The sequence below is a fragment of the Sceloporus occidentalis genome, unplaced genomic scaffold (genome assembly GCF_023333645.1).
Source record: "Sceloporus occidentalis isolate IW3139 unplaced genomic scaffold, rSceOcc1.0.p SCAF_54, whole genome shotgun sequence".
Lineage (NCBI taxonomy): Eukaryota > Metazoa > Chordata > Lepidosauria > Squamata > Phrynosomatidae > Sceloporus > Sceloporus occidentalis.
In genome coordinates, this window is record NW_028317034.1 from 1,756,984 (window position 1) to 1,901,162 (window position 144,179).

Below are 144,179 nucleotides of genomic sequence, written 5' to 3' on the forward strand. Positions count from 1 at the left end.
AGGGGGGGAGAGGGTATATAGTGGGTAGGGGAGGGAGAATATATAGTGGGTAGGGGGAGAGGATATATATAGTGGGTAGGGGGGGAGGGTATATAGTGGGTAGGGGGAGAGGGTATATAGTGGGTAGGGTATATAGTGGGTGGGGGGAGAGTGGTTAGAAAGTGATAAAGGAGGGAGAGGGGGTTAGAAAGTGAAAAGGGAGGGAGAGGGGGTAGAAAGTGATAGGGGAGGGACAGGGGGTAGAAAGTGATAGGGGAGGGAGAGGGGGGTAGAAAGTGATAGGGGAGGGAGAGGGGGTAGAAAGTGATAAGGGAGGGAGAGGGGGGTAGAAAGTGATAAGGGAGGGAGAGGGGGTAGAAAGTGATAAGGGAGGGAGAGGGGGTAGATATAAGTAAAGAGTGTGCATTAATGTGTGGATGCATTGAGTGAATGAGGGAGAGCATGAGTTAATATGTGAATGTATTGTCTGAATGAGGGAGAGCATGAGTTAATGTATGGATGAGTTGTCTGAATGAGGGAGAGCATGAGTTAATATGTGAATTACTGTCTAAATGATGGAGAGCATGAGTTAATGTGTGGATGAGTTGTCTGAATTAAAGTGTGAATTAGTGAGTGACTGTAAAAGTGTTTGTGTATCATAGATGTATAATTGTGGAAGGGCAAAGATGGCACTAGCAGGAAATTTGAGCCTTGGGGACCAAGATGGCACAGGCAGGGTGTATATGGGACAAAGATGGCACAGGCCGGACTGTTTGGGGACAAAGCTGACTTGTGCTGGGCTATTTGGGGACAAAGATTGCAAATCTTATGTGTGTTATCTGGGTGCTGGCCAGGTTCTATGTGGGCAGTGTGGATGCCAGGGCTGGCTTTGGGGTGTGCAACCTGTGATCTATGCCTGTAATTTAGGGGTTTTTAAATATACCTTTAATGCTGTGTTTTTATGTGAATTCCAATTGATCTTTACCTGCAAAGCTGAGTTTGTGTTATTCTGTAGATCCATATGTGCTATGCTATGTTTCCATACATTATTTATGTGTACCTGCAAATACAGGGTTAATATGTCTTATTCAGTTGATTAATACCTGCAATGCTGTTTCCATGTATTTATTTGATCTATACCTGCGATGCTACGTTTCATATATTATTATTGTATACCTGCAAATACAGGATTTGTATGTCTGATTCTGTTTATTTGATATATACCTTCAGTGCTCAGATCACAAGTGAATTTCAATTGATCTTGGTTTGTGTGTTGATCTATACCTGCTATCGGCAGCAGGGACTAATATTTATATATATATGGGCAGCAGGGGCTAGTAAATGGGTTTTAGATATTTGGACAGGGGCGCAATTTCAGTGCTTGCCATAAGTGCTATTTTCAGTAGATACGCCTCTGCCTGTAGGATGTTGATCTTGGGGGTACCCTCAAAAGAACAAAACTAACAAAAGACATGCAAACCTCAGTACAGACTTCCACACTAGCAGTACAGAGACATGTGTTGGTATTAAGTATTAGTTGGTGCCCCAGCTGGACCCATACTGAACCCAGGCAAATAAGGTAGCTTTGTCAACAGCAAGCCTATCCAGATTCCTGCCTGGTTTAACAAGGTGGACTTGTGTGACAAATATGGTCCTTGAGAGCATCTGTTTAACCGACAGATGGATACAAAGACAGAAGGGGGGAGCCAAATAACTGGGCAAACATGTATATATGTATATATGTATTGTCAAAGTACACTGGCATTTCTTGGAGAAGGGTTTTAACACGTATACAAAAAAGGACTTGGGTGTTACATAAAACCTATGCTAATAAAACTTTATTGATGTCAAAGCAGAACTGAAAAAGATCAATGAAGTTTTATCTATATAATTTATTTTTACTTTCTATTATTACTTTTAACAGGACTAGAAATATACATTGCAATTAACCAAAAGACAAAGTAAGAACATAATATTGCTAGTATTCTAGCTCCTGAACAGTCTCATTTGTTTTTACTCAGGAGATTGTTCCTTTCTTTCCTTCCTCCTTTCCTTTCCTTAACTCACCTGACCAGACTCAGTTAAAGATAGACTTGGACACCAGGGGGCTCTTCGTGTTCGTCTTCGTGCTCGTCTTCGGCAAAAAAAAAACTTCGTATTCCGCGAATATTCGCCTGGTCCTGTCTTCTCTTTGGGCGAATATTCGCGGACATTCTTCGTGTTCGGGTTTTCTTCGTTTTCCCCGGTTAAGGGGTTAAAACGGGGTTAAAGCCGCTCTGGCGCCAGGAGTTGAAATGTCCGTATGAGCAACTCTATTGGTCGTCAGCAGGGGGCTCGTCTGCCATTGGTTGATGGCAGACGAGCCCCCTGCTGGCGACCAATAGGGTCGCTCGTACAGACTGTTAAACTCCTGGTGCCGTAATTGTCCGGCAGATCCCGCTGGTCTGCCTGTTCTATCATTTATTAACTGATAGAACAGGGAGACCAGTGGGATCTGCCGGGTAAGTTGCAGCATTGGGATTTTAAAAGTCTGTACGAGCGACTCTGTTGGTCGCTCGTACAGACTTTTAGGCTCCTGGAGCTGTAACTTACCCGGCACATCCCACTGGTCTCCCTGTTCTATCAGTTAAATGTCCGTACGAGCGACCAATAAAGTCGTTCGTACTGACATTTAACTGATAGAACATGGAGACCAGTGGGATGTGCCGGGTAAGTTGCAGCATTGGGGTTTTAAAAGTCTGCACGAGCCACTCTGTTGGTCGCTCGTGCAGACTTTTAAAACTCCAATGCTGCAACTTACCCGGCACATCCCACTGGTCTCCCTCCCTGTTCAATTAATTAAATGTCCGTACGAGCGAACAATAAAGTCGCTCGTATGGACATGTAACTAATGGAACAGGGAGGGAGACCAGTGGCATCGGCAGGGTAAGTTGCAGCATTGAGTTTTTAAAACCCCAATGCTGCAACTTGCCCTGAAGATGCCACTGGTCTTTCACTAATTGAACAGGGAGGGAGACCGGTGGCATCTGCAGGGTAAGTTGCAGCATTGGGGTTTTAAAACCCCAATGCTGCAACTTACCCGGCACATCCCACTGGTCTCCCTCCCTGTTTAATTAATTAAATGTCCGTACGAGCGAACAATAAAGTCGCTCGTACGGACATTTAACTAATTGAACAGGGAGGGAGATCAGTGGCATCGGCAGGGTAAGTTTCAGCATTGGGGTTTTAAAACCCCAATGCTGCAACTTACCCTGCCGATGCCACTGGTCTCCCTCCCTGTTCAATTAGTTAGTCTGTGCCGGGTTAAATGTCCGTACGAGCGACCAATAAAGTCGCTCGTACGGACATTTAACTAATTGAACAGGGAGGGAGACCAGTGGCATCGGCAGGGTAAGTTGCAGCATTGGGGTTTTAAAACCCCAATGCTGCAACTTACCCGGCACATCCCACTGGTCTCCCTCCTTGTTCAATTAATTAAATGTCCGTACGAGCGAACAATAAAGTCGCTCGTACGGATATTTAACTAATTGAACAGGGAGGGAGATCAGTGGCATCGGCAGGGTAAGTTGCAGCATTGGGGTTTTAAAACCTCAATGCTGCAACTTACCCGGCAGATCCCACTGGTCTCCCTCCCTGTTCAATTAGTTAGGGGTTAACTTTGTTTTTTTAAAGGGTTAAGGGGCCGTGCAAGTGAGCCTATTGGTCGCTTGCACGGCCCTTTAACCTATGGATTTCCGCTCCCGTTAACCCCTTCGATGCTGTGTTAGATAGCGCAGCATCGAAGGGGTTAACGGAAGCGGAAATCCATAGGTTCGCTGTCAGGGGTTACAAAGACCGTGCGAGTGAGCCTATTGGTCACCTGCAGGGTCTTCCTCTGGCATCAACCAATTGGTTGATGCCAGAGGAGGTCCCTGTAGGCGACCAATAAGCTCATTCGCACTGCCCTGTAACCCGTGACGGCGAACCTGCGGATTTCCACTTCCGGGAACTGCCGCGAAGCCGCGAAGACAAGGTAAGTTAGAAGAGGGGGGGAGAATGGTAGACGAAGACGAAGACAATCACGAAGATCTTCATGGTGTGTGTCTTCGTCTTCGCCTACGTTTTACCGCCGCCGTCTTCTCTTCGGCGTGTCTTCGGAACGAACACGAAAACGCACTCTTCGTGTTCGTTTCCATGTTCGCCCGAAGACGAATGCACAAGTTAAAGATAATAGTACTCACACGCTAACACTTTCAAAGCTACTGATATATTTGCAGTCGCAGGTGAGGACATGCCAGTTAAATTCTTTTTTTTTTTTTAAAGATAATCAAAAATATACATTTATTTTAAAAACTAAATTTAAAAAAAGGCAAAAATAAATGCTGGATCTTTGCAAAACCATAATCAAAATATATTATGCTATAAAGGGATTTTTGTACAGATGAATGCAGGTATCATTTATCATGCCAATGTCATTGATTGCATTACAACGTATGGTTACCATTTTGTTGGAAGAAAACACTATTTTGCAGGCCAACAAGCTCTCAACCACACTGTTATTAAACTACGTGATATGTTTACCAATTTGTAAATGTCTACTTTATTTATAAGCCACTGTTTTCTTTCTCATTTCCATCGTTTTTGGCGCCCATATATTTTCCACACTCTCCCAGCACTCAGCTATTCGTAAACTAAATTAAAAAAAAACTCTAAAAGCAAGTCATTTAGAAACAAGTCTAATAAATAAAAATGCATACTCTGTCATTACCTACCTACTTAGAGTTGTGCCACATCCAGAGACCACAGTATAAATATTTTCCTTTTAAATCTGTGTAAGTAGCACACATGTATAAATACATAACATAATGATTGGCCTGTGTGCGTTAAAAAGCATAATTCTGGAAAACTTTTGGAAACAACACTTAAATCATTCCTTACGGCCAAGTCGAAATAGTTTGTAAATACAGTTGTGCTTTGTGACTTTAGATTTTAAATGCATTTCTATGGGGCAGGTGTATAAAGACTACTGTAACATGAAAACATGATTAATGCTGTCAAAATATAGTCTGCCATAGAAATGATTATTCTCACACTGCTTTTTTTTTACAATTGGAAATGTAGACAGCTACAGTGTATGTAATTGATTTGCAGAAGGAATATTACTTAATTTAAATAACACTTTTGAGAGGAGAAAATTTGTTCTATAAACCATTCTAATTTGAGCTATTCTTGTCATTACGTGATTTTTTTTTTCCAGTTTGCTACACCTGATCATGTTCAGGATGTCAGTAAAAGTAAGTAAGTAAATGACAACCAAAGCTCTGTTATGTATTCATTTATTTGGAGCTTTTAAATGTTAGCTACATAGACCTGAAGTTGTCTTTAATAAGAAACAGTCAGTTACTTGCCATAGACGGTCATAATGCCTTCATTATGATGAAACTGTATTAGTTCCAGTACTTTAAAATGGTTTTCTTTCTCTTCTGTGTCCACTAGAGCCTTCACAGTAGTAGTATTCTTCATTTAAAAGTGTGAAAAAAGTGTTTTTTTTTCATATGCCTGGCTATTACCATCACTACCTTCTGTAATGTGTGCCAACAGTTTGACAGTGGTACAAAGCAAAATAGGTATGTACTCATTGACCGATTTAAGATTTATGGAAATTTAAATATTAATTCCTGTATATATTTATGTTTTTCCATAACGCATTCTGTGCTGCCAACTGGGATTCATTTCAAGTTCATTTAATAACATTTATTATGTATATCTCCCTAATAAATTCTCAATGATTGTATTATGTATTTGACATCTTCACTGGTATACATGACTGAAGTTAACCACCAAATCAATTAAATCTAAAAGTCAAGGCGTTGATCACTATATAAACAGTGATCAATTTGCATGTTCCCTCCTAATGTTCGGTGAAGCATGCATTTTAGTATGAATTATTCTAAATTGAGCTCATATGTTATATGTAATTTAAATAAAAACTACCAATATATTATATAAAAATAGAATTTTAGACAGATGCAGTTGAAACAGATGAGTGGTGTTTGCAATGGGCAGTTAGGGTGTGTATTAGGGCTGTAATTAACCCCTTAATGACAAAGTGCATTGTTTTCAATGGGTTTAGGGACAGCCCATTGTCCTTAAGGGGTTAAAAGAAGTTTGTTTTTTTGAGGGCCTAGAACTCTTGCAGATTGGTGGTAGGTGTCATAGACATACCTGTAAATGCTATAGAATTGTTTTAACTTTTGCAGACAGAGGAGTGATGTTTGGCCACACCAACCCATACCCACTTTACCTTATACTCTTCTATCATTTCCCTTACCACTAAAGGCTGCGACATATGTCATATGGACATATATAAATGCAATTTAGCCAAAAGCTTCTCATAACTAAAATCCCCTTATGAATTCTGTAGCTCATTGTTGCAGTATTTACATTTCAGTCACATCCTTCTTGAGGATTTGTGCACCAAATCAAACTGTGGTCTACTCAGTGCTTCGTATAGAGGCATCACATTTTTATTTTGTGAACTGATACTGATACTAGTCATTTCCTAGCTGTTGCTGCTTGACATTGCATATGGTTTACCTGACATGCAGTGAATTGATCCAAAGAGAGGAGAAATGGTTCTTGGAGCAATCACCTCTAATCATTATACAGTTGCAAAGTTATATGGACAAGGTACACCATGTGACCATAAGTATGTGGGCACCCTTCCTAATTCATGAGTTTTCAGGTGTTTCAGTCATACCCATTGCTAACAGATATATAAAATCAAGAACACAAACATTGGCAGTGGAATGGGTCAAGAGCTCAGACGCCTTAGTTCCAGGGAAGGGTAATGTTAATGCTACAACATACAAAGACATTTAAACAATTGTATTGGTTTGACTTTCTGGCAACAGTTTGAGGAATGTTCATTCATGTTGCAGCGTTACTGTGTCCCTGTGCAGAAAGCAAGGTCAATAAACATAGGGCTTGATAAGGTTGGTGTGGAGGAACTGGAGTGGCCTACACAGAACCCTGACCTTAACTGCATTGAACATCTGAACATCTTTGGAATTAATTGAAACTTACTAATAGACTTGCAATCAGATTTGTACGAATTGCAAATTTAACATAATTCCATCCAAAGTTCCCTGGCTGTAATTGAATGGCCTCTTGAAATAAGTTTGTTTTTTTGATTGCCTAGAACTCTTGCAGATTTGTGGTATGTGGTGATAAAAGACATACCTGTATTGAACATCTTTGGAATTAATTGAAACTTACTAATAGACCCGTAATCGTATTTGTATGAATTGCAAATTTAACATAATTCTGTCCAAAGTTCCCTTGCTCTTTCACTTCCACTCCCTCACACTCTCTGAATGTCTCCTTACCTTCTCTGTGGACGATGTCTGCTTCCGTATCTCGTAGCTCTGCATCTGTATTTTGTTCTTCATCTTCTTGTTCTTCTCTCTTTTCTTTTCTCTCTTCTTTGCTCTCTCTTCTTTGCTCATCCGAATCACCACAGACATAACCTAACGGGGAAAACCTCCTGATTGGAAGGTTGGGGTAGAGGACATCACAAGAAGCCATTTTGCCCTAAAATAACCCTGTGTAAACTTCCACCAAAATGACAAAGCTTCCCGTGACGTCCTCACCCCCAAATTTAAAATGACCCCCCGATTTTTGTCCGAAGTGAGCAGCCAGGAAACAAATAAGCCCAAAATGAACTGACAAACTTGGCCCATTTGTACATGCCTATTTAACAAAAACTTTGTTAGAAAAGCCTAAAAATACTAAAAATCAGTAACAGCTAGCGATAAAAAGTGTTTGTCCTGACTCTTTTTGATAACCCTTTGTGGGTTTCTTTTTCTGCCAAATGTTTCTGGACCACTACATTTCTAGGCTATTTGGCTAGGATTGTTCCCTAGCCAGGTACCCATTAGTCGTCCCTTATATATTGTCTCATATTTAAAAGATATGTTACGCTTTGCCCTGAATATATGCTGTGCTTCCTCTGCATTCTGATCTCATAGAAAATAAAGGCCTAGAGAGCTCTTTAAAAATATAAAAATGGTTAAAAATAAATAGTACAATTCTTTTCTTGAGCAGTGGAGCAAGTCTAAATTGTTATAATAAGTACTTCTAGAAAATAAAAAGTAGACTTTAAATCAAGTATTTGCCAAATTATACTCTAAGAAGACAACATAAATGGGTTAATGGGCAAATGTCACTTGGCTATCTCTTTGGTCGTATAGCCATTATTATAATTTGTATTTTAGCTCATTGAAATTCATTAAAGAATTAAAAAGGTTTGCAGGTCTAGTATTTTTCCCTCATAAAGTTATATTTGAAAAAAAAAACAACAAGACAATGATATGTTTCATGGGAAACCTGTGCACCTGGCCAGAAAAACAGATGGCAAAATCAAGTATCCTATGTTGCATTCCTTTTTACAGTTGGCCTCTTAATCCCCTACGTTTTAAAGGAACTGACTGATAGGTGTAGAAAGATTAAAAGGAGTTGGTTTAAAAGTAAAGGTTTTATTAATGATCTGGCATTGACATTTTGGGCACCTCTAAGACTTTACTTTGCATATAAAGGCATTTTTGTTTTACTTTTCATCAATATTACATGAATGAATTGCTACAAATTAAAAACATTTACATTAAAAATAAACTTGTGGTTGTCCACAAGCTACCCAAGCTTCTCAGACACACATTTTCTAAATATTATAGGTTAAAGATAAAAAAAGATATTATATGTTAAAGACATTAGATATTTCCTGATGCATGAAAACTGGCATTTCATATCTTTTGTTCACTTTCACTGTTTTAACTCTTTCCTTACAAAGGGTTTATTGTACTCATCAAACGATACTTACTGGTGCCTGGGAGTGATAGTCAGCTAAAGAGGTTAGCTGGCTGCTGACTATCACCTTGTAGGCCAGTAGTAGAAGAAAAAAGAACACCGGAAAAAATCTCTGTGCTGTAATACACATTATGAAAAGGAGGAAAAGATTGAAGACACTAGTTGGATGAGAGTTTAGCTAAAAGAGGCCAATGGGCTGCTGGCCAGGCCACACAGATTGTTACCTACTAAGGCATAAATATGAAAAATGATTGAAAAGGGAGGACAAGTGGTTGTTTTGAGATATTTCAGAAATTCAACCTAAGAACAAGAATTCTGAAAGTATGGAAAATGATTGAAGGTGGGGGGAAAAAATGAAGAAACTTACTGATGGCCTGGCAGACAGTCAAAGAGTAAAGAATGTGTTCCACGGCTGCTGGCCAGTCCACACAAACACAGACTGCTTTCTGGGCTGTCTTACTATCTACCCATCTATCCTGGATCTAAGACAGGATCAAGGACTGATTAAGGACTGAGTCCTATATCAGGAATAACGGGCCGACTAGATGGGCTGAATGGTTCTTATCTGGCATAATATTCTGTGTTTCTATATTTCTGGAATCTGAAATACACTTTTTTTCTGATACTCTATAATATTAACATACAATCAAAAAGTGATAGAAAGGGATGCTTACTGATTAGTTAGCAGACACGAGTAATTCCTGCTCACCTACAGAGTATACTTTATTACAAATCTGTGCATCAAAGTGAATACTGGTGGTGGGCCAGGTCATAGTGAAACGGAATGTTCTTATATTTATGTTCTACTTAAATATATTTATATTAATGCCAACCTATAGAGGGTGAGAAACCCACAGTTTAGCTTGACCTTGAATTTTCTTTATAATGCGTGTGTTGGCTAGTGATAGCAGAAGTAGGGGCCTAAGCTGAAGTGCTAGTAGCAATGTATGGTTATTGGTGAGTGACCGAGCTAACAGAGATATTACATTTTCAAATTGATTAGAAGCACCTAGCTGTTGCAGATAATGATATGGCAATATGTGTATTTTACTATTTCCATTTGTATTGCGACGCTGCTCTTTAGTGACGCCACAATTTTATGCTGTAATAGTCCAGCAGATGGCGCACTGCACTCTTTTAAGATAAAAAAACCGTTTGAAATGCTTAGTTTTCTGTTATGTTTGTTTCATAGACATACATTTGATTAAAAAAAGTATGAAGCTCAAACCATCATAACCTTTGTGGAAATTGTCTCATGATTACTTAAAAGGGGGGGGGCAAGTCTAAATTTTGTTTTCGATTAAAAAAGTGAACAGTTGGGAAATGAAACTTGTGCAAAAAAACAACCGCTGTAAAAACAAAACAAACATTTTGTGGGCATTCTAATGGTGGGACAACATTATTGTTTTAGAATTATAAAACAATGATACAGGGGACCTCCAAGAAAACCAATATCAACAATATGCACACACTCCTAATCATTGATCTCATGATTTTGGGATTCAGCTTCCTTAGTCAAACCCTAGCAAAGCTTCTGTATAAATGATACATTATTCTGTATTGACTGGGTATTTTTCAAAGTGCTGGATGACATGTTTTAGGGTCCTGAAATTATGGATTGATTAAGTCAGGCTAAATATTATGAGATATATTTCTTGATAAAATAAGTGCACATAAGTGAAAACTAATTTCAGATGTTGAGTTTCAAAACAAAGCCATTTAGATCCAAAACAGGATAAATACATGGGGAGGGACCCCTTAACACATCTTGCAGAGGGGTCCAGGATTTTGTATTACGCCACTGTTTATATAGGCCGACACAAATTTTAAAAGTCCATCAAATGGCTAACCAAGCTTTGCTGTACACTGCCTCTGGCAGTGAATAAGTTAAGCTGCACACATAGGGGCATATTGTATTGTGCAAATAAATTATCTTTGTCACTTTCATGAACCCCCTCTGGCCCATTATCACATTTTCTGTCAGTTGCCCTTTGATTTTTCATATCCGAGCCACCCCATAAGTCTTTTTATAAGCATCGGTCATAAAGCTGATTATGTCACTGGTGATCTGACCCTATTCATAACATTATAATAGTAGTTCAGCTTAAGAATGTAAGACTAGGCTGACATGAATGATAAATTGCTGCATATTTGAATCCCCTTTTTTAACAGTATCCGTCAAAGAAAGAGTTCACTGTAATCATTGTAATAGGGTTATTATCTAAAAAGCTTTTTCATTTTATGTCATGCTGAGTTGACGTTATCAGTATGTGGATGAAATCATTGTAACATGCTGTATTAAACTAGGAGAAAAAGGATGAATTTGCTTGGGCAAGTGTTTGGCTAATGGAATGGGATGCAATGGGCCTGTAGATTTGAAAGAGGCCCAATCAAGTCAATGGAAGCTGCAGTACATACTCCATACACTAGGGCCTGATGGTCTATGGGAATATATATATACACGCTCCTGCACGACCATCTTACAATTCACTGCCAAAAGCCACGGAAATGAGGACCTGGGAATGACCATGAAGTGCTGCCTTGCAGTATGTGGCATGTATAAACACATGGGAGGAAATTCATTACATCTTACATCCTGCAGGGTAGCACTTTACCTAAGCCAGTCAGAAATATGTATAAATTATATGAGTTCTGGAAAACATGGACAAGGCACATATCCTAATTAACCATTGAGCACTGTATTTTCCTTACAAGTAGAGAGCCACATGGCTTCCACTTTTACTCACTACAGCACATTCTTAGTGGCTGATCCTGTCATATGACATAAAGAAGCGCCCTCTGCCATCACTGATCATACACCAGATATGAAGTCTGACTGTCTGTAAATACCCCTGCTGAAGGAGACAAACTTAATGTACCAAGTGGGCCACCATCTGCCCCCCCCAACTACTGTGTTTTTGCACTGCAGTACAGGAAAGTATATAGATTAGGGCCCCTGGGATGAATGCCTCAACTGCTTCCATGCTTATCTTCTTTATATCTGGCTTAAATTACTGATGTCATTACCTCTCTTGTGTCTGAAATGTTCTTGGTTTTTTTTTATAACTTTGACCAAAAAACAGTACAAAGGTTATCCTGTGGTTATAGGCCATTTTTTAGTTATATAACACTTCAACTAAAATCAAATGACCATTATGTTTTTATTTCAGACTGCTTATTTTTCCATTCATCTGACCTGACAGGTTTATATACACATGCTTATACACTCATCCTTTGTAGTTTCTTTTTGATCCTCCTATTGTTATAATTTTGATTTATAAACCATATAAAAGTTTATTTTGTTTAGATTTGCCCACTCATTGCTTCTTTACGAAATCACAATTTCAACAGTTGGTGCTGAGAATGCAGTGTACAGAAATGTAATTTTAAAATTCTATATAAAGTATTAGATATATGGTATAGATTCCAGTTGTAGTGTCAGAGTAAAAGATAATTTAGTCTTTTCAGAAATATATAACATCTGTGTAATTCTGCCTTAAGGAATAAATCAGTATGGTTGTTTCAGTAGAGAGGCTCACAGGTCAACTAGATCAGCCATAACGTTATGACCACTGACAGGTGAAGTGGATAATACTGATAATCTTTTGATCATTGCACCTGTCAGTAGGTGGGAAATATTAGGCAACAATCCTCAAAGTTGATATGTTAGAAGCAAGAAAAAACTTTGACAAGATCCAAAATGTGAGGGCTAGACGACTGGGTCAGTGCATCTCCAAAGCTACAACTCTTTTGGGGTGTTTCCGATCTGCAGTGGTCAGTACCTATCAAAAGTGGTCCAAGGAAGGAAAAGGAATGAACCGGCAACAGGGTCATGGGCAGCCAAAGCTCATTGATGTACGTGCGGGCAAAGGCTGGCCCGTGTGGTCAAATCCAACAGACAAACTACTGTTGCTCAAGTTGATGAAAAAGTTAATGCTGGTTCTGATAGAATGGGGTCAGAACACACAGTGCATCGCAGTTTGTTCCGTATGGAGCTGAGTAGCCATAGACCAGTTAGGGTGCCCATGCTGAACTCTGTCCACTGCCAAAAGCACCTACAATGGGCATGTGAGCATAAGAACTGGACCACGGACCAATGGAAGAAGGTGGCCTGGTCTGATGAATCACATTTTCTCTTACATCACGTTAATGGCCGGGTGCGTGTGCATTTGGATCACCTGCTGTGATACGCAAATTAAAAAAGAAAACAACATAAGGAATTATATATTATTATGGTGATCAGCATGACAAACAGAAGTGGATTGATAAACATTTTAGAAATGTGATATTTACATTTTCATATTCTTACACTAAATTTACTGTGGACGGTGTCTGATCATGACAGCTGTATCCCCCATACTTTTTACTGTAACATTTTGAGTAACTGGCACCTATAACAATGTGGTAGAGCAAAAGGGAAAATTACTGGAGTTACAGCATTGCCGGAAGTGTTTTGTTTTGTGACATCATATTTCAAATGTATGCTTATTTCACTCCAATTGTATCAGAAACTACTTCTCTTTACAATCAGTTTGTGCTCTTTGAGTACTGCCATTATAGTTAGGGTATGTTAGAAACCCTTTTTCAAAATTAAGTCAGATTAAAGGGGGGAACAAAGGCAAACTAACCAAAGGACAAGTAGCTACAAAGTAAACCAATAAATACAGATTATTCAGAAAAAATAATTATTATAGCCCCTATGCATGAAATCAGATACACATCAGATACACATCAACAACAAACCTACAGAAAAGAACAATGTGTTGACCAAATTTCTGCAGAATAGGTACATGTACATAATGATAAGTAGGCTCCATGGCTACTCATATCATTATTTGATAAAAAAATTACTACGTTCAAACTTTAAAAAAAATTGATGTTAGAGTTAGTTGTAACATTTGTAATAAAAATTCAGTGGGAGAGCCACTGTACTATTTCATTTCCATAATTATAATACATACAGCTTGTATACATGCCTGGTGAGGAATGATAGTGTGGCTAGTGACATTCATGGTAACCAGCCAAATATCAGTGAATGATAAAATCACCTCTTTGACCCGTGTTAAAACATCTAGTGTATCACGAATCCATGTGCTTCAGTGCTGTGCTAGATGAAAGTCTAGCTATTTGGCAATAGGTTCCAAAAGAGTGCCCCTAGCTGACACAGCTGGCCATCCTTAAGGTCTCACTGCATTCTTATACATCTTAGGTATAGTGTATAATTCCAGGTGTATAGGCTGTTTTTCATACTAAAAATCCAATGTAGGCATGTCAATATAGCCATTAGAGAGCCCTTTTTGAAAAATGGACACCATTTTCTTGGATACTTCTTCAGCTGGATCATGTTGAGGTGCACCTTAATGTCCTCAACTGACTCACGATCTTCTCCTTGTACATAATATAACCTAGAATTACCACCTCTCTACTATTTTCTGCTGGTCAGTCACAACTTAACTGATTATTTCTTATACCTATTTTTATGGAATTTTGCATCAGGTATGGTGGTTTTACTCACATGGACACTGAAAAACGTTATTATCACCTCACAAAGCAAATAATGAGGAGAACGTTGGCTTTTTCATTATATGTTCACTGGTCAGGTAATGGTTAGCAGTGAGATGTGAGACAGATGTTGTATGATTTGATGTTTGGCATAGGCCTAAGGTTAAACAAGAGAATACTGGAAAGCACATGGCAGGTTTGGCAGTGATGAGATCATTGTAAATAACAATTCTCAAAGTTTGAATATAATTTTTTTATTTCATTTTACATTTTCATATAAAATATGCTCTAAAAAATATGTCTTGCATTTTCCATAGGGAAAAATGGCCTAGTAGTAATACGGCCCCAAAACAGTCAAGAGCTACATGTCCATTAACTAATTTTTCCTAATACGCATTAACCAAAGAGAATAAGTGGAAGAACTCAGTGAAAGAAATGCACAAAGAAGCTAGTCAAGATACCCATGGTACAGCGCTATGGAATATAATGGTGCTATATAAAACATGACATGTTTAAAATAAATATAATTTTGCCTCTGTATAAGTCAATGGTAAGACCCCACCTTGAATATGCAGTACATGTCTGGGCACCTATTCTAAAACAGGACATCATGGAGCTTGAAAAAGTGCAGTCTGACTACTAGAAAAAGGTCAAAAGAATAGTATAGAAGTGCGGCGGTGCGCTATAACCAGTTATAGCAATCAGCAAACCTGGGAACTTCTGAGCTCCGGCTACCTGGAGCCTCCCCTTGCGGGATGCAGCCAGGACTGCCCACTGACCTTGATGGGTGGCATTCCCAATGACGTCAGGGGCATTCTCACTGATGTCAGTGGGCGTTCCCGCTGACATCACGGGAAACAGCCCCATTGAAAGGGGAAATGGGCGGAAAGCGGGGCCAGAGGATTAGGGTGTTGACCTGGAGGACCCGGAGAGTTCCCAGGTATGGCAATTAGATATAGTTTGTCGATCCAGTGAGAAATCAGATTGCCACTTTGGAGACACAATTGCTTCGTTGAGGTTTTTTTGCCTTTTGGATCAACAGCAATGTTGAACATGATGGACTTTTTCAACCTAAATTACTATGCACCTATGTTCAGCAGGATGCAGAATGTGACTGCATATGTTACTTAAAGAAGCTGAGCATGCTCAGTAGTGTCTTCATGCTTGTGTTTGTTAACTGAATATAAAAGCATTTATGTGTATGCCTTCCTGATTAAGATAGTCAGAAAAGAGAAACTCCAGAGTTTGTGGGGCTAAAAGTCTGTTATTTTGCTAAGAATTGTGAACGGTTAGCAAAATCTGTGTAATAGACAGCATGGGAGGCCTGTAACCACCACCAAATCTTCAGTTGATGGGGATGTTGCTGAAAAAATAGAAGCATCACTGTTTTTTTGCATGTGATTGGGGAGAAAACACTGGAAGTGTACAATAACCATGTGTTCAGGCTGGTTGTTCTTGGAGGTCTACAGTGTTACTACAGATACAACTGAATATAAAAGGATTTGTTATCAAGCAGTTTGGATATTATGCATGTTTTGGGAATATAAAAAGTGCAAGATGAGTGAGAAAAGATATTAACAACTGTTTGTCACTACCTTGGAAGCATTTGATTTTCGTTGACACAATGGTGTATGCTTAAAATAAAGTTTGATTTCTTGTGCATTAATGTAAGCCAATTTAATTATATGTCTGATAACTATTTTAGTAACATTTTCTAAAAGTGAGCATCGTTAACTGGTAGATGTATTATCCTGAAAATATGAAAACTCTGGCTTTTTCATTTAACCTGAGCAGAAATATTGGAGGAAGTTTAAGCATTTATGCAATGGCTTCTAACCCATTACATTCCACAGCACTGACTTCTGGATAGCCAGGTGGAATCTTTTTTTTTTCCATATTAAACAATGTTGTTTTATTTTACAATATTAAATCTTAGTGATGGTGCCAATATAAATAACACGAGAGGAAGATGCATTCAGTTGGAAAGAAGAATGTTATACTCTGCATAGCAAGAAAAGAACATTAAACTAGTGTAAAAATATAATATTGGGAAAATATTATCAAGTAACAGCAAGGTGCTAAAGAAAGGCAAATAACAAAGTATAATTTTATGACACACAGTAGTATAACACATTCTTTAAAGGTGCCGACCATAATAACCTAGCATAACCTAGCATTTAAATCAGAAAAATAAAACATTATGTAAAGTTGTACCCGCATACCTGTGAACTGTCCAGGTTTAGCCTATAGGTTCAAGGAATCAAAGGCAGAAGTAGGGTTTTGGAGAACCTACAGAAAAATGTAATGGGCCATATATGTAATCCAAGTGATTAAATGTATATCATGTAAACATAAAGAAATCTAAATCTATAATCACAGATTAGAGTGATATAACCAAGGCCACTTGGAGAAATGACAGGACCTCTGTGGCAGCCTTTGATCTTTGTGTAGGAGCCAACTCCATGTCCTGGGTCTGCCCACTCCTTGGCCTATTAAGACATTTGGGAAGACCTGATTCTACCACCTCCCATATGGAGCAGAAAAGGAGAGGTCTGGGGGAACAACCATGGGAAGTTCATATACAGTATTATGCTCAGGGGTGAGCCTAGGAGACAAGGTGCAGTATTTCTTTGGTGCCTCCCTCACATAAAAGACACACCTATACTAATATGCAAACTTGCTCACTCTAAAACTTCAGACTTATACACATACACGCTATCTCCCACGGATGCTGGGAGCCTTATTGCGTCTGTGAATATGCTGCAAAAAAACACATGGCAGTTTTAGAGTAAAAAAATACTGTGTAGGGCAAAGATGGCACTCAGAACTGGGGACAAGGGTGGCACTGTGAGTGATGGTGCTTGTAAAGTCAGGTGGGGGGCGGTTTTCGCCCTGTGGTTTCTAATTAAATTGTATGAATTATTTTTGTTGAATATTGTATGAATATGAAGGGAGCATACTAACGGAAGCATATGAAGATGATGAGGAAGTAAAGGTTAGGTATAGAGATGATGAAATGTTATGATAGAAAGCATGAAGATGGAGGGGATAATGGTACGGGATGGAAATGATAGTGGGGAGGAATATGATGATGGGGGGCATGATTATGGTGGTTGGAGGATAATGATTGTGTTGGGGGTATGATGATGGTCAGGGGCAGCTCTATATTAACACATACATACAGGCACTAAAACACCATAACCATGCACATATATACACATACCCACTAACACTTTACACATACATGCATACACATACTGCACACACACACACTAACAACCACTCTTACACCATTTACTTTCATATACATGCACACACACCACTCATAACAGACTTACCCATACATACCAATACACCCCTTTACCTTGCCAGGAGCCTTCTCTCTAGCTGCTCACACAGACATTGCATTTTGTAACTTTGCCGCGTTCTCGCCTCCGTGAGTTTAGACCAGCCCTTTTTGACGAATTTTCAAATACCCCCTCCTGCACCCATGCCAGCCCACCTCTGGGATCCCCACTAGGCAGGGGTCCCATGCAATGTGAGGGTCCATGTTACGTCCTAATATAATTTGAATAATTGTGAAGCTTTGGCACTACATTTTGCTATTTTTTGCTGCTAAGCTTAAAGTGAGAATTATTTTCTTTGTTCTCTTGACCGATTAAATCATTTTTCACACCTACATGTTTTTAATGGTTGAATTATTTGTGCAACAAAGAAATACCATTACATAAGTTATGGTGGGTAAAAGGTGATGGAAACCCTTCCACTTAAATTTAAGGGGTAGTAGAAGTATTATTAAGCACTCATCTACAGACACCAGACAAGCCTCAACTATTAAGCCAGTATCACAACCTCATGCTGACGAGTCCCATGAAGGACGAAACAGCTGTCCATGAGTGGTGATCTGGCTATTGTACCTCTTCTTGAGTTTTGTCTAAAGGCTGTCTTGTACAGCGGGCAATTACTCTCAAGGGATCCATGTATAAAGTGGATATAGCTCTATGCTATGCTTCAGGAGGTGTACGGGACTACTAAGCCCTTTTACTTTAGTCTATGGGAAAGGGACCTGCAGACTCCTATGACCGACGCTGACTGGGACAAGATACTCCTGTTCACCCACAAAGGGGCGATCTCTAGTTGGGTACAGGAGTGCAACTACAAATTATTGACCCGTTGGTATAGAGTCCCGGCCGAATTACATCGTTTTCTTCCTCAGGTCTCGCCCATTTGTTGGAGGTGTGGGACTGAGGTTGGCACCTATAGGCATATCTGGTGGGACTACGCTCACATTCGCCCGTTCTGGCTTGCTGTGGTTAAAGTTCTTTGTGACATTATTGACCCAGATTTTGAATTCTCGGCTCAGGGTTTATTACTACACCACACTCAGGCATCATTTACCTCTTATAAGAAATCATTGGCCATTCACTTGATCCATGCAGCCAAAGCCATCATACCCCGTTTCTGGAAAATGCCGGGTCCTCCCCCGGTTTCAGCGTGCGTTGCCCGTGTCAATATTATCTCCCATATGGAAGATTTGGTGGCATCTGCCCATGGTCGTGAATATGCCAACGGTCTCAAGTGGCTACCGTGGGCCACTTTTGTCTCCTCTCCCCGACTGCTTGATCTGTATCTACCGTGATGGCCACGTCCTGCTCCTGTTCTGTTGGTGCCTTTGACCGCCTTGGGGACCCTGATTACTCTAACTTCCAGCCCCTGTGTATCTCCGGTGGCTCATTTGTCATGTGTGGTTCAATGCATTACCCTTGGAGCACATTTCTGTTCATTTTTATGGTTTTATTTCTTGTTTTTTTGTTTTTTTAATTGTTTATTGACGATACCATTGTCAGTCGTTTCATTACATATACTACTACTGTGTGACACAACGCGATTTGTCGGATTATTGCCACACTTGCACACATGTTACTGGTGGACCTAATCGGTCCTCTCTATGATTGTTTTTGCCATACCTGGTTTCTACTATGGGTCCTTCCCCCTAGTAGTTTGTATTTCTCCGGCTGCTCCTGACTTGCTCTGTAACGCTCGTCATACTTGATTGTTCTGACCTTGATATTGCCTTATTGTATTATGCCATGTCAATAAACGGTGTTGAATATAAAGTGGATATAGAGGCAAAGGTGATAATTGTTAACCTTATTTGCATGTGCCTACCCAGAATCCCTTGTGGTTGTGAAAGCACCATGAGATTTCTGAGGGAAAAACAAGCCTTCTGGCTTGTCTGGTGTCTGTAGATGAGTGCTTAATAATACTTCTACTACTGCAACAAAGAAGAAAGTGACATTGAAAATAATGTGAATCATGTAAGCTGTTTCTTTCCCTTTCTTTTTCATCTTATTACATGTATTTTCTAATGTTGCCACTGGATTCCATGTTTCATAAATGTCAAATACGCAGTACTTCCTAGAATCATCTCAAAAAAAGAACATTAGTATTACTTCAAAGCAGAGGAGGATCTTAATTAAAACATTAATAAAGTGATATATATATATATATATATATATTACATTTTATATAATGCCAATATGATGATATGCCATAAGATTATTCATAATACGGACAGGTAAGATTCCTACATTAATAGGAAGGACGGAATGTGCATTGACATTCATAGAGACTCATATTTGCAATGTGTTACTTTACTTTAGATTGTTTGTTTTAAACGTATTAGGATTCATGATAATTTGTTATGTGACACTGTCTGTAAATGTCAGTATACAGCTGCACCCTTGCTCAACAAATTAACACATAATAAGGTATCTGTGTCAGGTATGAAACATAAAAAATTAACTCAATTAAAATAATAATGCAATGGAAGCAAAACAAGAGAGGTAGACAGGGTGGTATTTTGTGCAAAAAAGAGGGACATGGATGGCAGATGGCTTCAGATGTTATTTTTGCCAGAAGAAAACAAATTCTGTAGACGTATTGTAGATTTGGAATTTTGCACCGGTATCCACACAATAGCACAGGTGTGCATTTAAGTACAGCCAAGACGGTTCATGTTTTAAGGAAACATTTGCCTCTGGGCAGGTCTAGCAGTTAGAAAGGCTCAATAAATGGGTATGACACCTGTGTATAAACAGACCTACAACTAACACTTTCACTGTTCTTTGGAATACCTCTTGCAAAACCACGTTAATGACATTACCAGCTTTGGTTTCTACCAGTGTTTGCTGAAACACAATATTAGATTTTTTATTGTCAGTATGTGTGATTTTAATTTATAGTGTAATACTTTTAATTAAAATTTGTGAGTTTACTGTCCATTGCAAATGTATATTTCTTGTAAATGCGAAGCAAAATAATTTGCGGCTGTAAAAAAAACCCTGCTAGTGAGAATTTAGCACTATATTTAACAAATCTGAAAATAAAACATTTAGTAACATTCACAATGTTCATTGTTGTGCCTTACATATGGTTGGCCATGCCATACAAAGCTCCCTAGAAGCCTGCAGTCTCTAGAGGGAGCGGCCATGAAGTTCTTCCCAATACTTGAAAACAGGTGAACGCAGGAGTGTTAGATTGTTATGATCACTATGGTTGGTACTGATTTGTAATATGACAATGGGGCAATCGGTATTTTCTTAGTTTCATCCATACATAAATTTGATTGTTCTCTAAAAAAAACAAAAAACAATACAGCTCTTTCTCAATATGAATCAATAGTGGAATTAAAACTTTGGCCTGACAGTGGTTGGATAAGGGACCTGCCGAAGATACCAGCCGTGGTGCCCAATGCGGTCAGAGTCATTGGCTGTTTGTGCATCTGTAAATGTCTGAGGCTTACACAATAGATGGAGCAGGCTTAGGAAAAAGAAGGCTTGAGGAAATCCATCGTGTATATAGGGAATTTAGATAAATGTTCACAAAGCTTGGTTTTGCCTGCCTGGACTCTTATTATTTTAAGATATTCTTTGCCTTTTCTTGTAGCTCATCACCTATCTGTTTCTCAGTTTTTCACCCATTCTTTTACACTGAGAGTAACTAAAAGTAAAACAAAAAATATTCCCCTCTTAACCAATAACATCCAAAATGCATGTGTTACCACTTTAGTTAATACGCAAACCAATGTGAACATGTCTTTCTAGTCAACACTCCAAGTAGGGTGACCATGTTTCTTGGACTGTCACTAAATGAAGGGGGCTGTCCCCCATCTCAGGCAACCTTGTACCAGGCAGCTCAACAAGTGGTCGTTCCTTCAGGGGTATTTCAGTGCTGTTGGTTGTGTCAAGCTCCCTGATTAACACTTTCAGACCTTTTTGGGTTATTTATCAAACCAATCCCATCATATTTTGTTTCTGAAAGAAGGTACTGTAAGCTTTTGAGCAAGGCCTCGGATGTCTCTATGTATCTATCAATTTGAGTTTGCATTATGCAGAATCCATAAATTATTGTTGCTATAATATTATAATATTATAAGGGCATGGTGCATAATTAAATCAATAAGATAAAATACATTAAATAAAACAAATTAGTGAAGTCAGTGAGTCCATTATTGAACTGACTAAACAATTAGATGTTTCTATCCCATGTAAATCAGGGTGCATATGTTATAAACGTGTATCACTTTTGACAATTACTATTGTGGGAGTTGCATTAATTGGGCATACCTCTTGAGTGTTTTGTTACAATTTTGTACACAAATATACATTTTACAATGCATATATGCATTTATGCATTGGTAGTTTGTGTTCATGTAAGGTTGAGAACTGCCCATGGTCAAGGAATTTTACACCGTAATCAGAAGCTGGAACCAAAAATGTGCAGTAAAAACACATATTGTTCATGATTCACTAAATCATTCTTTTTACTCAGACAAACACACATCTCCCATAAAGTCAAATTGAACTCCACAGCAAAGGATTGAAAAAAATCTACTTTATATAAAAGCCATTAAAGAACATGACATTAAAAAATACAAATGAAAAAAGAGCTATAGATGTCCTCCATACAACAGTAGCATAAACAAATTATGTTACATTCATTTCAGTTTAGAATACTGATTTATCATACTTAAAAACTGACCTTAACACACTAATCACAAAAATCTATAAAACTTACATTGACATCTACAAAAGATATATACAGTAAATACAGAAAAAATAGACATGGTATAGCTATATAAAACATTATTGTGCTGTGTTTATAGAAAACCTGTTGCTGCAAATATGAAATTGGGTTCCATTTTCAAAGTTGTTGATGTACATTCTGTTAAAATGTATTAATTTATAATGTTGCTCAAATTGTGTGTGTATATATATGTATATATATATATATATATATATATATATATATATATATATACATGTAGGGAGAGAGCCACCAATACTATTTATTAGCTGTTAAATGCCGTAAGTAAATCTAACTCAGCCTTTTCTCTAAACGCTAATGAAAAAAGAAAAATCTGGTGTGTTTCATTGTCTATCAACTGTGCCTTGGGTTATTGATCATTGCAGCAGCTGAATATAATTTATTGATGTCCAGAGTCTTGAAAACCTTTTTTATGCACTCCAGCTATAAAGTTCACATCTGCAAATACTTGTCCCTTAAGGCACCTCAACAGGAATGAAGGAATAAGGTATAAATGCCTGTTCAAACGTCTCCCAGATGGCAAGGAGCATGTTTAAGGCAAGGGTTGCAAAGTCCTTGCTCTTCCTTAAGGCAAATGTTCATAATTTGTTCAGGTGATAGCTTTTGCTACAAATTGACCCTAGGGCACACTAAGGAGGAATGAAAGGGAGGATAAAATCTCAGCAAGGTAAAATAAAAGGAGACAACACGCAAACTTTCTCTGGGCCGTTTTGTTTCTGGCGATTAAATGTAAAATATAGAAAAAAAAAAATGTTATTACAACCTTCCAATGTACGAAAAGATTGCACCCAGAGGCTTCATTGTACTACCATGCAGATGCCAAAACAATATCCTGTGTAAACACATATTTTGTTAATTATTTGCATGAGTGAGTAAAGCAGATATTAGCAGAGATTTATACCACAATGGCACTATAATAACTAAGAACATAGTATGCAATATATGAAATTGTATTACATGAAAATATGTTATTAAAGCACACATATAAAAGATTTACATTTTGGTAAGAAAATATGTATTAAAAAAAAAAAAAAAGCTCAAATGCAAACTTTTACATCTTTAAAAGTTACAGAAAGCAAGGAACAAGGCACATACATTGTATGCGATAATTTTAACATGAGTTTCATTATGCTTCACAGATTCAAAAGTCTGTTTAAATATCACAATTCTAAAGTGAATTTACATTTAAAGTACAAAGTGCAAATACTATCATTTGTTATCACTGCCTACACAGCAAATCGGGCCTCGGCTTCTGAAAAATGTATCTTAGTCACTCCGTGCGGAAATTATCCTTGTTTCTTAGAGTTCTGCTGCAAAAAACAAAAAATATATATCTGTTACATATGATACTTAACATGTTAAGGAAACATCTAAAAAAGCACACATTATAGATTCAAATATATTTTATAATAATTTAGAAAATAATATTAATTTACTGCATGGTTATAAATGAAATGCTTACTTTTATACAGGTACATATCTTTGCTCATGTCTTAACTCAATGAGCAGTGCAGTTTTGTAGTTTTAGAATAAAATATCACCACTGAAATGGCCACAGTTGTAGGTAGGGTGTTTTCACTAGCTATTTTAAATAAATCAATTTCCATTCTATTAGAAGCAGGTGGAATAATGAAATGATATTTAAAAATAATGTTGACATCATAATATTTTTTTAATTGAAAGATGCCTCGTAACAAGTAAACCCACACAGATTATATATTCTTTTCTTTTGATTTTTAGATGTATAGTCTAACATTTAGTATCAATAATACATTAAAATTATGAAAATATTTGAAAACATTTTTTTTTTCTATTTTACTCTGAAAATGGACCCCAAACCAGTTCAGTTGACCAGAATAGCATGACATATATTAATGTAAGTGTATTGAATTTGAAAACCCCAACATCCATAGATTTTTTTTTAAAATTTTGGCGTTAGGGGGCACAGAATTTGAGGCAAGTGTCGGATTTGGGACTGTTTAGCAGCTCATCAGCTAAAATTCCTCACAGTATATACGGTATTTCTTTGGAGAATACAGGCCAAGGCATTCCACTAGGAGCGCTTGGACATATTCATGCAACCAGTTGGTCACCAATGCCTAGCAAAGGGAGCTGTATATTTAATTTTCATGACTTCCAACGTGGGGGAGCATGAATGACGGTTCTCAAAGACTGCCGTTGTTCACAGCGATCTAACCTGCTGCTATAAAACGTTTATTTTATATTAATACTTTTATAAAAAATTATTGTTCTTCCAGCGCGGGAAGGTATGAGGCACCTGGATGCATACCAAAATCTAACAAACATAGTGGGCATTGGTATGCAATTTAATCACATTTGTCAACAAATCTGAAACTAACCTATTTATTCTATTCCATACCTATACTGTATACATACTGTATATAATAAGACAGACTTGTGTAACTAAGTGAGTAACGCAGCGTGTCATTGCATTGTCTTCAAACGGAAGTCCTCAGTAATGGCTTTTAATGGCTTTTTAAAGCTAAATTAATGGTCAAATGTTCATTTACCTTTAAAGTAAAATACAATGTTGACTATCATTGCTTGATTACCAGTGTCTTGCTCTACAGGCAATTGTACTGGCATTTTGCCCTTACGTCCAATTTTACTGGCATTATACCGCAATTAGCCTTTTAATGTTTAAAAATGTTTCGTAGTAAGTAAATACCATGCATTGTTGCAAATGTCAGGTAATCTAAATGATACAGATCCTTTGGCCACTGTTATTTACAAAAATATGGATACCACATTGATTTGGCAGCCTCATTTTGTACAAATGCAACTGAAAATGCCTGCTATGACTTCCAAAGCTACTCGGTGTCCATATAAAGTCATTTTTTTATTTTATTAACATCCTTGAACAGTACAAACACAAGCAACTGGAGAACCTCACATGACCAGACATCCTTTTATTTTGAAACAAAGGCAATTTCCAGTCCGTTTGAGTTTTGCAACGAGCATAAACAAAAGTCAGGGTCAACCTGTATTTAGTGCGGGACAATTGTATGTCAGTTTTTCTAGTGCTACAGCTAAAAAGGCAGTCAATGTAAAAATTCTTCAAACTCTCACTTGCTTGGTACCCTAAAGTAAAACAGTTTGTACCTGCAGGCATTATCTTTTAGTGTGTATAATATATATATATATATATATATATGTTACAGAACTCTTTGAATTACAGGTAAATGGAAACTCAATAGACATTTATTTGAGAAAATACAAAAAAAACTCATATAGCTACAAAGCAGATTGGGTAACAAAAAATTAATGGTGTGTATGGTTTGAATTAGCAACCATCTGTGCACCTGTCCCTAGACTCAGTCTAATTTATTGATCTTATAGCCAAACAATGTAAGGAACTTTTAAGGGAAAATTTTGAAAAAAATATATATATTTAAATCTGTTATATAGCATGTTTTTTTTTAACATAACAGGACACAAAATAACATGTTTTAACACATTTCTGCAATGCCTAAATTGCACTTAATTTGAATTACAATATTCCACAAAACACCTTCCCAAATTAAGATCTGTCAAATATGGACAACACATGTGGCAATAATTGATGTCTTGTAGAGAAAACGAAAGCTCTTTGAACTATTTAAGTATTACTACATAATTGTTTTCATACTTTGGTATTTAACTTTGACATAGACCGTAAGATTAACTTTTTTTTTCAAGTATGAGTGTCACCTACACAAAAAACAAAGAAACTAGACAAATGCTTAAAATACCTATGGGTTGACATTTTAATTCCACTAAACGTCACTCTTTTTGTTACTTTCAATTTGGATTTTTCATCATTGATTAAGTATGTGCTCAGGCAGAGAAAATTATTTTGCACCAAAATAGACTTTAATAAAACTGAAACATTTAAGTAAAATAATGTAGATATGATTTAAATATCAAAATATTACTTAAATACCACGTGATAATATTTTTACTTCATAAACAACATAAAAGCCCCAAATGCTTCCCGCAAAAGAACCAAAGGAAAAAATACAAAGTAAAGTATGACAAGACAATTATCCTTTAAACCTAATGAATTGATGGCCCTCTAGCTCAAAGCCTCTGTTAAGAGTTTCCATATTTTAAATATTTACTGAAAAATGCCAACTTGATGAATCATCATAGAGTAGATCAGTTGTATGTATTTTCGTTGGTGTTTGTGTAAAGTAGTATTATGGCAAAGCTATAGTATTGAAGTAAGCTGTGATTTTAGCAATTTAGCCCAATTCTCCATGTATTTACCATAGTCACAGAGTATGAATTATTTTGAAAACAGAGTTGTATCATTATTGTGACACTTGGGATATGCCATCAGCCACTAGTTACTGTTCTTCATTTTTAACTCTTTGGTTATTGATGTCTTATCAAAATGTACAGTTTATTTCATTAAATTATTTTGGCATTCAAGGTTCCACATTTAAATTATAAATTTAAATTATGCCATCTTTTGTCATCTCGTAAGGCTAGGAAACAAGTTAAAACACCATCGATATGCATAGAGAACAGATTGCATCTGTATTGTGTTAAAGCATGACTATAAAGTATAAGCTTAAGACAAAAGCTCAGACATAAGCTTCCATTGCAAGTGAAAAGAAAAATAAAGATCTATCTATATCTATATTTATCTATGCCATCTTTGGCAAGGGGATGCTGCTCTATTACACACAAAAAAGAAGCATTGTAACAACAGGTAAATGTTGGCAAACTCTTCACACTCTGTTAGTATGATGCACACAGAACACATGAGACATTGAGATCTACGCATATGTCAGGAGTTTTAATATATACTTAAGCAGTGTTAAATTTTTTTGACTGATGATGAAATCTGCTTTCTTTGGTTTGTCCGCAGTTAACTCATGAGATGCCGGAATTACAACAACAAAACAAGTAGCCTGTGTGATAAGTATGACAGCTTCAATATTTTTTTTTGGTGCTAACATTAAACATACTTTCCAGAGACCATCAATTTACCTTTTTTTTTTAAAACAAAAAGACAGTACTGGAAAAGCCATAAAAAATTCTCAAGTCACCGAGCAAATATCTAAATGTTTATTCTGTTTCCATAACTAATGCAAATCTGCTCTTTCTGAGTTATAATTGTTGGTGTCCTTACAGACATTCATCTGAACAATGTTTCTTTTTTCCTAACTAAAATATGTCATTTTGCACCCTGGTTATGATTTTATACAACTTGTGTGTTAGTAATTCATTGGCAGTGTTTTTTAAACATCCAAAACCCAGATGTTTAATTAAAGAAAGTAGGCAACAGCCAGGCCCCAAGTAACCTGCAGAAGCACATTAGTTGTGAACCTGAAAACTGAAAAGTAAATGTATGTCTGGGAACTACTTGAATGCAAAAGTCATATAAATTAGTGCGTTATTCTTCCATGATTAAAGAAAAAAACATTAGAGTTTATTTACTAAATGATTTGACATGTGTCTTCTTCCTTCCCTTTATGTACACTTGAATGAAATGACACAATATCAACTTGGTGGATAGCCCCTGAGTTAGAGGTACAATGTGGTGAAGAACAACAGAGATAACCAATAATACAGTATGTATTAAAAGGTGCAAGTACAAACATGGGGGACTATTGGCCATAATTACAGCAATGTATATTGTATACGCCAACAATTTTTTGATTGCAACAGGCAAGCCTAAAGGTAGATCTGCGAATGACAAAGCCCAAACTACTCCATATAATGTGGTGCATCCTATATATCAGTGGTTCTCAACTCATGGGTCATGACCCAAAAGTGAGTCACGACCCTGTCTTCAGTGGGTCGCGGAGGGTCAGGGCCGGACTGGAGGCATACTGGGAAAATTTCACTTTCCTGGGGCTGCCTTACACATTCTAGCGGCAATCCGCGAGCCGCAGGCTATAGTATTACTCCCGACGGCAAAGCAAGTTGCTTGATTGGTTTGCGGTCGCTGTCTGCTCCTAGTGGGAGCTGAATAAAGTTTTTCTCTGATTGCTCCTCCCCTCTTCCTGCTGCAGCCCGCGGGCAGCCTTTCCACTCCCTCATCTTTTCTGAGGTTATTTTTGGGCCGCGACTTAATGACCAAAGACACATGTGGGTCCTGAGGATACACGGGTTGAGAACCACTGCTATATATAAACTTGTTGTTACAGCAACCCAATGAAAATAATTGTATTACATGAGCAATAGAGGTCTATACATCCATGGAGGTTTATCACCGATAAAGAAAGGTAGTTCCATTTACACATACCATGATGCTGCTAACAGGATTTTAAACATTGCTTCTATCATGTGAATGAGACAACTACAGGCACTGTAACACATTATTTAATAGATTCTTAATAAATGTAATACATTTATTTTTGGTCCAAATTGCTTGACTTCTTAAAACAAGATAAGGAAAGGATAATGGCCACGGCATTTTTAAAACATGGTTTAAACACCTGTCAAACACTTTCTTAATGAAAACTGCATTAACATATGTTGCTAATTGGATGAATACACAGAGCTGCATTCGCTGCATATTTCCACTCAGGAACAGATGTTGTCAATAAAACCAGTTCTGAGTATACTTAAAGAGTTAAGAAGTGTTAGAAAAAACACATTACAGAATGCAAAGAAACTTGTGTTGTGCTCCGATTTCCATATAATGTATTTTAAAGCTCTATTTTAAATTTTAACGCTTTTAAAGAAGAAAGAAGTGGGCAACTACAAAGTGTTATATATATTTAAAAAAAAAGCTCTGGCACCTTAACCGTTGCTATGGTGATAATACAAATTTTACAGAACCTACAGCATATTCTTAAGTTAATGAGATTTATCTCTACAGTGATTTGTATGCAGGCTTTAGGAAATCATGATGGAATTCTCTCAGCTTTTAGCATAATTTCGATTATTTATCAAAAGTACAGATTTTTTTTAACGTTTTCAAGTCAGTGTTATATTTTGGAGCAGTTAAGCTTTTAGAACATCGGGGGTTTCTTCCTCAGATAGAAGAGATTTCTTCTGAAGAAGAGACCTCTTTACATCTTTTATGTGTTGGCCCAATAAAAAGTACCACCACACCTAGCAAAAATGAGAACTGAGCACTGTCAAGGCAGTTTGGTAACTGTAAACCTTACACTGAATATTTTTTATTACAGTAAATGCAACTAGTAAGTAAACATTTAAAAGAGGCCCTAAAACTGTTTCACTGGTTAATTAGAAAGGTTTTGGCCATCTTCAATGTTTTATCAGACTCTTGAGATTTTCCTAATTATTTTCCAGCGGAAAATAATGCTATAATCTGTAGCTATAAAATAAAAAAAATATTTTATTACTAAAAGCACTCCTCACAGACCAAAAAATGCATTAACACATATCCTTCTCCTTTTACGTCTGAAATGCTTCCAGAGTTTTGGTACATTAGTCCATTCTAGTGGGCCGATCACACACAAGATTTCTCTTTAGTTAATATCACTTATTATATCACCTATACACTACGTATATATGTGCACGGAGAAGAAGCAGGGCCCCTTGAGGATAATAGATGTGCGTCTGTTAAATATCAGAATTAATTTACCCAAAAAGAGGTTGTTAAGTTAAGGCATTTCAGCTGTTACTAGAACAGGTTTATTCTTCCTAACCTGCCCAACTTTTACACAGCCATTCCATTCACAAGAGAGTGGCGCCTCTGTTATGGATTTAAAACAAAGAGAAAACACCTAATATAAAGAATAGGGAGAAGCCAAGAAAATGCTTTCACCTGAATGACGAGATTTATCATGTGAAAGCCTAATGCACAATGATGAATACAATTTTGATGCATTTGGTGGAATATGACCCGCACAGGTTTTATCAAAGGGTCTTTAAGGTTTCCTTTGAACAGAAGTAAGGTAATAGAAGTATTATAAATCCAGGGAAAGGGTACAGCAATTGTGTTTGCAGAGTGCCTATGCCAATAGCTATCAAAGAAATGTTTGGAGACATTGAGGAACTGCCAACATTTCATTTATGTTTCGCCGACAGTGATGTCATAACTTCCAGAAATTATGACTAAAACAACTTTTAAAACTATTCTATCATTCATTGGTGCACTTGTGCATCAATAGCTGTCATTTTCCGTCATTTGATAACCCCCCCCCACCCCATATTATTTGACTTGCTCTTCCTCTAAAAGTTAATGCTTGGTGCTTTATTTCATTCAAATCATATTCTGTAGTTACAGTAAATGAGAATACCGTATTTTTCGCTCTATAAGACGCACCTGCTGATAAGACGCACCTAGATTTTAGAGGAGAAAAAAAAGGAAAAAATATTTTGAGCTAAAAAATGGGCTAAAATATTTATTACAATAACTGAATAAGCTATGAACACAGTAAGACACACACAGACACAGTAAGACACACACAGACACAGTGAGACACACACACACACACACACACACAGTAAGACACACACACACAGTAAGACACACACACACACAGTAAGACACACACACAGTAAGACACACACACACAAACACAGTAAGACACACACAGTAAGACCTCCCTCCCTAACCCCCCTTCTCAGTATCTCCCCTCTAACTCCCTAACCCCCCCTTCTCAGGATCTCCCCTCTAACTCCCTAACCCCCCCTTCTCAGGATCTCCCCCCCCCGCCCCGGTCACTTACCTTAAACTCCTGTGTTGGAAGCGTGAGGCGTTTGTCTCGGGTGCCGGCGCTTCACTGCTGAGCGCCGGCGTCTGACGTCATATGCCGGCGCCCAGCGTAAAGCGCCGGCACCCGAGACAAACGCTTCCAACACAGGAGTTGAAGCGCTGAGGCAGGCGGCGGCGGCGGTGGCGGCGGCTGCCGCCAGCAAAGGATTCCTGTATATCTGTCAGGCAGAGGGGCCCGAGAGTTGCCGAGCGGTTGTCTTCAGCAACCGCTCGGCACCCCTTGGGCCCCCCTGACTGGCAGAAATCCAGGACTCCTCTGCTGGCGGCCGCCGCCGCCTGCCTCAGTTGCGACCCCGGATTTATCGGCGTATAACACGCAGGTAGGGTTTAAGCTCCGGATTTTAGTTAAAAAAGTGCGTGTTATACGCCGATAAATACGGTATATCGTTGCCCCCCCTCCCTCCCTGCCTGCCTGCCTGCCTGCCTGCATGCATCTTCGCTCCATAAGACGCGGCTGATTTTTCATCCTACTTTGGGAGGAAAAAAACTGCGTCTTATGGAGCGAAAAATACGGTATATTTTTTTTGTATATATAATGCCATAAACCGCAACTTGTTTCAAAAGAAGAAGACACTTACTTACAAGGAAATTTATTACTCACCTGCTTATTGCTAGAAGTACTCTCTCCATTATTTTTGGGACCTGTTGTGAAATAAGAATTAAACACATTACAAAAAGCACGTTAAGGGTTCCTGTAATAGCGAAGAAGACACATGATTTTATCATTACATTGTTTATGGTTTTGTAGCAATTTGGTTTCCAGGATACCACGTTAACTCTAATTGACCTGTATTAATTCAGCAAGCCAGGTTCAAGAATCATATTGTAACATTAGACTTTTACTAATACCCTAAAGGGGCACTCTTATAGCTCCATACACCCTCACAAGCAAACAATGCATAGCTCAAATGGTGGCCATGTGGTCCCATTTTGCTGTCAGGACATTGTCAAAAAAGGTCTCCTACTGAAATCAATGGGATCACTTTCTACATTTTTAAGTTACATATGATGGCTGGAAAGTCCCATGCGAGCTAATAAGTAGACTTGTGCACAGGGACTGAAGTGTTTCTGCGATTCTCTTTCTCTGTGGATCCGTCTGCAATGTCCTTTCCTCTAATCGGGGTAGAGGGTGTGTGTGTGGAGGCTCCATCCTGTAACAGAACCACTCCAAAGAGGCCAGGATAATGCAGGGGACTGCCAGGACCAACAGAGTGCGGAAAAAAGATAGAGAAGAATAAGAAACAGAGATGAACAAGAAGTGGAGATACTAAAGTGGTTGTCGGAGAAGGTATAGAGACACTGAGAGAGTGTGTGTGAAAGAGAGAGCTAGAGTGAGATGGAAAAAAACCAGCAACATTAAAATGTAAATTTGGAGCTTTCTCCTTAATTTTTTTCTTTTGTTGGGGTTTCTTCCTCATTTTCAGACATTCATAGGTAATTCATGGCAAATTTCATTCAAATTACAGTCCATGTAAATCCGAATCCACAAGTCTACTATGAAGTTGCCTTCAAAGTGTTTATCAGAGAAAGAAAACTTAATTAGCAAACTTCATGTATATTTCATTAGTTACTCTGATTTCAGAGATATGCTGGCATATCTCAGGGTCACTATTAACAACTATTAATCTGTAACTATCCTCCTTTGTACTTTTTCTGAACCTGTTTATTCATTTTTTCCCAACAGTTACACAAAGAAATCGTCTCAGGGGATTGTGCAGCTGAGAGCAATACCAGTTCAAAGCTAATGCTTTCAGCTCTGTGAAACAGATAATTTCACATATTCTGAATACTGAACATTTTTTCAAGGTAGACATTCTTATCCTTTAAGATTAGGACATCACGATTTTGTAATTATTTGTTATAATCCCCCACTTTTACCTTAGAAAGTTAATAGCTGAGCAGGGATCAGATTTTGATTTGAATTTGCACAATAATACTGTTTAGGTATATGTGAAGAAATATATGCATAGCTGTTTGGGATATTATATAAAATACATTTCTTACAGAGGGATTGTCACAGAACTGTATACATGAAATAATGATTCAGCATTTAATTTCGAGAAATTTATGATCTTGGTTTATGATCTTTTTTTTTTTTTTTTTCAATTCTGAAGCTTATCCTTAAATGTTGGACACAAAAACCCTGAATAGTTGGAAGTTTTCCAAGTCAATATCTAGCTTTGTCTGGTGAATGTTTTCATTTGCCCAGTTACTAGTAGAAACACATCTATGTGCAGCTTGTGTTAAATTTCTAATCCCTTCTAAGAATAAAAAAGCATTAGGATAAAATGACTGTCTGGGTTTAGCTATTCTCCTAAACAATACACAAAGTGAATGCCCCCAAAACCATGGAAGTCATATTGTGTAGCTGGATTCCACATGGCAGCATATCATTTTGCAGCACAGCAATCAATAATTTACTTAAAATTTATCACATCCACTGCTCCAATGCTCTACCTACTCTGCCCAACCCACATAATTAGCATAAATTATTATGGTGCAGATTATAACGCCTAATTCCCACCAACAATACCTAGAATAACCTGGAAATTAATCAGGGCATTACCAGAGCATGAAATCACAGCACATCACAATAAAGACATACCCAAACACTCGCAATACCAAACACACCTATATCCAATTACTAGCATGTACACCTATACAACTAAGGCACATACAGACATTGACACTAACAGACACCCAGGCATCCACACTTGTACATCCAAATACACTAACATGCACCATACACCGACACCCAACATATTTTAACACTGTACAAAGCTTACAAATGCCTGCCCATACACATATACATACACATTCACGCCTTCACTTACACACAAACACACTTGCGCTTGCAGCCACATGCCTACTTGCCCTTTCAGACATTTGTCCTAACATGCATAGCATACCCCTGCTTATTTCATTATCTCTCTTCTTTCTCCTTATCTCCCCTATTCTTTACCTATCCCCATATCTCTAATTCCTCCCTTCCCTTTTTAGAATCCCCCTTTCTTCTTGTCTTTCTTATTATCTCTTCCTTCTTTCATAATCTCTCTCCTTTCACTTTATTGTTCCTCCACATTTTCTGTAAGGCACTTACCTCGGGGAACCGGGATTCCCTTCAGGCATCCTCCTCTCGCACGCCCGCCTCATGAATATTTATAAGGCGGACCGCCTCCTCGATTCTGCAGCGTCACTATGGCGATGGAAGGCGCGATTAAATTCCGATGCTCAGGACCACCCCCCGGGCTATTTAAAGCTGTCTTACCCTTACCCTTAGTTGTACTGTGGCTCCCTAGTGGATGTCCCTACTTCTCAGCATACTTCTGAGCATTTCCTATTTGAATCATTCCGCGACCCTGGTATCCTGACCCAGGCTTGTTATACGACCACCCATGACCTCTGGTATCCTGACCCCAGCTGGTATCCCGCCTCCCAGTGCGGGTTCCGTGTTGAGCAAGCGTGTTCATTCCTGCGGTTCGGATTACTTCCTGTAAAACGTACTACAGACCTCACATCTTCTCTGACATTTTTCTTTATCTTTCTGCCTTTCTCAGTATCATCTACCCCCTTTCTTCCATGTGTTACCTATCTCCCTCCCAATTTCTTAGTTAAGTCCTATGGTGGATGTTTACTTTAAACCTCTGTTTCAGTGCTCCCTTGTGGTGCATGTGACTTCAGTGCTGAGCACCGGGATATGACATCATATACTGGTGCTCAGTGTCAATTGCCGGCACACAGTGTTAGGGAGTGCTGATGCAGAGGTCTGAAGGAATGGACCTCATGCTTCCTTAATATTGGCCTGGTTAGAGGGAGATTTGTGATATCCTCAACTGGCACTGGACCCAACATCTGGAACTGCTGATACCCGGGACATGTTGCAGAACACCAAAAGTACGGGACAAGCCCACAATTCGGGGACTGTCCTGGGAAAAGTGGGACAGTGGGTAACTATGGAATATTAAGTCTCAAAAGATATGTGTGTCTTCTGCAATGGCTATTTTTACATATTTATGTTAACGTCAAAAAATAAAATAAAAAACATACAATGTGTTTTCCCTATTTATTCAGTTGAATAACAAGTTCACAGATATTCTAACAAGCCATGGTGCTTAAAAAGAAGATTATTAAGAATATGAAAGCAAAAAATCAGTGCTTTCTTTTTTTATTTTTTTTTAACCTGCAGACTTTTATTTAGTGTTTTTAAATAATCACCTCATAGATTTTAGCCAGATACTATGTATACAACATCTCATTATCAATATTTTTGGAACTGGTAGAAATATTTAATATCCTTTGGCTGCCAAAACCATCTTCAAGTAATGAATTATGAACACTGCAAAGAGGGGGTAATGACATGACTAATAATTCCTGATAACTAAATAATTGCACTCTAGAAACTTGTAAAAATTCATTTTTAAATCCTGCTGGAACTCCAAGATCCTGAACTCAAAGCTTCCATAATAAACAAATTTAATGAGTGTGTGATAAGTTTGCTTTGTTTTAGGAAGATAAAAATAATACTTTTAAAGAAAAAAAAACCCTTGTAACTATTTTAATGGGCAATGATGGAGAACGCTATGTTCTTTTCTAGTCTCCATTTTAAATGCATTGCGCATGGAGTGTGTTGACAAAACCTTTTGGATATGTGGTAGAGATGGACATTTGCATTAGGAATATACTCTCTCTGATTTGTATGCAGAGCCAAGCCAAGGCTTTTCATAGCAAAGAAGGTGACTTTTTTGCTGACATTAACAAGAAGTAACTTAGCATGGTCTTAAACGTAGAAGATAAATGGTATCTCCTAGTTTCAAGATGCGATACCACGGTTGCTAGCTAGAATCCACATTTTTGTCTCCTCAAGGTTATTTTAGAAGAAAAATCATAGCAGCATTGTGATAGTTGTAATGTTCACGTCAAAGGGTTTAGTACCTCATCTATTAAAGTAGTCCATTCAAAATGATACTAAAGGCAGAGGAGGATTACAATAACATGTAATGCTAATAAATAATAATACTGTGAAATATAGGGACAAATGTATTAAAAAAAGAAATATTTTCTATCTATCTATCTAAAGATGTTTGCTGTAGATCCCATATGAATTGCATAAACACAGCAGCTGCATTATTGGTAGTGAATAAATTTAAAATTGATCAGCACAAACAATATGAAAGTTGTGCAGTTACATCTATCCTATGATAATTCAAAAAGACCAAGAGGGTTTCGAAAGAAACGGAAGCTGACCAGTCTAGTAAACTTTAATTTAGTTAAGTCATTTTGATTAGCGTAGGAAAGACTTGCAATATATATTCATCTTCTATTATTTTCCAATAACCAGTTTTACATGTTTCTGTATTAAAAACGTTTGCATATTTCAAATGCTTTTATGTAATTAGGTATTTGTACACTATTAAAAGAAAAAATAAATGGCTTATTTTATGTATAAATGTTCATCTGGTTTTTTTTATCGATCTTATAGTTTGAATAATTATACAGAGATATGCCAACTTCTGCATTGAAATGTTCAAATTTGTTAAGCTCCACTGCTTTTCAAATATTATATTATCATATTTACATAAACTATACTATAACAATAATAAGGTTTTATATTTAGGAAATTCTTAAAGGTTTGCCATCTTAACAAATAACTTATTAAGAGTTACTATGGGTTAAATTGATTTCTATAATCTACATCTACCCTTATGGTACAAACACATGTACATGATGAAAGTATAGTACACAAAATATTCCGCTTTCAGTATAATTCAGAGGTTTTATATATGCACTAAAAAAAACGATTTAAAGAGAACTAGCCATGATCTAATTTTGAAAGCACTAGACATCTCAGGTTCCTTATTGTATTGCAGAATATTTTGTATACTATACTTATCTTTGATTGAATACCAGGTACTTTGTGGGGTGAGGTACCACACTTTAAGAAGTACCTACAACTCTCATCTAGCAGTATTGCTGTATTTCTATAGATTTGTGTGTACTAACATTCATGATTTTATACCACATAGAGCTTTAAACTCCAAACTTAATTTTGTTACTCATTTACTTATATAATTTGCCATTTGATCTTCCAGCATAGATTTAACAGTCTCTATGTATGTATGTGTATTACAGAAATATTTAAATGGCAAAGAAAAATAGATGTTGGTAGAACTGACAAACTAAATATGAGAGGAATAAAGAAATAGCTAGAATCTCAACAATAGTCCCCCAAAGTAGAACCAATGTGTTATTACTTTCTTTCCAATGAAGAACCATTTGAGGATACTATGAACATCTACATCACCAGATACTTTAGGACAGAGGAAGCTGCAGAACTCAGATTTAGAAAATATTCATATAAACATGGCTTTAATGAAGTGTTACAGAGGAGATTAAGCTGGCATGAGGGTGAACTTTAAATGCAGTTTTTTTTATAGCTACATGTATTGTTTGGTGATTAAGTAATAGAATATATATATATATATATATATATATATTCACAGTAGATATATTACACTTGCGCATTTTGAGGCATACAAAATTTATTTTTAAGACAGTTTGCCTAATTTGTACGCATTTCCCCAATGAAATGAAGACGAATGATAAATTTATAATAGTTTTCGTGGAATGTCTTACTTATTTTACTTTACTTACCATCTTCTTGTGTTACTCCGAGACATCCCATTAGCTCATGAACTGACAAAGACTTATCATTGTTTATATCACAATACTCTACAAACTTCTTCACACACTTCTTTGGTTTTGATTTCTTCCGTAGCAGTCTCTTGAAGGGCTTAATTTCTTTTTTGCCAATGTCCCCATTTGAGTTTTTATCAAGCTGTTTAAAATACCAGTGGACAACTCTTTCTTCTAAAGTGTGGTTTGGATCTGGTTCTGAAACTCTGAGAATAAAAAGTTTAGTTTAGTACATGCCATTGATGATGAAAAAGTGTACATAACATAAACAATCTTAAAATGTACATAATAATAGTATTCTTCAAAAAGATCATTGTAATTATGACAAGTTCACAAAAGTCTCATACATTTTGTATGTCTTACTGATGCTGATAAAAGATTAATCATTTTTATGGATTTCCTGATTAACATGGCTTTTGGATCCGTAAAAACAACTTGTCATTAACCTAGAATGACAAGCTTAAAGAAACACTTTTTTGTTACCAGTCATGCCAAATACAGAGCCATGGTACCTCGCTTTCTTCAGCTAGCATCTATAAATGTCTCAGTTAAGATGTACAGGTTTGACTATGGCCAACTAAGTCTTACTTGTCATGGTGTACACAAGTTTCCTTGGTTCGTATAAAGTAGAATTTTTAAACCTTGCGGTCACAATCTCTCACTGCGTCACTAGGGTTCTCACTTCCCGGGGCACATCATGTGTGAAGGAGCTGAACTAAGAGAATGTGCTCTTTTGCTATACTAATGGTCTGCAGACATTGATTCACAAAGTGTCAATCTTATACTTGGTGGTCATATGGAATTGCTACAGTGATGGTAACTCCCCTGCAGAATTGCATTTAATGCTGTAATTTGTGTCACAACTACTAAAATAATTAAACACAAGTACAGATCAGATTCCTTTGATCATGCTCCTTTAAATGTGTTTATGGTACTGCTATATTACTGGGACCCTTGGCTGTGCCTGTTTCCTTATGCCAAAAGCTACTCATTGTCACCTATACTGTAAGTGCACCAATTGGGTGATGAGTTTATGTGATATTTCTGCACTTGGTTACAGAAAAAAAGTTTGAAAAAGACTCATATAAAGTGTTCTTCATCCATTGTCTGTTGTATAAATTGTGAGACAATGTTTAAAATAAATTGTGTATGAGTGGTTGTGAGAAAAAATGGGAGCTGTCCTCTGTCTGGCAGGGATGACCTTTGCTTTGCATATCTTGTCTGCATGTTATACAGGGAGAATGAAGAGGATGAAGAATGACTTGTGGATGATTGTTAGTGGGAGAGAAATTATAGCAGTAATCACTGTATGTAAGCAATAGTTTTCTTGGTTTCCAGCTTCCAATTTAATTAGGTGCTAATGACTTTGAGGAAGGGCATGTCTGGCCATGTTAAATTTCCATCAAATGGCCACATTATTACATTATTATTATAGCACATGTTACAGATTCTTGCTTACTCAAGTCAGAATGAATATGGGAAAATATAGGAAATGTTTACATGGCTAATGTTAACACTGGATGGTCAGTATCTGCTGCAATTGGTGTTAGTTGCTTCATCTATCATGTGATGATTAGATGCATCAATAATATCTAAAACAATGTGCTTTTACATCCTTCCAACTGCTAGGTTAGGTTAGGTTTTTCAGTGTTTTTGTTACAGTAAAAAAAATATACACAATGGTAGCCAGTTGTCATAAGAAAATCAAGGTTGAAGAAGAGGAAACTATCACTATATATACTGGAACAATTTGTGATCAACATAGGTACCATATGGTAAATCTAAAAGGTATACCCAGTGATGTATCTTGACTGCTTTACATAGAACAGCTTCCCGTTCTCCATAGTGTATATGAGCCGGTTACAAGGGAGATCTCTGATCTTCCCCAATGGCTTTAAAAAAAAAAAAAGAAAAAAAAAGTGGCTTGCCAGGGAGCCTGACCACCCAATAGGATGACCTGCCTCTGGTTATGTAGCAGAGGGACTGTCGACCAAGGCCTAGTCAACCTAGGTCAGAATACACCGCTGGGTATACCTGTAACTTCCTGATTAATGTTTGCTAATTATATCTTGAGAAACGGGAAGTATTTTAGTTGTAACAGTTTGTGCTCACTATAGGGAGAAACATGGAAAAATCTTTGAAGATTTTTTGTCTACTGGAAAATAAACTTAGTTGCTAGGCTGGAACATCTTGATTACCAGCACCGGACAAGTTGCAGTATAATATGAAAGAAAGGTCATATTATCATATTTGCACCGGATTAACCAGACTATTTGTTTGAAGTATTATAAAGGCCATAATAATATGTATAATAGTGTAGCTGCAGGTGGGTTAATGATAATACTAATTGAATATGTTGATCAGATTTAGTTCTGTTAGTATACTCACAAAAATAATTACACAAACCATTATCTACTTTATATTTAACTGTTTAGTTATCAATATGAAAATTTTCTAAATATTAAATAGTAAGCATCCATCTTAGATTTAGAAAACATACAGGTGTAAGAAATCTTTTCCTGGTGACATCGTCTTAATTTTTAATAGGAATTTAGAAAAATTTATTTTTGTTAAATTAATATAATTAGTATTTTTTATATTATTCCAAAAATAATAATGTCCATTTAAGAAACACACACAATACCTGCAATGAGTATACTCTTTTAATGAGCATATTGGTTTAAGTAGAAAAACAAGCTAGCTACAGTCTGTAGGGTTATCTAACAGGATTGTAGGGTGGATTAGCATACAACTGCTGTATCATATACCACTGCAGTCTGTAGGTTGCTAAAAAAGCTGAATGAAGCTAAATGATAAAAATATTGTTGGGAAACTTTTTTCAAATTTTACAGAACGCTTTAACAGAGCTATTAAATTGCCCTCATGTTTCCAGCTTGACATCTTTATGTTTAGAAGAGCTCTTCCTCACCTCAAAGCCCGCTGCCATTTTAACATACTAATCCAGCTGGCTTGCAGATGTATCCTACCTTGACAAATAAGCATCCCTTGTGCGACTTGATAGAATAAATCTGTGAACTTCTGGCTCTGAGAATGGCTAACTTCTAAGATACTTTCTAAGTAAAATGCCTTAGTCGTGTTTATCTATTGCATTTCACTGTGGTGTGACAGGCTTACCATTATACTGTGAGACATGGTAAGGCATTGTTAAAATATTTAGTTTAAGGATCAACACTTCAAATAAGGGATTATTCTCCCAAATGGGTAACATTCGACAGAGTCCCTTTTTAAGGAAGACAGAGTTTAGAATACCAAGACGTATTGCCAGTGCTAATTTTGTATGCTACTACCACAGCATACGGTTTTGTTATCGCCCTTCATTATCATGGATACATAGTTATTTTCTGCAAATTGTATGTCTTGAATGCACATTTTAAACCAAAAGGGAGGAAATGTCTTTTTTAATGGAATTGCTTACCTGCTTGAAGAAGAAGACATATCAGATACTGCATGCACCATATCTGTAGTCAAGGCATCCAGCACACTTGTGAGAAATTCATGCTTTTTTACTCCAGGGCACCCTATTTTAGATAAATCAAATAATTGTATGTTTAGTTATAATAAATGTACTATATATATATATATATATATATATATATATATATAATGTTGTGGTAGCATAGCTGTTTTTCATGGAAAACAGGGACATTTACATTTCTAGCTGTGAATTAAGCATGTCTGAAAAAGAAGAAAATCACGGTGTTGCAATGGCTCAATCAAAGTGCAGACCTCAACCTGATTCCAATGCTGTGGTGGGACCTTAAGAAAGCTGTGCATAAACAAATGCCCCAAAACCTCAATGAACTGAAGCAACGTTGTAGAGAAGAGTGGCCCAAAATTCCTTCACAATGATGTGAGGGACTGATAAAGTCATACAGAAAAGATTACGTCAAGTTATTGCTGCTAAAGGTGGTTCTACCAGCTATTGAATGATAAGGTGTACTTCGTTTTTCACATATGGCTTCTCCATTTTTGCTTTATTTTTGTTGAATAAATCATGACATGGTGTGATATATTATAGAATAGAACCATGGAATTCAAAGAGCATGTTCTTGTACTTTCTTTTTCGCACCACTTTATATATGTTAAAACACAAAGCTTGTGAACCGATTAATGTTTTATCATTTATACCTAATAATTTTTATCACTATATATTGGATGTTTTTTATTGAATTGCTTGTGATACATATTTGACATTGAATCCAGACCAATGTTTTTATCTATTAACTTTATTAGATTACTATAAAAATTTAATTTTGTTTGATAGTTAAAGTTATTTATAAATAGAAAAAGGTTTAACAAAAATATACCATTTCATCTAATACAATAAAATTGTATGGAATTGTTGCTTTGCTTTCCACCACCTTCCCTCTGCTAATGTCAAAAGTTTAGCAAATGTGACCGGTCCAGGACAACAAAGCCAAATGTGTACACAGACGCTTTAGGTGAGCAAGTTTCATAAAAGAAATATTACATTCTTTTGCTAAGTTACATTATCTACAAATACATTTTTGTTTCCATAAAAAAACTTCTCAAATGTTTTAGAATCCAGTTCAAGGGCACTTCAGGCAAAAATGAACCTGTTCTTTTTGTATACAAACACATTCCATAGTGTCATATGCAGATAGGCACAGATCTCTGGAAATTAGTTTACTTTACCAGAATATACAATAAAATTGAAATCTATTTTATCTTGAGTTGTTACAGAAAATCAAAAGTTTTTGGGTCTATTAAGGGGTATTCACAAAAAAACTACATTTTAAATCTTACAAAGATCTTGTTTGGTCTTGCTTAGTCAAGAGTATTTTAGCTTTTCTTCCACATTCCAGATATTTCAATGGAATGCCTATGTTGTACGCCAAGACATAATTGACAACGTATATTTGTAGATCTCTTGTGTGGTCTCTGAACTTGGATGCATTGATTTCATGCAGAGATATTCCTACATGTTAAGCTATATGACAGGATGACAGCACCCAAAACCAAACTGCATTATATATAAAATATGAAATAATACACCATAGGCTAGAGAGCTTAACATATTAAAATAGTTTTACTCTACTTGTATTATTAAAAAACAAAAGTATACCCAGAGTAAATACACCGTTCATACGAAATAATACGTTTTATGTCTAAAGCAAATATGTGACGTTAAGCTGTTATGTAATGCCATGTAAGAAATGTGTTTTCTTTGTTCTAAATACATATTCACATTAGGCATGAGTAATAAATGAGTACCAGAAACATGTCTATTAATCATGTAACAGAAGTACTGGAGGGTTTCTAGGCTTCTCATATAAATATATATGAGAACTATAGATATATCATTGTTAAGACTGCCATAGAAGGTAATCACTCCATGCTAACTGAAAGGGTATAAAGACTCATGGTTAGGACCTCTACCTCCATGTCTACCTATATCCTCCATCCCACCTATCCTCCATCCGTTCTCCTCCATCTTTAAAGAACAAGAAGACGAGCCTATATCACCCAAGTTCTATCATGTGTCATCAATTAGTACTGTATTTTACTACTTTGGTCTAACAAATAAACCTAGTTAAGAAGACACAGAAGCTGTAATTTTGACTGATCTTTGGTCACTAAGACATTTAGATATTTAGTCAAAACAAATATCTAAAATTTCATACAAACATGATATAGACTTGATAAAGTCAATTGTTAACATGTTTTATAATTATCATTGATGTTGTTTATTATTATTTGTTGAAATTAGCTCTGATTGAGACACTGATTGAGATATCTTGGAACCTCCCATGGCTGGCTACCCTGAGCTTATCCTTTCCTGCTCCTTTTAGATGACAGGAAGGAGATGTGGACATGGCAGTTAAACACTAAAGAGCTTAAAAAGTAGTCAGAGAGTAGGCAGAACTTGAAAAGGGGAGGGGACATTACCAAGATAGTTCTCCTGCCCTGACACTAATGACACTAATCCAGAGTCCCAATGACCTAAATATGGTGTAGTCAGTGGCAACGTTTCACTAGTTGATGCAGTGACTAAGCACAGCAAGCAAAATCGATTCGGACAAAAAGTTTTTGTGTTGAGTTTCTGCCAGATTCATTTTTAAGCAACACATTTTGCAGCAGCAGAGGCAGAGCATGGCACAGGATAGGCACTGGCAGATAGACTGAATCCCACCTATATTAAAAGGAAGGCGCAATGAAGGACATTGAGGCAAAGGGCAGGGTACAGGCCAGGCACTGGCAGGATGACACATCCAGCCACAAGACTGATCCCCTATTTTAGGAAAAATAAGAATTGATTCCCTAAGGGAAGGACGGTGAAAGAGAAGCAGCAGCAGTAGTATATCTAATGCTTGTCTCTTCCCCTTGTAAATGCTGATTGGCCAGAGGGAAAAGTTAACCAATCACAGCCATGACCATTAATGGGGTTTTCTTGTAACAAATCAATATGTTCAAAATATATTCAAATTATTCTCATCTTATGTTACAGGTGATATTTTCAGTCAACACACAAACATACTAACTAACCTTAAACAACAGAATAGCTCAAAAGTGAATCAGATTATTTTCACAACGATGAGGGACTGCAGATTCAGACTTGCTAAATGTCAGTGCACTGATTCATTTTGTCTGTGAATACTAAACTAATGATGCCTGAAAATTTATGAAAGGCTCGTAGTTCTCCCTTTGCACGATTTGTTAAATTTCATTTCATACAGCTGTGAAGATTGTGTGGTTTTTACAGCATAAATAAATTTGTTGTTAAAGGGCTGAAGTTGAAACCGCACAGTGTTGCATTGCATTTTGAGAGATTTAACACAAAATTAAGTGTTTACCTAAAGCATAGTTTTACCCGCAAATATGTTCTACATTTTAAAAACAGAAAGAAGTTGCTGAAATCCTAGACCAATAACAGACAGGCTGGGAAAAAGTAAACACAAACCTCTACAAGTCTTGACCACTATATAGAAACAAAGCTTTACTCTAGAAACTCTAGAAAGCTAGAAAGATGCTGTCAATGTAGTATGCTTTAATATGTATTTAGTAAGCATTGATAATTAGTAACACTTATTCAATATACTGTACATCAGGGGCGTCCAAGTTTTTTCTGCAGTGGGCCACTTCATCAGAATTGTATGCGTGCGAGGGCCGCACTCATTTTTCACTGTGAGAAAATATGGCCTTTAATAAAATATGCAGATTAAAATAAAGTAAATGACACAAAACCTTTACTTTTCCTCTCACTGATTTCTGGGCCTAGAAAGTTTTGTGATTACAAATGCAGGATTCTGTATAAGTAAAAATAAAATAGTTCTATTTAGTTTAGGGATGCACTAAAATGAAAATTCTGGACCAAAACCGAAAATTTAGGGTTCACTTAGCCGAAACAGAAAATGACCCCCCACACACTTTTAATAAAAGTAAGTTACACACCAAAATTGTACAAAAAAATATATATTATGATTGTTAACAGCAATCTCAGGCATACCCAGATTCCAGCATGTACTGGTTGGCTGGGCATTGTATTTTTTGTCCAATTTTAGTGTGTAACCATGCTTTTATTAAAAGTAACACACCACAATTGGACAAAAAAAATCAACAATATGACTTGGCATGATAGGAGTCTGATTGCTAACAGCAAACACACTCTTTTTATACCCAGGCAACCAGTAAATGCTGGAACCTAGGCATGATGGGACTGTGATTGCTGTTAGCAGATTGCTGTTAGCAATCACACTCCTATCATCCCAAGTCAGCCAGTACATGCTGGAACAGGGTGGCTGTAAGTGCAGACCCCATACTGCTGGCAGCATCAATACACAAGGGGGACAGCTAGCCAGGTTTCAGCATGTACTGGCTGACTTGGCATGATAGGAGTGTGATTGCTAACAGCAAACACACTCTTTTTATACCCAGCCAACCAGTAAATGCTGGAACCTAGGCATGATGGGACTGTGATTGCTGTTAGCAGATTGCTGTTAGCAATCACACTCCTATCATCCCAAGTCAGCCAGTACATGCTGGAACAGGGTGGCTGTAAGTGCAGACCCCATACTGCTGGCAGCATCAATACACAAGGGGGACAGCTAGCCAGGTTTCAGCATATACTGGCTGACTTGGCATGATAGGAGTGGGATTGTTAACAGCAATCACAGCCCCATCATGCCTAGGTTCCAGCACTTACACATCCATGCTATCACACACACATAAATTCATTCATTCACAGATTCATTCCCTCAATCAGGCATACTCAGAGAATAGACCCTCCCACAAGAAAGCAGCAGGGCTGTTGTGATCCTGGCTGCCGATCTAACGCGGGTCGCACCCTGAGGTCCCGCGGGCCGCATTTGGCCCGCGGGCCGCATGTTGGACGCCCCTGCTGTACATCTTTGTTAAGCTTCCTAGTCATTTTAACAATAATTTCAATTCAGTTCTGATTTTGGGGGGGTTTCATTGTCCTGAAACTATAGTTTTTCATTTTACATTCATTCTTCCTTAACTTTTCATCCTAACCATCTTTACCTATATCCCATTATCTTCCTCCACCTCATATTTTCCTCTATAAGTCTCCACTTTCACCCTGCCTCTAGTTACCTGTGTATTTATCATTTGTTTCTGGCTGTATAAATAACCATGTATTGTTTGGAAGCCGATTTAGTCCAGGCAGATTACCATGAGTAAGATTTAAAAGACCATGGTCTCACTTTATAATGGATGTGGTTCAGGTTTGTGGCCATAAACCTTCTCCCTGGTTTCCCTGTTGAGGAGCAACAGTTTCTCTTTGGGACCTAGATGTCCTTCATTCCACTTACGATGCCCCTTTTTTTTCTAGAGGGACATCAATAATGTGTATATAAACATTGATATTAAGCTATTTACCTACATAGCTAATAACTAGTCAGAAAGTGACATAAAGTGTCTTGATAAGGCCCTGCTTCTAGTTCCCCTCTGACCACACCACCCGACACAAAATTGTTCTTCACTTGTCATCTAAAATACTGCAAGGATGAACACACTGTCTGGTAAATTTAACATTATGTCCATCTAACTGTATGGGTTTGGTCATGTCCACCCCCACTCACTTTTCTAGTTTTCCACTCAGTTTTCCCCACTACAAGCATTTATCTTGATGAAGCCATTGCCTCAGAAGAGGAAGAGCTCCAGGTAGCTTACTCAAGGAAGTTCCCAGGTATGTTTTACATTTACTTTTTATATACCAACTGCACCAAAGTAAATTTATGGATTAGTACAGTCAAAAACAGAGCTAAAAAAAGACAGTACATTTTAAATAACTGGTTTGTTCATAACAAGTTACTTTCTTATTAATAAAAGAAAACAATGAATATATATACATACTTAAAGCAAAAAAAACATGCATCTCCATGTGGGCAACAGCCAACTAGCCCCTGTCAAATAAATTAATGTGGAAGGTGGACTTAAATGAATATCCAGTCTTGCTCTATAAACAATCTACATTTCAGGACCGTGGAAGAAATATTTGTCCAAGCCAGAATAAGACCTATGTATGTGTATATATTTTTGTACCAAGCATGCCTAGGCACAGAGCCAAGGATTAATCTTTCTTTAAACAATTGATTTAGCTGCCAAGCTAACTTCACCTTATGTTCACAGCTTTTTTCATCATTTGAATGTGGTATTTAAAACATTTGCGTATCCCTTCCATTGGAGTTACATGCTGAGAATAAAAAGAGTTGTCGTACAATATTTCATGGGTTTCCTTGTACCTGCAATTTATAATCGGAAGCAAGGGGGGAAAAAACTACTCACAAAAACATGTTGAGTAGAACTTAAACAATTTGTTTGGCTGCCAGAACTGTTTGTGTAAAGTATGTTTATTGTATAAACCAGGACTTACACATTCTACAAAGTATCATAAAATATATGACTTATACTACAGGTTGTGATGTTGTTTGTCCAATGCACCACTGCCTAGCATGTTCTATAGCCAAAAATTCATCTAGGGCTTGAATCTAAAACAGTAGAAACAACACTTGCCTAAGGTGGCACTTTTTTTAGGATCAGGAATAGAAAACGCTAAGTCCAGGACCTTGATGCTTAACTTCCTATCTGTAGGATTGACAGTCTAATTACTGATTACTTACATGCTTAATCATAAGCCTAAAGATTTTTTGTGTAAGGTCACGTGCATACCTGGAAACTTCGGAGTGTGGGCTTTGCAAGGGGGGAGGGCTAAATGTGCTTAAAGGTGGAGGCTTGGGAATGGCTTGGGGGACTGGGTGGCATGTGGGCAGGGCTAAATGGTGCTCTTCTGCCCTGGATGAAATTGACCTGGAGATGCTAAACCCCAAGAGTTTCCAGGTATGGTCATATGCATCTGTTTTTTTGGGCTGTATGTTAAATAAGTGTTAAAAAAGAAAAAAAACAATAATAATGTTAATCTAGTATGTCAAAGACATTAAATTAGACCAATTCATTTTTCTTCTCCCCTAGATGGTAATGAGCCTATAGTAGGAATCCATCTTTATATAGGTCACAATTAACATCAGTATGTGACATCCATTTTGATTGACAATTTTGATTAACCCCTTCCCATCTTGTATGATGTTCTGTCAGATTTTTTGGGGTCACATTATAGTTTTACCCTTTTATAGCAAAAAATAGTATAGTAGTGCATTCAATAATAATAATAATAATAATAATAATAAGGGGAGTAATTGTTAAACACATGGCTGAAATGCATACAAACCCTTGTATTTGATGTAGTTAAAAAGAGCAGATTTAAGTTGTATAGGCAAATTAATATCTTGAATAATTTTAATAGCCCAAAATTATTTTGTTATATCATGTCATGCAGAAATACAATGGCATTAGGAAATTAGACATATCCCTTGTGTAAACTTAAATTTACCTTTAATTAAGGAAGTATTTTATCACTATAATTCTGTGAACTACTTAAAGAAGTCGTTTCATTACTAAGTAGCTACGTGGTTAAAAACATCTTAAAACTCTGTAAATAGTTTGAGCTTGTATGTTGCTGTCACAGCATAGTATAATGATATCTATGGAAATATCTTTGAGTATAATTTAATTTGTGGCATGTGCTAGCTATTTCAAATTGTAGGTAGGCAATATATTACGGGTCCGGAACACAAGATTCTGCAAAAGCAACAATTAAAGGAACACTATATATACATCACACAATAGGATCTATTATATTAAATGATCGATTATATAATATTAAGGGATGTGAATCGCTGGGAAAATCGCGACTTTAGGAATTATTATCCAAACAGTTATACTATAATCTCCATGTGATAATCAAGACATACATTAAAATACAGATTGCTAAAGCAATAAACCCATGTCTTTTATTGCTGAAATGTATTCAATTATTTAGTTTAAAAGCTTAGATCTGTATAGGGATTATAAGAGAAGGTTTAAAATATAATTATCTGGCAAACAACCATGTTATTAAAATGAGCCACAACCCTTTTTTTAATAGCCAAAATTATTGTTAGTTGTTCGTCCAAATGGGCATGACATTTGGGGTGAAATCTAATGCAACAGATTCATTTGCAGTGTTCACTATGCAGGGCATACAATATATTTATAAATAGAACATTTAAAATCCAAAAGGAATGAAATAAGCTTAAATTCACCGCTGAGTGGTTAGTTTTCCTGCTGAGAGTATTGGTTTTCATAAAAAAAAAAATCCTGGCCTAAAGTTCTTTTGCTACCATACAAATCAAGAGTGGTTTTAATTTCTCACAAAAATATAGTTCAAGGCTTAATGCCACCGAATCTTGGTAACGTATGGATATTTTATGAATATAGTCCAATATTACTCTAAGGAATACAGATATCCAAGTATTATTGGATATGCTTAATAAACAGATTAACAAAATGCTTATCCGTTCATACTTTGGGTGTTAGGTGAGAGGCTGGGCAAATAATTGTAGTTTTGCTCTAATGATATATGATATATGTTAACAGGTGAAAACTTTACTTTTTTTTCTTTTTATTGCAAGCTATTCAGAAATGTTAATAAGCTATCCATCACATGCTAAAAATAGTAATATTATTTATTGTTTTACATCATAATCTGCAGCACTGTACAATCATGCAAAAAAAATTATTCAAAAATGTGTGCCCACTTCCCATCCATATTCTGCCCACTCACTGCCTACTTCTACCTGCTCCCTGCCCAGTCCGTCCACTAAAGGTTGTCTAGGGTTAGCCCTCCCTTCTGTATGGCCAGCCCTGACCTCCGCAAGAAGAGAGCTGCCCTGGGAATACAGACATGATGTAACTTAGGCACATCTCTCTAAACGTATCACGTTCACAAACATTTTCTTTCTTTCTTTTTTTAACTTGCCGGATGATTTATACAGCATATACAAACATCTTTTCTATAGGTCTACATATATGCATGATATGACAACTCAAGAGAGGGCTTCAAGAATAATTCTTTGCAATTTTCTTTATGTATTATTATTAAGTGTAGCATCATAGAGAGTAAACATTTTTATAAAGCAGTAACATTCCTTAGGATATTTTTATACAAATATTTGGTACTTTCTAAGTTGTGTGATACAGAGGAATTTTAATAGGGATACTTATAAAGACAAATACTTTTTTGTCTTTCTAAGTATAGTTTGTACACCAATGTACAATAAGTTCGGAATATAATGGTGCTATGTAAAACAATAAATAATAATAATAATAATAATAATAATAATAATATAAATGAACTACTTTGAATGACACTCAAAATGCTAATGGTTGGTAATCTGTTAGCTAGAGACGGCATTCGAAAAACATTACAAAGTACTCATCTTCTTTCTCAGTACAAAAAAAATCGACTTAAGGAAATAAATCAAAATACTCATGCCAGTAGCGGTAAAACTGACTGGTTTTGCAAAATGCATTATTTAACTATTGGCGTTTAAGGTGCTAACCTTTATCTTAGCGTTAGATTAATGATAAACATATGATGGCTATACTGATATAAAACTGTGCTTTTTTGAGTTGCTTTAGAGATACTCCACTACCTGAATTCTCTTTCACAATTTTTAATCTGTTTTCTTCTCTATCAAGTTTTTGTGTCCATTTATCTTTGTATGCTGGATTACACTTTATTTGCCAGTCTTTCAAAATATAGTACTACTGATTTTTTTTATTTTGCACAAATGTAATATTTTGCAGTAATAATATCAAAAGATGTGTACTGTGACCCACAAGGGTTGTTAAAACAGTATTTCACATAATATAAGGCTGATTAAAGTATCTATGCAAATCAACATAAGATACATTTTAGTGAGCTATTAGTTGGTATTCTATTGGATAGAACAAAGAATTCATATACAGCTTCGCAATAAATCCCTCATAATTTATTATTGTAGGCTGAATATTTAAAATAACTAAACTAAATTCCATTAGGGCTTTTATTTTTCCTAAACTAAAATATATTAGGTGCTGGCATGGGTCCCAAAGTCTATGAGTTGCAGAACTGGAAGCAAATATGAATCAGCTGGGACACTGCCCTTTAAAACTTTGTAAGCCCCCAAAGTGTCTGGCAAACAGTTCTGTTCATCAGAAAGAAAGACTGACTCCTGCTCAGCTAACATGTCAGCCAAGTTGTCTCCTTTATGAATGTGTTAGAAATAATGATTCTTTTAAAGAGTATTATAACCAACTTCATTACCATCTAAACTCAATAGTAAGCTCTTTGCTGGTCAAGGAGAATATTACAACTTTAATTAGAAAAAACCTCCAATAAATAATTTATTTTGAATTGTAATTCACACTTTCTTATGTGAATATTAACTTTTTAAAGATTTTTTTTTTTTTGAAGCCACACAACATGAATCAACACTGTATATTGTTTCCTCTATTTAGGTATAACAGTTGATAAGACATTGGGTGATGTGTTATTGTAGTATATGGCATGGTAGGTTTAGACAACTACCTGCTATTTAAAGTAGAGCTGTTAAAATCAACCCTCATTCACAAATGGCACACCTGGTTTAATACCTAAAATATTTGTTAAAGTAAAAAAAATCCTAACACTATATAATGGAGTTTACTAAGCTCAATAGGGTTACTCATTTACATCAAATAGTAGCTTTCTTAATAAAGGTGAATGTTGACCCCATGAAGAAAAAGTCTGTGAAACACTGCTAAGCAAAAACCTTTTGCAGAACATGTTTGTATGGAAGCTTTTTTAACTGGGAGGGGTTAGAGAGCAAGCTCTTGTGCAAAATAACACACATCATATACTGGTGATTATTTTAGGAGGATAAAAGCCTATTAACACAAGGATACATTTTAAATTTGGAGCAAATACATGCATATCTAGGTGCTCACACAAGCAGGTCATCTTCTGCTTCTGTACCAGTATTCCAAAGTTTGTTCATGTTTTTATTAATATACTCTATATTGTTATTGGTGGAAAGTTCCTTGGTTTAACCAGAATCTTAGGGAGGAGTTCTGCTTTCCCAGGGCTCTGAGTTAGTGTCTTTCTTTGTAAAATATTGCAAGTATTGTTTTATGGACTATATTATGCTATTTAGCATAGAAAGCAAATATTTCTCAATTTGATAATTGATCTTTTCTACAATTTATTAGCACTACAGGCCTCCATTGTAGCTCCCACGTGGCCATCGCACAATGCTCGGAAGATGAGCTAGGCATGGTGGTGGTTGAGCTACGGTGAGCAGGTAGCCATGCCTATGGCTGTGCTCACTAGTGCCTAAGGCCTCATCCACTTCCCCTTCTAGCCGCACCCTACAATTCAGATGTTCCAACTTGGACACCTCCAATGTTGTGTATGCACTGAGCTGAAAGTTATCTTTCATTAGCACAAAATATATTTACATAACCAATGGGCAAGCTTTACCCGGGAACTTTCTGGTCTGGCTAATCCCTGTCTAGTTTCCACCCATTCCTGCCCTGATCTTGCCCCTCTCAAAATCTCTTGGGAGTTAACCCAATCCCTACGCATTCCTAGACATCTTCTTTAAGGTAAAAAACTAAAAGAAGTTGTAGAAGGAGAGCTTTGTGGGGCAGCCCTGAGAATTATAGACTTAGTAGTCAACTTCAAGGTTAATATTATGGGAATGCTAGAACGTGAAATTATGTAATAAAGTCTGAGCCAGAGACTTACCTTGCAATTGTCTTCCTCTAAACAAATCCTTTGTTTTGGAAGGGTGAGCTCGTGCACTATTGTTACACTTTGGTTGTTCATATCTGGAAAGTTAGAATAATGCTGTAAATTATCAAGTTAGTTATTAAAAGTTACATAAAAGACTGATGTGTTATTGACAAAAAAAACTACAATACCATAATAAGCCTATTTCAGAGCTCTTAAAATATACATTTCATTTATTGATCTTATATAACGTAAGACATTCTCTTAGTCGGTAATAATTTGATCTGTTTCCAAGTGCTGATCATTGCTTCAGTCACTGGTATCTACATTAGGCTTACTTTTCAGACATGCATTCCAAGGCATTGCCTATAATACTTATAGAATTAACACTTCTGGCTTTCATAATTGTCCATCACGGAACAGTGTGCCAGTTTGCATTCCGCTGCTTTAGGTTTTGTGTTTTAAAATAGCATCAACTGAGGTTTTCTCACAGCATGTTTATTAACTAAATAGTTAATAAACATGCTGTGAGAAAACCTCAGTAAATGCTATTTTAAAACATTGCTATTTGAAAAGAGCATCAACCACAATAGTATACATTTTTGAACTAACAATCTTTTAAATTTTTTTTGGTAAGTACTCCTTTTTCAGAGCAACCTAAAATAAAGCAAAACCTAATATACATACTTTGTATGGATGTCCCTTGAAGTCTCAAGACTTTTAGTTTGAAAATGTAAAATAAATAATATTTTCCAGTGCCAAACCTATAGTACAGCACATGTGCAGTGTACATGGAAATTGGTACACCATTATGGTTATAGTCACTGATGAGTGATATCTAAACCCTCTTAAGGATGTCCTGTATTTTAATGAGATACACAAGTGAAAAGTGCTTAAATTAATTACCAAAGACAAATTACTGGTATACTGTATATATAGTTAATGTCATCTACAACATATAAAATATTGACTTTTTTGTTTTGTCCGTTTAGTGCTTTGAAAGAACACTAAAGGTTAAACAATTGTTGCTTATACTAGGTGATAGCTGAGAGTTTTAGGTTTTTGCTGTGAGCAGTCTTTATTTTTCCTAACCACACTCTAAACTTTGGCTAGTTGAGAACCTCCTGCAGTTCTCCAAACAGTTCAGCTGTATATGGAAGCTTGGTGCTGTTTACTTTATGCACCCATATGTCTTAGGAGTATAATATAGTAGAGTTTCTTAACGTCCTTGAGTACTTGCAAAAGTGTATTTATTCAGGACCTTTTGAAGTTCACACAGGTGGCTCTTTCATTTTTAATAGCAGAGCTAGAAAGACTGACAAATCAATTGAGTCTACTAATCTAATCTGCCCACCTGCTTTTTTGTCCTGAGCTACCTCATTGGTCACAGGAGGTGCCTCAAGAGAACCGACTAGGAAAAGTGATTACTGAAGACATTTAATTAAAATTAGTCTTAACCAGTGATTCTACATTAAAATAGTAAAAGGTGTGAAATGCATGCAATGCCAGATTTCTGAAGCATAACTGGGCACAATTGGATGACCAGGCTCCCAGGCACGCCACTTACACGTGGGCTGTTTGAGAAGCTCAGAGATCTCCCTTAAAACTAGCTCATAGCTGGCACTGCCTACATAACAAACTTTCTGTGCGCTGCACATCTTTAAAACCCAGTTCACAGGATATGGCATCATGCCCCATGCTCAACAAAGAGGATGGCGCCCAGGAAGGTAAGTGGTGGAGCTGCCCTGAGTCAGGCCTATGGGCTGTGCTCAGCCAAAAGAGACTACTTAAAATTGTGTAATTAATTTGAATTCTAAACGGTCAAAAACTGGATTCCTTTTCACAACGGCTTTTGCAAATGATTTAAAAAATAATGTATGTCTGTTTCTAAAAGACATAATGCAAATCATTGGTTTATTGATTGTGTATATATAGCCTGAAGCTATATATCAGCAGGCATTGGAGTACATTTGAGAAATGAGGTATATGTGAAGGAAATTAACAATTGACTAAGAAAGAAGGTATCAGATTAATCAGGTATCAGGCAAATTGCCAGTAACTACATTAGTGCACACCACTTAGAGAGTTCTCTTTCACTGTTTTCTTGGCTGAATAAAAAGGTCATCCATCAGGTATCGGAATACTAACCACCTAAACTCTATGATAGAGGCCGCTTCTATCCTCATTGTCCTGAAAGGTGCTCTCTGCACTCACAAAAGACAAAAGCATGGAGTCTCATTGTGTGTTTAATCCTTTAAAGCTTAAGCTTCTTGTTTTAAAAGGCATTCAATACATTTTATTGATTATATTAAATTAAGTTAGCAGAGGAGAAGGAATGTAATGCTTCCATTTTTGTATACACATAACACATTTACTGTAATACAGGGCTTTTTAGGTATGCATTCAATTGATGTTTCCCAACAAATTAAAAATATATGTCGACAGCCATCAATAATGCACTAATACTGCTAAATCCACAGGTCATTCTGGGCTATGCTCTGATTTTAATTGAACCAATGATCGTCAGAATTTAAGCAATGTTATCAGAAAAAGCTTCAGTGTCACATACTTTTTGTGTCCCAAAATATTAATGAGGACAGAAATGTACACATCACAAACAATAAAGAAAGGGGTTATGGCAAAACATCACATTTTAATTGATTTGCCTCAACCATATCTTCATATAGTGCCCATCCTTCCAGACATTGTTTGTCATGCCAAAAGGTCCCCCTTTCGCCTCCAAAACTAGACCTCTGAAGATGTATACATCCTGGTGCCATGTGTTCTCCAGGTAAGAAATGCACACGCACCCAGCCATCCATGTGATGTAAAAGAAAACGAGATTCATCAGATCAGGGCACTTTCTTCCATTGCTCTGTGATCCAGTTCTTATGATCATGTGCCCATTGTAGGTGGTTTCGGCAGTGGACAGGAGTCAGCATGGGCACTATGATTGGTCTGCGGCTGCGCAGCCCCATATGCAACAAACTGCAATGTACTGTGTGTTCAGACACCTTTCTATAAGAACCAGCATTAACTTGTTCAGCAATTTAAGCTACAGTAGCTTCTTTGTTGGATTTGACCACCTGGGCAAGCCTTTGCCCCCCAGGTGGTCATAACTTGTACTGTACAGCAATGTACTGTGTGTTCAGACACCTTTCTATAAGAACCAGCATTAACTTTTTCAGCAATTTAAGCTACAGTAGCTTGTTTGTTGGATTTGACCACCTGGGCCAGCCTTTGCCCCCCAGGTGGTCATCAATTGTACAATTTGCCCCCTTTGTATATCAATGAGCCTTGGTCACCCATAAACCTGAAGCTGGTTTACCCCTTTTTCTTTCTTGATAAGTACCATTTGATAGGTACTAACCACTGCTGACCCGGAACACCCCACAAGAGCTGCCATTTTAGAGATGCTGTGACCCAGATGTCTAGCCATCACAATTTGGCTCCATTATGGTTTCATATGCTGCCTATGACATACATTTCCTCTCTGCTTCCTTGTTGTGCTACACTAATAAATTATCCCTGATGAAATTGAACAACAACAAATAACCTTCCTAGAAACTAAGAGTCCATGTTAAAAAAAAACAGTTTTGTGAGGAATCTTTGTTAAATATCAGTGCTGGCTAACTAGACCATTCATAAGTCATCTGGCAGTGGCCAGGAACGGGATACCATGAGAAAAATGGAAAAGTGTCAAAACCATAATATATATTTGTTGCCAGATGAACATAGCTTTTATTAGGCAGAATAAATAAAAACACAAACATACGCTTATAAAGCAAAATAAGAAAGAAGCTAACAGTCTCTATTATTTTAGTGTGGTCTAATTTGTTCTGCCAACATATTGTTCTATGAAAGGGCCTGCTGTGTGTTATAATATAATAAAATGCATACCTGGCGAGTAGTAACGAGATTAATATGCTATATAAGATTGAAGTGTAGCAGTGAATTTAACAGAAATGCAGGCAGAAACTTTTCAAAGATTAATGATACATTTTATGAACCTTTCACAATCCCACCGTGAAGTAAAGTGTCTTATAGGGAAGCTTATTACTAGAACATATGTTTGCAATCAATATTCGCTAGTGGTAAATTCAGGCAATGTATCATGCTGTTGTAAATGTCATATGTTTTGTTCACAGCTATATACAGTTTCTTTTTTATATATATATATATAATGTCAGAAAAAAAGTGTGTTGTAAAAATTGCAGAAATTATGGTATATAATAATATTTCCAGAACACAAATAAAACCAAGGTGGTATAGGTATTTACATTTGTTAATGCTATTGTTGCTGGTTTCAGGCAACTATAGGCCTTGTTATCAGGAGACTCGACTAATCAGTGCAGCATGTGACGTGTGACAGAAATATGTATTCTTTATTTAAGTTCTTACAGATTTGCCCTTAGCAACAGCGTGGTCCACTGCTAAGTTCTCGAATTACCATAGCAACATAAATTGATTGTATTATTCCATGGGTAGAATGGAATGACATTTTTCAGACTTTGCACCATAAATGTTCTTCATAAATAACCGCTGTGTGTTTAAACTGAACTATGGCTTCTTCTAGAGAAGTCAGTTATTCTTAGTTTAACATCTGTTAACTTTCTAAGGAAAGCGTGTGGTGAGGTGTGTTGGAAATCCATGTAACTGATTCACCAAAACTATGTTTCTTTATGATCATTTCCTTAATTTACATGTAAATAACATTTCTCTCAGTCTCATGACCTGGAATAGTTTTAGTTTAACACCAGCTGCCTGTTTCCATCTAAAGAGAGACTAAAGTCACATGGAAAGGGATGCTGGCTGCCACCTGTTTCTCTTTCTTTGAAGGGATAAGGATTAAGTTACACACAACAAACATATCTAATGAAATGTAACACTGGGTATGCAGGTGATCTTATGATGATCCCTCTTGTGAGAACTAAGCTATCCACAATACTTAGTGTTAACCCACTGCCCCTTAACACTCTGAAGAGGTTTGAGAACTTTTACAATGTACTCAGTTTGTGCCTGGAAAACAACTAGCAGATTCTATTCATTCCCCTACAGCTACATAATTGTCACATCTTTTGATTATTTTGAGAACGTACCTATGAGACACCAATTATGTGAACAAGAAGTCACAGCCTCTGGGAATAAGTGACTATTCACTTTAACCAGGTGTTCCAGGTCTATTATATGTGAAACTAAACTGGTTGATTAATGATATTTCCTTTTTATTTTTAGTAATCTATTAAAACAATTTGAATCACCTAGGAAGATTTGCTAAATATATGCCATGTGCTGTGGCATGTGTAGCCATGTGGGGGTACTTTAAAAGTTGTTAAGTTAATGATGTTTGACGGAACACAATTATCCAACGTATAGTCTCTAAAAAAAGTGAAAAGTGGACCTTGAGGTAGTTTGGCATAGAAATGTGGTATATTACTAGGTCAGGATTGAGAAAACTGCTGTAGTGTACAGTATATCATCCAAATGACTAAATTTCACAATTATATAAAAATTATAAACACCTTTGGTGTTATACTTTACTTATAAAATGTATACTTTACGGTTATTCTTGTTTTCCCTTTATATTGACTAAATTCTTAACTAACTTTTTTTTTAACATTTTACCATGAACAGATCACACATTCCTAAGGAGGTATTTGGCTTTTGATTACATCCGACTTTTACCATACAATTCAAACTGTGAAAAAAAATCTATCTCCTGACTCACTGTCTCGGAATGTTTTAACTGGGACTATTGCAATGAGGTTTGTGGGGTTGACAGTGCCTCCAATCTTTGCAATCAAATGTAACAAACAAATTAAACACGGCTCCTTCTTTTACCACACATTTAAGGAAGAACACATGGAGGGTGGAAAACTGTAACATTTGTATATTTGCCCCTTCATTAAAAATACTCTTCATGCAAAGCATATAACCAAATGTCTAAATTCTGTGGCAGGTTAACATGATAATAAAAAAACAACAAATTTCTGGTGGTGATGAAAGATCACTTAGTGGTACCTACAATGCTGGTTGCTGCTTTTCTAATAGATATTTTTGATGTACTTCTTGACTATTTGTGGGAATATCCTCCAATACATCAAAACCTTCACTAGTAGAGAATCTTCCATAACGCAATGTGAAACCAGGGCTAATTTTCCACATATTTAAGTATGTCTTTCTCCATTATTAGAAAATAGTTCCAACAATAATAGCTATAATGAAAACATAACTTGAAGTATTTGTGTAAGAATTGCATGGTCACAACAATCTCCAACAGCCTACCTAAAGGTTTGTGAAAGTTTTCAGATACACAAATGTCTCTTACATTGTAAATATACTTTTGCCCAAATCTCTCAATAAGTAGTTTGAGATGTCTTACCTGGTAGATGTGCCCGGTATTGGTCTCCCTGTATCCACAAGAACACACCAGCAATATCCTGTGGATGGGTGGCATTGTACAGGTTTGTACAGTCCACCACTGGCACACTCTGGAATGAACACATTATCATTCTTTGGCTGTCTGGCTTCTTCTAATGCTGTCTGATGTTCCTGATCACAAGATGATGCTGTAAAGACAGAAACATGCAACCATGTAATAAGAACTAATTTGAAATCATATTTTTAAAATAATTGGGAGCTGAGGAACCTGAGGACTACTGACTACATAGCTAAAGTGGCACAGCAAATTGACACAATCTTCACTGAAGAATACTGTCTTTTTTCTCCATATATTAAATTAACTAACTCTGCAGATTAGCAGGAGTCAGTTGGATCGTGCCTCCTTCTCACCCTAGCGATGTTACCTCCCTTTTGCCAGACTTTTTTTTCCACTTTTTTTTAAATAAATAACACAGGAAAACTCAGCATTGCAGGCATAGAGCAACTGAATAACACACAAACACAGCCTTGCGGGTATTGAGCAACTGAAAATCACATGTAAAATCTGCAATGAAGGTACAGATCAAATAAATAATGCATGAAAACCCTAAACTGCAGACATAGATCACAGATCATATACCGAAAAGCCAGCCCTGAAACCCAGATTGCACGCATAGGACTTGTCCCAGCCACCAGATTGCATTCACAGGACCTGCCCACAAAGGACCTTTTATCTGTTTTTCCCCTAAGAACATGTCTGTGCAATTTTTGTCACCAAATAGCTTGTCAGTGACCCCAAACAGCCTCCCTGTGCCGTCTTTGACCTCAACATCCCACCTGCAGATTTCTCTGGGGCACTGGCACACAGTGCGAGCAAATTCTCTTTTACTGCTCAGGAAAAGCAGGAACACAGCAGGGTAAAATAATGTAATGTGATACATGTATAATGTGACCCTGCTGCATTCCTGTTCCCTCCGGGCGGTACAAGAGAGGTTGCTTGCTTCCTGTGGAGGAAGTGGTCATGGTCCACTGTGGTTGTTGCAGGCTCAAGGGGCAGCTGCTATGGGTCCCCAGGAATGACTGGGTCCGGGGCAACTGCCCCTTTACTCCACGTTAAAGATGGCCCTGCTTTTTTGTAAATAAAAGTTATTCTGAATTGTGTGAGAATTTAGGCTAAATATATAATGCAGAAAAAATGCTCCTTCGTCAATTTTTTCCACTCTTCAAAAATTCAGTTGGTGAAAGTCCAAAAATGTGGCACATGGTTTGCTTCCAATGAACATACATAAAAAAAGAAATCTTTGTCGACTTTGTCTTTACATGTAGTGGTGAAGTTTATTTCAGTCTTGTAGTAAAAATATCCTCATGTTCCTTATGCTACATCATCTTCTGCAGATGGGGTGCTCTGATTAATTTTAAACTCAGAAGATTTACATTCTGAACTCAATAATTGAGAGATTTCATTGTAAGGTTTAAAATTCTGCTCTACAGTTTAAGGAATATTTAAAAAATATATTAAGTTTAAGAAATATATATTATTTAATAATATGTATTATTTATATTGTTTTATTTTTGGAATATTTATATATCAGTAAATGCTGTTACACTTTTGCATTTTTATGCACTATTTGTATTTTCACGCTTTTCCAGAATGTTGATAGTAAAAAGTGATGCATACATTACAAAAAAGTAATGAATGTAGGATAACGAAAAATACATTGTTTTCCCAAAAGCAATAAGGCATCACTTTATTCTCTAGAATATTACAAAGTATATATATATATATATATATATATATATATATATATATATAATCCACAAATTAATTCTCACCAAATGTATGATACTACTATACATTTTGATGCTTTGTGCTCTGTAAATATGGCAAGAACAGTTTTTGGCACGCTATCAGGGAAATATTAGTTTTTTTATGGGTATTTTTTATTTATTTAAATCACTTCGCTTTAATCTCTATTTAGAGCTACATTTTAAATATGTTGAATAAACTGGTGCCACAAGAATTAGGTTAAAAAATCACTTCTTATTAAATACATTTTTCCTGAATTACACATGATTAATTTTTCAAAATTACCAACTTTTTATTTCAGTACAATTTGGTTCATAGTTTTCACGCATGAACCACTTTTAATAGGTTGAAATATTTTCTTTTTGCTTTTGTAAGAGAATATTATAAAGGCTAAGATAACAGGAGCTAGAACACATACATTTAGTTCATAGACAGCTTCCTGAAAACATTATGGCTGTATATATATATATTTTTTATTTTTTGCTATGTCTATTTATACACATACATTGCTTATTTTAATCTGTAAACATTGCTTGGGTTTACTTAATGCTGGCAACTATAAAATGTAAGGCATAGGAAAGTGACAGTGCAATTTGTTTTTTGGTTCTCTACATTCCTTATTTATTATGGTTAAGGGACTGTCTTGTGTATGGTGCTTCTCTACCTATTTCCCATAAATAGGTTTAAATTTACACCCCCACAAACTTTACAATTATGGCCCACCTTCTTCCATCCAGACTACAATATCATAGTTTTGATAGCTTCTGTAACAAGACGAAAAAAATATATATCAAAGGGTTTCTTTTGGCAGAACTGCTCAAATAAAACAGATTCTAAATATTTCACTTTTCCAGACAACCAGTATCACAGGAAATAGAATTACTGGCATCCAGTCACCTAATAAGGCTAGTTTATTGCAGTTTACACGGCAGCTACTCGGTATAGTAACCTATTAGCACATGTCCTTTTAAGTAATAACAGAAAGCAGTTTTGTTTTTCCTAAAAAACCCCAACATATTGTAGCCAATACTTATATTTGTATACTAGATCAAAACAAAATGCAGTGGGAAGATTTTAAAGTATAAAATTTACTAGTCTGCTGCACAGTGCTAAATGTAAAGTGATTCTTTTTAGAGAATGTTTTTAATATACTTTAGTACACCGTTTGGAGCAAAATCTATATTGTTTGTACATTTACTAGCCATTTGACTGGCACAATGTCAGATCAATAATAGACACCTTCTAATTTTCTTAAACAAAATGTTATCAGATCACCCGATTTTTGTCTCACCACTCAGTGTTGCATCTGTTTAGGTTGCTTAAAGATGCCCCATGCACACTGATTCACCGCGAGGAGCTACTGGGGTCTCTAATTGCGTTGGAGGAGAGATTATAATGTGTTTAAGCTATTACCGTTGTTTTCCTTAAAAGTAATCCCAATCAGCACAGGGTGTAAGTATGTCTTACTGTCAGGTGCAGTATTTTTCATATCAGACACGTTGAATATAGTGTCCCAGGGTCACATATATTCCCTCTTCTGGGGGGATACTGGGAGGGTAGTGTAATATTTAATTTAGCTTTGAGGTGCTTGGAATCATACTTATGTATGAATGTGGTTACTTGTCTTTTTTATTATCGATGTAGGTTTTTATATTCTTATGTATACAATATGTACAAAATATGTGTGTATTAGATATTTCTTAAAAGGGCAGCTGGTTTGTTCTGTTTAATTTACACATAACAAATAAATATTATGCAGGTTAACGTACCGTGATATGTTCCTAATAACCTTAAAGGATTTTTGGCCACATAACTTTATGCTCATTTGACTCATTAACAGTGCTCAAAATTTGAGACTCAACTGTCTATTGGTTTCCAAAAACATGATTTAATTAACCATTTTTCCAGTGAGTTCAAATGTACTTAGTACAGCCTTCTCCTCTTTGTTCTTCCGTAATGTCATAGGGTGCTGCACCCAATGAATGCGTCAGGGGCAGAGTTAAAGTTTTTTTCTCTCCCTGCGAATGTTGTGCAAGCCGGGATTTGTGACTTAGAAAGCTCTCTTAAGCAGACACTCAGAGACACAGAAGTCTAGTTTCGTCGCCTAAATCACTAGTAGTGAGAGTTCTGTGCCACCAGGAATCCTATTTTTGCTTTCAACATGTGGTGGCAGAGAAGTTACTGCAGGACAAATAGACACTAGGCAATGCAAAGGAGGCTAATATGGGAGCAAAGGCGTGGAGGATGTAAAAGCCTTGGGAGTAGTGATGTATTTATCTTGACCTACTGCCTTTACAGCTGCGGAACGCCAGGATATTCATATCTATTCATAAGTCATATCTCTATTCTCTATGATGTAAAGGCACACAGTGCCTTTTAAAGTAGTCTATGTAGTCTCTCTCTTGCAATGAGTCCATTAATTCTCAGCAGGCAGAGACCTCAGATAGACTTAAAACGGGTAGAAAGTGCGGGACCTAGGTGCAATGGTGTCAGGAGCAGGAATCAGAAAGGACAAGTTCAATAGGGAGCAGAGCTCAATATGCAGGCAGAGGCGCTTAGCAGATAAGGCCAACAACGCTGTCAGGAAAAGCCGAGGTACGGTACACAGGCGGGCCACGAGGTACAGGAGGAGCAGACGAGCCAAAGTCAGGACACAAGCCGAGGCACGGTACACGAGCGGGCAACGAGGTACAAAAGGGTCAGGCAAAGCCGTAGTCAAAGGAGAGCCAGGAATCACGAACCGTTTAGTAGATAAGGGTCAGGCAGGAGCGTGGTCAAAGGAAAGCCAGGTAGGTACACGGAGAATCACTAGAAAGGCGCACTCAGGATGTAGCAGGGAAGCACAATAACTGAGCACTGAGCAAAGCTCAGTGCTTGGTTTTAAACTTGCCGCTCGGGGGAAGCCCCGCCCCCGAGCGGGAGGCTACAGCGGCGAGCTCCCGCGAACCTTGTTCGGGGAACAATAAAGTTAATAGAGGGCGCGCGCGCCTAGCAAAAGCCGGTCGAGTGGAGAGGCCGGTAGGACACCTGCTGGATCCGATGCCCGCGGGTAGCGGGCATCCAGGTAAGAGACCGCATCGGGTCGCCGGACCCCGGCGGGTACCGCATCGGGTCGCCGGACCCCGGCGGGTACCGCATCGGGTCGCCGGACCCTGACAGGGACCTAGGTGCAATGGATATGGCAATAACAATCCATTGGTTGCTATGGTGATAACATTTCTCAAACCAGAATATTTTTTTGTTTGTTTGTAACCCACATTACATCCAACCACATTTATGTTTTTGTGTGCTGGTCCAGAGGAATCAGTAGCCTGTTAATCTCTGCCAGTCTGAAGTTAATTACACTATCACACTAATGTGCAATTAGCTTAATCAGCTTTCCTTTGAGAGAAAAATTATTTTCAGGACCAGAAGAGACTAATTGTTAACACTGGGCTAGTATCAGCAGTTGCCCTTCTGACCTCTTCTATTAAAGGTTTCCTCCATTATATTCTTTTTTAACCATGATCAATGCAAGTAGCTAATTTATTTAATGAACGGTGAATTGCCCAGAGATAGTTCTGAGACTATTCAGCAGGAGACCAATTTATCTAGATAATTATCTTATTGTTATGTAATTCATAACAATCATGAATCAATTATAAAATCAAGTATGTTATTTAATTATACCACTAACCTGGTGAGTGTGAACATAGTAAGCTATGTGTGAGGTTTGCTTCATTAAGACATATACACCTTTAAATAAAGCATAGGATAGTCCTGCCTAAATAAGCAGGGATAAATAAACTGTAACCCAAGACCAATGTCCATGACAAGAGTTGTGCAAACAATTGAGTATTTAAGGGGTTTGGTGCAGTGGACCTGGTCCTGCGTCAACTGCCCCCCACCAGGCCCTACCTAAGGCTACACTGCTGTTGCATATAGGGAGTTTACCACTATAAAATATCCACTGCAAACCCTATGCCCACATCTGTACACAGATGGTGCAGGGATGGTGCAGGGATGGTGCAGGAAACAATTAAATCTTGGCATTGGAGCAAGTAGAGGTTTATATACATTAAATGACACAATCACTGTACACTATGATGTTCAAATTAATAGGGCAAAGCTTTGATTTACAAACTGAATATGAATTGTCCCCCATGGCCAGAGATTTGAGTGTCATTTAGGCCACTCATCCCATGTGTCCCTTTTGAAGGAAACACAACCCCTTTTGGGTTACCAAATCCCTCTGCCCCTCATTCCTGCCATTATGTATCTATCTTCTAGGGACTCGGACTGCTTGAGTGTCACTATACTCTGCAGGCCTATATAAAGTACAATAATTTGTACAGGAACAACAGAAAATTATTTTTTGAATTAATTTATGAATCAAATTGCAGAAATTTAAAAGTGGTTTTATCACGAAAGCAACCAATTAAATGTCCTTGTTCAATGTTCCATTGGTTGCTATGGTGATAAGGTCACTTTTCATATATAATGCATACAAATCAAAATGTATACAATCAAATCTGTATACCTCCATAAAATAATCTGATCTGTCTCACCTGTGTGCAGTTTTGTCGCTAGACCGAAACGTGTAAGTATTTTAGCAGATAAATTAATCTAAAAATAAACTACTTTAATTTCTAAATACCTTTAATATTTCAAAGAAAACAGATAATGCCTTTGATCATCTTTTTATAGCTTTCATTTCCTTTCATCTTTACCAAATCCAATATTTTATTCAAAAGTGTGTTTTATAAACTTGGCATCAGTGAAACATAAAACCTATATATTTCTGGCATGTTCTGAATACATGAAATTTTAATATTTTCCACAAAACATAAATAAAATTCTCTTTCAGAAAAAAAATATAAAACAAAAAATAAGAAATAAATACTTTTCAGTTAGATTATTATTATTATTATTTATTGTTTTATATAGCGCCATCAAATTCCATAGTGCTGTACAACGGGGAATAGAGAATGATTACATTATATTTAGCTATGGGTTTTGATTTATAATACTAAAAAGAAATGCCAAATATTCCTCAGTATTGTCTTACACTTGGAAACTTCTCAGAGTTGTTCCCCCACCAGAGCGGTTACTTTCATGCTCTTTATAGGAGACAGGAAGTGGTGTGAGTTAAGACGGTCTGGCTAGCCATGCATAAGGATGGGGATAGCCCCCTGAAGAATTAAAAGGGGCATGGTGTAGGTAAGAGCTAGTGGGTAGTGAAGAAAAGTCACGCACATGTGGAGAGACTGACCACACTGAACAGGACATTTGCTTCTGGGCAGAAATCTGCAAAGTCTCCAGGTATGATCACTAGTAATGTGATTCAATATACCAGTTAATGGAAGACAAAAATGAGAGTTTAGTGTTCTCGCTCAAGAGAAAATATAGATAGCATATTAGCATTATCCCAATGCTGAAGGGCCAAAATCCTTACAAATGGCTACATTTTTAATGATATAAAAATGCCTCAAAAGGTTTATGAACTTGTTTCATACTCAACAAAATGATAAGATGTGAGTTAATTAATACTGCATAAACCTTGGGTCATGTTTGAGCGATTTGGGGAAATTAATTGTACATGGTTCTCAAAAAGCAAGATACATGAATACAGAATAAACCAATTCATACCAGAAATATTATTATTAACATCATCATGTTATCTGAGTTATCTTACCTGAGTTTCTGTGGGTTCTGTTTTGTCTACTTTTAACTTGTTCCGTCCACAATGTAGGATAACGAGAGGCAAAATCTATAATAAATAACCAATAAAAGTTTTTCTACATGATCTACAATGATCATCTAAAATGAACTTTATTCTGGAGGTCACTTTGTATCCTAAAATATTTTATTACATTCAATGATATGCTTTATAAAAGATAGCAGGCATTAGCTCTGCTAATGTCCAGTTCATTGTCCGCCATTATATAAACAAACTAAAACATAGTACTGACATTTTTTAAATGAGAATTTGCTGTTAGAATCATACTTTATCAGATACAATAGGGTTGCGCTATAAGTGATCCTCAGCAACCTATGAAAACTAGATGAGCAGGGTTGTCAATATGGCAACCCTCGTTGTGGTCTGTGTATAAACATCCCACTTGTCTGGACTTGCCCCCTTGCCTGAATGTTGCCATCTTCCCATTATTGTTATGTACGTCACTCTACTTCCTCTAGCCTCTAAGCTTCTTAAATGAATCGTATAAAGTGAACTAACTATGATTCTTGACTCTAACATTCTAATGAGACTGTCCTTACTAAAGTTAATAATGACCTACTCACTGCTAAATCCTACTGGAACTTTCTGCTGCTTTTGACACTGTGGACCACCCTCTTTTCCTTAAAACTCTTCAAAATCTTGGGCTCCTGGTTCAACCACTACCTTTCTGCATCAACCTACTTTCCTGCACCATCTCTCCAATAACACTCCCCTTTCCCTTCTCAGTTGGTGTACCTCAAGGCTCAGTTCTAGGACCCCTTCTGTTCTCACTTTTCACCATCTCAATTGGCAAACTATTCTTAAACTTTGGCTTTTAATACCACTTGTATGCCGATGACAACCAGATCTACCTATCCTATCTTAGATCATGTAACTGACTGCCTTGCCTCTATCTCTAACTGGATGTCTGCACAATTCCTAAAACTTATGCACCCATTCTCATGCTAACATTTCCTCAACAGTTTCTCTTTATGTCAATAGTGCAATCATCTCCTGTCCCCTCACGCTCACTGCCTTGGTGTCCTTGACTTTGACCTCTCATTCATGGTGCTAAATAAAACAATAAATAATAATAATTTGGCCATCACCAAATACGGGTTGGGACAAGTATATTACAACCTTACTTAAACCAAAACTTAAACGTAATGGAAATTGTCTGTGGGTGGCAAATCGATGTGGTAACCATGCTACTGTAAACAACAGTGTTGCTGGCCACAATTTTTGTATCACTTAGATTACTTGACATTTGCAACAATGCACAATATGTACTTCCAACCAAAAGTTTCTTAGCCTAAAGAGCACTACGCTGGTTATATTGACAGTGCATTTTACTTCCATTTAAAAACAATGCAATGACACACTGCGATGCTCATATAGTTATGAAAGTATGTTTTATTATAGAGATGGAGAAAAAAGCATACCACTCCTCCACTAATAAATCTATAGCTTGAAGTAACAAAAAAGGCTGATGTAAAAAACATATTAATAAATGATAAGCAGGCCAAGTTTAATCTACAGTATTTAGCACTGTCTCTACTATGAAATTATACAATGTGTTCCCTTTCTGGTAAATATATGAACAAACAGCATACTTTGCTGCTTCAAAATCAAATAAATATAATAAAGCACAAAGTATAAAATGAAAGACAAGAAGGAGAAAAAAAAATATCCTTACCCTCTTCATCACCTTGATGCTGTGTTTCTAATGCTGGTGCAGATACATCATCTAAATTTTAAATAACTCACAATTAGAATGGATTATCATTATACAATGATACAATGATACAATTTCTTATTTCTTTAAGAACATCAAGTTTTACAAATATATATTAGTATCCGCACATCTATTTGTACAACCTGCCTTAGAGAAAAGATAGATATTTAAATAATGCACTACAAACATTCTGAAAATGGGCAGTAGCTCCGAGGACCGCACTTTAATACTAGTGGCAAAGATAATACAGGAGTCACCACTCACAATTAATCTAGGAATTCAGGTGTAAAGGGATGATGTTCATGAAAGCAGTTCTGCAACGTATTTCTTAACTGCTTGATTGGTTAATACATGTTTATACTAAATAATGAAAAATAATATGACTGATCTGTAAAATTGGGGGATTCCCTCAGTTACACTTCGTTGGAGAGATTATTTTAAATCTTCATTAAAAGTCTGCTCAATTATGTTGTTTAAAGGATCCATCACTCCATTGTCTTTTTTGATGTTGTCCGGAATATTTTAATGTGGTAACTGATTACTGACAGTTTCCTAATACTTACCGTAATTATAATTACACATCTGTTTAGTAATCTATAGCTACCAGAAATGATGTGTTCCCTGCTTCCATGACTTGAGCAAATGGTGATAAATGGGGCTGTGTATTACAGTAACAACATTTCTCTCAAATTATGTTGAACGTAATTGATATTGCTCAATGAAGACTATAAACCAGGGGGTAGAAGACAAACAAGAAGCGAGTCAGCAAAGTAGAAGTCAATGTTTGGCAAACCACACAAGCAATGACATGACTTAGTTTTGTTTATAGACTTGTTGGCTCATTAATTAAGATAATGCTTAGTGTCTAAATTTAACATTTTGTGCAAAAAATGGATATTGCTGTGTTGGCCTCAAGCCAGGGAAAGTCAAGCCCTGATTAAGGCTTCTGTTTTTCTCAGGTGAAAACTCATTTATAGAATTAGGAAATCCATAGGTCTTGAATAAAAATGAATGGTTTTAATTGCATTATACTGCATATATTGCAGCAGAGCAGCAATCACACAGCTGAAAGCTTACTCTTTATGGTAGCTACCACAAGTTTATAGCTTGTGAAGCATTCATTTTTGGAAAAGGCTTGCAAGGGTGGTTGTGGACAGGGTCAAGACTCCTTTGTCCCAAGACCAAACACATTAACACAGAGGGCTGGTAATTAGCTGTGATTTCAAGAGTCTCCCCGTAAAATCTGGAGAAGTATGGGCAGAATGTAGCTCTGTGATATCGGTGTATAGTATTTTCTTGGCATTGGCTCTACCCACCAAGAATAGCAAGAGCTCTATCTTTCCATGATAAATAGTGCTGACCCTCTGTTCCCTAGGACACTGAGCTGGCGGACAGTACTAATGGCAGGTCCTAGACTGAGTGCGTGAAGAAAGCAGAGAAATGAAAACATAGTTCACCTAGGAAACTAAGGACCCCCTCATGATGCAAGTGTAGGTGCAAAGAAGAGGTATTAATGGCTAAACTGTGGCAGAATAAAGTCCCATAGGGGGCAAAACATATATTGTTACAATATAATATAAAATAGTACACATTGCATTTCAATTATCTTCTAATGGCTGAAACATTATCCAAAAATCTAACATTATTCTTGTTCCATGTAAAATGTTGGCTTTCCCATTCAAGTTATTTTAGCTGATAAACAAAGATACTCAAAACTAGCCAAATACTACTCAAATATTTGTCTGAACACTCTACACAACAAATATCCAAAGTGGCATAATGCATATATTATGTCATGTAAAAAATAAAGTAGACAAGAAGAAACAGAATGTGCTGGGGCATCTGGTTTTAAAAGCAACTATTATCCACAGGTGCACTTTAATTAGTGAAGTGTTTTTATCACAGGTTTCAAAGAACAAAGCATCATAGTGAAAGCTCAATTATCTATGTACATGATGTCCTATTATCTGTTTCTCACACTCTCACTACCTTGCTGTTTTTTGCTCATTATATGTTAGCTGCCGTCATGATTAAAAAAAAAAAGATTAGCAGGTGTTATTGTTGCAAGTTAGATATTGGTTAATAGCAATTCTTATTATACTAAGCAATGTTTATAATATGGGCTTTTACTACTAGAATCATTTGAGCTCTTTTGTTTTGCAGCAAAGAGGTGGGGAGTCGGGACATCATGTCATATCACAGCCTTCTGCTTCAACAGATCGCAAGTTGTCTCAAATGAAAGTTAAGTTATTAGTACTGCACCTCTTCTAACCATTCTTCCAGTCCCCCGTCTAGCCATACCCCAGGCTCTCCTCTAAATATGCCCCTTGCCCCTCCACTAACTATGTTGCTTGCCCTTCCTCTAACCACAGCCCAACAAAGGTGTCCTGCTCCAGGCACCTGAAATATTAGAGGGGTATGACATCACTGCTCTGGGAAAAAGCCCGATTTATGATTTCTGGACTATGCACTTTTGAATATATGTCATATGTGTTATCCCAAGGACTGAAAATGACTCAACTATATAAAAATATGCACAAAGTGAAAAATAAATATAATAATACATTTCCTATTTGTGCATGGTAATGGCAATAAATATAGTACTAATTCTGTATTACATTACAAAGCTGATCAAGTGATGGTTGTTTGAAATATGTTTATTAAATCTTTAAATGTCATCATTTACTTGTTTATTTGAACTGGGCAAATTCTTGCTTCATTTTCCATTAAAAGCTCCCAGTGAATCATATTAAGACACTCACTTGCTGTGATTTGACAATAACTTTACTTAAGCTTCTTGTAATCACCTGCAATTACTCTTGAATGTGTGCTTGAAAATGTAAACAAAGCTAACATAAATATGTGAATTTCCTTGGAAACAATCCTTAAAAACAAACAACAGTAAAAAGATTCAGCTATGAATGATCATATCGTAGCATACAACAAATTGGTAAATTTGTTTCCCTGCAAGGTGGGATTAGTTTGCTATTTTGCTTTTTTGTTCCTTCTTTACTCCTTTCTTTTCTGAAGATATGCATAAATATTACAAAATGTTACCCCTTCCTTGCTGATTATATTTTTTTTTAACCTCCATTTCTTTTTATCTTTTTACCCTGATAAATATAAATATTTTTTTTCAAGGACACATAAGACTTTCTGTTGATCGTCTAACATTTAGTATAAATGATATATTTTAAAAAATTAAAATATTTGACAATATATATTTATGTATGAATTTCAGTCAAATTTGTCACATGTTGGATCTCCTCCTAACCAGCCCAAACCGTGATGTAATTGCCGGGGTCGTTACTGTGACTGGGCTTGTCTCTCTAGGGGCCCTGGGCGACCCCTGCAATGACCTGTTCCTGTTGAAAGGCCCTGTAAGTGCATGTGAGCATGAATGCCTATGTATAATTGTATGTGGGCATGTATTTCTGTGTATAAGTGTATGTGAGTATGAATGCCTATGTATAAGTATATGTCAGCTTTGCTGAGGTTGAGGGTCAAATGGCAATTTTCACTGGAGCCCTGTGGTTTCTAGTTAGGCCCCTGGGTCCAAAATCAAGGGAGTGGGAGGCCTCTGTATAATGGTTTCTTGTGATGAGCCCTGGCTTCATATGCTGTGCTCAGGGATTTGATGTCATATCCCGGCGCTCAGCACTGAAGCCACGCCAACTGCCTTTTCTTAAAGAAGATAGAATAGTAAGAAGAAGAAGAGGAGGAGGGGGGAAACAGACTGACAGAAGAAGAAAAGGTGGAGGAAGATAAAGTGGAGTTGCAAGAGAGGAGACAGAGACACATGAAAGGTAACATTGTGAGAGTGTTAGAAAGCATGAAGCATTTAGGGCTGAAACAATTAATCGATAAAATCGATAATAATCGATACTAAAAATCATTGTCAACGATTTTCATTATCGATTAATCGATTCGATTTTTATCGATTATAAAAATTATAATCCGACCTCAAACAGAGATCGGAATATAACACTAGAATCCAGATCCCTCGCAACGCTGCAGGGGACCTGGATTCCCCTCACTGTCGGCCGGTCTCTCACTTCCGTCTCTCTCCCCCTCCCATACACCCCTCTGACTCCTCCCCCCTCCCATACATCACTCTGCCTCTCTACCCGGCTCCGTTACTGACTTCATAGAAGCCTCAGCGTAAGTGAAGGGCAGTAACGGAGGCTGTCTGTGCGCATCGTTTAGACCCCCACCGGCTGACAGAGGATCATCCTCTCTGTCAGCCGGTGGGGGTCTGCATGGCACAGACAGCCTCCGTTACTCACCTTCACTTACGCTGAGGCTTCTATGAAGCTGCAGTGAAAGTTCCTGTCAGTAACGGAGCCGGGTAGAGAGGCAGAGCGGTGTATGGGAGGGGGGAGGAGTCAGAGGGGTGTATGGGAGCCACCCTCCCATACACCACTCTGGCTTCTCCCCCTCCCATACGGCACTCTGCCTCTCTACCTGGCTCCCTGGTGTCTTGTGAACCTCCGTGGCTGACAGGAGGCAGAGCGGAGTACGGGAGGGGGGAGGAGGCAAAGTGATGTATGGGAGGCGGGAGGAGCCAAAGTGATGTATGGGAGGGGGAGGAGGCAGAGTGGTGTATGGGAGGGGGAGGAACCAGAGTGGAGTATGGGAGGGGGCAAAGTGGTATATGGGAGGAGGCAAAGTGATGTATGGGAGGGGGAGGAGGCAGAGTGGAGTATGGGAGGGGGAGGAGCCAAAGTGATGTATGGGAGGGGGAGGAGGCAGAGTGGTGTACGAGAGGGGCAGGAGCCAGAGTGGTGTATGGGAGGGGGGAGGAGCCAGAGTGGTGTATGGGAGGGGGAGGAGCCAGAGTGGTGAATGGGAGGGGGAGGAGCCAGAGTGGTGTATGGGTGAGTTATAGTGGTGTATGGGGGTATTATGAATTTCAGGGCATATAGTGGGTATAAGGCATATCGATATTAGGCATATCAGGGGGGCATAAAACATATCTGGGGGTAAAAGGTATATCAGGGGGCTCAGTTGCATATCACTGGCATATAAGAAGTATAAGGGATATATGGTGGCAGAGTGGCAAGCTGGGGGTCAGATGTGCATAACCGGGGGCAGTTTGGTAAATAAATTTTTTTTAAACAAGGCTTTTTTCTCATAGTTTTGATTAAATATGAAAAATAGTTAACATATGAATTAATATTTACTAATAACTTTGTATTAAAACCTAGTTTGAGAAACACTGTGTTTGGGTTCTTGTAGCTTTTATTATTATGTCAGTAAAATAAGAAGGTGAATAGCGAGAGGCCATTGCAATAAAGAGATGAAAGTGTAAATTGTAAGTTTTTTATTACATTATTTTAAATTGAAAAAAAAATTAATTTTTTTATCCGATTAATCGAAAAAATAATCGGCCAACTAATCGATTATTAAAATAATCGTTAGTTGCAGCCCTAGAAGCATTATACAGTAATAGTAGTTATTCTGTACCTCCGTCAATGTCTGGCTCAGTATATAGTGATGGCAGTTATGCTGTACTACCGTCAAGGTCTGGCTCAGTATATAGTGATGGCAGTTATGCTGTACTACCGTCAATGTCTGGCTCAATATATAGTGATAGAAGTTATGGTGTACCACTGTCAATGTCTGGCTCAGTATAAAAGTGATAGACGTTATGCTGTAACACTGTCAATGTCTGACTCAGTATATAGTGATGGCAGTTATTCTGTACCACCGCCAATGTTTGGCTCAGTATATAGTGATGGCAGTTATTCTGTACCACTGTCAGTTTCTGACTTAATATATAGTGATGGCAGTTATGTCATAGTAAATATATTTACTTTTATTTTTTATTTTTTTAGATTGAGTTGCTGTATTTATATGTTTATGATTAGAATTTATTTTCAATTGCTGCCAATTTTATTTAGTATATATTTCATAATATTTATATTTATGTGATGTGTGAAAACCACAAATTATTTTTTTACACTGTTTAAAAATTAACTTTGTTTATTAGTACAAATACAAAAAAATAGAAATGAGGGGATGTACCCACAAAGGGGGTTCAACTAGGAAGAGTGGTAATGATATAGTTAAGATTTATATAAAATGAAATAGATAAAATAAAAATAAACTTGGGAGCTCAAGGAATTACCTGTTTTTCCAGTACCTTCTCTTTGTGGAACTTTGTCTGTCATTGATCCTAGAGATGAAAGTTATAATAATAGTTACTATACGGTCAGGCACATCTGAAAAAATCTATATCTTTTGTAATGTTATATTCATATATATTATAGGTACAAATATATTTTGTTATAACTTGTTCCTACCTCAGTTTAATGGATTAGGAATCTTGCTTTGCTATGTTTTATAATGATACCTTAATCACAAATATATATTGATGTAACCCCTACAGCATATTGAAAACCATGCAAAAAATCAATTAGCTCAATTTGTAAACATCACTGATGGTAAAACTCATTACGATGATTTAGAAGCCACATAACACAATTGCTTTTCCAGAAATACTGCTGATTGAAATGAATGGAAATAGACAGAAGGTAGACATAATAACAAAAGTCATTTTTAATGAGATTTACAGACAGGCTAGGGAATAAGGTAATTACACATCAGTGTCTATAGTCTTTGCTTTCCAAATTGCTAAAGTGGTTTTTCCACAGATTTAAGGTTTTATAGTCTTATGACATAGTCATGCGAACAAGTTGTTCTGCATAAAGCACCAAGTAATATAATTCAGTATGCAATGCCAGGAAAAGGTACTTATTTTCTACAACAATGTGAGTTGGTCAAATAAGATAGCACATATATACTTGCTATAGTACAAGCATGAATCTTAAAAGCTGACATGCCTGACACGACTCTCAAAAAACATTATTAGATTAAAGATTATTTTATATTTCTGCTTCCAGACCAATGGTCATATGTTTGTCACTTTATTTAACTAAAACGTGGTTATATTTGTTACATTTGTTGGTTTTTTTGAAGAAAATTAACCATAACAAACAAAACCCAAAAATAAAAAATCTTGACAATTTGTTTGACAATTACATCACAATATCTCATCGCACTCTTAAGTGGGGCAAACATGATGCTATCATAAATATCATTTCATTTTTTGTCTAATTTTGTACTTTGGCATCTGTTATATGAGTTTTGTTTACCACTGCACCCTATAAATGGAATATTTTTTTGGCTGTCACCTTTTCATGACATAAGATCAAGCAAGTAAAGTCTATAGTCTATAACATTCTACCCAACATTAAAAGCCTTCTTTGTGCAGTAAAATTAAACTTTGGACCTCTTTATATGTAATTTTTTTCCTAAAACGAATAAACAAACCACTAATTAAATTCCACTTGAATCCTTTTTTGTATGATTAAATTTATTTTGTTTATATTATTATAGTGTTTTGTTGAGCGTTAGGTAAATAACCGCCTATAAGAAAATCTAAGATTACCAAGTCATCTGACTTAGGTTTGTCTCACTTCTTCATTAGTATTGGCATACGGTTTAATTAGGAAAGAGTAAATGGTTTTGGATTTTCTGTGTCTTAGTAAATAGTTTTGTTAATATAAATGTATATATTGTATTATAATGTTTATTTTTATAGCAAGATAAACCATGTTTTACTTTAAGAGTCTATAAAAAATGAGGCCAAATTTTTAAAATAAAAATATATTCTTTTGACAAAAAATATACCATAAGAACGTTTAATAGTAACTGCCTACAGTGGACATGCCAGTGGACAAAAATGAAAGAGGATGTCTAAATAGTGGGAGCTATTTTTGCTACGCACAAAACCCTGATCCAAACCGTTAATGCTAAAATAAATTAGCACCCAGTGAGGCGCCATACATATACTACGTGTGTATCTATGTTATCTAAATGGCTTTGTCTCAAAACATGCAACTTCATGTGTGAGAAATCAATACTTGCTTATGTGTATTGAAAAAAAATAAGTTTTGGTTCTGCTATGGCTGTAAATATAATCTATTGAATGGAAATGTAATTTACATTTTAAATTTACTAGAATACTTTTACTGCATAAATCTACCTTAGTGACAGTCAGCATTTAAGAACAGAAAGCAATTTGTGGATCTCTGTCAAGCAGTAACCAGAATGTGGAAAAAGCAAGCATATCTCCTTTTTCCAACCTCAATGCATGAGATTATATGTGTATAGTCAGCCTAAATTTAGGCAGTTAGTTAAATCTTGTGGTTAGTGTGGTAATAGCTGGGAAACTCTGTCATGTGACAGTTAATATTCAGTACAGTGACTTTTAGGGTTAGTTGGTATTGCGCATTTGTAATATACCCTCACAAATTAATGTACCGTATTTGCTTGAATATGCTCTGAAAAATACCCCTCGTTTTACATTCAGGGTCGTTTTAAAATCTGACCTCAAGTAGAGGTCTGACTATAAGACTAAGATCCAGATCCCCCGCAGCGCTGCAGGGGACCTGGATACTCCTCTCTGGCACTCAGTGAATGTGTTCGTAATGCATGCAGACAACCTCCTCGGTTGCCTGGCACTTCCGCCGGGGCATCTGTGACAGAGCACCAGCGTGACATGACTTTCTGGTGCTCCGTCATAGAAGCCCCGGCTTCTATGACGTGTCGGGCAGCAGCAGAGGTTGTCTATGCACATCATGCAGACATCCACCGGCTGCCCCCACAGGGGGTCTGGAGCATGGGGGCAAGTCTGGGGATGCATTGGTAAGTCTGGGGGGGGCAGAGTGGCATATAGGGGGTAAAAGGCATATCTGGGGGACAAAGTGGCATATAGGGTGGGTATAAGGCATATCTGGGTGGCAGAGTGGCATACCAGGTGGGCAGATGTGCATAACTGGGGTCAGATGTGCATAACTGGGGGGACAGGTTAACAAATAAAAGGACATAATAGTTTTTATTAAATATGAAAAAATAGTTTACATGTGAATTAATATTTGCTATTTAAACTTTTTTCCTATAAGGTAGTGTTATATTAAGACTTTTTCTTTTTTTCCTAAATTAATATTGACATTTTTTTGGGGGGGGTCATCTTTTAATGGAGGAAATACCGTAATATAGATTGGAACAGTGTAAGAACAAATAAGACAAGAAACAAGATAAGAACGAACAACTAACGTGTTACCAGTATGTATTGGTGTAAATAAATAAAAAAATATTAACTAATGGGTTACAAATTGAGATTCTGAAATAAATTAAACCTTTTACCGAAATTGCCAAAACTTACTACTCTTTCTATAAAAAATAATTGCACTGTATAAATCACAGTGTTTCTTTTCATTTTTCTATATATGTTTTAAACTGCATAAACAATGCAAGATAACATTTAACATCTATAAACCATGCAAAGTTTAAGCTTTGCTTGAACAGTGTCAAAGTCAGGGCCGGCCCGACAATGGAGTCGAGTGGGGCAACCTCTCCAGGCGGCACTTTTGAAGCCCCCTTTTTTTTTTTTTTTTAAACGAAAGAGAGAGAAAGGGGCGGCGAGTGGTTTTCGCTTACCAAGCTGTCAGTACCCGCTCGGCGCCCCTCTCTCTCTCCTCTGCGGCGAGTCTTCCTGTTTGGTCTCGGTGCTGGCTTGTAATGCTGAGTGCCGGAAGATTTCCGGCGCTCAGCATTACAAGCCGGCACCGAGACCGAACAGGGAGACTCGCCGCAGGACTGCTGAAAGGTAAGTACAAGGGGGGGGGCGGCAGGGACGGAAGGGACGGAGGGAGAGGAAGGGTAGATAATGGGGGGGGCGGCAGGGACAGAGGGAGAGGAAGGGTAGATAAGGGGGGGGGGCGGCATTTTAAAATTCGCCCCAGGCGGCATTTTGCCTTGGGCCGGCCCTGATCACAGTTATGCTGAGAATCACTTGTGACCCAATTTTCCTCTGTGCCAGCAGCAGACTACAGAAGGAAAGTGGCCCTGGCCACAAACTACACTCTTTCAATCTAGCAGCTGCAGCTGCATGTATCCTCATTTGACAGATGGCCAGTCTGGGCCTGCTTCCTGTCCTGGTTTTAGAACCATTCCACTACGGTCTTTACTTCCAGCAGTAACGATCTTGTAATTTGTTTAACAATATGCTAACTAAAACAATGTTAAAAGTCTGCAATCTTTGAGTGTATATATAAATATCTTTGGTGATAAATCTAAAAATTATAACATCTCACCTGGGCAGCGAGGAGTTTTGTGAGCTACGGCTGTCCCACTTATTGGACGTCCATTGGGAGACACACACCAGCAGTAACCTGTGTAGCTATGACATTGGACCTACAGACATAAAGTAATCACAAGAAAATACGTTTTAGTATTGATGCCTCCAGAGTTGTTATACTTTAAAAACAAAATTTTCAGTATGTTAAAAATAATTTTATATGTAGCACAAAAAATATTTCATATAGCGAATGCTGATAATTGGTCAATTATGATACTTTGATGTTCAACTTGGACTCCCAATTCATGTTATACACAAGCAGGAATGGGCAGACCCATGGGCTGGTCCAACACAACACACTGTGCCTGAAAGAATGCTGTAAGCAAGGTAAGGGCGGGAATAAGTGAGCAATAGGGTAACAGAAGGAGTAAAAGTGCAGGTGTGGGTAAGTGTGTGTGTTAGGATAAGTGTGTATGTCTAAGTGTGTGTTATCATGAATGTGTATGTGTGTGTTGTGTTAAATGAGTAAGTGTGTGTTAGCATGAATGTGTAAGCATGTTAGGATGAATGTGTTTGTGTAAGTGTGTGTGAGAGGGAGCATGTATTAGCGTGAGCACGTAACTGTGTGTTAGAGTGAGTATTTGTAAGTATATGTGTTAGTGTGTGTTTGTTTTAGCGTGAGTGTGTATATGTGTTAGTAGGAATGTGTGGGGGTGGGGGTGGGAATATGTGTGCCATTGTGTATGTAAGTTAATCAACAAGGAGCCGATGCAGCCACTTGGCTTTATCTACCCCATGGGTCAGAAGGAGCCAGCCCTCCCCTGTACACATGTGTTTTAATAATGATGTGGTGTCTTGCACTCCTAATTAGGAGCAGCTGTGCTCCTTCATACACATGTTCTTCTCCTTCTCAAATGTGCTACCAACCATAATCATAGCTAGAATTAGACAGGCTCTTGTGCAAATATTTATCTCTGTCCTCAATTTCTGTACATACATGCCTATTAGTGGAAAGAATCAGTTTGACTATCCTTAAAGCAAAGAGGACAGTACGGGTTCTGTCAGGCAGATTTTAGGTAAGATCATTACATTTATTTACATAGCGCCATCAAGTTCTGTTACAACAGAGTCAGTAAAATATTTTAACCCCTTCTTTACTGTTGGTGTTTTGTGCCCAAAAAACCTGACACTTTGTCTGCATTTTTACAATTTGTTTCCTTAATGATGATTCTCTTTTTTAATTTTTCATGCACCTACACAAATGACTTTACTATACTTTAGAAGACAACCCAGAGTACGTCACTAGGAGCATTTAGACGCTTATCACGCAAACCAGTTGGTCATCAATCCCTGGCAAAGGGAGCCGTAATGTTAATTTTTGTTGTTTTTTTTCACCGACCTTTCCATGTTTCTTAGGGTCTTAGAGTACATGCAACTGCAGAAAAACCACAGAAATACGCCACATGCATCCTTTTTTTTTGTTTTGAAAACAACAGGGCACAAAATGGAACACCATTTACTTTTCTAAACATTAAGTTTTCACATTTTATTTTGTGAGGTCTTTGTCTCATTTAGTACTGTTTAGCAGCCCACCCCCACAAAAGTATATCATTTTGGAGAGATTGTGAGCCAGGCCTTCTCATCTGATATCAGTGCCTGACCTCACAAATGCTCTACTGGATGAATGAGCAAAGAGTGGACGCTGTTTTACTGCAAAGGGGGGGACCTACTGCATTCTATATATTTTGTCATAACAGTCTGGTTGGTGTAACAATCAGCTGCGCCAATACTTTTGTCCATTTAGCGTATGTTGCCTCCTGGTGCCTGCCTTTTTTTACAATACAAATGAATCATACATTGTGTTTGTATCAAATAGATGGCTACTTTTTTATATAATATGGTTTCAGGCACTGGTCAGTCAGGTCAACACCACCTATGTGCTTATTGTAATCCACAATGCACTCCGGTTTGGTGACATTTCTCCATCTAGTGCATTTTGTGGACAACATGCACACATCATTGTGTGATTTAGTGCCAGTAAGTCTATATGATGAAAAGCCATCACAGAACCATGCCTTCGCCTTGTCTGTAACAGCTGCTGTGGGAGACCATTATGGTTTTTCTGTACAGTGCCATAAGCCATGGTATAAAAAGTTCTCAAATAATGCAACACTGGTGTAATAGTTGTCCACATATGCATGATGAGGCCCCAGACAACTTTACCAGTGGTCCCTGTAGAATCAAGGCAGTATGGAGGATCTAAAAGTGATTCCTTCCCCTCATAAACCCGAAATAAGAAAGTGTACCCTGTTACTTTCTCAAAGCTTGTAAACCTTTACCCCATACCTTTCTCTCTTGGAAGGTATGTGCTGCCTAAAAAATAGCCTTCCATTGTACTGCATCAAGGACAGCTATTCTGGTGAGGGGTGTAGACTTCACTGAATGTGCTAGACAGGTGGCTAATAAGTGGCATCATTTTATAAAGACTGTCATAGGATGGGTCAGTTCTAGGTGGTCACAGGATGTTATCAGAGGAATGAAAAAAAAAGTTTTACATTTTAAAATTACCGAAAGCCAGAGGTGGCTTTGTTGCTTTTTTTTGCAGCATGCTCACACTGTTTGGTAGGCCTCATATTATACATTTGTATCATTTGAGCCTGAGACTAGCTTAGCGCACCGACATTTTTTCTTTTCCCTGTTTGCTTTTTTTACTGCCAGGTCAGTAGCATAAAAAGATTCAGGGTGTTCTGCTAGGTACCAATTGGCACACACATTTGTTTGTTGAGCTACAAGTTCTAAAAGGCCATCGGTTAGGAATAGCTTTAAAAAATGGTAGGGCTCACAAACCAGTGTCTACTTGGCTGCGTATGCCAGCTGGCAAATCTGGTGCCTCCATGTTGGCAGGTACCCAGAGCTCCTCTTCCTGTGGTGGGCTGACCTCTTTATTGGAAATGACACTGGAGGTCTTATATATCGGTTCAATGTCTGAGGGTCAGACTTATTCTAATTACCGTATTTGCTCGATTATAAGACAAGTTTTTTTCCAGAGCAAATGCTCTGAAAAATACCCCTCCTCTTATAATCAGGGTCGTCTTATAATCAGAGGGAGTGTTAAATGGGGGGCATAAGGCATTTCTGGAGGCAGAGTGCTCTGTGAAATGCCTTTTAACCCCCTTAATGCCACTTTGCCTCTAGAAATGTCTTTTAACCCTCTATACGCCACTCTGCCTCCTAAAATGCCCTATACCTCCCTATATGCCACTCTGCCCCATAATATGCCTTTTAACCCCCTAAATGCCAGAGTGGCATATAGGGGTATAAGGTATTTCTGGAGGCAGAGTGGCACTTAGGGGGTCAAAAGGCATATCATGGGGCACAGTGGCATATAGAGGGTTAAAAGGTGTATCATGGGGCACAGTGGCATTTAGAGGGTTAAAAGGCATATCATGGGGCACAGTGGCATATAGGGGGTATAAGGCATTTCTGGGGCAGAGTGGCAAGCCTGGGGCAGATGTGTATAACTGGGGGGGCAGGTTGAAAAAAAAGGAAATAAAAACAAAATATTTTTCTCAATCGTACCTTTTATTAAAAAAAAATTGTTCACATAGTTTACATGAATTAACATTTACCGGTAAAACTTTTTTCCTATAGGGTCGTCTTATATTCAGGCTTTTTCTTTTTTTCATAAATTAATATTCAGATTTTGGGGGGTCGTTTTATAATCTAATAATCTAATAATCTAATAATACGGTATTCTGATTCTGCCAGCATAGTGTAGGTCTGCTCAGCTATATAGAACTTTAAAAAAAATATCATTTTTTCCCCTACCTAGATACCAACAAAATAAACCAACCCAATTGCACTTCAATTACCCCCCCCCCAAAAAAACTTGATGCCAATCCTCACCAAAAATAGTTTTTTCAAATAGGGTCTCCAACTGCCTCTTTAAGCAGGAACCTTTTTTTTTTTTTTTTTTTTTTTTTTAAAGTGTACCTTCCTATTCCTTATAGGATTTGGATAACTGTTCTATGTAGATGCTTAAACTCTCTCCAATATGTATCTTTTCAGACAATCTTCTGATTATTAGAAGCTACTAAAAGTGGACATGCCTAGGTGTGCGTTAAATTAAAGATGTATTAATGGTTTGAAAGTACCATGTGATAAATTTTATATTGTATTTATATTAACCCCAATGATATCCAGCTGTAGGCAAATAAAACAAGATTGCTAACCTGGTTGTATGTGCCATCGTCATTGCACTCGGGAATAAACACTTGCTGAAATTCTTTGCGGGCTTGTTCTTGAGTGTATTTCCTTTCGGCTACACATCTGGAAACATCTAGATATAGATAATGTGAAAATGTACATGGATTAAGCAATCGTGCAATTACTTTTAAATAATCATTGTTATATTTCAAAATAGCTTATTACATTGCTGTGAGTATATGAAGATGCAGCCGGTGATCAAAATACCCAAAATGCTCTTGGTTATTAATGCACTGGGACAGTAGGACAATGTCAGATAATTAGGACATGCAATGGTCAACACATTTCCAATTTAGTGGATCATTCCATTGGTTGCTGTGGTGTTGAGAATACTTGTAATGACGTGCAACATATATAAAACCCATCATTTCTAAATTACTTTTTAGATTTTTGTCATTTTGTGACTTTCTTATACCAGCAAAAAATTTATGAAAAATCTTATTCACTGTTGTTTGTGATTTTAAAATACTCTGCTGACTCTGCTGTAACACTGCTACGCAATCTGCTGGCAATGTTTAAATAAATGTAATGTAAATGTGTGTATTCTGCTATTCTAAGTTCCCTACTTGAATGTTTCACTCCACAGTAGGTCATACTTGAAGAATTGTATTATATGTAGAAAAAGTTTCAGTAAAAGGATGTTCATGAAGAAAATACACAATTCAATTACTACAATTGTTTCGATATTACAAGTAATTCTAAGACAAGACAGCTGTTGGTAATGCTAACACCATACACTTTGTAGAACAAGGTAACTAGAGGAGATCTGACACTGAAGAACCTTTAACATTTCCATCTTGAACTCTAGTCTAATCTATGGATGGACTTAATCTCTAAAGCACTAAATAGAATGTCTTTCATGTGAAATTTCTGGCATAGCTGTCTGTCTCTTTGCTACGTGAACCTGAGAATGAAGATATCGCTATTGTTGTGTCTACATTAGCTGAAAAAGAATGTCATATTTAAACATTGCACTTCTCCAAAACAATGCAAGAAATGATGATTCAAGAAATGATGAAAAAAAGCATCCTCTTTGTTTCCATCAACTATTAATTATATTTAAAGGCATATAATTAGTTGTCACAGTTATAAAGGTTTGCAGCATAGTTCTAATATAAGTAAGAACAGCCTTATTACATAAAATTGTTACAAAGAACACTAACAATGAATGACTACGGTCATGTTTGCAATGGTTAAGCTCATTGCAACTGTTAAGTTCTAGCTGAAATAACTTCATCTGTAACTGTCAAGAAGGTTTGTGGGATTCAAATACCATATATAAGACTTATGGTAACTCTGGTACAAAGTTAGAAAAGTGTAATTATCACCATGGCAACCACATTTGGTCTCAAAATAACTCTTATACGTAGCACCACCTATTCTGATTTCTACTAAAGACTGCTCATGACGTTGAAGAAAAAGGAGGCAAAGATGGCTTAATGGTTTGGGTCCTTGGTAGTTGTCCCAGCATTTCTAAACTACCCAAGTGCTAAAACCACCCAAATTATATCTCTGCAATGATCTGGACCATTATTTATGGATTTTATGAAAGTCTGATGTAGTTTTACCGAAATGTGGCAAGTTTTTTGAAGAGAAACAACATTGGTAGCCTCACTAAACCGAGTGTTTGGTACATGTATTAATTTTGGTGTACATGTGCAGTCTTCTTACCCAGCATAGCCTAAAGAAGTAAGTAAGTACCAGCATTCAAAAAAGTGAAGAGTCACGCTCTCAGGTGCAGTACCTTTACATTAAGATTTTTTTAAATTTGATCTACACATCAGTTTTTATCATATTGGTTGTTGATCAGTTAACATTCATTAGAGCCTAAAGGCAAATATTCACTGGCATTTATCAGAAGGGCAAAAGGGCACCGCATGTAGAAGTGATTTGTTTTAAACATGCAAACTAAAGTAAAAACATATGGCCGCAGGTCACGGTCTAAGACCTAAAACACAATTAGAAATCTTAAAAGGCATTATGAAAAGGTTAAAATCAAATTAATGCCTATTACCAAAATACAACTACACACACACACACACATATATATATATATATATATCCCAAAAGGTATCTTGTTCTGATTTTTGCACCAGCCAGTTTAATTATTCAAATATCATACGTTTTAAATTAGTGATATTTTAAATGTGAGAAAAATGAGAGATTCATTTTAAGTACATAGGTCACTTAAAAAAAAAATGTATATAAGGAAATTAAATAAACATTCAAATAAACAAATGAATGTAAATGTAATTAATCTTCTTGAGCTTAAATAATATATTGCATGGGCTAACTGCACTTGGGCAGCTGGTATACCTCCCCATTAATAAATTAAAATCAATCAATGGCAATTTCAGAAGGCTTTAATCAAGCTTTCTATAAAAACAAATAAACGTCAAGTGTTTAGCATTCCTCTGGACTATACTTCTATGTAATTAGGGGACTTATGGTCTGAGCAGTATCTGTCTTAGTTGTATAGAATCCAAAATTAAGAATTGTCCTGAAATATCCATCTTCTCTACCCAGATACCTAAGATTACCTATCCCTGGAGCAGTATTTTTCTCATTATATATCATTTTCTATATTATATATTATATAGGGTTTAAACGTAGAAAAGCATTAATATCCCAGGATTGCATTTTTAATGATACAAGAAGTAAAATTGTGCATATTTTGAAAAGTAAAATGTGGACACAAACATGAAAACATAAAATTAATATAGAAGAAAAGGGGTTGTGTTCAATGGCGTATACTGGCTTGGGAGTAAGTTTAGGAGGGAGGCATCAGCCCCTCTGCTGCATCCATGAGTCACCGGGCTCCCCACTACACAGACATTCTGAGTATATATATGTATATATATATATATATATATATATATATTTCTGTATTTATACATTCTGCTATATGCAGAAAGAGAAATTTGAGGGAAAATAGCTAAATTTATATCTGTCAGAAGGAGCATTCTATTTGTTTTCTGGACAGTAACCCCATTTAGAAACGTTTGCTCCAGGACAACTATTTCTATCTGTCTTCATTTACACCTTTGATCTAGCATTTTGTTCTCTGTGTTTAGGATAGCAATTGTTGGCTCCTAGATTATTACTGGATGGAAATATGTTTTCTTGATTTATAAATTTTTTTTACTAGTTTATTTAACCATGTAATTTTATATTAATGAATTCAGTACTCTTCAGTTCAGTAATTATTGTTTAATAATATGTTTCCTTAAAATGATTGTATATAAAATGTTTGTGCAGTTTCTAAAGAGTCAGTGCTTTTTTTTTTATAACTATATTATTTTAAATATGCCAGATATAAATGTCTCAAAGTCCACCTCTCCTAACCCATCCACAGCTATACCATCATGATAGATGATTTACGGTCTGTCTACCACCAGCCTTCTGCCATTGTCTTCCTATGTTTTTTCTCATCCTCCACTTTATCTAAGATCATCTGGTTAGTGTTAAAGTAGATGTCTGTTAACCTTTCCGTCTTAAAAAAGATCAGAGAAGGGGTACGTCTATCATACCTAGGAGGCAAAGCAATTGTCTTTCCATTACACTAAATAAACATACTACACATTCATTTTTTTAGCCTAATATATGATAAAGCTGGATGACAATTCATAGTTCAAAGTGAGATTTTATAACACATTAAAAAAAAATTGTTTGATGAGTTTAAGTAACCATTTGTACTTAAAGGGCACAGTCTGCTGCACAGACTCATATTATTGTTACTACATTATTTTGCTTTATTTTAATTATAAACCACTAGCAGATTATGTAGAGATGTGAGTGGGCATACCACGTTAATAACAAGGTCTACAGTGAGAATTTGGTTTAACTTCAGATCTTGGAGAAGATAGAATTAAGAATGATATTATCTGTTTGGAGTGAAATGAGAATCTTTTGCTGTAGATGCTATAAAAGGTGCCCAATTTTCCGAATTTCAGCACCTTAAGGTTTAACTTTTGCTTCTAAAAATAGCAAAAAAATGCAACCTGCCCATTTAAAATAAATTAGTAAATAAATGAATTACCTTTACAGTTTCCTCTATATGCAATTTCCAGCTGAGAATCCTTGCACTTTGCACGTTGAAATTCACACCGAGAAAGGAATGTTCTTCCATCCGAGGCACAAAGAGATTTAGATGGAGCGCCTGCACAGTCCAGACTACACTCCCTATCTTTATCCTGATCCACTCTCAGAAACTGAAATAGATACAATAGAAAGAAAAATAACTATATTAGTATCAAAGTTAATTGTAACGTAGCATGATGAGTGCTGACTGCTGAAACATCATTCTTATTTTCCATCCCCAAAACATTCTAAAATAAAATTATTTTTTGCCCCAACTTTTTTTTAATACAAGATTCCACTCCGCTGTGTATTGGTGTGCTGCTTTTCCTGCATTCACCTAATGAAATAATCTTTAAAGGAACATTTGTTTGCCTTTATTTTCTTTGAGAGGTACAGTCATCTACTAGATTCCAGTAGATTCCAGTTGTCCTAAACATCAAATCACTTCTTAAAATAGAAACCAATGGAGGTTGCAGGAGGATTTAGACAGCGTTGGGGACTGGGCATGCATTATGCTAAAATAATAAAAATGCAACCTATACTATGAATGGAACATCCTTGGGGAAAATTATAAATGAGAAGGATTTAGGAATAATGGTAGAAACAGACTTGACAACAGTGCACAATGCCAGCAAGCAGCTGCAAGAGCCAATAAGAGCCAATTTGGCATGCATAAAAAGAGGTATTGATTCAGGGGAGGAGGATATCATCTTGCCTCTGTACAGGTCGTTGGTAAGACCTCACCTTGAATATGCGGTACAATTCTGGGCATCCGTCCTTAAAAAGGACATTATGGAACTAGAAAAAGTGCAAAGGAGGGCTACAAAATTAATAAGGGGATTGGAAGATACCAGTTATGAAGAGAGACTAAAAAAGTTAAAATGATATACATTGGAAAAAGGGAGTCTTAGAGGGGATATGACAACATTATATAAATATATGTAAGGCTCTTCAGTGACCTGTTCATTAACAGAAATGTACAAACAACAAGAAGTCACCCTCTGAGACTGGAAGAGCAGAGATTTCATAGACAACAAAGGAAGGGATCCTTTATAGTTAGGACAATAAAGGCATGGAATTCACTGCCAAGGGAGGTGGTGTTATCAAATACATTAGATGCCTTCAAAAAGGGTCTGGGCATTTTTTACAAGGCTATAAATAGAATTAATATTTTAGATCAAGAGTAGGAAGGTTAGGTAGATGGGTTGAACTTGATGGACTTAGGTCTTTTTTCTACCTCATGTACTATGTACTATGTAACCATGTATATCTGATATAACATTACAAAGTGAAATTCAAAAAGCTCAAGAACTTAATTGTAGATATTGGTGTGGAAGAGCATGGGAACCAAAAAAAATGTGACATATAGGATCCAGTGTACACAAAATGCAAATATTACTGAAAAATCCATATACTGTCAGAATAAGTGGGGCTAAAGCAAAGAGAAACAGTAGCAGCAAAGGCATCTCATCAATAAGGTGGTTTCCACCAAATAGTTTGCATAGATGCATAGGTTTTTAAAACCTATATACTGTGGCTTTTAAAAAGATTAGTGTATAATTGTATTTTAAATACATTGTGAAGATTTTAGACACATGTAGGTACTTATTAAGGAAATGAATCATTAAGTGGATAATATCTCACCACAGTGTGTCATTAATCCTTAGTTTGGCAATATTTAATCCGCTATATGATTCATTTCCATGAAGCACAAAAGCTTAACACCTCGCCTGTAACGCTGCCTGACTATTACATTATGTAGACTATGTATAATATGTAGACTAAATATATTGCATACGTGTATGTGCACATACAGATGATTTATGAATGGAAAAACTGAAGATGTTAATGAATTCAAAAACTATGTGCGTATAATAGGTACATACATGCTGTGATGAGTTTGTGGAATTACCAGGAAAAATGTTATTAGGATACGTGAGTTACAAGTAACTATATGATCATTCTCCCGTAACTCTTTTTTTTGTTTTTTCTCTCTTTTTTTTTATTAAATGCTATTTAATTAGAATTGCACAGATACAACAATCAACTATGCAAAGCTGTAACAATAAATGGATCTGCCTTTGTCACATAGAAGAACAACCTGCACAATTCAATTTTAATTATTAACCATGCTGTCCTCCAGTCACTGTAATATTGTCGAGTGTGATGTGAGAGTTTATGGGAATGGGTATTGTGGGCCAGTTCAATCCATTAGTAATTTAAGGTTGTGTGTATGTGTCTGTCCTGTATCCATCTCGTTCATAATCCCAGGTTATTTTGCATCGATCATGCTGCTTCAGCAGTTGATTCATATACCATGAAGTGGTTTGTAATGCTATACATAGTGATAAAGCTGTTCAGGTGTATTTATTTGGGTTTTTTTTCCTGCTGTCTACGATAATATGCAAAAGAGGTGGTTTAGTTCTGCGTGAATATTTTGGTGGTGCTGGTTCAATCCAATGGTGGAGGATTCTTTTTAGTGCAGAATGCATTTTAGTTTTGCTCATTTAGTATTGTGTAAAAGCTAAAATATTGCATGATTTGAGTTGGGATGTATTAAGAGCAGAGGATGCATAGGCTTGGATTTGTCTCCAACAAGATTGTATGTTAGTGCATTGTCAGAGAAAATTGTCCGATGTTGTATGACCCATTTTGAATCTGTGTATAGGCGAGATATGTGCTCTGTGTGGGATCTTGCACAACATATGCCTGTAGAGTAGAGAAGGAATGGTGTTTTTTGTATGGTTGTCTTTCCTCGTACATATAAAACAGCAATCGGGGCGCATGTGTATATGGGAAAAAAAGAAAAATGTATATGATAGTGTGATATTGTTAATATCTTGTTAATATTTGGTTTATATTAACAATATCACACTATCATATACTTTTTTCTTTTGTTCCCATATACACATGCGCCCCGATTGCTGTTTTGTACGTCTTTTGAAACACTGAGAGGAGTGTTTTTGTTGGGCTGCGGCAGTGTTATTACGGGAAGTATTTCCTTTGATTTATATTTACTTGGACACGTGATTGGGTGTTAAAGGCTTTATATCTTCGTTTCCTCGTACATATTACTGTTTATTCAGGTGCCCCTGGATCATGAAAGAGATCATGGATCATCCTCCGCTTTTATAAAGACGTCCCTCATGGTCTTACTTATCCCTTATTGTTAATCCTCCTGACTAAGATTCCAGGGAAAAGCAAGGGAATGTAATATATATATCTATCTATATATCTATATATAGATATATATATATATATTACACAGTGTACCATTGACTTTGGTTCTATTGTTAACAATTAGTCTGTTAGGTGATTTAGCAGTAAAATGTTATGCTTCACAGTGGTTCATGGCTGCCGTATTGTCAAATTCATTTTACATGATGCAGGACACATTATGGCAAACTGTAGCCTGTCAATATATTCTGTAAGTTTGAATGATTATACCAAACTACATTATTCAACTTTTTGCCAGGAACATTTAAGTCTCAAGAGACACAAAAATGCTTTGATGGTATTGTCACGTAAAAGGTTCTGTGTTGTTTTTATGCGATTAAACCTCAAGAAGAAACAATAAAATGCCAGATCTGCCAAGTAATTGACTTAGCATACTAGAGAGTACAATAAATGAAACTGCACCTTGAAGAACACAAATTTTATTATTTGACACTAAATGAGCCACTGGGGTTTGGTAAGCTTTTAAGTCCAATGTAAAAAGCAACTTTTCATTTTAAAATGTTTTTGATTTATGAGCTAGGAACAGTAGGTGGTAAAACCGTAGATGGAATTCTCATCATACATCCCGAGGCAATTTATTTATTACACAGGACTATAGTCACGCTACTCTGAAGCTAGCACTATCATATATGTTTTATGTATATACATATATATATATATATATATATATATATGATAAATGTTATATATGTATATATATATATATTATATATATATAGTAGAAATTGTAGAAGCATGTCTTCTGTGCATGAAATATTAAAAGTTCATTTTGAATAAACTCAAAAAATTAAGGTGAATACTCTGGTTTAAAAAAATAAACGGTATATGTGTTGTTTAGAGAAGTACGAAAACAATTAATAAACCAAACTTTAAAAGTATATATCTTTCAGTATCCAAAGTAAATTTTACATGGCGCCTGCTGTGTATCAAGTGTCAAAGTAAGATTTTTTGCACTGAGCTGGCATAAAGAAGTATTGTGCCAACGCAGGTCTTTGTTTTGTCAATCGGTGTCAAAATATAGGTGTTTTCTTCACAGCTAGTAGTGGTCTGTATACATACAATTGATTTATATTTGAAAAATATGTCTCCAGCTTCAATATTTAAAACATATTCTGAGAAAATATAAAATTTCAAAATTTAAGCCATTCACTAATAATACTCTTTTTTTGTTTGAACACAGCTGCTAATTCCCAGTGTTTGGCTGACAAATCCTTAAGATTAAACATAAAATGTTTATCCAGTTGTCCTACACACGGTAAAAAAAAGTGTGAAATCCAATGTTTTTGTGAACCAAATAAACAAACAACTTCAATTCATAGACAAAGTTTGTAAACTATATTCTTAGACAAATATAGCAAAACAGTTTCAGGACACAGATTTAGTTCATCTGTATCTGTGTTTCTCGTCCTATGATTAGAACCAGCAACATATTTTGTCACCCAAGAATTCCCAGCGTATATATTTATAGTTTGTTTTACTCATTGTCATAATCTGTTGACTCCATTAGGCCTGAAAAACATCAGTATATATATATAAAATATTCTACAAAATATTCAATATATTGCATACAACTAGTGTAGCTAATAATAATATACCTCATTTAACTTTAATCGACTTACCTAAAACAATGCACCCACCCAAAAATTACATATGTTATATGTATACAGTATTTGATAACGCTATATAAAACAATAAATAATAATAATAATAATATACAATAATATACTGTATATTATTAGAACAGATTCAATCATTGTAGGAGCTCAAATATGATGGATGACATGGGTTTTTAGGTTTTTCCTATCCCTAAATCTAACCCACCTCCCAATCCACCTCTAAATTCTAAGTAGAAAAACTTTCTCTCTATATCACATACACAAAAGTTTTGTTCTTTGTGATTAGAGAATCACAACATTCACAGTGCTTGTCATTGGCTAATTATAAATATCATGTAAGATCGGTTAGTGTTATTGGTTTGCGTAGGACTGCTTCACTGTAGGTGTGGTGTTCACCCAAGCGCCCTGCTTTCTTGAGATCATAACATTCCATGCTCATGCTGTCATGATGGACGTTACGCATGATGGCATAGAATGTTATGGTAAATGAAAAGGTGTAAAGCATTCCCCGAAAACTGGGAGTAAGGCAAAGTTTTATATTACTTAAGAATAATTTGGGATGTGTTGGGGCATTAAGTTGTCCTGGGATTTGTGGTTTTAATGCTACATTTAGTTAAATTCAGCAGAGTCGGTGGGAGGTAGAAATATTCGAATTAATTTATATATCACATTTTAAAGGTTCTGAGGTACCACCGTGCCCTTCAGAAGTACTCCAAGCAGTATATAAAAAAAGAGTATACTCAATCTGACAACTAGTTGTAAGGTTAATGACCTACCACATAGACTAAATAAACTTGTTTTGTAACACCAACTGTTTATTGCCACAAATCATTCTCCTTAAGTGTTTGCTTCTATTACCATCTTTTTTATCCTAATCCAAACCACATTGAGGTAAACACATTTTGTAATTTTGTGTTTCCGTGATGTTGTACTTATAAACATGCTGAAAATTAAATCCTTTTGTGTGCTGTCTGTTGCTTTTAAATCTAATCTTTTGTTTTTCTATGGAAAATCATTTAGAGCATTACATCTTATAAACACTCAAGATGATGATTGAACAAACAAGTGGATCTGAATGGAGGCCTTCAAGATTAAAAAAAAAAAGTATGGCATGCAAGTTAGAAGTTGGTTAGTTGTTCTAGTCCCAAACTTTTGTTAAAGGCCACAACAAACCTCACTGTCATACCAGCAAACAATTATTTTCTCTTTCTCTAGACAAGGAAGTGACAATCGTTCATGCCCATCCTGTCTACTTTGTCTCTTACTCCCTGCCCACTTTAGATTATCTAGGGATAGCCTCTATGCATGGCTAGTGTTTCCCCACACTTGACTAGTCCCATCCTTTCATAGGTCACTCACCCAGAAGAGGGAGAATTCCAGGTAGTCTACTATGGGGCGTTTCCAAGTATGGCAATTGCTCTCCAGCCCAGGGTTTGTGTTATGCCACTAGAGCGATTCATATATCCCATAAGCTGTCATTTAAAAAAGAATGGCATAAGTCTTCAGAACCCATTTTCATGTTCTCACTATGATTACCTGATTAATATAAACAATCACCAATCATGTGGAAAGTGAAAATATGTAATAATATAGATACTCCCCAACATGCACTGCAGCTCCCAACCAACACTCCTCAAAATGTTTAGAAATCGGTACATCTGATACCTGATTTTAAGCAAACCTTATACCTTTTGTACTATATAAAAACATATCTGTAACATATTGTGAACTTAAGAATGATAACTGGAAAAAAGATTATCTTGAATATGTATTCACTGCTCCTCTGTGTAGAACATATAGGGGTGATTACCATACTTGGGAACTTTAAGGAATAGGCTCTCCCTATTCTGGGTGAATGGCTTTGTGAAGAGAAACCATGTTTGGAGGTGGGACAGTATGTATGTAATTAAAACATATTTTGTTTTACGGTTATTTATCCAGAACACATTAAAATGCTGGTGTCACAAGACTTTATACCTTGTAAAAGTATAAGGCCCTACTTAAGGATTTTCTAGTTGGGGGTCAATTGTTTTCCATAATAAAACAGATCTGAGCCTTGAAATTAAATGTGAGAAAATACTTCTTTTGTTTAAATTTTTATTCTACTTTTATATCTACTTCAACTGTATTGTTTCAAATGTTGTAAGCAAGTGAAACGTACAGATATACAATAAGCAAGCATTAAGGACACGAACAGTCATGCCAGTGATTACTTTGACAAATGTATTTACATCCTATAGAAATATAAACCTTAAACCTGCCAATTCTAGCTATGCCATCAAGTCCGAAAGACTAGTCTGTTAAAAAAATTGCTGGCAATTTTTACATATTTTTTCAAAGCATCATGTGCCCTGGGGTCTGCTGATTATTTTCACAAGCTTCCAATGAAATGCTTGGGTGAAAGAAATGTCTGTACGCATTATGTGCGTAAATGAATATTTACAATTCTAATGACATATATGGTTTACACTGTATAAGAAATACCTCTCTTCTGAACTGCGTATCGTATTAGCCTCTCCAAAAAAAGAGCTTATTATAATTAAAATTCGGTTATCAATGCACTTTTCAAATTGTAAATCACTTAGCAGATTGTCACATATAACATCTGGATCAACATAATACGCTCAGTCAGTTAGTTAAATGTAATATGTGCCCTTATGCAAGCAAATGGCATAGTTCAGTTGTATGACTGACAACTGATAGAATGCAATATGTAACCGAGTTGTATATTTTGTAAGATCGTTCTTGACACAATGAGCGTTATTCATTAAATTTACTGAAGTGTTTGCGCTGGCACACTCTTGTATAATTAGACATTTCTATGTGTAATTTACAGCTGCTTAGAGTTTTGCTCCAAGACCCTCTTGTACCCAGTTTTATTTTTCTTGAAAATGTTGCCGAGTATACATACTGTACTGTACATTGCAATCTGACATGAGAGTGCTCAACATTGCCTTTTTCATTAAATGGATGACAAGAAAGTAGTAATACAAAAGTGATGTTCATTATCAATAACTGCATCTTTTTACTAGGAAAACTCCATCGACTTACAGTAAAGACATAACATACAAGAGTAAACAGTTTTGATGCTAGTAAGTGTTCTATCCAAACATTATTTTACTAAATTCTAGGTAGAAAATCACCATTTGCCACAGGCCAGAGGACAATGCAATGGATGTAGGCAGTCCATAACTTTACTTAGGGCGAGCTTATATGTCAGTAATTAGTATGTCCTCTCTCGGGATCCCTCATAGCCCTTAATCTGCTGGGATAGGACCTTAACAAATTCTCAAACAAGTTAGTGCCAAATTCCATGTTAATACTTCTTGGCAATATCCAAGTGAAGTATCTCTTGCTTGAAGCATAATAGTCTCAGCTGCATCTTTCAGAACTACTCCAAAATGTTCAGCCATATTCAAATTGAATAAAGCTCCAGACCATTTAGGTTTATTTATTTTTTTAAATTAATTTCGCTTTGGTGCAACAAGTATTACATTGGATTTGTCCTCAAACATGATCCTTCTTTATAAAAAAAAACCCAACATTTTTGGATCAGGTGTGTTGTAAGGGTTTCTCAGAAATGGAAAGATGTTTCTAGGGTTAGTGCTCTAAAACACTGTTCATCCCACATCCCCCCTTGTTCCTTAATGACCCACTTTAGGCTTCTCACAGTGAAGCATACAAATATGCCAATCATTTTTTTTCTTTTTACACTTCTTGGAATTGTTCATCACATTCAATATTATTGATATCAACACAATAATTGCATACTACAACACAATAACTGCACAAAAATCCATAATTTCTGAGCATATAAAGGAATTTGCCATATTGTTTATCACAACGTCTATAGAACACTAGCAATTGGTTGTTTTCCATCCTTTAGACTTAGTATGGCCATTAAGAAAAATCCATTTGGTGATGGGGTGCCCTCTTTTCTTACTTCATGATCATAATACATTTTTGACTACAATCTCTTTGATGCATTGAAACATAATTTTATTAATCAGTAATTTATAAGTGATTTACATTATTACCTTATATTATTGCCAATTGTCTGCTACCAAAGTGTATTTTATTGCATGCAAATTCATACAAACGTTAATTATTTCTAACACAAATTAGAAAATAAATCTGTATTATGCCTACTGATAGAGGCAAGGGAGGAAGTGGTTCCTATCATTTGAAGATTTTGGCCACAATCTGAAATGTTTGTGTGTGTTTCATTTGCAGTTTCACATACAGTTTCCATTGTGCCTAAAACAATAAGCACACAGTTTACACTGGATTTCTTTACATGTTTTCTATGAAGCTCCTCTTTGGGAATTTGTGCTGAACATGTCTGGATAGTGTGTAGTGACTGGATTACCCATTGCTTTTGTGCCAATTTATTGTGGTTTTACCCCAAGGACATAATGTTGCCACTGCTACCCTGCCACCTGTTAATGTGCAGGAGAGCCAGTGTTCCTGTTTTCTGGGTTTTTTTTATGTGTTCGTGTTTTTTATTTGCATAAGTCTGGCATAGTGACATCTGTCACATCAGTTATGTTCTTTTTGCATTGCTTCATGTAATATGTGAGAAGAGAGTGTTTTTCCAAAATTATTTGGAAAGGATATACTAATCCTCTATTGTTCCACTACATCATCACGTAAACCTAGCTGCAGACCACCAGAGCAAAAGTTTGTGGGAAGATCTGGTTGCAATATTTAGGAAGCCAAAAGAGTAAAACCTTGCTCTAGGTTTTATAGAGACAGCTGCACAAAATATGAATTAAAAACACATGTAGACTTAATGCCTGAAATAGTAGTATTAAAAAGTGAGTACAAAGTAATTTTATTATTTACCACAGTTTTAACTCAAGGGAAGTTATAATTTCCTACAAAAGAGTTGTTTTTTTAGGTTATATTTTAAATCGTTTTAATCAGAGCCATTGATATTACTATTATTAATCTTTAACTCCTGATATCATAGGGGTCATGTAGAAAGTGAGAAATATTAGCTGACTTCACCCTCAGCAGAGTTCCACATAATACATAAAGGCCATAAGCTGGAACGAGACCTCATGACTATAGCTGGTTTCTGGTTCACACTGCTCCATTTAACATAGGCAAGCCAGCCATATGTCTAACCCCCTGGTAGGGCCATGTATAAGCGTGGGGCGTGTTGGAGTGGTATGTAACTACAGGGTGAGGTTCTTTAGGAGCTAGGTTTTTTAAGGCGAGGACCCCTTCCCTAGGCAGCCATTGTTCTGGTAAAGTTTTTTTTATTTTATGGCTGGGTTAGGTTGTTTTCTGGTATTAATAAAAATGCTGTGGCCTATTTATACCAAATAATCTTGTCTCGTGTCCAATTTGTGGGTGGAGGGTAACACAGTCCCCACTTCCTTCATATATGAACCCAGCTTCAATTAAGCCCAGCCCACCATTTGTTTGCCTTTGCTGTTACCTGCCAGAGATAGTTGAGAGATAGTTGGCGAGTTGTTGAGGAATTATGGGCCCCATGATGTCTCAGCAAACCACAAGGCAAATTTATTTTCTTTTGGATGCTGATCCTGTTCCACAATAACTTGAAAGCTACCTCTTGGCTTTGTATGCATGATAAGACTCATATGATGTATTTGATTGTAATGTTTGACTTCCCCTTTGAAAATGCACAAGTATTAGACAGGAATATGTATACACTCATAATGGTGAGTTTTATCAACATGAATTGCTATAATAGATGGACAACACGGCGCTTCTCAGTAAATATTAAATGTACAGTGCTACTTTACCATGCAGTCTACCTCAAACCGACACCCAGGCACACACATCAGTATAGGCTCTGCCACACCAACACCCAAAAACACTTACACCAGGACAGGCTCTGCAACACCGGCACCCAGTCATACACACAAAACAGGTTCTGCCATGCCGACACACAGGCACACACACACACACACCAGGACAGGCTATGCCACACCGACACCCAGGCACACACACCAGGACAGGCTATGCCACACCGACACCCAGGCACACACACCAGGACAGGCTATGCCACACCGGCACCTAGGCACACACACCAGGACAGGCTCTGCCATACCGGCACCCAAAAACACACATACCAGTACAGGCTCTGCAACATACGAATAAAATTTATTTTCTTTTCAATCCATTATAGTTATACATGCCGTATGTCCTCCAGAAATGATCTTCTGCATCCTTTCTTAGCACTTTCCAGCAAATGTGATCAAGGTGTGATTGAAACAGCTCACTCTCATTTTCTTCAAAATGCGTATTTTGGCATCCATCCATTTAGTTGCTGGCGCGTTTACTCCTGTCACTGGATCCACATAATTTTCTTGATAGTTTACTGTAAAATGGCTGTAACCAATGGCGTTTAGATTTCTATATGCAGGCCATTCTTCGGAATGAATGACTGAATTTGTTTCGCATCCAGGCTGAATGATTGGTATAAGAGTGTTTCTGTCACGCTGTTGCACATAAAATATTGACAATCAGAGCCTTGCTTAAAAAAAACTGCATTCTCTCCTGTGCAGATGATATTTTTATAGAAATCTTTTTAGCAGGATTATACTCATACCTGAGAACTCTGTAGGTTTGACCTGGAGAACTCCAGGAGAAGCACCACTTCTCCAGTTCAACACCAGAATCCTCTGGGTCGCGGGAGCAGGGTCTTACATGCCCCACTCCCTGCTCATTTCCCCTGTAAATTGGGGCATTTTCTGCGATGTCAGCATAAACGCCCACTGACAAGGGTAGGCTCTAGGTTCCCGGGGGCCCAGAACATGGTGTGAGAAATGCATCATATTTACCTGTACTTTGAATGGCTTATGGCACTATGATTGGGGAAAATAGCCAAATCCAGTATATTTCTTTGAATATATTTATAAAAAATAAAAGATGTAGTGGTGGAAGCTGGTAACATTCAGCAAGGTAAGTCAATGTCCTGCTAATAAAATTGTCCAAAACACATTTGTAACACACAGATAACACACTCAATGAGCACTCAATGATTCCGGTGCAATACACATTCACCAAAAGGAAGCAAATAAAAAGTAATTCAGTCATCATGTAAATGCCACAGGCTTTGTTACTCTAGCCGCTAATAGCTATATGTTAATCTGGTAGTAAAATACACAATGGGTTCATACCAGTCTCAACATGTAAGCAATAAGCATAACCCTTAATTTACACTTGGAAAGAAAACTAGTGAAAAGACAGGGAGTAAATGCAATGATGTTAGGGTACAATGTCTTCCATGGTTATCAAAGGTTTTATAACATATATATATATATATATATACACACACACACACACACACACACACACCGTATTTGCTCGATTATAAGACGACCCTGATTATAAGACGACCCCCAAAATCTGAATATTAATTTATGAAAAAAGAAAAAGCCTGAATATAAGACGACCTTATAGGAAAAAAGTTTTACCGGTAAATGTTAATTCATGTAAACTATGTGAACAATTTTTTTTTAATAAAAGCTACGATTGAGAAAAATATTTTGTTTTTATTTCTTTTTTTTTTCAACCTGCCCCCCCAGTCATGCACATCTGCCCCCTGGCTTTGCCCCAGAAATGCCTTATACCCCCTATATGCCACTGTGCCCCATGATATGCCTTTTAACCCTCTAAATGCCACTGTGCCCAGTAATATGCCTTTTGACCCCCTAAATGCCAGAGTGGCATATAGGGGTATAAGGCAATTCTGGAGGCAGAGTGGCACATAGGGAGGTATAAGGCATTTCAGGTGGCAGAGTGGCGTATAGAGGGTTAAAAGACATTTCTGGAGGCAGAGTGGCATTGAGGGGGTTAAAAGGCATTTCACAGAGCACTCTGCCTCCAGAAATGACTTGAAATGCCCCCAATTTAACACTCCCTCCCCCTCCCTCCTCCAAACTTACTGGTGCTTCTGAGTCCCCAGTGCGTAGTCCGGGCAGCGTGTAGAGCTCTACGCGATTCGCGTAGACAACTTCCGCTGCAGGCGGGAGGAGGTGCGGTTAGCAACGGGGGTTGTCTGCATCCATCGCGCAGACCTTCCCCGGCTATCAGAGATCACGGGGAACTCTGATCTCTGACTGCCGGGGGAGGTCTGTGCGTTGGACTCAGACAACCCCCGCTGCTAACCGCACCTCCTCCTGGCTGCAGCTGAAGTTGTGTACGCGAATCGCGTAGAGCTCTACACGCTGCCCAGTGCTTAGTCCAGACACTGTGTAGAGTTCTACGCAAATTGCACGTTGCCCGGACTTAGCACCGGGGACTCAGAAGCACAGGTAAGTTGGGGGGGGCATAACACAGGAGGATCTAGGTCCCCTGCATCGCTGGTTGAGGTCCGATTATAAGACGACCCCATTTATAAGACGAGGGGTATTTTTCAGAGCATTTGCTCTGGAAAAAACCTCGTCTTATAATCGAGCAAATACGGTATATATATATTCTATCTGTATTGGTGCTTCTTATTAAGTAAGTAATTCTGGAATCTGTTCACTGAATTAAAAATAAACATTGCATCTAATATATATATATATATACATATTACTAAGGGGTTATATTTTTTTAAGAAAAAGGGAGATATTTTATGTATAAGTTACTGCTTAATTGTTTACTTCACAATAATAAATTTTAAGGGAAACCAGAAGGTATAAGTACATTGAAAGCTGGCAAAGGAATTTAAAATAACTGTAAAAGTGACTTTTTAAATAAATACCCAGTAGCAAATGCTACAGTATTAATATTTGCATTCATTGTTTGAAGACCTAATGCTTCCTACTGGAGCAATTCCATATGCTAGCTTACGGCTATAAATATGAAACCAACCTTTTTTGTAACACCCATTCCTTATAAAATTCCAAGCTTTTATGGTCTAAGGATAGTGATATCGTCATATATTAAATCTAATGAGAGAGGAATGTGTAATACAAAAGGTTTGCATGTCTCACGGTGCTGACTATTGAACTATGAATAGATTTATAAATACAGCCCCTGGATATGATCACATCATGCGAGATTAATTTGTCGGATTGTTTTCTTCAAGACATGAAGTTTTCTTTAGTTGACTAAGACTATGTAGTTATGATATAATTATGTATAAAAACATATATATTTAGTTCCCAAATGCATTTTATAGAAACAATACAGAGATAAGATTTGGACATCACAATTCATATTTTATTTTACTTTAGTAATCAATAATCATACATATGAAGCCCATGGAACAGCGCAGCTTAGGTGGAGTGGGCCTTGACAGAGCTAGGTGGTGTGCATAAGGAGTGATTTAATTTAATTGGTTCAAAGTTGTTATGGGTGGGGTTATTATCAAGGTATATAAGTGGCAACCATTTTGTAAACGGTCACTTAACTGCTTTTCTAAATCCTGGTTGTTTGGTCACAGCGGCGGGGATAGTTGGGGATTATTGTTTAGTACGGTGCTTTTTTATGGTTTGGTTTAATAATTTGACTTGGTTCAAGTTATTTTGGTAGGTTTCGAGCTGGCCTGTAGATCAGAACCTGGGGTGGTGTAGGGGTGTCTCGGTATGCCCCTGCATTGGTGGTTTGGTTAAGTTGGTGTTGGAGGGGTGTCTCGGTATGCCCCTACATGGTTTATAATTTGGTTAAACGGTCTGGTAGGGGTGTTTTGGTATACCCCTATTGTGGTCAATGTGTTAATGTGTTAATGTGGAGGCACCTGGTATGTGTTGGTGCCATTGCTATACGGTTAATGTATTTGTTATGGGAGGTCATTGTCAGTGTTAATAAAAAGGAAAACTGTTATTTATGTTCTAACCGGGGTGGCTTGTTTTGACAATGACCTTTAAATATTGTATAATTTAATAAAGATGTGGAAAATATATTTGCACCCAAATAAAGTGTTTGTGTCATTATTGGGTATGGGGTACGGTTTTCCTGGGCACAATCTCAACTATGCGCTTGTCATGTAATATATGGAAATACATGATGCATATAGTTAAAAAGAGTTGATTAATGTTGTAAACCCAGTGGGGTGTTTAGCTGCCCTTTTTAATAGCAAAACAAGGCTCTACAACTACAACAGTACATTTTGAGTTTTACCTTCATGTGTTAACCCATTACTGTCCAAGGCTGGACAAACTTCATATAAAAAGTTTATTCATGCTATGTGATTTGAAATTGATTAAAAACTTGGGAGATATGTACATATTTTTAATCCATAAACCTTACCGCCGTCTCACCCACCACTCAAACAAATTTACTCTCTCCCTGACTCAGGAAGGAAGTGAGAGGAAGAGTTTTAGGCAGTGTTCCTGTGAACTGAAACAGCGCCTTTGGTTACCATGAGACTGCCTTGCACTGGGAGCCTCCCAGTATTGGCGCTTAGTTGCAAATATGACATTAAATTGAGTTAACATGACCCACAAATCAAATCAATCAATATGGATTTGCAGTATACTATATTACCTGCCCTTTCAGTTTGGACTAAACTTGGAGGTCTTTTTAAATTTGGAAACAAAATTTGTCACCCATCTTCATTTATTCTCTCATGAACTTTTACAATGTCACTCACATTCTCTCACACCTCATTCTCTCTCTCATGCTTTCTCTGAATGTCTCCTTACCTTCTCCACCAATTGCTTCCGTGCCCCTGTTGCCTTTTGCATGGCAACATCCTCAATTGGGGAGAGAGTGTGTCTGGAGGCTCCGTCTATTTGAAGAAAGTCCACAAGGTGGCCATGTCCATGGAGAAGTGGAAAAACAAGAGAAGAAGCAGAGATGCGCAGCATGGAGAAAAAGTAGTGCTTAAAATGAATGCTAATACTTCAGCTGGTGCACATTGATGTATATGCCTGGGAACTAGCCAGGTTTGAAATGAGTCACCAGGTGTAGCACCGCTTCCATGGGACTCTGGATCAGTTTCTTCAATCTCTGGAAAGGGAAGCATCTTTTGGTTTTGCCTAAACCCCATCCAGGTTCCACCCAATTCCTTCCAATTCCTTGTCCGCTTAAGTCTAACTGAATGAAGCCATACTCCCAGTTCTTTCAGATATTATAGTAAGTGTTATGTTTCAATTAAAAATGGGTCCAGTTATCCAAGTCCATTTTAAACACAATGGACCTTAAACCAAAATGGCTTCACAGCTTTCACTACATAAAAGTAAGAGAGTAAAAGAATGAGGGACTTGGGGGTTGTTAGTATGTAGGTATGTAGTAAATTGGTTTTGCAAATTGTTTTACCTTAAGTAAGACATTTAAGGCTGATAAAAATATAAATCATTTATAAAAACATGTGAAATACTGTCAGGAACTCTCTAAAAAGCACACCTGCTTTGGCTTTTAAATGAATATGCTCAAGGGTATTTTCCAAGGAATACATCCTGCATGTCATCAAGTATCTGTGAAAGTGAATTCTAACCCCAATTGCAAGGATTTGTCAACAGAGCGAGGTTTTTCGGCCAGCAATCCAGTCTCTTGTTTTCTATAGTTCTCTAGTTACCCCTTTTGCCCTAGAGAATAAACCATAGTTTATGGTTGACACCATTTTAATAGCTGTCAAATTTTAGTGAAAATGCATTCTTTGTTTCCCTGTTTCCTCTTTCATATGGTTAAAGCATTTGCATTTTTAACTATGCACCAGTTTTTGAAACACAGATGGCTGTGGTTTATATGACTAAATTTATCATTAACAAAAAATGGTTTCGGGCCACCACTATTTATGGCTGTTGCACTTGAGGATACATTTGTTTAACTTGTCCCATCAAACAAGTCATAGTTGTTAAGTTGGCGGAGACGTTTGTTTAACTTGTCCATCACACGTTTAACTATGGATACAATAATCAATATACATTCAAACAGCACAATGCAACCAATTTAATGTCAAGATCCATAAAACATGTAAGACTATAATACGCTATTGTTGATCGTACAGATGTTAAATAAGAAAATAAGGTATCTTTTGAGATGTCATGGACATGTAAAAATCTAAGGCTGTAAAAAATATGTCAGATATGTAAATTATGGTCACATATTAAACATAATATGGGTACCTAGATTATGATTTTCTCTCCTTCGTTCCCCCCCACTATGGGGTGCTTAGGTGTTCAGGAGACAAATGTATCTGGTCATCTAGCAAGAACAGAGATCTACCATCACAGCCTTTTATTCCACATTTTTCATATTCCAATTAATTCAAGATAGCGAATAGTTTAAGGATTGGGGATATAAAAAATGCCTTAAATGTGATTTAGGTAAATCATTTTTGGATGATGTCTGAGATGTTGATAAAATCTTAGATGTCACATACGTTTCAAGAGAATGGAGAGCTTACAGGGTTTCCCTTCTTTCTTTACTCATTGCATGGAAAGTGCCTCTGTAACTTATTTCATCCTTTGGGGGACAGGCCCAGTGGGCAAATGTATCGTATTTGATGTAATAAACTATCCCTTTTGCCGGATGCCCCCCCAAATCATAAAGCCATTATTGTCTGAACATCTAGTATTTTCACCAAATCTGAACACTATTTTGAAGGGAAATTTGATATAGCACAAATTATACCAAGTTATATGATTTTTGTCTCTACTGTACTCTGTTTCTCTTGGATATGCTTGCAAGGTGATTTCAGATTCAATAATTTTTGCAACTACTCTTTGGTATTTTTAAGTATTTTAAGTGTAGACTGCAATATACACTGGAATATAATGCCACTTCCCCATAATAACAATGTAGAATACTAAATTTTTATTACAGTTAGATTTACAGACTTTTACATTTGTATGGACCAGGAGTGTTTAACTGAATTTGTCAAGATCAATGGGACTACCCAAGATTTCAGCTTTAGTCATAATCAGATGAACTTTTGAAGCAACAGACACGCAAGTTTAGCACTGATTTTGGAGTAAATATTAATATCAGGCATTTGTACTTTTTCTTATAATTGTGACATCTTTGTTGACTCATGGAATGCAGCTTTTTATAAGCTACCATTAATCGTTTCACATGGTCAGGTGCAAAGCAACACCTTCTACATGTGTAGCTAGATATCTAATTCAAACCTATCAATTTCTAATCTGAGACAACTAGGTTAAATACATGTAACTTGTCAAAAACCAAGACACATCCATCATCAAGATAAGGTTTTAAATGTATACATGACTTTAAAACAAAATGCTTAAAGTGTGATGTGAAATAGCTGTTAAGGTGTAATTTCCTTACATGTTCCCTTCTGTTATCATCTGATCATACTACACTATTGATATATTGCTCATATATATTGTAAGCTAAAGACAAAACTAAATGTATCCAAGGATAACTTTCTGAGATAGAATAAGAGTTGTGATAAATAACCAAAAAGGAAACAGGACAAAAGTAAGCCAAATGCTTCAACATATGGCCAAAAATGCATCTTAGAATGAAATATTAAAAATAGTTATTCAAATGAATGTTCCTGGCTCTTATAACACTAGTATTTTGGATATGTAGAATAACACTGGAGGTGGGATAGATTGGATTGCAAAAGCCAGATATAAAGTTAACCATTTTCATCGCTTGTGACCTCATGACTGGGAGGTAGTGTTCTTCCATCTGTAGCCACTAGTACGCTTGTCTGTTTGTTTGAACTCTAGGGCTTTTCGTGGCAGCCTGTTACTTATGTGGCTATTCCTCTCACCTCATCTGAAACCAGTTCCAACTGAGGAATGATGCAGGCTTATATTAACTCTTGGCATTCGCAGGGAGACTGCTCAGTAATTCGAGTCACACTTGATACCAGAGCTCCAGCTTTCCTGATCCTTGCTTTCTGTTATTGTTACATGTACTCTGACTGTGCTAGTGCTTCCTCAATGAGCCACCTGCAAATAGTGTTTGGTTCACAATAACATTTCTGCTCCTCAATTTGTCATTAATTGTTGTCCAGCAAAAACATAATTGCTAGATTTTAAGAAATGTGTGTTGTGATCTCATGAGAGGTCACGTAGTGTATAATTTACAATGTTTGTCATGCACATATCGCCAAAAACTCAACTACAGAAACAAGGGACTTTTTTTTATAGACTCTGGGTCAAACCCAGGGTATTGGTAGATCCGGTAGCATGGCAGTTCAAAGCATGAGCTCCATCAAGCACAGGCCGAGGCCTTGTGGGGTATGTGTGCTGAGTGTATGTGTGTGTCTGTTTGGGTATGTATGTTATTAAATGCATGTGTGCATGTATATATGTCTGGGTATGTTAGTGTATGTCTGGGTATGCATGTTAGAGTGTGTCTGCTTGGGTACAAATGTTTGTGTGTGTGTCTACCTGAGTATGCATGTTAGTGTGTGCCTTCCTGAGTGTGCATATTAGTGTGTGTCTGCCTGAGTATGCATGCCTTTGGGTATGTTAGTGTGTGACCATGTGTCTTTGTCATAGTATCTTAGTGTGAGTGTCTAGGTATGTTAGTGTGTGTGTGTAAGTCTTGGTCTGAGTATGTTAGTATGTGTGTGTGGTTATGTTTGTGAGTGAACATGTGTCTTAGTCTGGGTATGTTTGTGAGTATGTGTGTGTCTGGGTATGTTTGTGAGTATGTGTGTAGGGGGTATTTTAGTATGTGAAAATATGTCTTTGGTGATGTTGGTATGTGAGTGTGTCTGGGTATGTTAGTGTGTGAACAAGTGTCTTTGGGTATATTAGTATGTGTGTGACTGGTTGTGTTACTTTGAGTATCTGGGTGTGTTTGTCAGTGCTGAGTTTTTCAATCTGTGCGTTAGTGCTGAGTTTCTAGTGGTGGTGTGCATTAGTGCAAGTGTCTGGGTGTGTGTTAGTGTGAGTTCCCCTCCCGAGGTCAGGCTCTGCATCCGCCCTTGACAGAGGAAGTTCCCCAGTACTGTATGTCTATTAGAAAAATAAAATCAAGAAGTAAGGCAGAAGACGATAGCTCTTTAACATTTTTCATTTGCAGAGTGTGTGAATTTGTCTCAATAAATGAAATTTATTTTAATTAATAATTTGTTGTACTTCCAAATTACTCAAATAACAAAAAGTAAGGGCAGCTCTCCCTTTTTGTATTGATTTAGTAATATACTCATGCAGCATTTGGAATAAAAGCTAAAAAGTAAATAGCAAATTAAAATACATCTTTTCAATTATAAATGTGGTTTTCACCTTTTCACCATATACTATAGTGAAAAAGAGGATTATTTATTATGTGAGACTAGCATGTGAGAACTGACAAACTAAAGAAAGATTACCTTAGCTAGGCAATCTGGCAATTAACTACTAGATGCATTTAGGAAATTAGGTGTAGTCTTTTCTTGTAAACCTCCAGGCTATTTGCTGTTCAAACTTAATAGCTACAGAAGATGCCAACACATAGTAGGTGCAGTACAATCCATTAGCACCAATGACCTAAAGGAAATTCCTTGGTTTAAGATGAGATCCTGTCTGTTGATTAAAATGTGGATAACTGTCATTGTTACAGCAGATGTGCCAAGTATTGCTTTTTTTGTGCTCTATTTACATAGAAAACAGTATTAGCTATATTTTTTATTGTACTTCTCGCTAACACATCTCCTCTATCATGTTACATATATATATATAATTAGTCAGCTCACTATTAAGGCAAAAATAGGTTGTTGTTCATATAAGAATGCTACTGTTTAGTACTAATTCTTGAGGCTAGGAATATTAGAGTTGATTTTGGAAAGTTTCCTGTTAGAAGTTTATTTTTATGGAGTTCTTAAATACTTTACAACCCGACAAGTGTTTCTTAAATTATAGAAGACATTCCAAAGAAAGGATGCATAGCTGGACAGGTCTTGGGTGAATGAGAATAATAAGTAAAATGTACTTCTGGAATTTTCCAAGAGTTTATGACAAGCTGAATTTTTAGCAATAAAATTAAAAACTATGTTTTTTCCATAGTTAACATTGGAAGAGGATGAGGTTCTAAGATACCAGCAGTTATAATATTCTGGCAATAGGAAGGGAGATGCAACAACTCTGCAAGATGTAAGCGTTAAAAGGTTAATTTGTAGAAATATTATATTACCCTGGTATACTCACCAACAATACAAGCTCCCAATGCAGCAGTTAAACATTACATTATATTTATTTATAAAGCACCAGCAGATTCTGTAGCCCTGTTACAATCAGTGGGATAATTTAAATTCACACACAATAACAACTGGTACAAATAACAACTGGTACAAAAGGAGAAGAAGGTCCTGCTCTTGTGAGCTTACAATCGAGTTGGTGGTTGAGGGGGAAGGAAAACAATAGGAGAGGATTGCTTGGATGGGGATTAGTTGATCGGGTCCGGGTGGCAAGAAAAACTAGAAAACCAGAGGTGGGCTAATGGAATAGTAATTTCAGATTTCGATAGGGAACTGGTGAAATCTTACAAAGTTCTGTTACATCAATGAGTAATTGTACACTAAAACTCAGGTACTGGAACAATGCTCACTTACAGAAAATATTCAGTTAGTGAAAGATCATCACATATGTATAGTTTAATCTCAACAAAATTAAACTGAGTTAAAATAGCTGCATTTAGTGGTAATCCACTGTGCTAAAGCACTGTGTGTCCAGGCATGACATCAGTCCACCAAATCCCTTTACTCCACTGATGTCCCTCTTTTCTAGGCACCCATTGCGTTTGTTGGGTATGAGTTGGTCACAGTGATCTACCACCAAGTTACAATAACGTTTATGTAAATATCAGGGTTTTCTTAAAATCTGCACTATTTCAGTTTGGGTCACATTTATTTTGCTCTTCTTTTGCTTAATTTTAGGACTGCATATTACTACATTCATAGATATTCATTTTACCAGTGCCCCATATACCTGGATACTGTATTTTACTGGCAACAGCCTGGTGAGGTTTTTGAACTAAATAATGTCTTGAAGAACTGATGCAGTATTCTGTCCTCACTATCCAGACCCACATATTCTACTATCCACATAAATGGGAAGCCCCAAATTTACATAAGGAGTGTGTGACTACAAAACACATTGATTTTATTATGAAATTTAAAGACAACAATCCTTAAAAGCATACAAAAATAATGAAATACAATAAAAATATCCAAAATTAACTGAATTAAAATGAATATATACTATACGGTAATTTTTACATAGAACATTTGGGCAAAGGCTGAGTATTTTTATTTTTACTTTTATTTTTAGGCATGTTTGCATTTTAGCAACGGTAAGACAACATTGCCACCCTGCCTTGGTCTAGACTACTACCCAGACAACTGTGAAACAGGGACATACAATTATTACTTGGACCACAATGTAGGACATTCTAAATTCATTTTTAATCATAACACAATCCTAAAAGTGTACACATTTACTTTTAATCAATTTGGTGTTTAAACTAAAATCTATATAGACACCATTTAACTATGTTTTAACAACAATATTGTAATAACAATAATAGTAATAATAATAATAATGTTCATTGACAAATTTGATTATTAATCTGCATACACAAAATTGTCTAACTTTGTTTCTTTTATGCTCAGTAGAGGACTTTTAATATGTAGTTTTCCAAATCTTTACAACCTTAGAAAAAAAGAACAGATTACTGCTTGCTTATGCCATGCTGATTTCACTTTCCAGCTCACTTTTATGTGGCCAGAAAGCAAATGGGAGATATTTGTGGTGAACTGATTGTTTCCACTAAGCAAGAGATTTTGTAATTAGCAGTGTGTTTCCGAAACAAGAAATGTGCTGCCGAAGAAGCAAAACAGAAGCACCGCACCCCTTTAGAAGAATGTCAGGTATGAACAAAAAAGCTTCTTCTTTAACAGTTGAAGTTAAAAAAAACCCCGCATAGATTTATTGAGTAGAAGAGATGATATTTATTCTACACAAATGACAGAATTGTACTAAAAGGAATATAGTATCATTAAGCTGTCTTGCAATCTACCATATAAAGGTAATTTAAAGGCAGTCCTACATTATAATGCATCTATCAAGAAGATAGATCAAATGTGTGTAATGTAACAATGCAGTTCCAAAATGTACCACAATATGATAGTTAGATACTGCGGACGGATGATTGATGGATCCTACAAAACTGAACATCTGAACTATGTTACATCAGAATTATTTTTTTTTAACCCCTTAATGACCAAGCCTGTACATGTACGGGCTCAAAATGCATTGTTTTCAATGGGTTTTAAGACCACCCATTGTCCTTAAGGGGTTAATCTGTGATGATTGCCCTTTAATATTATATTGCGATGCTTTTATATACACACATTATACCAATTATAGTTTAGCATATACTGCAAGACTAAATCCAAACTAAGGGTGTTATTAGCTATAAAGTTTAGTTGTTGACTAGTGAAATAAATATGACCGCTGGATTTCAAAATTCACTATCCCTTCGCTGTTTTTTTTTTCTTTGTTACAATAAAATAAGCACTTAGAAATATTATTGCCATGCATATTAAAACTGTGAAGCATTTAGCAAAAGACTGAAAAAGGTCCCTTACAGCTAACAAAGGGAAGAAAGAAAATACCTTATTTTATGTATAACATTAGTCAAAGGTTTTAATATATGTGAAATAATACTAAACACAAAATGAGAGACTTTAAAAAAGATAAAAAAATACAACTATTGAAACTCCGAATTAAACTATATTTGCTTCATTTTTTTAAGACTTTTATAGGCAATGTGCCTAGAATAACAATTATGTGGTTTAATATTATCCCCATCCCAGCGCAATGGCAGAGAACCAAGTTTTATTAGCTCCTCCTTTATTTTAAATTCAGCATTACCACATTAACTATTTGTGAGCGTGTATTTAGATACAACGTACTAACAAAACCCTTTTAGAATATTTTTTATTGATTGTAATTCATTTTTCCAACACGCTAGATGCTGGTTTTCTGAACACAGCAATTTCGTATATGTGTGTGTTAATTATATTGCTTTTATTCACAGACTGTAACCACAATGTTAAATACTAATTCAACCAAATGCCCCAAATTATACTTCAGTTCAAACCCCATTTTTTTTTTACCAAAAAGGACTGCCTAGAAACTTTGTAAAAGCAAACCCATTCATGATGTAAATGTTACCTAAAATCTATTTGTATCTTTTACATACCCTGGTGGCGATATGTGAAATTGCAAGTAAAGAAGATACAAAATACTTATAAGATCTTTAAATTGGGTAACTTTCCCCACCGCCCACACCACCAGCCCTCCTCTGTCAAACATACTCCAGCATACTGTTTTTTATTAAATCATAAGGTGAAGGAAAACTCTGGGTCTTTAAGTGCCAGGTGTGGAATTAATTGGTACATATTTGAACACTTAAAGGGACTTAACAACATACAGGAGGGAAGTTTATTTCTAAGGAGGAAAAGGTTACAACCAGAGGTCATAATCTAAAACTAGAGGGTCAGAGGTTTAGCTGTAATGTGAGGAAGATTTAAAGAGAAGATGGTAGATAGATCTGAGGTCTGAGGTCTGAGTGTCTACATCAAGAAAAAGAGGCATGCTACATGAACCAAATGGTTCTTATCTGATGTCAAATTATATCTTTCTATGTTAACTGCACCATTGTAAATGCAAACTGAGGTGGACAGAGCCGCAAATTGTAAATGGCATACAGTTGTATTCTGAAAACCATAAGCAAAGACACAATCTCATCCATAACTGTGCTATCCTTTTATGCTAATCATCATTTCAGAGCAACAGCTGAATAGATAAGAATTTGAGTTAGTGTTCACAAAATGAGTTCTCTTAAAACTCACTTTTTTGCAGCAAACTGTTTGCTTTACCATTACCTGTCTTTCAGTAACATGTATGTGCTCTGGCAGTGTCTTATCATGGTTCCTTTAAAGGTGCACTCCAGCCAAAATATACACTAATGCATATAATATATGTGTGCCTCCTTTAAATTGACTTTTTTGATTTCCTGAAAATGCATGGAATTAATTCTCCAGAATTCCCCTTATGCATTTGTGCTACTTTATTGCTCATCTTTGAAAGGGGGAAACGTTGCCCACAACTCTGCCAGGCTGATCTGATTTGAAGATTTTTGGATTCTTTCAGTACTCCAGGCTGAGTTGGTGATTGTACATCAGGCATAACTGAAAAATGGTCACTCAGCTTTTCTAGCAGGTTTTCAGCCACTATATTAAAGGGCCTCTTAATTTGGCTTTAACTAGAGGCTCAGTTTCATGTTCCTCAACATTTCAAGTGTAAAAATACCACCTTGTGCTCATCTCCACGGTGTCTCGAGGAGGCAACTTGGGCTGGTCAGGGGAGATCAGAGTATTGTCCCAAACAGTCCATGATTCCCACTACCTACAAAAGCCTATCACTTGGCAATTGAAATGCTATCTACAAGTCCTGTTGGCAAGATAAGTAAAGGTATATAATCAAGCCCATAAATAACACTTGGAAAGACAAAATACCTGTAGTTGGAGCTGAAATTGATAATTGTTGCTTATTAAGTACACTTTCTTAAATACAGTACATTCTGGATTGGTACACTGAGTAAATTCTTTGGCTTTCACAGATTTAAATAATAATATTAAAACCACACTTTATCTGGATATCACATTAAAGATCAAAATGACTTGTTTTGAATTTGTATAAATATCCCTTCCCAAACAACTGGTAAAATCTCTTGTGCTAATGTGCACAATAAAACAAGAAGTTCAAAGTAAAAGCTTTTTTCACCACAACATTAAGCAAACAGCACCCAAGACAGTCCCCAGGTGCCATTATCCTGTCAGAGATTAAAGTTTTATCTAATTATTCACCCTAAACTGTTTTAATGGGTCGTGTCTTACCTTTTGTTATGATTCGCGAAGTAATAACATCACTAATTACTTTCTCAAGCTCTGTATACTCATAATAGATCTTTATAAACCAATAGCTAATTCAGTAATATGTTGTTTTAAATTCATTTCCTAGCAAATGTATAGGTTAAAGGTTATCATTTGCAAAAGGTTGACCTTCTATCTGTTTTCCATCACCTCATAGGCAAAATGGTCACCACATGACAGAATTCAATGTGCATGCTTGGATGGTAAGAAAAATGAAGGTAAGCAAACCTTTTTATGTGTGCACGAGCTAGTGCAATGTATGGATAAAACCAGGAATGCAGGGGCTGAAGGTCTTATTTAAAGATAACCAATAAAGGGCCAATAAGGGAAACAGTGTTCATTTCCACCATTTGTTTTTAGAGAGAAGTTCCAATTCTGATATAATTAAGTTTTGATCACAAAGTCTATTGTGATTTATAGAGTAGTTATGAACAAATATCTTATATACGTTTTCTAGAGACATCAATAAAATTGGCAAATTGCAAAATTATAAGCAGGAGTAAAAGAGAGTTTAAAAAAAATGTTAAGCAGGGAAAACATTATTTAACCTACATGTTGTGTTAGACATTTTTCTGGCAAATGCATAGATTTTATCTAAGGTTTATATAAATTCCCAGGCTTTATCTGTCTGCCAACATACAGTGCATCCAAAATACATCATGGATTGCTTCAGTCTTCAGTTAAGGATATACAGCTAATGATTTGGAATGCACACTGTGTACATAATTTAAGATATATTTCCTTCCTGAAATGATATACACAGAACTAGAAGTAGTAATTAGTTGTTAAAAACTAATAGAACATTGCAACCAATCAACACAATAGCTCATACATTAAGAAGGATTTTGTATAAAAGTTCAGACATGAAGAAGTAGCAAAAGCAGCCAATGCAGTTTTATAGCTGATTGCGCCACATAGCACTTTTGCCCTAGAATAATAATATAAAGGCAATGGGTTACCACCATGTAAGGTTAAAAAAACAATGGCTATTTTATTTATTGCGAAATATTATTCTAGCTCCAGTCTACCAGTAAAATTGGCATCCATACTTATTACATCCAAGTACAATGAGTTGAATGGCAAAAATAAGCAGTAAAGAGCTAACAAACTATATTTTTTCTTCTGGACATTGAAACAAAAAAATCATTTTTTTGCTATATTGGAAAAAAAATCAATAACAATAAAGTACTTGGCTATGAATAAAGGACCCACTAATACAAGTTACTGAATTAATGTGGTAATTATTACTAAGAAAAAAAAATCTGTTCAGTGAGTAAATGATTTTCCATATTTTGTCATATTAACATTGCCTGTTAAACCTTTTTCTTGTGCTTTACATGACCATTAAAAGGGTAGCCTAGGTCATGGTTGGGGGGGGTAGATGCTTCTTCAGCATAAACCACTGCCCAACATAGAGTTCACCACTCTTGCTGTACAACCACTTGGAAAACAGAAATGCGATTCTATTTTCAGAAACTGAGCAATATTTGACAATTGTGTGGTAAATATAAGACTGTCCAACATACAGAGAGCATTAACTGTCACAGCCTATCAGTTGATTGCACATCTTAAGACAGTATTGGGCTATAGCTGGTTCCTAGATATCACCTTTAGCCACCCTCTGAATCACCCTCCACTAGTCTCTCATTGCCTGAGGGTGAAGGGAGTTACATTCCAAAAACATCTGGAGGGCTGCTGTTGCTTAGTTCTACTCCTAGTTTAAGGTTTTAAATACATAAAAAGTACAGAAATGCCAAAAGGAAATACCAGGGCAGAATCCCAGAATCAAGGAGTGATGGTGTGGTGAAATTATGATTTTTTTTTAAATCTTATCTATATACAATACAGTGGAATTAACTAATGATCCATTCATTCCCCAACCTAATAAAAAAAACTGCCAAATGAACTCTTGTGTGTGATGCAGATTTTCAGCTAGTTTGTCTTTTTCAACAAAATGAAACATCAGTTGCCAAAAACAAAAACAATGGTAATATAAAATTCAGTGTCTAATTCAATTCAATTCAATACCAACAAGAAAGCATGTAAAATTAGTCCAACATTTGAGTTATAGAAGTTGTCCCCCTACTCTCCATGTCTTGTTTCATTTTTGACAATCTGCATTTTTTCTGGAACTAGCCAGGAGGGATACCCTATCCATTACTAAAATGCAACAAAATACCTACATTGTATCAGTGCAGAAATGCCGTCAAAACAATATTGATGTAAACAATTTAACAGTTAAAAATGAACGCAACTCTCATGAACTCAAAATAATTTTCTTTCGTCTTTAGAATTCAAAGAAAAATCTCAAAAAATGAAAACCACTTTTTTCATATATATTTTTGAATTCACTGGAATTGCCTCGATTTTACAAGTTAGAACGGCAAAAAAAAAAAGGCTGGTCTAACAGGTATGTTTAGACCTGTACTTATCCCACATAACAAGTGTTCTTATAAATTTAGTGTGACTTGGAAGATCTTTGCTGAAATCTGAGCAGTGCAGAATGGTTCAGCTTCACAAAAGATGTGGGGGGAGGGCAGATTGCTGCTGAAGGCTACTGACCCCCTTGTATCTCCCTAGTTTAGCATTGGATACAATGTAAAGTAGAAACAAAATAAAAAAAGTTAAATGAAAACAAACAAAAAAAGAGATCAATCAAAGTTACAAAAAGAAAATTCCATCTTACCGTTAGAGCTGAAAACTTCTGTGCATGGATGGCTGGCCCCAAAAAGAGGATTGGCAGAAGAAGATGTAGATTTGCACTACACAGCATCCTGAAAATCCAAGCAGGCGCTATATATGTGAGTTCCCAGTTCTCCTAGCCCCCTTTGCTTTTTTAGCTAGTTGTGTGCTCAGATCCTTCTTCCTCAATCATATGCTGGATTCGTGTGGGGGCTATTGCTAGTCTCCCAACAAACCTCTTCCTGCTGTCACTTTTTTAGAAGAGTCTGTTCAGTTTCATGAAATAAAGCAGTGTCAGTTTACTTCCCTAATATATTCAGATTGCCCCCCTTTTTTCTTTGCAAGTCTTTCACACTTGCTGATCTGACAGATGTAGTGCTCTGCAGTGTTGGATTGGGACTCAGATCTCAGTGTTTCTGTCTCCCTCCCCTCTACCCTGGCTGCTCTCTTATCTGATGCTGGCTATCTCTTACTAACGTTGTTGACTTTTTTCCCCTTCCTTTAAGAGATCTGTCATCTGATGATTGCTTCTTCCCACAGAGAATTAAGAGAAAAGCTGCTTCAAGCCTTTGTGGCTGCAGGCATTAGGCTAAATATGCCTTCCCTTCACAAGGAAGGTGTAGCTGTAAGTCACTTAGCTGACCAGATGATGAGAAAAAAAACTTCTCTCCCTTAACTCCTGGATTTTTGAGTCCAGCCTCCAACGTTTCCCCTCCCAGACCTGCTGATCTGTGTTGATTGATTAACCCCCTGACACACTTAATTCTAAGAAAAGAATTACAATTGTCCAGATTGTCAAAAATTTTCAGGAAAAATAGATTTTTTTCCTTGCAAAATATTTTGATTGCCTTTTCCTAAAACAAGGCTATAGAGTGGATATGATTGAAATTTAAAGAGTATAAGTGTAAATGTTTAAAAAACTGACAAAGTGCATAGAGTGCAATGATATTTCTTTCATAATCCAGTGCCTTGCAAGATAAAAAGTGATATTATATTATTGGCAGAAAATGTGTATATCAAGAAAGAGCTTTTGGTTGTGAATTCTTACTTGCATTTCTGTAGCTTGATATATGTTTGTTGGTCATTATATTCCTGTTTGGCAAAATAATTGCAGAGTTGTACTTTACAAAAAGCAGAATTAAACCTTTTTTGCACAGTATCACAGCTAATATATTAAACTTCTGCAGCTGATATACACACTCCTGCAGGCAGTGTATGAATACAAAGGCATTTTGTGCTCTAATAAAGGGTGTGCCTGTTGTTCAGTATTCACACAGTATTTATTCAGTAATTTTATTTCCCTTACAGTTAAGTATTGCTGCTTCCATGGTTTTGGAAAACCAATGCCATTGTGAAAAACAGGTTTGAGGATCCTAATTTTACATTTGGTGACAGGTGAAGGAGGAGGATATAACAATATCAGCTGAACACATTAGTAGCAACTAATAAAAATAATTTTCACATATACAGTTTATTTATTTTTACAGTATCTCACTGGGCTTCTGGTAAACTCCAGTTAATTTCTAATAAGCCTCACTAAGTCCTTGTTAGCTTGCTAAGGAGGATATACAAGAATTATACCATAACATGACAAAAGTTGACCTGATAAAGTCATTTTACATGGCTGTTCATTGTACTTAATTTTCCCCCTTAATAATCATATTGCATAGGGCTTGTCTTACTACAGGTTATAAACACTGGTAAACAATAGAACTGGCTGTAAATTATAGGCAACACATGTTCAGCGCCGGACTGGGAATTAAAAAAAGCCCTGGAAATAATTGAATTCCAGCCTCATATATCATGGTGCCATGTTTGGGCACACTGCATATGTAGGGTTCTGGCATCATGTAATGGGCTGGGACTAACTGAAATAGCACCAGTATGTTGCGTATAATGCAAAAAACATCTTAAGTATGAAATTAGCTCTCTTAAAAAAATTGAGAGGGAGGCTGAGGGGGGTATGTGAATTGCATGGATTATCAGAGAGAGTGAATGTGTGTATGTATAAATGTGTAAATGTATTAATGTATATTGTTAGAGTGGCTGTGTGTGTATGTAAGTATATAGTTATAGATATTATGTGCATGTATAGGTATATGGTGTTAGAGTGTGCGTGTGCGTGTGCGAATGCCTGTACGTACGTTATATGTAAGTAAGTGGTGTTAGAATCATCCTTCTCGTCATATCCTTTATTTCCCCGTAATATTGCCCCAGGGGCCCCTGACTTCACAAGCAACATGTCCCACAATGCCCCCTTTGTTCCCAAAATGTTGTAAGTGCTATCTTTTCAACCGAAGCTCCTTGTTCGTGCCATCTTTGCCGCCAAACATCTTGTATGTGCCACATTTCCCCCAAACAGCTTGCCAGTGCCATCTGTGCAACCAAACACATACACATTCATACCCACATACACTTACACATTCATATTAACTCACACACCTATACATTCTCATTCTGACATGCATAAATACATCCCCTCTCCCACCCCTTACTTTACCGCCGCTTTCTCTCCATCCGCCTCTTTAAAGCTGCTCTCCCTGTACACCATGGCCCCGCATCTTACATCTCTGGCGCTTGTACACAGTAACGTGACCCCAATGCGTTCCAGCCTTTCCATTGGGCACAAATGTATTCACAAAAGAGCCAGTCCAGGTCAGATCAACCCTTTTTTAACAATTTTGGACTGGCGGCAATGGAAGCTGGAATGCAGCGGCCTGCCAGTCTGTTCTTGCCTTGTGTGTCTGCCAGTCAGCGTTGTGCCAAATGTGATGTTAAATCTGTTGTGGCACTGACCAAACATATTGCTTTGTTGGATCTAGTTTTTTTAGCTTTAAGAAACATGGATCATACCATGGTCATAACATAGACAGGCATAGGCAAAATTATCTTTAAATGAATTCCACCGGTCTTATCATAGACACGTACCTTTAAACCTACAGAAAGCTAAGCCCTAAACTTGGATAACAGATGGCTTAAAGGATAAGATTAGATATTTGTGAAATTGAAGATGACAACAAAATTATTAGTGGTTTAAAAAAGCTCTACTAAACAATTCATAGTAAAAAAAGTTGATAAATAATAGGTGCAAAAGTAAGTCAATACCTATTTTTCTATGTTTTTTTCTTCATGTTATTAATAAGAATAAAGATTTTAGAGGTTTGCTTGGATGATAGTAATTGATACCTGATATAATGCTTGTCTTTTCCTAATATGTAATTCTAAATTCTACAAAAATACCTTATTCTAAACTGTCCTTGTCGCTATGTCCCATATCATAAGCAAGGAAATGTCATCAATCAACCTTTTAACTCTACTTCCCTCAAATCCTTCCTTTATGGATATAGATGCTTTTTCTTTTCATCAACATTATGGTTAATCCTTTAATCCCCCTACAAGATTACAGGCTCATACCCATACCCACAGTGCTGATTTTCATCAGGGTCACATCATGTAGATGACCAATAGCTTTTGCTATAGTAGCAGTTGATGGACATCACCGTCTTCAACCTTAGAGATCATGGGGCATCAGTGATGTAATTGACACAATGTTCCTTAACACAATCAGGAACCAACCAACATATAAATCATTATCTTCGAATTGTAAAAGGCTTGGTAAGACCTTAAGACATCATTCTTCTAAACCATCCAAAAGTATTTCACTTTACTACATAACAAGTTCTCGGTAACATCAAGAAATTCCCTTTCTGTCTAGGTCTATGGATATAGGGATCTGTAAATCAATTGTTATAACACATCTTTTTGAAGATGTGGATCACGTGAGATTTAAAAATAGGTTTGCGGAAGACTCAAAATATTTGGATGCATGTTCCCTTTTGCCTGTAAAGCTCTCTGGTTTTATTCAAACTCATAATTACTTATAGCATTGACAAATTATTTTGGAAAGTTATTTTTCTGCACCAATCAATGGGCCAAACCAGTGACAGTGAAGGATTTAAGTGGAATATATTAGGCTGTACAACCAGTCGCACAAGTTTCTGCTCCTCTGAAAACTACAGGATTTCCTTATTTAGTATGTAATTAAGCAAACACGTTTTATTGTTATACACTGAGAAGTTAATTGATTAATTACATGTCAATTAAAGATACCTGAAAACAAAAGTAATTGTCTGCATTTACAGAGGATCTATTCTGTCAGTATCGACCAACTAGCAACATATGTACTACTGGTTGAAAAATAATAAATTATTAATACAATGCATTGGGTGACAAATGTGTGTATATATATATATATATATATATATATATATATATATACATATATATATATATCTATATATATATATAAAAAAACAAGGTGTTAAAAAAGACAATACACAGTCACTGGGGGTTATGTATCAAAAAATATTCTGGTGTACAGTTTTGAATGTGGTGTTTTTCAACCAATGTAAAGGCCCAATCAACAGAAACATCCAGTTGGTTGCTGTAGTAGAAAATGTTTTTCAAATGAACATGACTAGTTCAAGGCTTCTGTTGCAAACTACGTGATTCAGATTGTAATATCGGACATCGTACACATAAAGATTTGACATATGATAAGATCACAAACACATGATCTTTATAGAAGTGAACATATTGATTAGCATAATATCACAAGAGTTCTAACTTTTAACTGGCCCATTGAGCATTGGCTGGACAGGCATCCTAATCGTGCAATAATGCAGTTGTCTCCCTCTTATGCGGCAGAGGAACTGCCACACCCATGGACCTGCTGTCTTAGGCCCAGTTGGCCTAGGCCCGGGTATGCCACCTGTTGCTGACTAGTTTTACCCTGCAATGTGTAGAATGTATAACTATTCACTTCTCTATTGTGTATAGTATGTATGTGTGACATCAGTATCAAAAAATGTGTATATGTGTATATATATGAGACAAAAAGTGGTAGAGGTTTCATTCCTGTGAGGAGTCACAAGGTTATTGCAGTTTGTTTTCCCTTCAAAAACCTTATTACTTGGACAATATTTTCTGTTTTGACATTTTCATGGTATTGGTAAATGGATGCTGATTACCTAAACAGTTTTGTTTTTTCAGCATGCCATCCACAGAGATACAGATGAAATGTATTTTTTACCACAAACATTTTTTTTACCACAAAAAAACTTTGTCAAATACCGGTATTTACCAAATTGGAGTGATAATAAACGTTACAATGTAATAACGTGTAGAGGATTCCTTCACAATCATAGTTTTTAAATTTCAAATTAAGAATTTTCTGTTTATAGAACACAATCATTTCACAGGGCAGTTAGTTAACAATTGGAATGATTCATACAAGCATTAACACAATAGAAAATGATGTGATGCTATTTTCAAGGCACATCTGTAGTTCTACGACATTCAAAATGAATGCAAAATCCTTTGTGGGTCCAGTGATGTGATCTGGCATATTAGTAAACTCTATCAAATAGTCATTCATTAAGCAATTTCCTTAATTAATTCCCTGGTGTCCTTCAAATATGACACATGTTTGGCTTTCAGACAGAGAGTTTTTTTAACTACCTCGTGAATAATTGTGTTTAATTGGAAAAAAAAAATTGGAGAACCAATTACTGCAAGGCACATTATTTTCATGTGGTCATATCCCATGAAAAAGCTACTTGTCTATTCAAAGTGTCTTAACTTAAAAGAAGGAGAAGAGCACCCTCTATAGGTGAGAGTCCATAAATGCCTTGTCCTTAATATTCAACATTATTTTAAAAGTAGAATTAATTGTGAATCCTATCCTATAAAAAAATAGAACCTTGCTTTTTAAAATAAAAAAAAATAAAAAATCTTTAAGTTTAAAAAAAATGCTTTTGACTTGATAAAGGGAGGACTCCCGAAAGCTCGTCTATTATTTTAAATACTGTTAGTCCAATAAAAAAGGTATTACAAGATTCTGCAACATTCTGTTTTTTTGCATTCTTATACACTGGACTAATACGGCTACCCCAAACTACAGTAAAAAACAGATCAGAATAGAAAATGATTGAATTAAATAAGATGAATTTTGGAGAAACTGTAAAGCATTTTAAGAATGCAGTATAAAAATAACCAGGTATGTTATTTTTGTCTCACGAATGATTCTTAATAACCTTTTAGGTTTATTAGCCGGCACCGTGATCTTGGCACAGGGTGCCTTGTATGAATATATTGTTTAAAATATGAGTTCAGGGATTTAAAGGTATGCATTTTTAAAATGTTTACTTTTAAATCAGTAAATATCAGTAACATACAATGTACGTACGAAACTGACAGAAACTGTGAAAAAAGTACTTTGTCTAGATAATCTACACTACAATGCTAATCACATAAACTAAACTGACAAGCTATCTGGTGTTATATATGCTGTATAGAAAATGAATGACTATTTTATTATTTGGAAAATTGGTAAGGAAATAGTTTTCCTTGGCAGGCTTTCGTGTAATTAAGTGGTATCTTCTTTCTTTTCATCTGGCATAAGACATTGATGGCGATGCCATGGAACTGATGTAAACGTCCTTACTAGGATAATACAGTGAGGACCTTTATGCACGCAAATCTTTCTCTATAGAAGACGCTCTTTATTTTAGGAACAGACATGATTAGTGGAAGAATGCCGTACCTACTTAAAATATAAGCCAAATCTTACGAAGAAAATGCTTTAGTACAGAGACTCATTGTTTTGGTTGTACTCTTACTTTCTATTATGTTAAATTTGGGGCAAACTATTGTTTTATACTATTGACAAGTTTCATTACAGTTTACTTTTGGAGACAGAATGTGTGTACTGTGAATACACTGCTCACATTTGGCCTTCAGACTTTTAAATCAAGAAAAAACAAAGTTGTGTGGTTGAAATAGTGGGTGTACAATGTGTAACAAAGGAACAGGGCAGAATGTTTATCAACTTGTTTTCCTTATGATTTAAGCTACAAAAAAGTAAACGTTTATAGAGTCATTGGACACCATTAATTAATGTTCATGGAAATGGCATAAATTACTGGAAAAAAGTTTGCTTTGTGAAGTGTTATGTTTTTGGTTTTACCATGTTTTATGAAAGATTCATGTCTGTCGTCTTTTTAGTTTGTTCCACAAACAAGCTGCATGTAATATGTAAATATTAAAAACCTCATAATACATAATTATCAAAGAACTTTCAAAGGACCAAGTTTATCCCAATTATTACACTTGATTTTAGCTAAAAGCTAAAGAAGTAGGCCCTCTTCTTTAGGTACTGTATGAACTAGAGGACGGAGAAAGAATTCGGGGGGGGGGTACATATGAAACATTTACATATTCATTTATATCACTATGAGTATGCCAGCTATGACAAATATGAATTGGTAACAAATGTAGTGCTGATACACAAAACCAATGTAATTGAATGTGCAGATTAATACCTTCCTGATTAGCCTTATTAGTTTTAAGTTATTATACCTCAATAATCACACACAAGTCTGCCACGGAGGGAATATATTTATTCTCGGTACATAAGGGTTCATACATGTAATGGGAAGATTACAGCTGTATTTGAAAAAAAAAATGTTGTCACCTGCTCTAATACTAGTATTACACGATAATGCTTTTAAGTTCATGTTTATCTACAATGAAGACTCTCAGGTTGAACTTAATATCATAAAAAAACAGTACTTTGATTACAAACGAATGCTTTCCTATCACTTTCATAACTGTTTGATCGTACAAGAGCATTTCACAGAAGGGCCTGAACTTCGGCAGATGTTTGCGCTAGGTCTGCAGAGATGTCAACAAAGACAGAAGATAAAGGTAAAAGAGAGAGTTTGAAAGAGAGGATATAGAAGATGCAGAACAAAAAGTTGGGGGTTGACACAAGTGGAAGTGGTCGGCAGAAGCTGAAGTGGTTGGCAGAGACAGTAGGGAAACATGTAGAGAATATGAGATAAAGTGAACAAGAGTCAGCGTGTGAGAGAGTGAGTGAGAGTATGAGAAAGTGAGTGAAAGTTAATGTGGGCACCAGGCAACGAATTTTGTTCCTGAATTAAAAATGGCCCCAATTTTCATCCAATCCGAATAGGCAGGGAACATAATTTGTTGCTGAAAACGAATAGGTAAAAAGCGAACCAAAAAAATTGACTGAATCGTTTTTGGCCTGTTTACACATGTGTCATCAGCCTACACCAGGACATGGCTCCCAACAAGAGGGAACCACAAGGAGCCAGAGGAGAGCTGCAGCAGGCAACCTTTGGCAAGAAAAGTCCCACCCATGTGCCCCAAAATACCCCAACATTGATACAATATATACCCAACATCGCAAACAACTTAAAACTTGTTTAAAGGCCAGCAGTCCCATTACTAAAGTATCCAGGGCTTCTTAGTTAAATATAAACTTTTTGACTGACAGTGTTCAACATATTTTATAGTCAGGTCATCGTATTTCTCAATACATAATACATGTTGTATAACCTATTGGTTTCTGATGCAAGCAGAAAAGAAAGTGTTGACACTTGAATAAATATAATGGTAAATGCCAAGCAGAAAATATATAGAGTAATTGACTCCAGCCATTTTGGCAACATAGATGAAAGTAATAAACATTTCCATGTGTAGGACATGCACATAGTTTTGCAATCATTTCTGGATGGTTTAATATGTCATAATATTTGCAGAGAAAAATCACAATCTAGCAAAACTAAGAATAGTCTACAGCAGTCAACGTCTTGCATCATTTGTCTTCTTTTGGTAAAAATGCTCGTATAGTTGCATCAAAAAAATATATTTTTTGTCAAAATTACACCTTTAACTTTTTGAACTCTACAGGAAAAAAAACAAACACATTCAGAAAAAGTGTAGAAATCAGGTATGTTGCCTATAGAGATATTATTTGTCATGGCTTTTACAGTTGAGACTTCTAATGTAGGTCCTGCTAATTTGACCATAGTCTCAGTTGCTAGGAAAAAGAAACACATTTCAAACTTCCATACTACTTTACAATAGTGGGCATAAGTCTCAACTATATTTATTTATAGTAGTATTAGCCAAGTAGGAATTTCTATTATCATACCGTGTCACTATCCTCTTTCTCTGGAACCGGGGAGCTGTGTTTAACCATGCCCTGCTCAATTCTCCTCCCAACCCATTTAATACTATCTGGGTCTAGCCCTTGCATTGTCAGATATATATATATATATATATATATATATATATATATATATATATATATATATATTCCTATTTAATGATAGAATATTGTACTTCTTATCCAAACTCAGTGCGGTGGAGTGCATACTTCACAAAATACTGGGGTGTATGAAAAAGCAAGGCTGGCAAAAGTAAGCACAGTGCCAAAAGGGACAGTCATATGTGGATCCCAAAACACATAGTTTTGAAAATGTTTTTTTTTATGTGTCTCTATGCTGTTATGAAATAAGTTAGGAATGAAAACATGACCTACAGTTGTGTCCCTATTGGCATCCACCTAGAATGCTTCCAGAACTTTGCATGTCTGATTTTAATTTTCAGACAAGCATGTATTGACAATTGTAGTTTTTTTTTTATTTACAGCACATGCAAATATTTGCATATAATTAATGTTGGCTAGATCATTATTTGAAATTTATATGATTTTCATATGTACAGGCTTACTTTTAGAAAACATCTACTAATCTTCACCAGTTGGTATTAATCGTATATATATATATATATATATATATTATATATATATATATGAATTTACATATTTAAATTTACATAGTTAAAAATATAAAATTAGCTGCAAATTCTTCTATGAACAAACAAGCAGATTGCACAGAAGGATTTAATTAGAAAAGCCAAATTTGACCTCTAATAAGAGTGAATTTAAGGGGTCACTTTTTTCCAATTAACCCAGTGGCCTTGCAATATGACTCATAAGTTCTCAATTTCTGTTTACAGATCTTTTTCCACCTGGTGCCCTTATAATTTTCGGTCAACTTGCCCTTTAAGATGACTTTAGTTTTCTTTTTTTATTAGACTGAGTGACTAACTGACATATTGTATCCTTTTGGTATGGATATTTTTTTCTTGATTGTTAGTTCAAATGATGACTACTATGTCTGACATTTAAATAGACATTTTTCAAAACGCATAATTTTTCTTTCATCTACTTTTTATTAGGCTAACAATACCTTACCAATGTGTTAGTGAACTTTTCCTTTCTGTTTCTAATTCAAATTCAGTTTCTGCATTAATACATATTTGTCAAGCCCCTTGCCAATAAAGTGACAAAACAGACATATCACAAATCCTGGTAATTTTCCTTTCTTTTCTTTTTTTTACAGAGATGCCTTGAGAGCCAAAAGACTTATTCTTTAAATCTGAATAAGAAACAGTAGGGGTCAGTGGAGCTTTTAATAATTTGGTTCATATTTTGTGTATTAAGGTCAATATACCGTATTGGCTCAGATATAGGCTGCCCCCGTATATAGGCCGCACCCTAAAAGTTTGGTGCTTTTTTAAAGAAAAAGTTTTTTCTTTAAAAAAGGACCAAAAAAACATGCTGCCACTCTGTCCCCCCCGAGATATGCTGCCACTGGCCTCCTCCCTGCCCGTGATATGCTACCACTGTCCCCCCCCCCCCGAGATATGCTGCCACTGTCCTCCCCCCCCGAGATATGCTGCCACTCTGCCCCCCCCGACTTACCAGAGCAGACTCCCGGGTGTCTTGCGGGGCCGGCGGGGGACATCTACGCAATACGCGTATACAACTTCCGGTGCCGGCACTCAGCGGATGTGCCGGCACCGGAAGTTGTATACGCGTATTGCGTAGATGTCCCCCACCAGCCCCGCAAGACACCCGGGAGTCTGCTCTGGTAAGTCTTGGGGGCAGAGGTAAAACGCATCCCCCCCGTGGGAATTCCCGGCAAGGGAGATTGTTAAAGCACATCGTGCAGACGTGCCGGCAGCGGAGGCTGTTTACCCGCATCGCCACAGCCGGTGACCGTCCGCACGATGCGCTTAGACAACCTCCCGTGCCGGCACCCCCCCGTGGAAAGTGCTGGCAGGGGAGGCTGTCTGAGCGTATCGGAGAGTAGGATACAGGTCCCCTGCACCGCTGCGGTTGATCTGTATCCTATCCCCGCTGCCTGCCCGGTGCCCGGGACTGCATGTCCGGGGCGGTGGCCGCTAGACCCCGAATATAGGCCGCACCCCCACTTTAAAGACTTAAAGTGGGGGGGAAAAAGTGTGGCCTATATTCGAGCCAATACGGTACATCTGATATTTTAAATAATAAAAAACAATATTGGTTTGACAGTATCCTTTATATACCCAGTGCTGCTCTGAGGATGGGGAAACTCCGGAAAAAAGAGATAAAAGGACAAACAATGGCTTTACTAAATATAAGTACATAGATACACACAATTTGTAAGTGTTTACCCCTTCTGTCCCAGGGGGATTTGATACCTTAAGTCCAGGAGCTATATATAAGTGAGATTCCCCTTTTCCATGTTTGATGTACCCACACAAATTACACATCCTTTTTTGGAACAAATAGGGCTTTCATTTGAAACCAGAGAAACATGCAAAAATAATAATTATGTGTGCTAGTATGTAAAAAAACCCAACTCTCTCTCTCTCTCTCTCTATATATATATATAAAATATTTTCTTAGAATTTCTTCTACACTTTAGGTGACCCTGTTAAACAATTACCAAATTTGTGTTTGACCCCTTGATTACAGACATACCCCACATACATATTTTTTATGTTCTAGAGGTCCACATCCATCCCTTACATCTATATGGTGTACTGTGGGTTAACAGGTTTGGAGATGGAGTGAATTGGGTTGTGGAGGAGTTATGATTTTTACATGTAGAGCTAGGGCAATGGGATGTAAGTTTTTTTTATTTATTCATATTATTTGTTATTGCAATATGGATAGAGCTCACTCTATGACCCTTTAATATGCTATTTTGCCAGTCATGTCACAATATAATTTAATGTGTGTATTTTTTAATTTATTTTATTATTTTAGTGATTTTTTTTCCACTTTTTCAACTTGTGAGAAGAGGCAGAAACATTATTTCTCATTCTCTTCACTGCACTGAACACACTGTGATCAACAAGCAATTCTCCATAGACTTGCATTAGAGATTGCAATGTGTGTGATTGGCCAGTAGGACTTGGATATCCCAGCAGGGGATATTTTGTCCTCCAATGACTTTCCGGTTGACATCAGCAATGATGTCTCCCAGAAGCAAATACCCAATCAAGTAATCGTGCATTCCTTATATAAAGGCTTACCATTGCCATTGTTACAAATAAGCGGTCAACAGAAGTCAGTGATGCTGTCTTCTGCTGACAAGGTGCAGTCCAGGTTATCAAAAGAAACTCTGGATGTGCATGTACGTCCTAAAGGGCTTTATTGTATCTTTTGTAGGAACCACATGTATATCCCCTTTTATTGTTTCACTTCCCCTTCAACTGACTAGATTTGCAAGAGCAAGGCCCTATTCTCCTTTTGTACCAGTTTGTTATTGTTTGTGATATTAAATTTGTCCTGTCGGCTCTGATTGTAAAGTGGTATGGAATCTGCTGACGCAATATAAATAGATGTAATGCAATGTCTATAGGGGACTGAAGGGGTTAAAAGCTTTCAGGTGTTTTCTTAATTAAGGATTTCAGCATTGGAATACTGTGTACAGTACTGGGCACCAGTGTACAAGAAAGATATAGTGGAGCTGGAGAGGGTTCAAAGACGGGCAACCAGAGTAATAAGGGGAATGGGAGGACTACAGTACCCAGAAAGATTATCAGAATTAGGGTTATTTCGTTTGGAAAAAAGACGGCTTAGGGGGGATTTAATAACTATGTATAAATATATAAGGGGACAGTACAGAGATCACTCCCAGGACCTATTTATACCCAGGACTGTATCTATAACAAGGGGACATCCTCTACGGTTGGAGGAAAGAAGGTTTCTACACCAGCACAGACGGGGGTTCTTTACAGTAAGAGCGGTGAGATTATGGAACTCTCTGCCAGAGGAAGTGGTTATGGTAAACTCAATAAAAGAGTTTCTTGAAAGCAATAATATTACAAGTTATGGATATTAGATTAATAGGGACAGAACGTTGATCCAGGGATTTATTCTGATTGCCATATTTGGAGTCGGGAAGGAATTTTCCCCCTGGTATGGGGCAATTGGCATCTGCTTCATAAGGGTTTTTTTGCCTTCCTCTGGATCAACACAGTAGGGACACAATATGTATATAGGTTGAACTTGATGGACTTTGGTCTTTTTTCAACCTTATGAACTATGTTACTATAGTTTTGGAGCACTCATTTTAAAAAGACATGTATACAGGTCTGGTTAGGGAGAGAGAGACTCAGATTCCTGTTGACAACTTATGCTAGTGCTAATTTTATGACAAGACACGGAGGCTCCTATTGCTTAACTCTTTTTTTACTGAAACAAATAGCAGCAAGAAAATTTGAATAGAGGAAAAAATAAAACACAACATGTGGCCCCAACAGCCAATCCCTATACAGTATTCTCTATAACTGAAGTCTCCTCCCGGAAATCATCCTCTTTCTTTGCTGCTCACTGGATCAGATAAGTACCATCCAGTGTATTTCCTTCTTTATACCAGATTATATATATTTTCTGTGTATTTTCCGACTTACGTTATTGATTTAATGTATTTATTTCATTTATTTATGTGTTAATTTATTATTTTACATGGTTTGCATTATTCTCTTGGATTCTCCCTTCGTTACGGTTGTTTTCTTGGTTTTTCCCGTTTCAGGTTCTTGTTTTTCGTTTTCTCATGACTTACCTTTACCCTCCCGGTATGTCTTGCCTTGTCTTCCCCTTGTTCTGTTTGACGGCGTAGTTTGCCGTGGTTTCTTCTACTCGCGTCTCTCTTAGACGCTCTATCGGCGGTCTACTGCGCATGCGCGCGGCCGCCGTTTCTCCTCAGGATCTTCGCGGCTTTCCTTCCACGCGGTTCTGCTGCTCGGTCGTCCTCTCCGTCGTCCACACCTCTGTTAGGACAGCGTTTCTCGTGCGTCCAGGCAGGGGTAAGCTCCCAACCTGGTGCTCTTATCCGGAAAGTCGTTTTTCCCTCTACCTTGATTCGGGATTTCAAGCTCAGTTCGGCTGTTGGGCAAATTAATTCATTAATTATTTATTATTGATAATCATGCCTAAAGCTGTCAATGATGTGCCTCAGGCAGAAGACTTGCTTTCCCAGGGGGATTTAGAATCAGAGACGATTGTGCCTATTGCCAGTGGGAGTAGTAATCTCCCTTCTACTTCTGGGCCTCATTTAGATTTACACAAGTCTGTGTCTGATGCCATTTTGGCAGCCATGGGATCCATGACATCTACCTTGTCTCGTTCAATTGCCCAAGCAATTAATACTTGTTCTCACCAAGGTGCTTCTGATCCTCTTAAAGCGACAGCGCCCAAAAAGGCTTTATCTAAACAAAGGCACATTAACCCCCCGACCTCCAGAATTATTGAACATGGCGATGTACATACCGCCCTAGATAGCGTGGCACCGGCACGCAAAAGAGCCTATCTGCGCCAGGCAGAACGGGCGCGGCGGTGGAAGTGCGCAAAGACACTCCCCGAGGACTCGGATTCGGAGCTTGACTCCGCTGAGGAGGTCGTGCCACCTGAGGATTCCTCTGATTTTGATGAGGATTTGGATGAGGAACCTTTTGATTCCTTGGAACCAGGTTCCCCCAAACAAGAGGACCAAGGGGTCTCTCATTCTTCGTCCTCGCCAGGGATTCTGGATCCCCAGGGAGACTCTCTTTTCGACCCAGAGAGTCTTCATCACCCACACTCATCAGAATGGGTACCGTCAACACATATTGCTCAGTACCTGGAGAAATGGGTCAGGCGCCCTCTCTCTAAATCCGCCAGAAACAAATTGAGGGCGGAATGCCCACGCCCTATTGTTCCTAATAAAGTTTGTGAAACACCTTCGGTGGATCCAAAAATGGTCCAGTATTTAGCCAAATCTGGCTGGAACCCAAGGAAGGGTTTAGAATCTGCCCTTAAATCCTGTCAGGATAAACACCTGGATGTGTTTGGCCCATTGACTAAATTATTCGAATTGGCGTCTAATGCCAAAGAGAAAGGGGAATCAGTTGACCCAGACACCCTCTTGGGGTGGATCCAGCGGGCAATCTGTATCACGGTGAATGTTAACACTTCCTTCTGCATGGAGAGACGTAAGGCCATCCTTCTAAAGGTGGAACCTAAACTGGCCAACCTCGCCTTGTCGGAGGCGGGTAAAGATGCTCAGGGTCTCTTATTTGGAGATTCCTTCATAAAGGAACTAGGGCAATTTGTCGGTGCCTTCACCGCTTTGGACAAAGCCCAATCGTCTATGAAAAGGGTGTTTGAGACACGGGTTTCCCTTCACGAGCCAGGCCGTGGCGCTCCAGGGGTTCAGGAAGAGCCCATCGACATCCCTATGGTGAGTACTCAACTAACCATCCCTTCTTTCCCGCTTCAGGTGGGGGGACGTCTCCGTCATTTTTTCCAAGCTTGGAAAAATCTTACGGCGGACACGTGGATTCTAGATTGTGTTCGGGGTTACACAATAGAAATGATTGCTTACCCGTATCAGACGATTCTTCCCTCTCCTATTATGTTTTACAAACAGGATCAACTACTAATAGACAAAGAATTGACCGCTCTGTGGACAAAGGGCGCTATAGAAGTAGCCTCAGAAGGAACCCCAGGTTATGTCAGCAACATATTCCTGGTTCAAAAGAAGGGTGGCAGTTTCCGTCCGGTAATCAATTTAAAATCACTAAACCTTTTGGTACGTTACAGGCATTTCAAGATGGAAGGGATTCATCTTCTGCGCGACTTGCTGTTACGGAACGATTGGATGGCGAAGTTAGATCTACAGGATGCCTACCTCACGGTTCCCATGGCAGAGCAGTCACGAGATCTCCTGCAGTTTTATTGGAAAGCGCGGAAATGGCGCTTTACGTGTCTTCCATTTGGGCTCTCGTCGGCTCCATGGTGTTTCACCAAGTTGCTTCGTCCTGTGGTATCACTACTACTGCGCACAGGGGGTGAGACTTATCATTTACTTGGACGACATTCTAATCATGGCTCAGGATCGTCGAACTCTGCTAGCCCATCTGCACTTGTCGATCTCGTTCGTTTCGGAGCTGGGGTTCCTCATCAACGAAGAGAAATCCTGTATGAAACCATCCCACAGAATGGAGTTTCTAGGGTTCCCGACTTCCAAGATTTGTACAATTCGCAAGGAATTGACTCGTGCCCTGCAGCGCTCGACCATCTCGATTCGTTTCCTTGCCAGGATTGTGGGGTTGCTCACGTCTTCAATCCAAGAAGACAATTTTTCCAGCTCTATTACCGGGCTTTCCAACGCTTGAAAATAGCTCATCTCCGCGAAGGGGCATCCTATGCGGATCTCGTTTCTCTGGACGCAGACTCGAGGGACGAGTTGCAGTGGTGGATCCGGAATCTGGAAGCATGGAATGGCAAGGCCATCATAGGCCCTCGTCCGGATTTCACCATCGATTTGGATGCCAGCCTACACGGCTGGGGTGCTCATTGCGAAGGGCTTACTACGGGAGTCAGGTGGTCTCCAGAGGAAGCCGGTCTTCATATCAACTCTCTGGAGCTTCTAGCGGGGTCTTTTGCAATTCGCAGTTTTTCGAAGGAACATGTCAACGTCTGCATCAGACTCAGGATGGACAATGTTTCCGCCGAACGGTACGTCAATCATTTCGGAGGTACCCACTGCAAGGCACTGGCGGATTTGGCTCGAGAATTCTGGGACTACTGTCTGAGCAGGAACATTGTGGTCCACGCAGAATATCTACCTGGGTTACACAATTCCGTGGCATTCTCGATACCTGCGGGATTCCAGCGATTGGAGGTTAGATCCAGCGGTGTTCCGGTCTATCTTTTCGATGTGGGGTCCATTTTGTACAGACCTGTTCGCCTCCAGACTCAACACGCAACTTCCGAGGTATTTCAGCTGGAGACCGGATCCATAAGCGTTGACAGTGGATGCGTTCGCGCAGGATTGGTCCGGGGGCACCCAATACGCTTTTCCCCCGTTTTCCATGATACCACGCACCTTGCTCCAGGTTCGGCGCCAGGGTGCTCAGTTGGTGCTCATCACTCCGCATTGGAGGTCACAACCATGGTTTCCTCCATGGTTGGAACTGTCGATCGACCAACCCAGGTTGTTGCCGCAATCACCTCTTCTTCTGCTGAGTCCGGAGGGTCATTCCCATCTTGCGCCTGGTGGCGTGGCTACTTTCCGGGGACCTTGGACAATCCACGGAATTTCGGACACGACTTTGCGCCTTTTGGCAGAGTCTTGGGCCCCGGGAACCAGGAAGGCTTATGGATCAGCCTGGAGAATTTGGTCTAGTTGGTGCTTGGCTATGGACTTGGATCCCTCTTCTGCACCTTTGAATGCCATTCTCCAATTTCTCACATCTCTCTTTGAGGAAGGCAGAGCTTATCATACCATCAACGTCTAGCGATCGGCAATTTCGTCATCTCATGATGGTCTCAATGATCGGGAAACACCCTCTGGTTTGTCGCTTAATGAAGGGCACACGGCTTAGCAGACCTCCTCGTCCTAGGTATTCGTCCACTTGGGATGTTTCTTGTGTTCTCTCCTTTTTGGCTTCATGGCCAACGAATGAACACCTTTCCCTGAAGGACTTGTCGGCTAAGTTGGTTACCCTGCTATGTTTAATCTTATGCAAGAGGGTAGCGGATGTGCGCGCCCTGGATGTTGACGGTCATTCTTTTGATCTGGCGGGGGTTACATTTAATATATCCAGACGTACCAAGACTTCTATCAAGTCTGTTTCCTACCCGGCTTTTCCATCTACTCCTTCATTGTGTCCTGTGGCTTGTTTTAAGGAATATGAGTACGGCGCATTTGAGGTCTACCTCTCATCCCAATCTTTTCATATCCTTCAAGGCACCATTCGGTCCAGTTTCTTCTACGACCTTGGCACGGTGGTTGAAGCGGATTCTGAGACTTGCTGGGGTGGACACCTCGGTGTTTGGACCCCATTCCTCTAGGAGTGCTGTTGCTACGAAAGTCATCAGTCTCGGTGGCCGTTTGGAGGATTTAATGAGGGCAGCGGACTGGTCCAGGCCATCTACTTTTAAGGAATTTTATTTTCGACCTTCAACGCATCTGTTCTCCCCTATTGTTGATCAGCTTTGAACTTGCAATAGGAGCCTCCGTGTCTTGTCATAAAATTGCATGATTTTACTATTACCATGACGTAAAGTCATGATTTTATTAAAGACACGGAGGCGAGTATTGCTTCCCCCCCTTTTTTCGCTTCGTGGAACTCGCTCCCACCCGATGACTTATGATTTGTATGGGGTAGGTACTATGTATATTTCTATGTATACTGTTCTATGGATGCAGTATTGTCGCTCTGGTTTATTCTCCTTTTATCACGTTTTGTCTGACTTCACCGGGTGTCATGGTGCCATTTATATGTTCTTGGTTTCCTGCTACTTCGCTGTTCCGTCACGCTGGAGTTAACCTATAGATTCTTGTTCTTTCTTGTCTCCCTACAGCTTGACCTGATTGTACGACTTCTTCAGTTCCATATTGGTTTCTACGGTTGATCAAGCAATTTCGACTTATATCACACCGGATGTTTGGTTCTTGTTGTGCTGATCAAGTTCGCCTATCAAAGAAAGAGGATGATTTCCGGGAGGAGACTTCAGTTATAGAGAATACTGTATAGGGATTGGCTGTTGGGGCCACATGTGTTTTATTTTTTCCTCTATTCAAATTTTCTTGCTGCTATTTGTTTCAGTAAAGAAAGAGTTAAGCAATACTCGCCTCCGTGTCTTTAATAAAATCATGACTTTACGTCATGGTAATAGTAAAATCATGCAATTTGTTATTACAAATATCTTGAAATCATGTTTTTTTTGCGTATGATAGTTAAGGAAGGTAATAGCATAATGGAAATAAAAGAGGGCTGATATTGAAGTAGTGAATGTAAGTAGTATGCTCTGCATACACACACCTCTCAAGTATCTTTAGTGGGACAGTTCTGATTTTCGGGCACTGTCCTGCTCTCCCATGTAGCTGCCCCATTGTCTTGTCTTTGAGGCCAGTGGGCCAGTTGAAAAATCCTTTGATCTCCCCTGACCTGCCAAGGGAGCTGTAAAATAGTGGTTGTATCAGCTAAGGCAGTAATCCGAAGTCAAGGCAGGAAACGTACCTTTGTGGTCGCGGGGGCCTTCTATCACTTCCTCACTCTCCAGCCACCTTTCCAACAGCAGGAGCACTGTCCCACAATGTTGGATGTCTCTCTTCCCACAGGCCTTCTAAAGTGCTGACTTCTCCTAATTTATTCAGCATGACGACTGGTATTTCTAGTGGACCCCAGCTTGCCTTGAGACCTCGTTATTGCTCACTGATTTGGCTACTATGATATTCTTCTGTTCCTGCGGCCCTAAAATACTATGTGACAGAACTACATTGCTGGGACAGACACAGCCCCTTCCTGAGAGTTGCAGTCTTGTGGACACTTGGCCACATTCAGCCTGGGCATTTGGGCCATCTTTCCTCCTGTGGGGGAAAGTGTGGGGGGTCACTTGTAAAAATGCATGTTGAAATGTACAAAGACTATCTGCTCACACCATAGGAGGCCCCTTCCATAGTCATTGTTTCCCTGCACCTGAAGTTAGTTAATTTTATAATTGTTCTGTTAAGTCTTAATCTTGTATGATGTCATTCAATTATGTACTGATGTAATTGAGCCCATTTGTTCTGTTTAAAACCTGTCTGTTGTCTTGATGTTTCTGTGGATAAATATGCTATATCCGGTTCAATAAAATGTTCATTCTTACTGTAATCAATTCAGGGTCGTTGTGTCTACTTATGTCAGGGTCCACATACCGGACCCCGACGAAGTCACTCACCTGAGTACCCTCTATCCGCGGGTATCTGATACAGCGTCACGCCTCCAGCTTCTTCTTCCACCTCAAGTGTTCACGCACCCTCTACAAATTTTATGCGTCTCCGAACAGAGACGGCAGGGAACGCACTCGGTTGGCGTCACGCACGGGGGCGGGACGTCCCCAGAATGGCAAGTTCAAAACTCAGCACTGAGCGGAGCAGCCAGAGTTCAGGGCCTCCTCAGGGCCATACCCCATTCAGTTGACTAAATACTGAAGGGATCCCTTTGGAAACCTAAAATCCACAATGGATTGTACCTCAAATTCTTTCTCTGTATAGCAGGATGCAAGCTGAGTGAAGCTGAATCGTGTCAGATGAGTTAACTATTGACCTTTCACTCAGCTTGTAATAACTTGTCAGTGACAGGGCCCAAAAGTACACCAACCTACTAAGTTGAGCATAGGGTGGCCACATGTCCCGGAATCAGTGGCTTTTCAAACGCTGTCCTTTTTTTTTTTTGGACGCAGAGGAGAGAGAAGGGCACCGAGCAGTCGCTCAAGTTTTCAGCAACCGATCGGTGCCCCTCTTCTCCGCAAGGCCTCTAGCTCGGTCGCGGTGCTGGCATTTCATGCTGAGTGCCGGAATATGACGTCATACTCCGGCGCTCAGCAGTAAAGAAGCATGCACAGCAGCAGAGCAGAGAGACAGAGGCCTCGCACTCCCACTGCAGGACTCCTGAAAGGAAAGTGAACTTCAAAGGGGGGAGAGGGTAGATAGGAGGGGGTAGATAGGGAGAAGGGAGTGAGACGGGGGGTGGGGGTTGATAGGGAGAAGGGAGTGAGAAGGGGGTAGATAGGGCAGAAGGGGGTACATAGGGCAGAAGGGAGTGAGAAGGGGGTAGATAGGGCAGAAGGGAGTGAGAAGGGGGTAGATAGGAGAGAAGGGAGTGAGAAGGGGATATATAGGGCAGAAGAGAGTGAGAAGGGGGTAGATAGGGCAGAAGGGAGTGAGCCGGGCTTTTTGGGGACAAAGTTGACTCATGCTAGGCTGTTTGGGGACAAAGATGGCAGGTCCTATGTGTGTAATCTGTGTGCTGGTCAGGTTCTATGTGGGCAGTGTGGACACCAGCGCTGGCTTTGGGTTGTGCAACCTATCATCTATGCCTGTAGTTTTATCTCTACCTTTATTGCTGAGTTGTTATGTGATTTTCAGTTGATCTATACCTATATGCAATGCTATGTTTCCATACATTATTATTGTAAACTTGCAAATACGGGATTTGTATGTCTGATTCTATGCCTCCAGTGCTCACATGTGAACAATAATAATAACAATATTAATATATATATACATATATGATTGCTGACAGCAATCACACTCCTATTATGCCCAGGCAACCAGTACATGCTAGAACCTGGGTATGCCTGGGCATGATAGGAGTGTGGTTGCTGTTAACAATCATATATATATATTTGTCCTATTTTGATGTGTTACTTACTTTAAATAAAAGTGTTAGATTTTTTTTTATGGTGGGGGGGTCATATTCGGTTTTGGCCAGGTAAATGCTGCATTTTCGGTTTCAGTCCAGAATTTGTTTCGTTCCATCCCTACTACTAAGCCAGACAATGAAGTGGTAGGCCTACACCACATCAATGTTTGGCTTAGTATATAGTGATAGGAGTTATGCTGCACTATTGTCAATATCTGGCTCAATGTATAGTGATAGGGATTACGCTGTACCACGGTCAATGTCTGCCTCAGTATATAGTGATAGGTGTTATGCTGTACCACGGTCATTGTCTGCCTCAGTATATAGTGGTAGGTGTTATGCTATACAACCGTCAATATCTGCCTCAGTATATAGTGATAGGTGTTATGCTGTACCACCGTCAATGTCTGCCTCAGTATATCGTGATAGGTGTTATTCTGTACCACCGTCAATGTCTGCCTCAGTATATCGTGATAGGTGTTATTCTGTACCACCGTCAATGTCTGCGCCAGTATATAACGATAGAATCTATGCAGTTTTAAGGTGTGTGTGTGTGTGTACCCCACATACAGGATCCGCCCCAGGTGCCAAATACTCTAGGTACGCCCCTGATAGTACCACATTTGTGCTGAAAGGGTTGTTATTCCAAATATTCTTATTTTGTCAATCGTTCATATATAACTTTTTATAACTCAGCGCAAGCCTGGTACCCACGGCTGTCTCCTTCACCTGTAAATTCAATTTTTTTAACAGAAAATCTCCTAGCAATGGGTTCATTGCCATGCTATCCCCCCCCACTTACACATCTATGCTATCACACACACACTTCACAAACATTCAGAATAAATTACAGCATAACACCGATCTCTCTCACACACTTACTAATCCACTCTCACTGAATGTTTTCTTACCTGTCACTGTCACTTTTCCTCCTCCTCTTCGTTCTTTCTCTTCTTCTTCTGTGCCCTGTCCTTCCTGTGCAGTGAGTGCGGAAGGCGATGGGCGTGGCTTCAGTGTTGTGTGTGCCAGGATATGACAGCAAAGGCATCTCAAGGGAGCAGAATTGGAGGTCTGCAATAACAGACCACCCGCTCCCTTGATTATCTTTAAGCCGGTTAGAGGGAGATCCTTGATCTCCCCAACCGAGCCTGCTCCTCTAGCGGGGGACATTACTCTGGAGGGGTGCTGGCGTGGTGGCACCCCCCTGATGAGCGGCACCCGGGGTGGGCCACCCCTCGCTAGGTACGCTACTGCCTTGGACTGACCAGCCCACCGGTGGGCCAGTCGGCCCTGGGTGGGTGGTTTCAAATTCGGTGGGGGAGCAACAGGAAACAGGGGCAAGGAAAAACCCAGGGGGGGCAATTGCTTCTGCTGACAGGGGAGAGACAGTCTGCCTGTGTAGCAGCAGGGAGATGTCAAGAAAGTCAGGATGTACCTGTATAGCCTAAAGAGCTTCTAAGCAGAGCTTTTTAGGACATACATGTATATCCATATGGGACTGAAGGGGTTAAAACTTCAGTTAAAAGGGGTTCAGGTTTTCAGTTTATACTGCTGCGTTGCTCCATGTGTCTGACTTCTTTCGTTGCAGTGGCCATCTTGAGGGTTCCGCCCGTTGGTGTTAGGCCATCTTGGTTGTCCCTGGTTTGCTGTTTTACAGCTTTATCTAATGGCTGAATTCTCACAGACATTTTCTATCGTACGTATTCTATCATCCTCCATTCAGATGATTTTTCCAGGTCCTCTTTAATACAAGGCTCTCCAACGGCTGAAAACAGCCTGTTCATCTCACTGCCGATGTTTGTCAGGAGCTTCAATGGTGGCTTATTCACATGCAGGCGTGGAACGGCCGAGCCATTTTTGGTTCACATCCGGATTACATCCTGGAATCAGATGCAAGCATGATATTATGGAGAGTCAGGGCCGGCCTTTGGGGTGTGCGACCTGTGCGACCGCACAGGGCGCCACATTCCAGGGGGCGCCGCCGCGGGGTCCGCCGCCGCGGGGTCCGCCGCCGCGGGGTCCGACTCCGATGCCGCCGCGGGGTCCGACGCCACCGTAGCGTACCGCTGCCGCCAGCAGTGTACCTAGCGGGGGGGGCGGTCCGCACCGGGTGCCGCTCATCAGGGGGGCACCCGGCACCCCTCCAGAGACGGACAGTAATGTCCGCCGCTGGAGGAGCAGGCTGGAAAGGGAGCGGTATCGGAGGTCTTTATCAGACCTCCGGTTCCCTTGAGTGATTTTAAGCCGGTTCAAGGATCTCCCTTGAACCCGGCTTAAAATCACTCAAGGGAGCCGGAGGTCTGTTAAAGACCTCCGATACCGCTCCCTTGTGATCCGCGCGGGAACAGCTGCTGTGCTCTAAAAGTACATCATAACTCCCATCATTCTATACTGTTCCATACAGTGGCAGAGCTGGGAGGCAGAGGCCTTGCACCCCCACCGCAGGACTCCTGAAAGGTAAGTGAACTTCAAAGAGGGAAAGGGTAGATAGTTAGGAGGGGGTAGATAGGGAGAAGGGAGTGAGACAGGGGAAAGGGGGTAGATAGGGAGAAGGGAGTGAGAAGGGGTAGATAGGGCAGAAGAGAGTGAGAAGGGGTAGATAGGGCAATCATACTCCTATCATGCCAAGTCTGCAAGTACATCCTGGAATCTGGGTATGCCTGAGAATGATAGGAATGTGATTGCTGTTAATCATATATATATATATATATATATATATATATATATAATATTGTTATTTAATTGTTTTGTCCTATTTTGGTGTGTTACTTACTTTAAATAAAAGTGTTAGATTTTTTTATGGTGTGTGGGGGGTCATATTCGGTTTTGGCCAGGTAAATGCTGCACTTTCGGTTTCAGTCCAGAATTCGTTTCGGTGCATCCCTACTACTAAGCCAGACAATGAAGTGGTAGGCCTACACCACATCAATGTTTGGCGTAGTATATAGTGATTGGGTTTTTTTTACAAGTTTTGTTACAAGTTTTTATTCCTTTCTTTTTTTGGGATGGGGGGGCACCAGAGGAGTAGTCCGCACAGGGCGCCAGAACACCTAAGGCCGGCTCTGTGGAGAGTAGTTTCTCCTATAGAGGCCACAGGTGGTGTTTGGTCTTTGGAAGGACGTACTCTTAACATCAATCGCCTGAAAGTCATCGCAGGTTCTTTTGCCATTCGCAGTCTAGCCAAAAATCATTCAAACTACTGCCTCTTGTTGAGGATGGACAACTTCTCAGCAGTTCGATACATCAAGAGGTTAGGCAGCGAATATTTCCCTCCCTTTTTAGGCTCTCTATTTCATGGGGTGATTTTCTTTCATTCATATTTTGTGACAGTACTTTTGCATCATAAAATTTGTATTATTTGTATTTATAAGTGTATTTTATATCGTTGCTGTTATAAACGCTCTTCCTCGCCAGAAGGGTTTACTGGTCCGGATTCATGTTCTGCCGGAACATTTATTGTTTCGTTGGCAACTTTCCTATTCATTTCCTGTTTGTGTTCGCAGGCTGCAGAAAGAGGAAGATGGAGGGAGCTACTGTCAGCTATATTGTTTATTACCTGTATTTTGATTGGTTCACTTTGTTTCTATGTTTATACTTAGCTGCTATGGTGAGAAATGAAGGAAGAGAAAACAGATTTACCTTCTGTTTTTATTAAAAATTCCAGCTATTCAGTCATCAATTCTAGAATAATTGTGCAATTTCTACAAATTCTCTATCTGCAAACAGCTGGTGTGATATCGCTATTAAAAAACAAATTGAATCTTCACTTTCAGATAGAGCTATCCAGAATAAACACATTTATAATTTAATTTTGGGTTAGACTAGGCAAATAGCGAGCATATTTTTTCTATCCATTTCGTGGCTGCTCTTTTTAAAGATCTGGTTGGACTTAATTACAATGGAATATCTGCTACGGTACACCAGGAAAAGTTTCATTGCTCATGTCCACACATTTTGAAAATATCCCCAAACATCCATTTCTCAAATGGCAAGTCCAAACTGCATCGTAGATCAAATAAAATTTCTGGTCTGCCAATAGGCATCTTAAGTTTTTTTCCTAGCTAAAAGTGCTTTTGTGTTCAGGATTCTGCTGTGTACATGATTATTTTTCTAGGCACTAAATTCATTTGTTAGTATTATAAATGTATTGATAGAGCATCATCATTGTACAACTATTGCAATATTATGCAATATTCGCAATAACTTAAAGGTTAACAATATACAAATGTAACATGAACACATATAAAACATACTGGCACAGAAGGAGAAGAAGGACATGTTTTATCAAGTCTACAATCCATGTATCCAACAAAGGAAACTGTTCACTTTCAGCCAATTCTACCTATTGGTTTTGCCAAAATTGCCATTTTCACAGCACAGTTCTTGAAAAGAAAATAAAGGTTTAAAATAATTCATCATAAGTCGTGGTTGTAACAATCATGGTTACAGGGGTAGCAACTGCAACCAATCTGCCTCTCTAGGGTGCCCGGGTGACCCCTGCAACCACATTTAAAATAAAACAGTTCAAAGAGGGTCTGTCCATGTACTGCAGGTAACAATGCTGGTTAATGGAGCCCAGCTCACTAATCACTATGTGATCAGTGCAATAAAATTTAAAAAATATAAAAATACAAATGTAATAGTTAAAAAATTAATAAAAATTAAATAACATTTTGAAATAAAAAAGATCCCAGTGTTGTCAACATGGCATTATCAGTTCAAAGAAATGATGTCTAAAGAATGTAAAAAAAATCAATACATAAAATAGTTTTTTTGAGCAAGTCCTAAAATTGTCACTGTATGTTCCCAAAAATCTTGGCATGGAAATAACCTAGTTTTCCAAAATATATGGTTTGATGGGGTAAATTGAGTTCAAAAGTGTTCCAAATAGGACATGGGCACAAACTGACGAGATGTCAACATTTTTTAAAAATGTGCACCTCTGAAATGTGGCCAGACAACCCAACAAACATATACATGTATTAATGTACTTAGGAGATGTTGCTGGACACATATTGGGCTGTTGTTTATAAGGTACATATACCGGGAGCTGTAAATAAATGTCATACCTGAAATGTGTGTCTGATTGATCCAGCATGCATGAAGTGACATCACATCCACTTCCTCAATGCTTGATTAGTCTGAACACAAAAAACAAAATACTGTCTGCGCTTCTCACCCTAATAAAGTTGACAACAAATATATAAACATAATATAAATGAGAGGTTTTGGTTATATGAATTGGCCAAAGCATAATTAAGCTCACCCGCCACGTCAAGGCACACTCTCAATAGGGTGAGATCCTACTCTCACCTCCTACATAGTGGGCACACAAAGCAGTTTATACTGCTACCAAAACCTTATTAATGTGTTGGGGGAGGTGCAATTAAACCTCCTCCCATTTAACCCATGGACAGCAAGCTGCAACCAGACTGATGAGGAGCCAACAACGTCAAATATGTGCAAACAGGGAAAAGAAAAAACTCACAGTCAACCCCTAATCTGCAGTGTGGCAAATATTTTTTTGGTGTGGAAGCAGGGAGTGATTGCATGCTAGGGAGCGTGGAGTGGGACCTAAGGAAATGCTTTCCTGGAGTCCAGTTTTTCAATATTTAATAAGATGTTTTTGTTACAAAGATAAGCTGGTTTTGTTTTCCTATATTTAATGTATTAAACGCACATTATTTTACCAGTGTTTCAGGTTATATATTAACAAAAAAAGAGATGAGGAGAAAGTGGGGTAGGGGATAGTGAGGGGTATCTGATGGGAAAAAATGCTATCCCCCCAGATTTTTAGGGGTTCCTAAGCCCATGCTTGTAAGCACACAAAGAGTGTTGAAAGTAAACATGATAAACTTGATAAAGACCTCATTGTGAGGTCGAAACGTTGTTGCTGTCTTCCATTAATAAATCTGCCTGAGCTGGAACCCTTGAGTGCCTGGAGCCTTTATTTATTTTGATCTACTGGGGAGCTAGCCCTTCCTGGCACAGTTAAGCACCTGAGTTCCTTTGGTGTGTGTGCAGGTTCCTCATTCTGTTGACATTGCACTGGAGTAGGGCATGTATAGTTTGAAGAACACCGGCCTAGCCTTTGTGCTTAGCTGCTTCTGGAAAAGATTTGCTGGGCATGAGTCCCATCCTAACTAGTCTAAAATTACCCAAAAGATTCTGTGATTCTAAATGCTCAGGCGCTGAAGAGACATTATATGACACTTTGCAGGTGAAAGAAATAGTCTGAAATCTTGAAATGTATAAAATAATCAAAAAAATATGCCGTTGCATTTCTGTCTAGATATTGGCTTACATCAAAACTTTATCAAAGTATACAAGTTCACAAAAAGGACATTAACAAAATATTTAAAACATTTGACTCTCTCTTGAACATTACAATAGATAAGCTAAAACAATTAGGTATATTATTTTTATGTCTAACATAAAAAAAACAATAATTCTTAATAGCCACATTAAAGGGCAACAGCATTTACTTACTCACCAAAGTGCCTTCTAAAGTTATTACATGTGAAACAGCATCTACATTTTCAATAGGACCAGTGATACCAATTTAAAAGTAGCTGTCTTCTTTTCGGGCGAATATTCGTGGACATTCTTCGTGCTCGTTTCATCTTCGTTTTCTCCCGGCTGCATAGCAGGGGTTAATACGGGGTTAAGAACACATCGGAGCAGCAGCAGCTGCCGTGAAGGTACGTGTGTGCAACTCTATTGGTCGCCGGAAGGGGGCTGGTCTGGCATCAGCAAATGAATTGCAGAACTGCAGAATGCACCTCATTCGTTGATGGCAGGCGAGCCCCCTGCCGAAACGACCAATAGAGTTGCACACACGTACCGAGGTGTACTGTATCATACACAGTCACACATCCATAGATGTTTAATAAAAGAATAGGGATTATTTTACATTTTTAAATTGATTTTGGACCACTTGTAATACATGCCTAACATTTGCTACCTATTTATAATGTCATACTTTGCAACAACCCAACTTTTACTGGACAGGACTGGAAAAAAGCAGGACTGTCCACGAAAATGTTGGGTGTGTTGGCAGGTATGCGAATGGAAAAATGTTGGACAAGAACTAAAAAATAGCTTAGGGTTAATGTACGGTTATTTTTAAGATTATTAGCAGTGCACTCTTTTGGTTAAAGATGTATTATGTCTAAATAATTTAATTTTAATTTTAATGGGTTTATTTAATTTTATTTTAAAGTTATATCTATTATTATTTACTTTATTATATTTATTTAATGTTGTAGTACTACCCTACCCAGCTATACCTATGTGCACTAGCATACCTAGTTTAGCTAAATTTGATGGGACAGGAAAAAAGCAGGACTGTCCCTGAA

At 37.6% G+C, this 144,179-nt stretch overlaps 1 protein-coding gene across 1 annotated transcript; it reads right to left on the bottom strand.

The window, feature by feature from the left end:
- Positions 1 to 37,784: 37,784 nt before the first annotated feature.
- On the bottom strand, positions 37,785 to 95,347 carry LOC149288024 (SPARC-related modular calcium-binding protein 2-like). The gene is made up of 11 exons (XM_089492161.1): positions 95,258 to 95,347; positions 87,041 to 87,212; positions 82,968 to 83,074; positions 78,752 to 78,851; positions 74,719 to 74,766; positions 68,550 to 68,600; positions 66,830 to 66,904; positions 59,350 to 59,536; positions 52,983 to 53,065; positions 41,271 to 41,373; positions 37,785 to 38,040 (listed from the first exon to the last, which is right to left on the bottom strand). The coding sequence occupies exons 1-11, from the start codon at positions 95,345 to 95,347 to the stop codon at positions 37,785 to 37,787; spliced, it is 1,272 nt and encodes a 423-aa protein (XP_089348287.1).
- Between the last annotated feature and the right edge of the window lie 48,832 nt (positions 95,348 to 144,179).

Bases quoted from the DNA above. Each gene is read 5' to 3' on its own strand.
- LOC149288024 (XM_089492161.1), bottom strand. From the start codon at position 95,347: ATGGCTGAACATTTTGGAGTAGTTCTGAAAGATGCAGCTGAGACTATT. The intron at 59,537-66,829 runs GTAAGATAACTC...CTGTCTTTACAG, and splicing joins CAGAACCCACAGAAACTCAG to CATCATCTTGTGATCAGGAA. The intron at 53,066-59,349 runs GTAAGACATCTC...CTAACTTTCCAG, and splicing joins ATACCGGGCACATCTACCAG to ATATGAACAACCAAAGTGTA.